The sequence below is a fragment of the Scyliorhinus canicula genome, unplaced genomic scaffold (assembly GCF_902713615.1).
Source record: "Scyliorhinus canicula unplaced genomic scaffold, sScyCan1.1, whole genome shotgun sequence".
Taxonomy (NCBI): Eukaryota; Metazoa; Chordata; class Chondrichthyes; order Carcharhiniformes; family Scyliorhinidae; genus Scyliorhinus; species Scyliorhinus canicula.
Window position 1 is genome coordinate 1,665 of NW_024055796.1, and position 115,619 is coordinate 117,283.

At 47.0% G+C, this 115,619-nt stretch overlaps 1 protein-coding gene and 2 long non-coding RNA genes across 3 annotated transcripts; 2 read left to right on the forward strand and 1 right to left on the reverse strand.

Annotated features, from left to right (window-relative positions):
* Positions 1-8,309: 8,309 nt before the first annotated feature.
* Positions 8,310-13,745, reverse strand: LOC119961085. Its single transcript, XR_005459586.1, has 3 exons — positions 13,655-13,745; positions 10,081-10,192; positions 8,310-8,369 (listed from the first exon to the last, which is right to left on the reverse strand). It is a non-coding gene; the product is annotated as an uncharacterized LOC119961085 (long non-coding RNA).
* Positions 13,746-21,188: 7,443 nt separating this feature from the next.
* Positions 21,189-33,992, forward strand: LOC119961084. Its single transcript, XR_005459585.1, has 3 exons — positions 21,189-21,370; positions 22,755-22,838; positions 33,949-33,992. It is a non-coding gene; the product is annotated as an uncharacterized LOC119961084 (long non-coding RNA).
* Positions 33,993-36,552: 2,560 nt separating this feature from the next.
* Positions 36,553-77,422, forward strand: LOC119961086 (zinc finger protein 420-like). The gene is made up of 4 exons (XM_038788569.1): positions 36,553-36,582; positions 38,151-39,438; positions 39,522-39,585; positions 76,812-77,422. The coding sequence occupies exons 2-4, from the start codon at positions 38,253-38,255 to the stop codon at positions 77,269-77,271; spliced, it is 1,710 nt and encodes a 569-aa protein (XP_038644497.1). The 5' UTR covers positions 36,553-36,582; positions 38,151-38,252; the 3' UTR covers positions 77,272-77,422.
* Positions 77,423-115,619: the final 38,197 nt, after the last annotated feature.

Here is a 115,619-nt window from a genome sequence, read left to right on the forward strand (position 1 = left end):
TGAGGAGAGGTTGGGTCTGTTTTCCTGTGGAGAAAAGAAGGCTGAGAGGAGTCTTGTAGAGGTAATCCAAGATCCTGAGGGGTTGGATAGGGTAAATAATGAAAAGCTATTTCCCCTCAGGAGTACATCAAGAACAAGAGACCACAGATTCAAATAATTAGCGAAAGGAGCAGAAGTGACCTGAGGCCAAATGTTTTCACCCAGAGGGTGGTTGGAGTCTGGAATGAACGTATTAAGATGGAGATGGAGCTTCAATCAAGGTATTTAAAAGGGAATTGGATTATTATCTGCAAAGAAAGAATGTGCAAGGTTACAGGGATAAGGCAGGGGAGTGGGATTAGGTAGAATGTTCTTTCAGTGAGCAGTGCAGATTCGATGGGCTGAATGGCCTCCTCCTGAACTGTAACAATTCTGTGGTCCTCTCAGCACAGGCCCTCCATCATCAGCATTGGAACTGAAACTCCGATCATTACATTAACACACAACCACACTGGAATTTCAGAAAACTGGGAAATCTTCCGAGGACAACTGACACCAATATCAGGTGAAACTCACCAACCGCCCAATGTCAATAACAGATTGATAGGATTGATGAAAGCTCAGTGTTTAATCTGGGAGAAGGTGAACCAGAGAACAGAAATAATTCAGAGTACGATAAGATCAAAATAATGTCCCAGTCAACAGATCAATCAGTCTCCTCTTATCATTGAGGACAAACCAAATATTCAAAACAGTGTCCTGAATCAAAGCTGATTTAATCATATTTATACAGAACATTAATGCACACCCCAGCTTTCAGGCTTATTAATATCAGCAGCAACAAACTTCAGCTGTCAGAGTGAAGATGGTTCGGTCCGGATGTAATTAACAGCAGAATCCAAATCCAATCCCTGCAGTCACTTGTGAACTCGCTGGTGTCTCAGCATGTGGGATGACTGAGTGAATCCCTTCCCACACACCGATCAGATGAACGGCCTCTCCCCAGTGTGTCTCCGCTGGTTCTTGAGAAGGTTGGACTTCCAAGTAAGCCACAGTTCGAATGGCTAGCATCTCGGCTGAAATGCTAACTTCAGGGCTCAGGCAGTGGTCATTGGGTTATTTTCCCTAAAGCTGCGGCCAATTTAATGTATTCTCTGGTCAGTACGATGATATTCATTTCTCAGCCCCTGTGATCTCACGTTTAGATCTCTTGATGATAGTGGGAGGTTGATATTTCTCAAACTGTGGGATGAGAGGTCCATGTTTTGAGTCTGCGTTTATAGCATCGGCTAGGGAAAGGGAATGACGGATAAAGGGGATAATGAATCCTAAATAGCACGCTCCTCTCCCGCTCACTGGGAGCAAAGGTTATGCAGTATTACTGAAGATGTAATAGGTGCCATTATAGGTAGAATATTGGGCCCAACGTTCTGTAAAATTTGTCCCATCGGTGTGATTAGGTTGCCCTTTAAAGTCAATGGGATTCTCTTCATGTCCATAGACCACTACCTTTCTTGTGTCATGAGTGCACATTTTACTGGCACTCACATCCAAATAATATTCACATTTACTGTATCCCGCATTCCATGCTCTATGATTATAGCTGATTAAATATATGGTTCCAGTATGATTATGACCAGTTGGGAAGGTTACTTGGGGTGGTTTCTGTTTCTGATCAAAGACATGGTTTGATACCATCCCTTGAAAGTGTTTAATGGGCAGCCTGCAGATCGCCATCTCTTAACCTCATGGTTTATCATTTCTTTGGTTCTGGTGTCTCCACATTGGGGAAGGGTATAGTCGGGATTTTGGAAAATGTAGCATTCTGCCATTTGGGATAAAGTAAAAGGAACAGGCTGTAGTGGGATACCTGCTTGGGAATTGGTAGGGATAGAAGAACACACCCAGCACTTAGAGACGTTGAAAGTCTCTGACATAGGTATAGGACATAAGAACTAGGAGCAGGTGTAGCCATCTGGCCCCTCGAGCCTGCTCTGCTATTCAATGAGATCATGGCTGATCTTTGTGGACTCAGTTCAACTTTCCGGGCCGAACACCTTAACCCTTGATCCCTTTATTCTTCAAAAACGATCTATCTTTACCTTAAAAACATGTAATGAAGGAGCCTCAACTGCTTCACTGGGCAAGGAATTCCATAGATTCACAACCCTTTGGGTGAAGAAGTTCCTCCTAAACTCAGTCCTAAATCTACTTCCCCTTATTTTGAGGCTATGTCCCCTAGTTCTGCTGTCACCCGCCAGTGGAAACAACCTGCCCGCATCTATCCTATCTATTCCCTTCATAATTTTTAATGTTTCGATAAGATCCCCCCTCATCCTTCTAAATTCCAACGAGTACAGTCCCAGTCTAGTCAACCTCTCCTCATAATCCAACCCCTTCAGCTCTGGGATTAACCTAGTGAATCTCCTCTGCACATCCTCCAGCGCCAGTACGTCCTTTCTCAAGTAAGGAGACCAAAACTGAACACAATACTCCAGGTGTGGCCTCACTAACACCTTATACAATTGCAACATAACCTCCCTAGTCTTAAACTCCATCCCTCTAGCAATGAAGGACAAAATTCCATTTGTCTTCTTAATCACCTGTTGCACCTGTAAACCAACCTTCTGTGACTCATGCACTAGCACACCCAAGTCTCTCTGCACAGCGGCATGCTTTAATATTTTATCATTTAAATAATAATCCCGTTTGCTGTTATTCCTACCAAAATGGATAACCTCATATTTGTCAACATTGTATTCCATCTGCCAGACCCTAGCCCATTCACTTAACCTATCCAAATCCCTCTGGACACTTCCAGTATCCTCTGCACTTTTCGCTTTACCACTCATCTTAGTGTCATCTGCAAACTTGGACACATTGCCCTTGGTCCCCAACTCCAAATCATCTATGTAAATTGTGAACAATTGTGGGCCCAACACGGATCCCTGAGGGACACCACTAGCTACTGATTGCCAACCAGAGAAACACCCATTAATCCCCACTCTTTGCTTTCTATTCATTAACCAATCCTCTATCCATGCTACTACTTTGCCCTTAATGCCATGCATCTTTATCTTATGCAGCAACCTTTTGTGTGGCACCTTGTCAAAGGCTTTCTGGAAATCCAGATATACCACATCCATTGGTTCCCCGTTATCTACTGCACTGGTAATGTCCTCAAAAAATTGCACTAAATTATTTAGGCAGGACCTGCCCTTTATGAACCCATGCTGCGTCTGCCCAATGGGACAATTTTCATCCAGATGCCTCGCTATTTCTTCCTTGATGATAGATTCCAACATCTTTCCTACTACCGAAGTTAAGCTCACTGGCCTATAATTTCCTGCTTTCTGCCTACCTCCTTTTTTAAACAGTGGTGTCACGTTTGCTAATTTCCAATCCACCGTGACCACCCCAGAGTCTAGTGAATTCCGGTAAATTATCACTAGTGCGTCTGCAATTTCCCTAGCCATCTCTTTTAGTACTCTGGGATGCATTCCATCAGGGCCGGGAGACTTGTCTACCTTTAGCCCCATTAGCTTGCCCATCACTACCTCCTTAGTGATAACAATCCTCTCAAGGTCCTCACCTGTCATAGCCTCATTTCTATCAGTCGCTGGCATGTTATTTGAGTCTTCCACTGTGAAGACCGACCCAAAAAACCTGTTCAGTTCCTCAGCCATTTCCTCATTTCCCATTATTAAAACTTCCTTCTCATCCTCTAAAGGACCAATATTTACCTTAGCCACTCTTTTTTTTGTTTTATATATTTGTAAAAACTTTACTGTCTGTTTTTATATTCTGAGCAAGTTTACTCTCATACTCGACCTTACTCTTCTTTATAGCTTTTTTAGTAGCTTTCTGTTGCCCCCTAAAGATTTCCAAGTCCTCTAATCTCCCAGCAATCTTTGCCACTTTATATGCTTTTTCCTTCAATTTGATACTCTCCCTTATTCCTTAGATATCCACGGTCGATTTTCCCTCTTTCTTCCGTCCTTGCCTTTTTGTTGGTATAAAACCTTTGCTGAGCACTGTGAAAAATCGCTTGGAAGGTTCTCCACTGTTCCTCAACTGTTCCACCATAAAGTCTTAGCTCCCAGTCTACCTTAGCTAGTTCTTCTCTCATCCCCTTGTAATCTCCTTTGTTTAAACACAAAACACTAGTATTTGATTTTACTTTCTCACCCTCCATCTGTATTTTAAATTCCACCATATTGTGATCGCTCCTTCCGAGAGGATCCCTAACTATGAGATCATGAATCAATCCTGTCTCATTACACAGGACAAGATCTAGGACCGCTTGTTCCCTCGTAGACATGTAAAGGAACGTGTTAACATTGAACTCCTGGATAAGGCCTGCTGGGCCAAACATGGAACTGAAAATCAATATTATGGCAAACATTTTTACAGATTCTGATTTTTGTCCGCGCGCTTCACATGTGATGCGTAAATCCATGATTTATTTCCTTGGGAGTTTCACGGCTGACTGAGTTGTGAGTAATATCTGGTAGGGGCCTTCCCACTTGGCTGCTAACGGCTCGCGCTGAATTTTTTTTACGTAAACGGATTCGCCGGGCACCAAGTCGTGCCCCCCCTCAGGAGGATCGCCTCAAGCTGCCGACACCTGACAGCATTTGTTACGTTTTGACAACAACTAAGTAAAGCATCAGTAACCTGCAAACCTCCTGGCAAACAGCACCTGGAAAGTGGGTTCCATTGTCTGAGTCAATGCTCGCTGGTACTCCCCATCTGGGAATATAGTCTTTGTATAGGACTTTGGCTGTGTGGGTGGCTGTAGCCCTCCTGGCTGGAGCAGCCTCTCCCCATTTCGAGAGGTTATCCACTATTACAAGGACATCAGTGTATCTTTGGCATGCAGGAAGGGTGATGTAATCGACCTGTTTGTTCTGGAATGGTCCTGCAGGGGCAGGAGCTTTTAGCTGAGGTATTGATCTTATGGGTCCTAAGTTGTTCTTTTGACAGGTTACACAGCGGTTTGACACCAATTGTGCATGTGTTTGGAACCCTTTGCCAGACCAACTTTTCTGGAATCGAGCCATCATCTTTCCTGGGGCTAAATGGCCCCATGAATGGATCTGTTGGGCCAGAAATGGCATCAGTGCCTGTGGTGCAACTGGTTTATCCGTCTGAACTTGTCTCCAAATATCATCATCATACCACTGGATACCCGAGTCTAACCATGGCCATTTCTCTTGTGCAGTGTCATGTTGCATTTCACGTAGATCTTGTAATAAATTGGTCACTCCCAATTTGTAGATGTGTCTTGGTTCTGCTGAAGAATTCCACTGGAAGGCAGCTTCCTTTGCAACTCGGTCTGCAAGGGCATTTCCTTGTGCTTCTATAGTGTTGTCTTCAGTATGGGCCTTGCACTTTAGAATGGATACTTCCTTTGGCAAAGCTATGATTTCTAGGAGGTCATCATTTCAGCGGTGTGAGTCTGGAACTCGCTGTCTGACAGGGTCATAGAAGCAGAAATCCTGATCACTTTAAAATTAATGTCTTGGATATCCAATTAAAGGACTGGGACACACAGGACAATCGACTGAGATCTGCAAAATGGGATTAAGCTGAATAGCTCCACTGCAGCCAGCACACACACAATGGGCCAAATGGCCTCTAACTGGACCAGAGCTTTTGAGGTTTTTACTCTGATAGTTGGAGTTTGTTTCTGATGATAATAACCTCTAAGGGACTGGAGTTTAACATTCTAGATATTGATGAAATAAATCAGCTGTTTTAAACACGTTGTAGATTTTTGTCTTTCCCGCCTGAGTGTTTAGCATCACCTGGCTGGAGCTCAGAAAGGACAATCTCACCTCATAGAATCAGAGAATTTACAGTTCAGGGGGAGGCCATTCGGCCCATCGAGTCTGCACCAGCCCTTGGAAAGCGTACCCTACTTAAGCCCACACCTCCACCCTATCCCCGTAACCCAGTAGCCCAAACCTTTTGGACACGAAGGGCAATTTAATATAGTCAATCCACCTAACCTGCACATCTTTGAACTGTGGGAGGAACGCGGAGCACCTGGAGGAAACCCACGCAGACATGGTGAGAACTTGCCTACTCCACAGAGACAGTGACCCAAGCCGGGAATCGAACCCGGGTCTGTGAAGCAACAGGGCTATCCACTGTGCTACCGTGCTGCCATTGCATCCAAGCTCCCGGATTGTCTGTCTTCTCTCCGGGTAAGATTCTGTTTGTCTCTTGTATTTCACTACTGTTCACTACTGCAAACACACCAGCGAATTCACACTGGGAAGAGACCATTTGCCTGCTCCTTTCACTACTGCACTACAAGACAGAGACTTGATTGAAGGGATTCAAACATGGAAGATCTGGGAAAGATGGGCATGGATTTTGGAGGTGGCAACATGTTCAAAGAGTTTGGAGAGGAGAGGGAGGTTGAAGATGGGGCAGTAATTTGTAAGGATGGCAGGGTCAAGGGTTTGTTTTATTGAGGGGGTGATGATGGGAGATCTGAAGGACAGAGGGACAGTACCTGAAGAGAGAGAAATGTTGACAATATCCATGGACCCAGGGTAGTTGGCTGATCAGTAGCTCAGTGGGAATAGGGTCGATGGAGCAGGAGCTGGGTCTTATGGACAAGATGAGCTCCAAGAGGGCAGGAGGGGAGATGGGAGAGAAACTAGAGAAAGATGTGAATTCAGGGCTCGGGAAAGGATGAAATTTAGAGACAGTTTGGTCCGGTGGGCTCGTGGAAGGGAGGGAAGCAGCAGAGGCAGCTGATCGGATTGACTCAATCTCAGTCACAAAAAAGCTCCACAAGCTCCTCACACTTCTTGTTGGAGGTGAGGATCGAAGAGACAGGGGAGAGCGAGAGTACTTCAAAAGGAACTAATTTGTATCAGAGTAATTAAAAAGTTTCAACACACTGCGTATTTAAGACAAATCTAATTTATTTGACTATGAGCCAGAATATTGGCCCCTGTAAATGGCCTGGATTTGTTATCAACATAAAGAGACCCAAATGAACATGGTTCAGTCCTGAATGTGAGGAACAGCAAAATCCAATCACTGTGGTTACTTGTGGCCTCGTTGGTGTCTCAGCATGTTGGATAACTGAGTGAATCCCGTCCCACACTTGGAGCAGGGGAATGGCCTCTCCCCGGTGTGAATTCGTTGGTGTCTCAGCAGACTGGATAACTGAGTGAATCCCTTCCCACACTTGGCGCAGCCGAATGGCCTCTCCCCGGTGTGAATTCGTTGGTGTCTCAGCATGTTGGATGACTGTGTGAATCCCTTCCCACACTCGGAGCAGGTGAATGGCCTCTCTCCGGTGTGACCTCGCTGGTGCTTCTGCAGGTCAGATAACTGAGTGAATCCCTTCCCACACTTGGCGCAGGTGAATGGTCTCTCCCCAGTGTGAATTCGCTGATGTGTCTGAAGGTTGGATAACTGAGTGAATTCCTTCCCACACTCGGCGCAGGCAAATGGTCTCTCCCCAGTGTGAATTCGCTGGTGTTTCAGCAGGTTGGATGACAGTGTGAATCCCTTCCCACACTTGGAGCAGGTGAATGGTCTCTCCCCAGTGTCAACTCGTTGATGCTTCTGCAGGTCAGATGACTGTGTGAATCCCTTCCCACACGGTGCGCAGGTGAATGGCCTCTCCCTCGTGCGATTTCGCTGATGTTCAGTGAGGTGAGATGATTGTCTGAACCCAGTCCCGCAGTGAGAGCACCTGAACGGTCTCTCGTCAGTGTGAACACGTTGATGGCTCATCAGACTCCCAGAACTTTTATAGCACTTCCCGCAGTCTGGACATTTAAAAGGTCTCTCATCAGTGTGAACTCGCTGGTGACTCAGCAGGTTGGATGACCGAGTGAATCCCTTCCCACACTCTGAGCAGGTGAATGGTCTCTCCCCAGTGTGAACCCGCTGGTGTGTGGACAGTGTGGATGACCGAGTGAATCCCTTCCCACACTTGGAGCAGCTGAATGGTCTCTCCCCACTGTGAACTCGTTGATGATTCCGCAGGTTGGCTAACTGAGTGAATCCCTTCCCACACTTGGAGCAGGTGAATGGTCTCTCCCCAGTGTGAATGCGTCGATGAGTTTCCAGCTGGGATGGGGCAGTGAATCCTTTCCCACAGTCCGCACATTTCCACGGTTTCTCCTCGGTGTGACTGCATTTGTGGCTTGTGAGGCCTGATGATAGAGCGAATCCTCGTCCACACACACAACACGTGGATGGTTTCCCCGCATTGTGAACGATGCTTTTTCCTTCCATGTTCAAAGAACGATGATATTCAGGATATGATAAATTGAGGGCTCTGTGAGATCCTGATGTGATGCTTGGTTTGATTCTGCAGACTTTGAAGCCTCCCGTTCGAACACCCTGTGAAACTAATTTAAAAACAGAAAATAGGGAGTGAGAGAGAACCCACAAAAACACAAAGGCAGGTTGTGAAATTGAGCTGAATGAATCTGGTCATTTGTGGGGCCGGCACTGGGAAAAAGTGACCATGAAAACTGCTGGATTGTCACAAAAACCAAACTGGCCTCTTTGGGAGGAGAAAGAGGTGAAGAGAGATTTTGTATATCTACAAGTCATACAAAAGAGAATAGATGGCAAAGCAAATTCTACCTTGAGCTTCATAAACAGTAATATTGATACCAAAACTATTCTTCTGGTGGCACAGTGATTAGCACTGCTACCTCACAGCGCCAGGGACCCGGGTTCAATTCCGGCCTTGGTGACTGTGTGGAGTTTGCACTTCCTCCCAGTGTCTGTGTGGGTTTCCACCTGGTGCTCAGGTTTCCTCCAACAGCCCAAAGAAGGGCAAGTAAGGTGGATTGGCCTTGCTAAATTACCACTTAGTGTCCAGGGATGGGCAGGTTAGGTGGGGCTATGGGGTTACAGGGACAGGGTAGGGGTTTGGGCCTAGACAGGGTGCCCTTTCAGAGAATCAGTGCAGACTCAATGGGCCGAATGGCCCCCTTCTGCACTGTAGGAATTCTATGGTTCTAATTCTATTCTATGAATCTTTATAAAGCTCTGGCCACCACTCTTCAGGAAGGATGTGAAGGTTCCTGGAGAAGGTGCAGAGGAGATTTACCAGAATGGTTCCAGCAAAGGAGGTTGAGGGGAGATTTGATTCAGGGACACAAGATTATGCCAGATTTCCATCGGGTGGACAAAGAAACTCTGTTTCCATTCACTGATCGTACAAGCAGTCGGGACACAGATTTAAAGTTTTGGGTAAAACCTGGATTGAACGATACAAGGTCCTGAGGGGTTTTGACAGGGTGGATATGGAGAGGATGTTTCCTCTTGTGGGAGAATCTGGAACAAGGGCATCACTGTTGCAAAATAAGGGGTCATACATTTAAGATGGAGATGAGGATTTTTTATTCTCTTGAAGGTTGTAAGACTTTGGAACTCATGTCCTTAAAAGGCAGTGGAAGCAGACTCCTTGAATATTTTTAACGCAGAGCTGGATAGATTCTGGATGAGCAAGGGGGTGAAAGGTTATCAGGGGTAGGCAGAAATGTGGAGTTGAGGTTAGAATGAGATCAGCCGCAATCTTATTGAATGCTGAGCAGGCTCGAGGGGACCGAGTGGCCTGTTCCTAGTTTGTATGTAAAAGGTACAGGAGATATGAGGTGATATGAAATATATGTTTTTACACAGCGAGTGGCAATGACCTGAAACTTGCTGCCTATCAGGGAGTTTGAAAATAGACACAATGAATCATTTGATTTCAAAAGGAAATTGGATTTGAGGGAAATAAACCTGCGAGGATACAGGGATGGAGCAGGAGAATGGGACCGACTGGATTGCTCCAGAGAGCTAGCATGGATTCAATGGACCGAATGCCCTTCTTTGTGCCATCATGTCTCTGACTCGTTTGTATAATCTAATTTTGTAATTTAATCCTCAAGTCAATCTGTGCTACACCCTCCGAGGCCATTCTATCCTTCCTCAGGTTTGTTGCCCAGAACTGAACACAGTTCTCCAGGTTTGGTCTAACCAGGGTTTGTGAATCTCGGGGCGTTTCCAGTCACACTGAGACCTGAAATCTTCCCTCACAGACAGAACAGACAAACCTTTTACCTTCCACACCCAGATGCTGCTGAAATTCAGGTTCTGACGAATCGAGACTGTCAGATTGCGATGTGACATTTGGTTAGCGTTTCCCGTCTGTTAAACCTCCTCTTCCAGTATCCTGTAAATTTACAGAAACCTCACTGTCAGTTTAGGATAAAAATTCACAACATTTTCTCCTCATCAACTTTGATTAAATGTATTCCTGGAGGTTTGATCACATAACCTGCCCCCATCCTCCAGCCATTAATCGGTCAACACATCCATCCTTGTGACACACTGCCTTCCTCGGCCAATTGGGAAGCAAAAGGACTCATTACCTTACAGGACAGTTACTGTCCTAACGATTTTCCAGACACCCAGGTATGAATCTCACCAACACAGGGAGCGGAGTTGGTGTGAACTCGGGCAGGAGGAGCTTCGGAACGGTAAATATAAATAATGTACCTCGGGAATTCAGGGCCTAGGCAGCAGGGAGAGGAGTTGGCGCAAATCCAGGGAGAAGGAGCTTCGGAACAGTGAATATAAATAACTTACCTCAGAGTAAAGCTGATTGGCTGGTTGGGAATCTGTTCTAAATTTGAGAAACTGGAGTAATTAACTAAGTCTGGAGTAACTTGGAGATCAGTAACCAGGAAATTGCTGTTAGTATCTATAATCAATGATTTGGATGAGAATGTACAAGGCATAGAACATTACAGCGCAGTACAGGCCCTTCGGCCCTCGATGTCCTTGATCAGTAAGTCCTCTGTCCTTCATCAGTAAGTTTGCAGGTGACACTAAAATAGGTGGTATTGTAGACAGTGAGGAAGGTTATCAAAAATTGCAGCAGGATCTTGATCAGCTGGGTAAGTGGGCCGAGAAATGGCAAATGGAGTTCAATACAGATCAGTGTGAGGTGTTGCATTTCAGAAAGTCAAATCAAGGTCGGACTTTCACAGTGAATGGTAGGGCCTTAGGGTGTATCATGGAACAGAGGGATCTTGGAGTTCATGTGCACGGTTCTTTAAAGGTGGAGTCACAGGTAGATAGGGCAGCACGGTAGTATAGAGGTTAGCACAGTTGCTTCACAGCTTCAGGGTCCCAGGTTCGATTCCCCGCTGGGTCACTGTCTGTGCGGAGTCTGCACGTTCTCCCCGTGTCTGCGTGTGTTCTCTGGTTTCCTCCCACAGTCTAAAGATGTGCGGGATAGGTGGACTCTCCATGCTAAATTGCCCTTAATGTCCAAAAAAAAGGTTAAGTGGGGGTTACTGGGTTACAGGGATAGGGTAGATAAGTGAGCTTGAGTAGGGTGCTCTTTCTAAGGGTTATCCAGCTCTGGAAGACTCGATGGGCTGAATAGTCTCCTTCTGCACTGCAAATTCTCTGAAGAAGGTTTTTGGCATGCTGGCCTTCATCAGTCAGGGCATTGAGTATACAAGTTGGGAAGTTATGTTGCAGTTGTACAGAACGTTGGTGAGGTCGCACCTGGAGTATCGTGTTCAGTTTTGGCTGCGTTGCTATCGGAAATATGTTATTAAACTGAAGAGAGCGCAGAAGAGATTTACAAGGACGTTGCCAGGACTCAAGAGACCAAGTGAAAGGGAGAGATTCGACAGACCAGGGCCTTTGTCTTTGGAGCGTAGGGGACTGAGGGGTGATCTTATAGAGGTGTATAAGATCATGAGAGGCATGGATAGGGTGAATGCACTCAGTCTTTTTCTCAGGGTTAGGGAGTCGGGAACTAAAGGGCATAGGTTTAGGTTAAGACGGAAAAGAATTAATGGGAATCTGAGGAGCAATGGTTTTACACAGAGGATAGTACAGAATGAGCTGGCGGAGGAAGGAGTTGAGGCAGGGACATTGACAACACTGAAAAGGCATTTGGACAGATACATGGATAGGAAAGGTTCAGAGGGATACGGGCCAAATACAGGCCAATGGGATTGGCTTAGATGAGCTTTTTGGTTGGCATGGACCAGTTTGGGCTGAAGGGCCCATCTCCATACCATAGATTCTATGAACCCCAAGTCTCTTTGGACACCCACTGTACTGAACCTCTTTCCATTTAGAAAGTACTCAGTTCGATCCTTTTTCGGTTCAAAACAGATAACCTCACACTTGTTTATAATGCCACAAACTTGCCCATTCACCTTGTCTGTCAGTCAATATCTTCTTGCAATTTAATGCAATCATCTACGCCGTCTATGATGCCACCGAACTTTGTATCATCAGCAACTCAGAGGGGCTGGTTTAGCACACTGGGCTAAATCGCTGGCTTTTAAAGCAGACCGAGGCAGGCCAGCAGCACGGTTCAATTCCCGTAACAGCCTCCCTAAACAGGTGCCGGAATGTGGGGCTTTTCACAGTAACTTAATTTACTTGTGACAATAAGCGATTTTCATTTCATTCACAGTGCAGAAGAGGCCCTTCGGTCCATCAAATTTGCACCAACACATGATAAACCTGACCTAATCGCATTTGCCAGCACTTGGCTCATAGCCTTCAATGTTATGACGTGCCAGTCTTCATCCAGGTACTTTTTTAGAGGATGTGAGGCAACCCGTTTCTATCACCCTCCGAAGGCAGTACATTCCAGACCGTCACCACCCTCTGGATAGAAATATTTTTCCTCACTACCTGTGTCAATAAATCTAATCCCCACTCTCTGCTGGTTAGCCAATCCTCTATCCAAGCTAATATATCATCTCTCAACCCCGTGGGATTTTATGTTGATTATTACCTTTTGTGTGACACCTTATCAAATGTATTCTGGGAGTCCAAATACATCTACAGGACCCCATTATCCACTTGGCTTGTTACATCTTCCAAGAACTGCAAGAAATGAATCAAACACAATCTACACTTCGCAAAACCACGCAGACTCTGATGGATTGCAGTTTGACTTTCCAAATGTCCAGATACTGCTTCCTCAAAAATGGATTCCAACAGTTTCCCAACAACAGACTTTAAACTAACTAGTTTCCTACTTTCTGCCTTTTTGACCTAATCCAGTGACATTGAAGATTTTCTCAGTGACCCTCAGTCACCATCATTGGGATTAACTTTAAATTTCAGATGTTATTAAATTAATGGATTGGAGCTCATGTCCCCAGAACATTTTCCTGTCTCTCTGGGTGACTAATGCAGTGACATTGTCACTGGGTCAGTGTCTACCCCCTGGTCTCTATGATGTTGTTTGTGGAGAGAAGCCGGAAGTGACGGACAGTGAGAGTGGAGAATGTTCATTGTTCGGCTCTGGGGCCGCACTGGGGATTTGTAAACCCCGCCCCCCAACACCGACCCCTCACAATACCCGGCAATGATTGACGGCATCGCGCGACCAATAATGGAGTCGGCGGGTTCGGGCGGACATGTCGGGAGTGACTGGTCCTCCAACCAATCGGAGTGAATCAGGGGCGGGACTGGGCAGAGTGAGGCATGCGCACTGTGATTAATGGCGACGGAAGGTTCTTTCTCGGATCTGTAATTAGTGACGGTGGGAATGGCGGGTCGGAGGGAGAGCTGGATCATGCGGGTTGATAGGCACGCTTCGTAAACATGTTATATAAACCGAACACCTGACAAAATAAACCACCGATACCTGGGGATCTGAGCAGAGGCTGCAGTTTTGTTCCAGAAGAGACTATGCGGCCGCCATCTTTATTTGGTGCTCGCAACGCTACGCATGCGCCCTCGGCATCATTATTTAGATCAGTCGCGGTAGTGCGCACGCGCACCCACCATCTTTATTGGGGCACGAGCAGCAGAGCGCATGCTCAGTCGCCATCATTGTTGGGGGCAACATTTTTTAAATGTGTCTTCCTGACAGACTGTTTCACGCTGAGTTACAAATTCTTATTTATGGGGCAGAATATATGTCGAGGGCAGTGACCATAATTCGAATTTATATTATGACTTGAACAGAATACAACTTTTAAGACTTTTAGAGAAACGTCACAAAATAACAATTGACACTGAGCCACATGAATGAAAATCGCTTATTGTCAGGAGTAGGCTTCAATGAAGTTACTGTGAAAAGCCCCTAGTCGCCACATTCCGGCGCCTGTCCGGGGAGGCTGGTACGGGAATCGAACCGTGCTGCTGGCCTGCTTGGTCTGCTTTAAAAGCCAGCTATTAGCCCTGTAAGCTAAACCTTCTCAGCCTCTCATGAGGAGATATTAGGTTTTAAGGAGAATCCTAACGGAGGAAATTGAGTCAGAGTTTTAAGGAGGAAATTCCAGAAATTGAGGCCTTGGCAACTCAGTAATGGTGAAGAGATTAAAATCAGGAATTCTCAAGTGGCTGGAATTAAATGAGTGCAGAGATCTCAAAGGGGTGTGTGTGGAGGAGATTACAGTGATCAGGATGATCACTACCATGGAGGAAAAGACGAATGAGAAATTAAAACTTTTTTGTGCCTTTTAAAAGGAAGCATTTGCAGATCAGTGGGACAGGGGCTGGTGTGAGTAAGCATATGGGTAGCAGAGTTTGGGATGGGATGGAGGGGGTTGTTTAATGTTGGAGTCCGGTTGCGAGTGCATTGGAATAATTTGGTTGAGACGTAACAGAAGAATGGATGATGGTTTCTGCAGCAGATGAACAGAGACTAAGGCGGAGTTGAGCTATGTTCCTGAGGTGGAAATCGGCAATCTTGGTGATGATGTGGATATGTGGTTAAGAGCTCATCTAGGGGTGAAACATTTGACAGGAATGGAATTGGTAACAAGGGAGTGGAGTTTGTAGAGGGGATGAAAGGGAATGGGTTCAGTCTTCTCAATATTTAAATGGAGGAAAGTTCTGCTCATCCAGCACTGGATGTCGGACAGGATCCGACTGTGTGTGGCTTGGAAAGGAACTTGCAGGTGGTGATGGGGCTGGTTTAGCTCACTCAGCTAAATTGCTGGCTTTTAAAGCAATCCAAGCAGGCCAGCAGCAGGGTTTGATTCCCTTCGATTCCCAGCCTCCCCGGACAGGCGCCGGAATGTGGCGACTAGGGGCTTTTCACAGTAACTTCATTGAAGCCTACTCGTGACAAGCGATTTTCATTTCATTTCATGTTCACATACATTTGCTGTCCTGCTCCATCCAGGTGTTTTGTAGATTCTGTCAAATTGTGATTCAGTTGTTGGTTCATTGCTTCCTGTTACCCTCACTCTGTTCTCTCTCCCTTTCCATCAATCTATTTGATTCTCTCTTTCCCGCTACTCACTCTCTTTCTCTCTCACTCTGTTTCTCACAAATAATTCTCTAGCCCAGAGGGTTGTGGATGATCATAATAATCATTATTGTTACAAGTAGGCTTACATTAACACTGCAATGAAGTTACTGTGACCATCATTGAATATATTTAAGGCTGAGATGGTGAGATTTTGGTCTCTCAGGAAGTCAAAGGATATAGAAAGCTAACAGGAAAGTAGAATTGAAGACTGAGATCAACAACAATCGTGTTCAATGGCAGAGCAGGTTCGACGGGCTGAATGGTCTACTTCTATTTCTTGTGTTCTTGCAGAGGCCCGAGTTTTGTGTGGGCTCAGGCTGGGTGGCAGGTTCCCTTCCCTGAAGGACATTAACAAACTAATTCACTTTTCACAAAAGGTTCAACAGTTTTCATGGTCACTTTTTCCCAGTGCTGGCCCCACAAGTTACCAGATTGATTCAGCTCAATTTCACAAGCTGCCTTTGTGTTTTGTGGGATCTCTCTCACTCCCTTTTTTCTGTTTTAAATCAGTTTCACAGGGTATCAGCAGGGAAGGATGTGTGATTGGGAAACTCCAACCAAACACCACATCAAAATCTGACAGTCGTGTAACTGATCGGAACCCGAATATCATCAGATTTTGAACATGGAAGGAAAAAGCACAGTTCACAGTGGAGAGAAACTGTACACGTGTTCTGTGTGTGGACGAAGCTTCAGCCGATCATCTGATCTGTCAAAACACAAGCGCAGCCACAGCAGGGAGAAACCATGGAAATGTGGGGACTGAGGCAATGCGTTCAATTACCCATCTGACCTGGCAACCCATCGACGCATTCACACTGGGGAGAAGCCTTTCACCTGGCCCGAGTGTGGACGTGGATTTACTCAGTCATACAGCCTGTTAATGCACCAGCGTGTTCACACTGGGGTAAGGCCTTTCACCTGCTCCAAGTGTGGGTGTGGATTCACTCATTCATCCCAACTGCTGACACATCAGCAGATTCACAATGATGAGCGACCTTTTAAATGCGGGAAGTGCTTTAAAAGTTCTCGGGATCAGGTGTCCCATCAAAGAGTTCACACTGACAAGAGACCGTTTAAAAGCTTCGATTGTGGGAAATGCTTTAAAAGTTCTGGGAAACTGGTGTCCCATCAACGTGTTCACACTGACGAGAAACCATTCAGCTGCTCCGACTGGGACTGGGTTCAGACGATCATCTCCACTCACTTTACACCAGCGGATTCACACTGGAGGGAGGCCATTCACCTGCTGAGAATGGATCAAGCTGGCACTTGCTACTCAGATTCCCCAGTACAGACACCCTTCACTTTAAAAATAACATTTCATTCAGACATAAGAGAAACCATCACCGGTCCCCCCCCCCCCCCCCCCCCCCCACTCACACACACACACCCCGCAGGACCAGAGGGACAGTGAGAGTCCTGAACATTGTTGTACAGTCTCATTGATATTTCATATGAGCCTTTTTCTGTTCCATTGAATCCCTTCAGTGCAGAACGAGGCCATTCAGCCCATCAAGTCTGCACTGACCCTCCAATACGGCACCCCACTCAGGACCACTCTTCTACCCTATCCCCAGAAACCCACTCAACCTTTGGACACTCAGGGGAAATCTTTTAGAATGACCAATGCACCTAACCTGCGCTAACCACAGTCTTTGGACTGTGGGAGGGAACTGGAGCACCCGGAAGAAACCCACGCAGACACAGGGAGAAAGTGCAAACTCTACAAAGTCACCCAAGAGTGGAATCAAACCCCCTCCCTCTGATCTCCAGTTAGCTTCTGTTTGAATGAACAGAGCCCCAGTTTCTCTAATCCCTCCTGGTAACTAAAGCCTCTCTTCCGTGGGATCAGCTCAGTGAATCTCTTCTACACCCTCTCCATGGCCTTGACATCCTTCCTGGTGCAAGATCCCCAAAACCTAATCTAATATTCTAACTGCAGCCTAACCAATGATTTGAACAGGTTTACATGACCTCTGTCCTTTTGTACTCCACACCCAGAATTATAAAACCTTGGATCCCATGTGTTTTTGAAACACTTTATCAACTTGTCCTCCCACATTTAAATGTTTGTGCATCTGAACTCCTTTTAGAGTTTTGGAGATATTAACATAACATGGCTGAAATACATTGACATCCAATGTCTGATATAATGTGTGTTATGGGAGAGAGAAGTTTAGTCTGTGTTAGAAACTCAAGCAGGAGCTTCACTGCAGACAGGTCACCATGGAAACGCTGATGAGACATTTCATTCCACAGAATCAACTCATTGGAAACTCCAATCGGATCGGGGAGGGGACAGAGTTTGTCTGTTATTAACCTCAACATAAACTTAAACCAGAGTGAATAATGGAACAGATTAAATTCTAATGTGTGATGTTTATAGCTACAGTAATGGAATTATCAGAAATAATAGAATTAACAGGCAGGGTAGTTCAGGGAAAATGAGGAAATTACTGCAGAAACGTAACTGCTGGGAACCAAGAATGTGCCCTTGTAAATCGCAGATTAGAGAAATTCCTGCTTGCTGCATGAACTGTGTTCTGTACTGGCCACCAAACCTCAGGGAAAATACATTGCACTTGGTAACAGTCCAGTACAGATTGACCATGATGAAGTGAGGCTGGTGAACTGACTGAATCACTTCCCCCACACACGGAGAACATTAACGGTCGCTCCTCCATGTGAACATGTCGACAAATCTCCAGCTCTGATTAAATCTAATACACAATCCCCAGATTTCCAAGGTTTCTTCCAGCGTGACTACATATCGTTCAAAAGGTCAGACCATCGGCTAAAACGTCATCCACATTCCGAACACGGGAACTGTTTCTGCCACATTGAACAGGGTCTTTGAACAAAGAACAATACAGCACAGGAACAGGCCCTTCAGCCCTCCAAGCCTGTACCGGTCATGATACCAACCTTTGCCAAAACATTCAGCTTGTGCCGTATCCCTATACCAATCTTATCCATGTGTTTGTCAAGATGCCTTTTGAACGCCGTTCATGTATCTCCTTCCATAACCTCCCCTGGCAATGCGTTCCAAGCACGCACCGCCCTCTGCGTAAAAAGAACCTGCCTTGCACATCTCGTCCAAATTTTGCCACAGGGACCTTAAACCTATGCGCCCTGGTGACTGACCCCTCCACCCTGCCTGCTGATCCCACTCTATCCATGCCCCTCATAATCTTGTGGACCTCTTTCAAGTCACCACTCTTGAATAGGATGGGATTAGAGGGATACGGACCCAGAAAGTGGAGAAGATTTTAGTTTAGACGTGCAGCATGGTCGGCACGGGCTTGGGGGGCTGAAGGGCCTGTTCCTGTGCTGTGCTTTTCTTTGTTCTTTGTATCAACAGCTTCATGAGTAACTGAAGAGACTGGATTCTGCTGTTATTTCTGCTGTTAATCACATACAGGATCGATAGTCTTACAATATTTGGTTTATTTCTGCTGATGTCAACAACCCCAATAACTGGCTGCAGTTTAATATTCTGGATTCGTCACTGATTTTGGGGCTGCAGTGTCTCTTTTTGAAAACATCTTTCCTCTTTATTCAAGATCTTTCCCAGGAACACACTTGCAATAGCGTTATGAATTTTTACTTTAATCCTAAATAGTTTTTGGTGAAAAATCAATAATTCAGTTTCTGAAACATTCTACTGATCTCCAAGTGGAAAATGCTAATTAATCCTTGCTGACAATTCTTTCTGACTTACACATTCTTCACTGTGACACCACCATTATGAAATTAAATTATCAACATGAAATAAACTGTAAAATATTTCACAGATTCATGAATAGAAACTTAATCAATCAACATTACTATTGATGAAGTTTGGAAGTTGCTGAATTGAATCATTTCTGACACAGCAGCAGCAAAATTTGGTAAAGATGGAAACCACAACAAAGACTGGTTTGAGACCCACTCAGCAGAGATAACATCTGTAATTGAAGCAAAAAGCAGAGCCTACCCGATGCCCAACATAAACCCAAGAGCTAAAACAGTGCATCACTTGGGACTTGAACATTGCCAAGGCCATTGTGTAAAAGATGGAGATGCTGTGCAAATAAATACTGGAGCAGCCTATGTCCAGGAATCTGAAACCAAAGATGGTTTCATATTTCTTTTGGTTTCAGATTCCAGCATCCGCAGTAATTTGCTTTTATCAAGGAATCTGAACTGTCTTTGATTATGGATTATTAGTTTTTTTAAATTTAGAGTAGCCAATTCATTTTTTCCAATTAATGGGCAATTTAGCATACCCAATCCACCTATCTTGAATATTTTTGGGATGTAGGAGCGAAACCCACACAAACACTCCACATGGACAGTGACCAGGAGCCACGATCGAACCAGACACCTCGGCGTTATGAGGCAGCAGTGTGAACCACTGTGCCACCGTGCCACCCTGATTATGGATTATGGTGACATTCTCACCAACAAATGTAAATATGCCCCTCTTGGGTTGAACACAATTGTGAGCTGTACTCCTGTGAGATGGACACCTCCCAGTCTCTTTTACTCTCCTGCAGTTTCCTGTCATGGTTGAGTTGGACAAGGAATCCTCATCACTTGAATTGGGAAAGGCGATTGATTGTTGAGCAAGCAGAAAGGCACCCGGCAAGGATGGAATTCCAGCTGAACTGCTCACACACAGAAAGTCCCATTGACTGTCACACCTTCATGACATGCTCCTCCTCTATTGTTAGGTTGTCAGCTGTTCCTCATTTCAAGGATGACATCTACTCACTCTTGTGGTCTATCTGTGATTGGAGAAGGTGTTTCTCAACCCACAGATCTTTGACAGAGATCCCTCTCTGCCACTCTCTGCCTCATCATTGAGGTGTTGGAAATCAAAAGTAATAATAATAATAATCGTTATTATTGTCACAAGTAGGCTTACGTTATCACTGCAATGAAATTACTGTGAATATCCCCTAGTCGCCATACTCCGGCGCCTGCTCGGGTGAATTCAGAATTTACCTAACAAGCAAGACTTTCAGGGAGAATGTGCAGACTCTGCACAGACAGCAACCCAAGCAGGAATCGAGCCTGGGACCCTGGCGCTGTGAAGCAACAGTACTAACCACTGTGCTACCATGCCATCCTAATGATGCAGTTTGATTGGCACGCTGTCACGATAGTGACTGATTGGCAGCATACTCTTGCCAGTCATTATGGCCACTGCTTATTACATAAGAGGGGAATGAACAGGAGTGGAGTAAATTCAGAGACAGAGAAGGCAGCACCCAGTTATTAGCCTTGACCATTTCATTTCATTTTCATTTTTCATTGACCAGAACATCAACTTTTCCAGCATTGTTTCTCCAGAGTTATTAAAGCTTCGATTGTCTCACATGAAAGAAATACAGGTCCAGGTGCTGATGGAGATCCTAGTGCATCCTCAGCCACCAACAGTAATTATATATAAAATCGAGGACTTGAAATATGTGAAGATATGATCGGTAAGTTTGCAGATGGAAAATCATTGGTGTGGTAACTAGCGAGGACAAAAGCCTTAAATTACGGGATGATACAGATGGGCTGGTCATATGGGCAGTACAGTGGCAAATGGAATTTAACCAGGAAAAGTGGTAGCTCTTGTCCAGAGTCCATGCAGAAATGATGTGCCGAGTGACTTCCATCTGTGCTGGATCATTCTAGAAAACACTGAACATTCAGTATCACGAGCAAAAGAGAAGATGGAGGAATTACTGATTCTGCGATGGAACTCAGAAAGAGTTTGCGTCTTCTGGGGAAGAGAGAGGAAGGACCCATTGGGGTCTGAATTGTTCCACGGGAGAGCAGCATTCAATCGTTTTGAGAAATGGAGAATAGCAGAATACCCATCGACAATCATTTGCGAGATTATTTTGATCCATCGGTAACCAAATTATTTTGTATTTACTGTTTACAATTTCAATGGTGCGGCTATTACCCATCGTTCCATGCGGCTGTGAATGTGCCCTATTCACTGCACAGGAGCCCAATGCGCAGACGCAATGCTGGGCTGTATCTGGAACATGCGCAGTGTCACTTTGCTCAGAGGTCTGCGAATGCGGGAGCGGCTGTTTGGGGCGGTGAGATTCGGTGAGGCGGAGGGAGGAATGGAGCCGGGAGCCGGGGTGGGGAGGGAGTGAAGGCTTCATAAACACCCCCTTCTGGTCACAAGGCCGGTTTAAGACCCTGCAAATCCCGCGTTTGCAGCTGCGGAGCTTTTATTTGGTGCCAGGCCCAGTTCCACGGCCGCCATCTTTGTTTAGCGGAGCGGCTGAGGGGCCATCTTGATGACGTAACAGAGGCGGTGCTTCAGGATCCCGGTGACCAGGAGAGAAAATCATTGTCTGGATGATTGACAGGTCCCTCCAGAGAGGGAGGTGCTACTTCCATGTGTGGCAATCCGAAGAACAGAAGAATAATAACATCAGAATTAGCAGGAAAAGGCCATTCAGCTTATTAACCCGGCACTGCCATTCAATAAAGGCATGGCTGATCCGAATGTGCCCTTAATTACATTTTCCTGCCTTCCCCAGAAACCTTTGACTCCCCAGTAGATAAAAAAAAGACGAACTTAGCTTTGAGTTTATTCAGTGACCCAGCGTCCCTGCTCTCTGGGAAAGAGAATTCCACAAACTCAGCTTTGACAAAGTCATCCTGACTCAAAACGTTAGCTCCCTTTTCTCTCCACAGATACTGTCAGACCCGCTGAGATTGTATTTTCTGTTTTTGTTTCACATTCCAGCATCTGCAGCAATTTGTTTTTATCCACAGACTGATGACCCTCTGAGGGAAGACATTTCTCCTTATCTCAGTGTCAAATTGGAGAACTCTTATCTTTAAACTGTCCCCTTAGTTCTTGAATCCCCATGTGGGAAAGTATTCTTTCATCAAAACCCCTCGGAATCTTAGATGTTTCAAGAAGATCACCTCTCATTCTTCTAAACTGCATCGGGTACAGACCAAACAGGCTCAATCTTCCTCCATAAAACAAACTCTCCCACCCCAGGAATCAGACTAGTGAAACTTCACTGAACTGCCTCCAAAGCAAGTAAAACCCGTATTAATTAATTCTGGGACATTAGCACTGCTGTCTCACGCACCGAGGTCCCTGGTTCGATCCCGGCTCTGGGTCACTGTCAGTGTGGAGTTTGCACATTCTCCCCGTGTTTGCGTGGGTTTCACCCCCACAAGCCAAAGATGTGCAGGGTAGGTAGATTGGCCGAACTAAATTGCCGCTTAATTGTAAAAAATGAATTGGGTACTTAAAAAGCTATCCTGGGACTGGCAACAAGGGGAGAGAACGTTTGGAACTTCTATCCTCTACTCAAAGAGTGATGGATTTTGGAAACTCCTTCTACCGGGGGTTAGAAGGGGAGGATTTACACCCAGCAAACTCAAACCAAAATAAATGTTTGTCTGATCTTAATTTCTAACCTTGACTAACATTTCTGACCATTGTAATTTCCTTTTACAGGTGCTTCCAAAGCTTCTGATATCTTTCCAGCCAAAGGTTGCAGCAGGAGATTATAAACTTGAAAACACCAAAATTGTGACAGAGGTGAAGATTATTATTATTAATTATAAATTTAGAGTACCCAATTATTTGTTTCCAATTAAGGGGCAATTTAGCATGACCAATCCAAAGCTGGCACTCCCAGTGTAGACTGTTGTGAGGTTGTTGCTGTAGTGGAGAGTGGCTGCTGCTGTTGCTGCTCTCTCTTTTTCTGTTGCTGCTACTGCTGAGTTTGCTGCCTGTTTCCAGTGCTGGTTGCTGCTGAGCTGCCTGGAGGAAGGAGAGGTGACAGAAGGATGGAGAGGGGAGAGAAGGACAAAAACAAGGTGGGTGTAAAGCCCTTTGGACTGCTTGTTTGCAGTCTTCCCAACTGATAACATCTGCCTTCAGCAAGGACAAAACCTTCCTTATTCTATCCAGTGTGCTTGTTCCGGGGCAGGGGGATCGAGTGGACAGTGTGTTTGCTGAGCCCCCTCCCCATCATCAGGGAGGAGCTGGATTCCATTGGGTGGTCGTTCCAGGGTGGCAGCACAGACTGTTTTTGCTGAATCCTACTTGGGCCGAAGACCTCGAGAACCAGCTCCACTTACCTCCTTGTGAACCTGCTCTAGGCCTGGCGAAGTGCGTCATTTATAGCTCCAGGCAGTGGGCGACCAAGGGGGTCATCCGACCAGATTGTTTGCCCCTTTTCCACGGCTACATTCGCAGCTGGGTGTCCCTAGAAAGGGATCATGCAGTGTCCATGGGCACCATCAAAGCCTTCCATGCCCGGTGGGCACCGCAGGGGTTGGGGTGCTTTATTGACCCCTTTAAATACACTCCCATTAGATGTTTTTAAGTTTCTGCTGATCTTTGTTACGTTCGGGCAGTGCCCCTAACTGGAGCGGCCCTTTTTGCTTTGTCCCTAAGTTTAAGACCATAAGACCATAAGACATAGGAGTGGAAGTAAGGCCATTCGGCCCATCGAGTCCACTCCGCCATTCAATCATGGCTGATGGGCATTTCAACTCCACCTCCCAGCATTCTCCCCATAGCCCTTAATTCCTCGCGACATCAAGAATTTATCTATCTCTGCCTTGAAGCCATTTAGCGTCCCGGCCTCCACTGCACTCTGCGGCAATGAATTCCACAGGCCCACCACTCTCTGGCTGAAGAAATGTCTCCGCATTTCTGTTTTGAATTTACCCCCTCTAATTCTAAGGCTGTGCCCACGGGTCCTCGACTCCTCGCCTAACGGAAACAGTTTCTTTGCGTCCATCCTTTCTAAGCCATGTATTATCTTGTAAGTTTCTATTAGATCTCCCCTTAACCTTCTGAACTCCAATGAATACAATCCCAGGAACGCCAGCCGTTCCTCATATGCTAGACCCGCCATTCCAGGGATCATCCGTGTGAATCTCCGCTGGACACGCTCCAGTGCCAGTATGTCCTTCCTGAGATGTGGGGCCCAAAACTGGACACAGTACTCCAAATGGGGCCTAACCAGAGCCTTATAAAGGCTCAGTAGCACATCGCTACTTTTATATTCCAACCCTCTTGAGATAAATGACAACATAGCATTCGCTTTCTTAATCACGGATTCAACCTGCATGTTTACCTTTAGGGAATCCTCGACTAGCACTCCCAGATCCCTTTGTACTTTGGCATTATGAATTTTCTCACCGTTTAGAAAGTAGTCTATGCTTGGATTCTTTTTTCCAAAGTGCAAGACCTCACATTTTCTCACGTTGAAATGCATCAGCCATTTCCTGCACCACTCTCCCAAACTGTCTAGATCCTTCTGCAGCCTCCCCACTTCCTCAGCACTACCTGCCTGACCACCTAACTTCGTATCATCAGCAAACTTCGCTAGAATGCCCCCAGTCCCTTCATCCAGATCATTAATATATATGGTGAACAGCTGCGGCCCCAACACTGAACCCTGTGGGACACCGCTGGTCACCGGCTGCCATTCCGAAAAATAACCTTTTATCCCAACTCTCTGCCTTCTGTCAGACAGCCAATCCTCAACCCATGCCAGTAGCTCACCTCGAACACCATGGGCCCTCACCTTACTCAGCAGCCTCCTGTGTGGCACCTTATCAAAGGCCTTTTGGAAATCCAGATAGACCACATCCACTGGGTTTCCCTGGTCTAACCTACTTGTCACCTCCTCAAAGAATTCTAACAGGTTCGTCAGGCACGACCTCCCCTTACTAAATCCATGTTGACTTGTTCTAATCCGACCCTGCTCTTCCAAGAAATTAGAAATCTCATCCTTAACGATCGATTCTAGAATTTTACCAACAACCGAGGTTAGGCTAATTGGCCTATAATTTTCCATCTTTTGTCTTGATCCTTTCTTGAACAAGGGGGTTACAACAGCGATCTTCCAATCGTCCGGGACTTTCCCTGACTCCAGTGATTTTTGAAAGATCTCAACCAACGCTTCCGCTATTTCTTCAGCCACCTCCCTCAGAACTCTAGGATGTAGCCCATCGGGGCCAGGAGATTTGTCAATTTTAAGACCTTTTAGCTTTTTTAGCACCATCTCTTTTGTAATGGCAACCATACTCAACTCAGCCCCCTGACCCTTTATAATTTTTGGGATATTACTAACGTCTTCCACTGTGAAGACAGACGCAAAGTACTTATTAAGTTCTCCAGCCATTTCCTCATCTCCCATCACTAGCCTTCCAGAATCAGTTTGAATTGGCCCAATGTCTACTTTGGCCTGACGTTTGTTTCTTATGTATTGAAAGAAACTTTTACTATCATTTCTTATATTACTGGCTAGCCTGCCTTCATATTTGATCCTCTCCTTCCTTATTTGTCTCTTTGTTAACCTCTGTTTGTTTTTGTAGCCTTCCCAATCTTCTGATTTCCCGGTGCTTTTGGCCACTTTATAGGATCTCTCTTTTTCTTTGATACATTTCCTGACCTCCTTTGTCAGCCATGGCTGTCTAATCCCTCCCTGGATAATCTTTCTTTGTTTGTTTCCTTTGTTCTATTTTTTTGGTGGACCTCAAGACTGGCCAATCCACCTACCCTGCACATCTTTGGGTTGTGGGGTGGGACCCACGGAGTCACGGGGAGAACGTGCAAACTCCACACGGCAGTGATCCGGTGCCAGGATCGAACCTGGGTCCTCAGCACCGTGAGGCAGCAGTGCTAACCACTGCCGCCGTGCCACCCTTTGTCATGATGTCTCCATTCCTATTTTATCACACACCTCCCAGTGACACTCATTGTAACACAGAAACTTCAAAATATCATTGCTACCTTGCATTTATTTTGCCCTCCTATTATTATCTAATGATAACAGTGACAGAGTAACATACACCAGAATTGGAAGAACAGGCAGGTTATTGTCTAATCATGACAGAGTTACGGGGGTGGTTCGGTAGTTAGCACTGTTGCCTCACGCTCCAGGTACCTGGGTTCGATTCCGACCTTGGGTCACTGTCTGTGTGGAGTTTACACATTCTTCCCGTAGCTGCGAAGATTTCCTCCCACAGTCCAAAGATGTGCAGGTTAGGTAGATTGGCTGTGCTAAATTCTCCCTTGGTGGGGTTAAGGGGTTAGGGTGGGGGATTGGCCACGGTAGGGTGATCTTTCAGAGGGTCGGTGCTGACTCGATGGACCAAATGGCCTCCTTCAGCACTGTAGGGATTTTATGATTCTACACTGGATCCAAAGATGTGGCCAGCACGGTAGCATGGTGGTTAGCATAAATGTTTCACAGCTCCAGGGTCCCAGGTTCGGTTCCCGGCTGGGTCACTGTCTGTGCGGAGTCTGCACGTCCTCCCAGTGTGTGCGTGGGTTTCCTCCGGGTGCTCCGGTTTCCTCCCACAGTCCAAAGATGTGCGGGTTAGGTGGATTGGCCATGATAAATTGCCTGTAGTGTCCTTAAAAAAGTAAGGTTGGGTTACGGGTATAGGGTGGATATGTGGGGTTGAGTAGGGTGATCATTGCTCGGCACAACATCGAGGGCCGAAGGGCCTGTTCTGTGTTCTATGTGTTCACTCACACACTGCTGCCTAACTCTTATTGGAACAGACACTGTGTTTGTTACTCTCGGAGTGAGTGAATCCTTTGCTATTTCCCCTCTGGGCCCCATCTCCACTATTATTGTCTGATTGTCCCACTGAGACTCTCACTGTTATTATTGGACAATCAGCGAGTCAGCCTGAGCCTGTGGCCGCTCTCACCATCTGGAACCGTCACAATGCCCGGATGATTGACGGCTGCTCCGGACCAATAGGAAGATATAGGGTGGGACTGGAGGACCGACGGGGAGCGGGTAGTCCTCCAACCAATCGGAGTGAATGAGGGGCGGGGCCCACTGTGATTGAAGCATGCGCAGTGAGTAATGGCAAAGAAGAAGTACTGTGTCTTCAGATCAGAAATTTTTTTTTTTTTTTAAATAATTTTTATTGAATTTTTCAAAATACAAACATTTTAACCCCCCCTACATTTACATTTAAATTATAACAAAACAAAGTCAAACCCCCCTACTTAACAAGAAAAAGAAAAAAAAAAAAAAAAAAAACCCCCCCCCCCCCCCTACCCGCGCGTCCCCCCCACCCCCCCCCCCCCCGCCGGCGAACCGACAGTCAGACCAACTTATCATTTCTAGCAGCGTCCTCGGGCAGGCCTTGCCCGTGCCACCGCCGCTACCGTACTTCCTTCGTCGTTGTCCCCCCTCCCCCCCTCCCGCCCTCCCCTCCCCTCCCGGGTTGCTGCTGTCATGGCCTCAGTTTCTATCTCTGATCCAAGAGGTCTAGGAAGGGTTGCCATCGCCTGGAAAACCCCTGCACCGACCCTCTCAGGGCGAATTTGATCCTTTCCAATTGGATGAAGTTTGCCATGTCGTTTAACCAGGTGTTAACACTCGGAGGCCTTTCGTCCCTCCACTGAATCAGGATCCTCCTCCGAGCCACCAAGGACGCAAAGGCTAATATTCCAGCCTCCCTCGCCTCCTGTACCCCCGGTTCCACCCCAACCCCGAAGATCGCAAGTCCCCATCCTGGCTTGACCCTGGACCCCACCACTCTCGACACCGTCCCTGCCACCCCCTTCCAGAACTCCTCCAGTGCCGGACATGCCCAAAACATATGTGCATGATTCGCAGGGCTTCCCGAACATCTAATACACCTGTCTTCACCCCCGAAAAACCGACTCATCCTTGTCCCCGTCATGTGGGCTCTATGCAGTACCTTAAATTGAATGAGACTTAGTCTCGCACATGACGACGACGAGTTGACCCTCTCCAGGGCGTCTGCCCATGTCCCGTCCTCTATCTGTTCCCCCAGCTCTAACTCCCACTTATCTTTCAGCTCCTCTACTGGTACCTCCTCCACCTCCTGCATAATCTTATAGATGTCCGAGATCTTCCCCTCCCCGACCCAGACCCCTGATAGCACCCTATCACTCACCCCCCTGTCGGGGAGCGCGGGGAACCCCGCTACCTGTCGTCTGGCAAATGCCTTCACTTGGAGGTACCTGAACGTGTTCCCCGGGGGGAGCCCAAATTTCTCCTCCAGCTCTCCCAGGCTCGCAAACCTCCCCTCTATAAACAAGTCCCTCAGTTGTCTAATACCCGCCCTCTGCCAGCTCTGGAATCCCCCTCCTGTGTTTCCCGGCGCAAATCTGTGGTTCCCTCTTAGTGGTGCCCCTATCAGACCTCCCACTTCCCCCCTGTGTCGCCTCCACTGCCCCCAGATCTTGAGGGTGGCCGCCACCACCGGGCTCGTGGTATACCTCGTGGGAGGGAGCGGCCATGGTGCCGTTACCAGTGCCCCTAAGCTTATGTTGCCGCAGGACGCCCTCTCCATGCGCTTCCAGGCTGCCCCCTCCCCTTCCATCATCCACTTTCGTACCATCGATGTATTTGCCGCCCAGTAATATCCTGAAAGGTTGGGTAACGCCAGCCCTCCACTATCCCTACTCCGCTCCAAAAAGACCCTTCTAACTCTCGGGGTGCCATGTGCCCACACATACCCCATGATACTACTCGTTACCTTCTTGAAAAAGGCCCTGGGGAGGAAGATGGGCAGACACTGGAACAAAAACAAGAACCTCGGGAGGACCGTCATTTTAACTGACTGCACCCTCCCTGCCAGCGACAGCGGCACCATGTCCCACCTCTTAAACTCCTCCTCCATCTGCTCCACCAGTCTGGAAAAGTTCAACTTGTGTAGGGTCCCCCAGTTCTTTGCCACCTGCACCCCCAAATACCTAAAACTTTTAACTGCTCTTTTGAAGGGGAGCCTCCCAATTCCCTCCCCTTGGTCTCCCGGGTGTATTACAAAGACCTCACTTTTCCCCAGATTTAATTTATATCCCGAAAAGTCCCCGAACTCCGCTAGTATCCCCATTACCTCCGGCATTCCCCCCTCCGGGTCTGCCACATACAACAACAAATCATCCGCATAGAGCGAGACCCGATGTTCCTCCCCACCCCTTGTCAGTCCTCTCCACCCCCCTGAACCCCTCAGTGCCATCGCCAACGGCTCAATCGCTAATGCAAAGAGTAAGGGAGATAGGGGACATCCCTGCCTAGTACCTCGATGGAGCCCAAAATATTCTGACCTCCTCCCGTTTGTTACCACACTTGCCATCGGAGCTGAATAGAGCAGTTTTACCCACTTGATAAATCCCTCCCCAAACCCAAACCTTTCCAACGTCTCCCACAAGTATTCCCACTCCACCCTGTCAAATGCCTTCTCCGCGTCCAGCGCTACCACTATCTCCGCCTCCCCTTCCACTGCTGGCATCATAATCACATTTAACAATCTCCGGACATTTGTGTTAAGTTGGCGTCCCTTCACGAACCCCGTCTGGTCTTCATGGACTACCCCTGGCACACAGTCCTCTATCCTGGTTGCCAGGACCTTTGCTAACAGCTTGGCATCAACATTCAGGAGGGAGATGGGCCTGTAGGACCCGCACTGGACCGGGTCCTTGTCCCGCTTCAAAATCAAGGAGATCAGGGCCTGCGACATTGTTGGAGGCAGAACCCCCCCCTCGCGCGCCTCATTGAAGGCTCGCACCAGCACTGGACCCACCAAGTCCACAAATTTCCTGTAAAACTCCACCGGGAACCCATCCGGCCCCGGCGCCTTCCCCGCCTGCATCTGGCCTATCCCTTTAATTAGCTCCTGCAGCTCTATCGGCGCCCCCAACCCTTCCACCAGCTCCTCCTGTACCTTTGGGAACCCCAATTTGTCGAGAAAGTTCTTCATTCCCCCTCTCCTCTTCGGCGGTTCAGACCTATACAATTCCCTATAGAAGTCCCTAAAGACCCTATTCACCTCTTGCCCCTTCTGCACTACATCCCCACCCCTCTCTCTCACTCCCCCAATCTCTCTGGCTGCATCTCGCTTACGAAGCTGGTGTGCCAGCATCCTGCTCGCCTTTTCCCCGTACTCATACGCCGCACCCTGCGCCCTTCTCCACTGCATTTCCGCCTTCCTAGTGGTCAGTAGGTCGAACCTGGCCTGCAAGCTACGCCGCTCCCTTAATAGCCCCTCCTCTGGCGCCGCCGCATATTTCCTATCTACTTCTAGGAGCTCCCCCACCAGCCTCTCCCTTTCCTGCCTCTCCTTCCTCTCTCTGTGTGCCCTTATGGAGATCAGCTCTCCTCTAATCACTGCTTTCAAGGCCTCCCAGACCGTCCCCACCTGCACCTCACCTGTGTCATTCGTACCCAGATAGTTCTCAATGCCCGTTCTCACCCTTCTGCACACCTCTTCGTCCGCCAACAGCCCTACATCCAGGCGCCACAACGGGCGTTGGTCCCGCGCCTCCCCCATGTCCACGTCCACCCAATGTGGTGCATGGTCCGATATCGCAATGGCCGAGTACTCCGTGTCCTGCACTCTCGGTATCAGCCCCCTGTTCAATACGAAAAAATCGATCCTAGAGTACACTCTGTGGACGTGGGAGAAAAAAGAATACTCCCTCGCCCTAGGCCTACCAAATCTCCATGGGTCTACCCCTCCCATCTGCTCCATGAACCCCCTTAACACCTCTGCCGCTGCCGGCCTCCTATTCGTCCTGGAACTCGATCTATCCAGCCCAGGGTCTAACACCGTATTAAAGTCCCCTCCCATGATCAGGCCCCCTGCCTCCAGTCCCGGGATGAGGCCCAGCAGGCGCCTCATAAAACCCGCGTCGTCCCAGTTCGGGGCATACACATTTACCAGTACCACACTCTCTCCCTGCAGCCTACCCCTCACCATCACGTACCTGCCCTCCTTGTCTGCCACCACCTCTGCCGCCACAAACGACACTCTCTTTCCCACCAAAATCGCCACCCCCCCGGTTCTTGATATCCAAGCCTGAGTGGAACACCTGTCCCACCCACCCCCTTCTCAGGCGGACCTGATCTGCTACCCTCAAATGAGTCTCCTGCAGCATTGCTACATCAGCCTTCAGTCCCTTCAGGTGTGAGAAGACCCTTGATCTTTTGACCGGCCCATTCAGCCCCCTTACGTTCCACGTGATCAATCGGGTCGCAGAGCGACCCGTCCCTACTCCCTGTCGATTAGCCATGTCTTGTCCCTTGCTCGCCCCGGGTCATCCCTTCTTTTCTGACCCGCTTCCCATAGCGATGGCCCCCCCCCCCCCCCCACCCCCCCGGCTCTCCCCTTCTCGTCCCTGGTCCTTCTAGCAGCAACCCGGTGTCCCCCCCCAGTCCCCCCCCCCCTCCCCCCCCTGGCTAGGACCCCTCCTAGCCGCGATGTACCCCACATCGTACTCCCGAGAGTCAGCTGGTCTCCGCTGACCCGGCTGCTCCTGCCACATTCCGACTCCTCCCGGTTCACCCCATCTGCGCCCGTGAAAGATCCCCTTAAAACCCCCGAGAAAGACCCGCATAATCAACCCGCTCCCCCCCGTCCCGTCTCCCCAACTTAACGATATAAATACAAATATCCAATGGCAACTAAATACATAAATACTTAACTACATACTTAAATAACAAAATAATTAACTAACTATCAACTAACAGTGTGCCCAACCATCACCCTCCATCAAACAGTATAAATAACCGCAGATAACCATAACCCGAAAAGAAAAAAAAAGAACAAAAAACCCCCCCCAAGCACCCAAAGAAAAAGGGTAAGAGGGGTAAATAACTAAGGGAAATTGGAAACGGGAAAAAACACCCCATAAGAAACCAACGACCCACAATAGAGATTTCAGCAGTACAAATATACAGAAACACCCAACAACTCGAAACCTTCAAAATATTCAGAAAAGTCAACCGTTCGAGAAAAAACACCCCAAACACTCCACGAAACTGTTACCCAGTTCCGACCTGGCCTGAAAAAGAAAAGGGCCACTTGCACAATCAAGAGTCCCCCGGCGGCTACGACCGCCGGTGCTCCCAGGTTTTAGTTCGTGTCCAACTTTTCCTCTTGTACAAAGGTCCAGGCCTCCTCTGGGGACTCGAAATAATGATGTTGGTCCTTGTAGGTGACCCACAAGCGCGCCGGTTGCAACATTCCAAATTTGATCTTTTTCGCGTGTAGCACCGCCTTTGTCCGGTTGTACCGGGCCCGCCGCTTTGCCACCTCCGCACTCCAGTCCTGGTACACCCTTACCGTCGAGTTCTGCCACTTGCTGCTTTTCTCCCTTTTAGCCCACCTCAGGACTTTCTCTCGATCACTTAGCCGCTGGAACCGCACCAGCACCGCCCTCGGGGGCTCGTTTGCCCTAGGCCTCCTGGCCATGACCCGGTATGCCTCTTCCAATTCCAGGGGCGCCGGACCGGCCCCTTCCCCCATCAGGGAGCTCAACATCTCCGCCACATATCCCGGGAGATCCGACCCCTCCAGGCCTTCTTCCAGGCCCAGGATCCTCAAATTTTTCCTCCTCATCCGAGTGTCCAGCTCCTCGAAGCGGCTCTGCCACTTCATGTGGAGTGCCTCGTGCACCTCCACCTTTGCCCCGATGACTGTGGCCTCCTCCTCCCTCGCGGCCATCTCCTGCTGCAGATCTTTAATCGACGCCTCTTGGATCGCCTGGGCTCCCACCAACCTGGTGGCCGTCGCGTTCATGGACTCTAAGAGTTCCACTTTCATCTCCGTGAAAAAACGGAGGAGAGCGGCCTGCTGCTCCTCCGCCCATTTCTTCCACTCCTCCGGTGCACCGCCGGCCGCCATTTTGATTTTCTTCCCCCGCTTTTTTTGGGGAGCTGCTGCCGTTTTTCTTGCCGCTCCACTCCGGGTACCGACCATAAAATCGGTCTAGTTCTCCTCAGGGGACCTTCCCCCACCGGGATTCGTTTTTTCAGCGCCGTTGGGGCCCTCCAATTGGCCCAAAAACACCTTTGTTGCAGGAGCTTCCAAATGTGCGGCTTAGCTAGTCATAGCCGCAACCGGAAGTCCTCTCAGATCAGAAATGAGTAACAGACGTTTAACAGTATGGAGGGAGCGAGAGATTGCGGGGGTGGGCGGAAACGTTGTGAACAGCTGTTGTAAGCTGTAATCCTCGGAAAAGAGTTTCCGGGACCCCTTTGTACCGAGCGGAGCTGCAGCTCTTCATATTCGGCTCGGGTGAACGGCCGCCATCTTTATTGGATGTGCATCAGGGCGCATGCGCAGTTGTCATCTTTGTCGGGGCGATGTTTCAATGAGTGGGAGGAGCTTGTTCCCCATTGTTCAGAATGGAGACAACTCGTCCATCAAACTGGATTAGTCTTTGACTCCCAATGTCTTATTCATGACGCGAAGCTGTGGCAGAGATGGAAAGAAAAGGAAGCCAATCCTGGTCTCCGGATTTCACTGTCTTATCAGACATTCTGTCCCATGTGTCCAAAGCTCTGCGGCTCTGTTCAATCACATGAAGACCCAGGGCAGAAACTCAACCCTGAGGAGACGTCACCCTCAAATCAGGGGACTGCTGATGACAACGAGGGTCAGTGTGCAGTGGAGGGCATGAGCGGTCATCCTGGACCCATGAGCAGTCATCCTGGACCCATAATCAGTAAGAGAGAATGTAGTGAATTTCTATCCTGGACTAACAATGATTAATTTTGGAATCTCCTTTTACAGGGGATTAGGAGGTGAGGATTTACACACAGCAAATTCAAACCAGGAGAAATATTTATCTTTCCTGAATATTATTTCTGGACTGACAGTGATGCCTTTGTAAACTTCTTTCACAGGGGCTTAGAAAGGGATTCGCAGACAGGAAACTCACAACCAATCCTCACATCAAATTCTGACACCACTGTTCGAGTTATCAGGACCTGGAGATTATCGACCTTTGTGTGTAAGCATTGCGTTCCATATCATTATCACTCACTGTATAAAATGTCTACCTCCTATCTCCCCTGTAGATCTTGTTCACAATGTTAAATCTGTGTCCCGTAATCCTTTTACAATCTACTGATGGGAACAGTTTAAAAAAATCTTTTGCTGGGTTTGCCGTTGTTGTTTCTGGTGCCTGGGCCGATGCCGGGTGGTCCGTCTGGTTTCATTCCTTTTTCATGTTTTTGTTGTGGTTGAATCAGCTTGGACCAGTCCATTTAGGATCTAGAACACAATTGAAGTCACCTCCAAGAATCAATTGATCTGGATCCAGGTCTGGGATGGATTCCAACAATTGTTTTACAAATGTTTCTGTGAGATCCCCTCATTAAAAGAAAAGATAGAGAAGCAGAATTAGGCCATTCAGCCCATCGAGTTTTTGAGTTTGCTCTGACATTCGATCATGGCTGATATGTTTCTCATCCCCATTCACCTTGTATTGTAGCTCTCTTGAAATGAATGCGAACATTGCATTTGCCTTTCTAACTGCCAACTTTCCAATATTTGTTCTTGGGATGTGGGTGTTACCTTGGCCCAATGTTACTAATTGTAATCAGTTCGCAAAGCATAATTTATATCAAAAATATCCATTTCAATGGCGGGTTTATTACCCAACATGTGTATCAGCTGAGAATGTGTTCTATCCACATGACAGAAGCTTCTCGCACATGCGCAGAGTCCGGCTGTGACTGGAGCATGCGCCGTTCGGGCTGTGACCAGTGCATGTGCAGTTCAGATTGTCGCTGACGATGCAAGGAGCGGGAAAGAAACTGTCGATCAACTTTCAGGTTGGAGCCGGTGGGTGGCCGGGGAGCAATAGAAGCTGTGGAGTGAGCCGTGAGGCTTCATAAATATCCCGTGGAGGCTTCAACTCCCGAGTATAATGTTAACAGTCCTGTCTTCAACAGCACCGAATAGAGTGAAAGCTCAGTGGTGACAGGCCCGGGTAACCGGCCACCATCTTTACAGAGGACAATGTGCCGCAGGGAAGGGGCTGGTTTAGCATAGTGAGCTAAGACAGCTGGCTTGTAATGCAGAACAAGACCAGCAGCGCGGGTTCAATTCCCGTACCAACCTCCCCGAACAGGCGCCGGAATGTGGCGACCAGGGGCTTTTCACAGTAACTTCAACGAAGCCTACTTGTGACAACACGTGATTATCATGCACTGCGAACCTGGACCAAATGCCAACCCTCCCGGATTGACTGACTGGAGTCTCCACGATTTTATTTTATTTTCATTTGTGGGAGTCTCTGGCTGGGCCAACATTTATTGCCCATCCCTAATTTCCCTCAAACCGAGTGGCTGGCTCGACCATCTCGGAGGGCATTTAAAGAGTCAACCACATTGCTGTGGTTTGGAATCGTGTCGGCCAGGCCAGGTAAGGATGGCAGATTTTCTTTTCTATTCATTCCCGGGATGTGGGTGTCGCTGGCTGGGCCAGCATTCACTGCCCAGCCCTAATCACCCATGAACTGAGTGTATCTCAGAGAGCATTTTAAGGGTCAACCAGCTGACTGTGGATCTGGAGTCACATGTGGGCCAGACCAGGTAAGGATAGAAGATTTCCTTCACTGAAGGACACAAGTGAACCAGATGGGTCTTTGCAACAATTGACGATGGTTTCATGGTCATCAGTAGACTTTCAATGAATTCAAATTTTACCTTCTACCGTGGCGAGATTCATACCTGGGTGTCTAGAAAATCATTGGGATAGTGAAAAATATTTTTGTGACTCTGGAACATGATTAGCACAGTAAAAATATTAATTTTGGGTCTCTGGAAAATCGTTTTGACAGTAAAAAAGATTTTTGAACATTTCTCTTCAGCGGATATAAAAATATTGAAAATGGGATGAAGGTTGTTTGCCTGACTGTCAATCACTGTCCTTTTTCAAAATAAATTTAGAGTGCCCAATTTATTTTTTCCAATTAACGGACAATTTAGCGTGTCCAATCCACCTAACCTTCTCATCTTTGGGTTGTGGGGGTGAAACCCACGCAAACACGGGGAGAATGTGCAAACTCCACACGAACAGTGACCCAGAGCCGGGATCGAACCTGTGACCTTGGTGCTGTGAGACGGCAGTGCTAACCATTGCGCCACATGCTGAATATTGAAAATGGAATAAAGGATGTTTGGCTGACAGTCAATCACTGTCCTGTAAGGTAATAAGTCATTTTGCTTCCCAATTGGCCGAGGAAGGCAGTGTGTCACAAGGATGGATGTGTTGGCCGATTAATGGCTGGAGGATGGGGGCAGGTCATGTGATCAAACCTCCAGGAATACATTTACTCAAAGTTGGTGAGGAGAGAATGTTGTGAATTTCTATCCTAAACTGACAGTGAGGTTTCTGTAAATTTACAGGATACTGGAAGTGGAGGTTTAACAGACGGGAAACGCAAACCAAACGTCACATCGCGATCTGACAGAGTCACTCGATTCATCAGAAACTGAATATCAGCAGCATCTGGGTGTGGAAGGTAAAAGGTTTGTCTATTCTGTCTGTGAGGGAAGATTTCAGGTCTCAGTGTGACTGGAAAAGCCCCGAGATTCACAAACCCTGGTTAGACCAAACCTGGAGAACTGTGTTCAGTTCCGGGCAACAAACCTGAGGAAGGATAGAATGGCCTCGGAGGGAGTGTAGCACAGATTTACCTGAGTAATATCTGAACCCCCCCGGGGTTAAGTAACAGAACTAGATTACACAAACGAGTCAGAGACATGATGGCACAGAGAATGGCATTCGGCCCATTGAATCCATGCTAGCTCTCTGGAGCAATCCAGTCAGTGCCATTCTCCTGCTCCATCCCTGTATCCTCGCAGATTTATTTCCCTCGGATGTCTATCCAATTTCCTTTTGAAATCAAATGATTCATTGTGTCTATTTTCAAACTCCCTCATAGGCAGCAAGTTTCAGGTCATTGCCGCTCGCTGTGTAAAAACATATCTCTTATCCCATCATATCTCCTGTAGCTTTTACATACAAACAAGGAACAGGACACTAGGCCCTTCGAGCCTGCTCAGCATTCAAAGTCTGACAGCCCTCAAGAGAATAAATAATCCTCATCTCCATCTGAAATGGTTGACCCCTTATTTTGCAACAGTGACCCCTCGTTCTCGATTGTCCCACAAGAGGAAACATCCTCTCCACATCCACCCTGTCAAGACCCCTGAGGATCTTATATCGTTCAATCCAGGTTTTACCCAAAACTTTAAATCTGTGTCCCGACTGTTTGTATGATCAGTGAATGGAAACAGAGTTTCTTTGTCCACCTGATGGAAATCTGGCATAATCTTGTGTCCCTGAATCAAATCTCCCCTCAACCTCCTTTGCTGGAACCATTCTGGTAAATCTCCTCTGCACCTTCTCCAAGAACCTTCACATCCTTCCTGAAGAGTGGTGACCAGAGCTTTCTAAAGATTCATAGAATAGAATTAGAACCATAGAATTCCTACAATGCAGAAGGAGGCCATTCGGCCCATCGAGTCTGCACTGATTCTCTGAAAGGGCACCCTGCCTCGGCCCACACCCCTACCCTGTCCCTGTAACCCCATAGCCCCACCTAACCTGCACATCCCTGGACACTAAGGGACAATTTATCAAGGCCAATCCACCTAATTTGCTCATTAGATTGTGGGACAGACCTGAGCACCGGATGTAAACCGACGCAGACATGGGGAGAAAGTGCAAACTCCAGACAGTCACCAAGGCTGGAATTGAACCCCGGTCCCTGGTGCTGTGAGGCAGCAGTGCTAATCATTGCCACCGGAAGCACAGCTTTGGTGTCAATATTACTGTTTATGAAGCCCAAAATCGAATTTGCTTTGCCAACTACTCTCTTAGTATGTCTTGTAGATATACAAAATCCCTCTTCACCTCTTTTTCTCTCCTAAAGAGGCCGGTTGGGTTTTTCTGACAATCCAGCAGTTTTCATGGTCAGTTTTTTTCCCAGTGCCGGCCCCACAAATTACCAGATTCATTCAGCTCAATTTCACAACCTGCCTTTGTTTTTTTGTGGGTTCTCTCTCATTCCCTATTTTCTGTTCTCGATCAGTTTCACAGGGTGTTCGAAGGGGACGCTTCAAAGGTCGGGAATCTCAAACCAAAACATCACATCCTCAATTTATCATATCCTGAACATCATAGGATTTTGAACATGGAAGCAAAGAGCCTCATTCACAGTGGGGAGAAACCGTACACGTGTTGTGTGTGTGGACGAGGATTCGCTCTATCGTCAGGCCTCACAAGCCACAAATGCAGTCACACTGAGGAGAAACCGTGGAAATGTGCGGACTGTGGGAAAGGATTCACTTCCCCATCCCAGCTGGAAACTCATCAACGCAGTCACACTGGGGAGAGACCATTCACCTGCTCCAAGTGTGGGAAGGGATTCACTCAGTCATCGGCCCTACGAAGTCACGAGCGAGTTCACACTGGGGAGAGACCATTCACCTGCTCCAAGTGTGGGAAGGGATTCGCTCGTTTATCGGCCCTGCAGAATCACCAGCGAGTTCACACAGGGGAGAGACCATTCACCTGCTCCAAGTGTGGGAAGGGATTCACTGAGTTATCCACTCTGTCCGTACACCAGCGAGTTCATACTGGGGAGAGACCATTCACCTGCTCCAAGTGTGGGAAGGGATTCGCTCAGTCATCCCACCTGCTGAGACATGAGCGAGTTCATACTGGGGAGAGACCATTCACCTGCTCCAAGTGTGGGAAGCGATTCATTCGGTCATCGGCCCTGCAGAATCACCAGCGAGTTCACACTGGGGAGAGACCATTCACCTGCTCCAAGTGTGGGAAGGGATTCACTGAGTCATCCACTCTGTCCGCACACCAGCGAGTTCATACTGGGGAGAGACCATTCACCTGCTCCAAGTGTGGGAAGGGATTCACTCAGTCATCCAACCTGCTGAGACATGAGCGAGTTCATACTGGGGAGAGACCATTCACCTGCTCCAAGTGTGGGAAGGGATTCACTCGGTCATCCACTCTGTCCGCACACGAGCGAGTTCACACTGGGGAGAGACCATTCACCTGCTCCAAGTGTGGGAAGGGATTCACTCGGTCATCCACTCTGTCCGCACACCAGCGAGTTCATACTGGGGAGAGACCATTCACCTGCTCCAAGTGTGGGAAGGGATTCACTCGGTCATCCCACCTGCTGACACATGAGCGAGTTCACACTGATGAGAGACCGTTCCAATGTCCAGACTGCGGGAAGTGCTGGAAAAGTTCTGGGGAACTGATGAGCCATCAACGTGTTCACACTGACGAGAGACCGTTCAGGTGCTTTAACTGCGGGACTGGATTCAGACGCTCATCTGACCTCACTGTACATCAGCGAATTCACACCAGGAGAGGCCATTCGCCTGCTCCTAGTGTGGGAAGGGATTCATTCAGTTATCTGACCTGCTGAGACACCAGCGAGTTCACACTGGGGAGAGACCATTCACCTGCTCCGTGTGTGGGAAGGGATTCACCCGGTCATCCCACCTGCTGAGACACCAACGAGGCCACAAGTAACGACAGTGATTGGATTTTGCTGTTACTCACATTCAGGACTGAAACATATTAATTTGGGTCTCTTTCTGCTGATAGCAAACTCCAGCCCAATTACAGGGGCTAATATTCTGGCTTAAAGTCAAATAAATTAGATTTGTGTTAAATACGCAGAGTGTTGAAACTTTTTAATATCTCTGACACAAGTTAGTTCCTTTTGAAGTACTCTCGCTCTCCCCTGTCTCTTCCATCCTCACCTCCAACAAGAAGTGTGAGGAGCTTGTGGAGCTTCTTTGTGGCTGAGATTGAGTCAATCCGATCAGCTGCCTCTGCCTCCCATTAGATCAGACTTGAGAGAAAGTTCTATAGAAAAGCTGCAACACCAATACACTGCTTCCAGTAGTTGATGGTATAGCGGTTCAATAAATCAAATTAGTGGATCAAAAATGTGTGAGATATAGAGTAAAAACAGAAAATGCTGGATGAACATCATAGAATCCCTTCAGTGCAGAAGGAGCCCATTCGGCCCATCGAGTTTGCACCAACCCTACACCCCCCCCCCCCCACCCCTTCCCCCTTTGCAGGCGGATTCTCCCTGCCCTCTCCCCGTAACCTCACTTCACCTTTGATCACCAAGGGGCAATTTAGCATAACAAATCCACCAAACCTGCACATCTTTGGATGGTGGGAGAAAACTGGAGCACAGGGAGGGAACCCACACCGACATGGGGAGAATGTGCAAACTCCACACAGTTCCCCAAGGCTGGAATTGAACTGAGGTTGCTGGCCCTGTGATGCTGCAGTGCAAACCACTGTGCCACCATGCCACATCTGTGGCATCAGAAACAGAGTTTGTTGTCCATTGTTGTAACAGTTCTGTAGAAGGGTCAATTGAACCTTAAGAAGTCCATTGAAGTGAAAAGAAAGTGTTTTCCTCAGAGGTTTGACACAGGAAGAAGGTTCAGTCTTTGTGAAGCTCAATCTTCATTCACACAAAGTCCACAATCTGATTGGCTGGAGGACCATCCGGTCCTCCAATTCCTCCCATTGGTTAACACCTCTAAGGCAGGAAATGAGGTTGTGGAACCCGTGGCCAATGGGAAGAACTCAAAATGATGCAGAGTCTCAGCCAATGAGGGAGATCCGGGATCAGCCCTGCCCCTCATTAGTTCCGATTGCTTGGAAGCCGTTCCTGCTCGGTCCTCCAGTCACGTCCCCTCTTCCTATTGGTCTGGACCTGCCGTCAAATCACTCCCCGGGCATTGTGATGTGGGGCATGCGCAGTGCGGCTCATGTCCAGGGACAGGCGCTTGTTTGTCTCATCTTCAGGCGGGAAGGAGGCGGATAGGCGGAGGCAGCGTTAGGGGCAGTGGGTGGGAGGGGAGGCTTCACACACCCCCAGTGGAGGCCTCAAAGCTAAAACAAGAAATTACCAGTCTCGAGCAGGAAGGTTTTCCTGCAGAGCCTTTCCCCAGTTAACCACCACCATCCTCATCGGGGGCTGTGTGCAGCAGGGCGCATGCGTGGTGAGCCCTGTCCACTCAGCAGGGCTGACAGTGATGGATTCTGGAAACTCCTTTGACGGGGTTACAAGGGGAGGATTTAAACACAGCAAAGTGAAATCAAACAAGACATTCAAAACAGAAAGAGTCACTTGATTAATCAGAACCTGGATATTATTGGTCATTGAGTGTAACCATTGAGTTCCAGGTCAGTACCACTCTCCATGGGGATTCACTATATCAGCAATCCAGACACAGGCTCGTGTTCTGGGGACAAGGGTTCAAATCCCATCATGGCAATTGGTGGAGGATAAATTCAATAATCTGGAATTCAATGTTCATCTGAGTATTGGTGACGGTGAAATCATTGTGGTGAGTTTGTGGGAAGGGGAGAGTGTGTGGGACTGGGAGTTGCAGCTTTGGGAAACAAGAGCAATACTTAAATCCTGGGAACTAGAATTATCTGTTCTACGTTTCGGTCCTAGGCTAACATGGGCACATTGGTTTTATAGGGTCACAAGGAGTGGATTGACAGAATGGAAACTCAAATCAAACATCACATCAACATTTGAAAGTCACTCAATTCATCAGGACCTGAATATCTTTTGAATGTGGCCGGAGAAATATTTGTCTGTTCTGTCTGTGGGAAAGATTTCAAACATCAGTGTGACAGGAACAGCACAGGGAAACACACACCCAAGTGAGAGTGTTCCAGTGTAGGGACTGTGGCAAAGAATTTAATTACACATTGTGTTGAAATTCATTGACGCACTCACACTCACCTGCATCATGTGTGGGACAGGATTTTCTTGATTATCAAACCTGCAGCGATACCAGCGTGTTCACACTCGTGTGCTAAATGCGGGAAGAGCTGTAAAGCAGCAATGATCTGCAGAAACAACAACACACTCACTGGAGTGGAGCCATTCACCTGCTCCGAGTGTCGGAAGGGATACACTCGGTCATCTCATCTTCGAGACACCAGGTAGATTACGAGTGACTGCAGCCGTTTTACTGGGGCTCAGAAGAGGATTTTCAGACAGGAAATTAACAGAATAACTCAGTTCATCTGGACTTGAAGTTGCATGTGGAAGGAGCGATGTTTGTCCATTCTGTCTGGGAAGAGATTTCAAACATAGGTGTGCCTGAGAAAGGACTGAGACACACACCCGAGTGAGAGTGTTCCAGTGAACTGACTGTGGAAAGAGCTTTTACTAGTTACACATCCTGAAAATAAATCAGGATGGAGCTGGGCTGTCTGTCTTCACTGCAGCTATTTGATAAACACCCAATTCTTAAAGGTACTCTCACATGGCAATTCTGACTTCTCCCTCTGTGTACCTGAACAGGTTCCGGAATGTGCTGACTGGGGCTTTTCACAGTAACTTCATTGCAGTGTTAATGTAAGACTACTTGTGACAATAAAGATTAGGATTATCAAAAAATGTTCCAGCAAAATTTCCAACCCACCCACGATGATTCGCACGGCCGGAAAGATGACCCCAACAAATGGGTTGAAGCCAAATCTTTAAAAGTCAAAGTCTTCATTTCAAATCATTGCCGTGCTGTCAGGGGAAAAGGTTAACTTCTTTGTTTCTTCTTCCCTTTTGTAAACAAGCATTCACAAAGCTTCCCACAGCTTGTGAGCTCCGAAACATAACTTCAAGGCTGAAGTTTATCTTCAGAGATTGAAACAATTGTCCCAGTAAATTGTGATTCACACTGAAAGGTTTACTTTCACTCAGTAATTAGAACATTTCACTTTCTCAGCACTAACACTTTAGATCAAATCCCAATTGTTCTCTTCCCTTGTAGCTGGTGTGTGGAGAAGATCATGTTCACTAGATCTGTCAGCACAGAAACCGCACTGTGCTTCTGGATAAACTCAGTCTGCAAGTAGATGAATCTTTTAAACATCACCCAAGTGAAGGTCTCCCCCTGACTCTAAGGAGTGAGATGTCCCTGTAGTTGATGCTGTCTCCTCTGTCACTGCTGTTTTTATTGCATCACACATGTTCCGTGGACCAGTCTCACAGCCCAAAAGGGGAGGGCAGGAAGGTGTGACAGTCGATGGGACTTTCTGTGTGTGAGCAGTTCAGCTGGAATTCCATCCTTGCCAGGCATCTTTCTGCTTGCTCAGCAATCAATGGCCTTTCCCAGCTCAAATGATGAGAGTTCCTTGTCCAACTCAACCATGACAGGAAGCTGCAGGAGAGTCAGAGACTGGGAGATGCCCTTCTCACAGGGGTACAGGTCACTGTTGTGTTCAACCCAGCTCCTCCTCACTCTCTCACCATGACTGACAATGAGCATGCTCAGAGCACACACCCACACTGCACCTGCACACTGGCCTCGTACACTCACTGATAGGGGACTTTCTGGAGCACGGGGGATTCTGGGTAACACAGCCGCCATAGGGTAATTAGTAAACAGGAAGATTCTATTTCCCAGTTAGCAAAACAGAAGATCCAGAGTTAGTCAAGATGCTGGGCATGAAGCACGATGAAAGGTTGGATACTTTATTTAATACAGAAGCAAATTATTCTGATAAGATATCACTTAGACATGGGCAGCAAGCAGGCTGATCTACAGTATGTACAGTATTTACAACACATGGGAAACGGTAACTCATATCATCAAACCAGTGATAGGTTTGTTTACTGTTCATAGTTGTGACTGGGTCACACTCACGATTCATGCAAAATGCAACTCCCCAGGTTTTTTGACCTACTCCCTCCAGACCTGTTTTCACTCCAAGGGTCTTGACATCTGCCTCAGTCTTTATCCAGCCATGTATGTTCAGCTCACACTGCCCAACAACCAGCCTCTCCTGCGCTGGGCACAGGGTTTCCATCACCAAAAATCTCTCCTGGCCACGCACATCGACGCTACCACCTAGAAAGCACAACAGCGCCTATACTTCTTCAGGAAACTAAGGAGATTTGGCATGTCCACACTGACTCTAACCAGCTTTTACAGATGCACCACAGAAAGCATCCGATCTGGCTGCATCACAGCCTGGAGTGGCAACTGCTCGGCCCAAGACCGCAAGAAACTTCAGAGAGTAGTGAACGCAGCCCAGTCCATCACACAAACCTGCCTCCCATCCACTGACTCTATCCACACCTCCCTCTGCCTGGGGAAAGCGGGCAGCATAATTAAAGACCCCTCCCACCCAGCTTACTCACTCTTACAACTTCTTCCATCGGGCAGGAGATACAAAAGTCTGAGAACACGCACGATCAGATTCAAAATAGCTTCTTCCCCACTATTACCAGACTCCTGAACAACCCTCTTATGGACGGACCTGATTAATACTACACTCCTGGACGCTTCACTCAATGCCTTTGTCTATATATTTACATTGTGTACCTTGTGTTGCCCTATTATGTATTTTCTTTTTAGTTTACTTTCTTTTCATGTACAAAATGATTTGTTTGAGCTGCTCACAGAATAATAATTTTCACTGTACCTCGGTACACGTGACAATAAACAAATCCAATCCAAATCGAGGGAGCAATCTGCTTCTCTTGCGTTGGTGCACTGCATTTCCCTCATAACACTGAGAAGTGCGAGGTGATTCATTTTGGTCGGAGAAATTTGAATGCAGATTACAGGGTCAATGGCAGGATTCTGAGTAATGTGGAGGAACAGAGAGATTTTGGGGTTCATGTCCACAGATCTCTGAAGATTGCCACTCAAGTGGATAGAGCCGTGAAGAAGGCTTATAGTGTGGTAGCATTTATTAATGGGGGGCTTGAGTTTAAGAGCTGCGGGGTTATGTTGCAACTATACATGACTCTGTTGAGACCACATTTGGAGTATTGTGTGCAGTTCTGGTCACCTCATTATAGGAAGGATGTTGAAGCATTGGAAAGGGTGCAAAGGAGATTTACCAGGATGCTGCCTGGTTTGCAGGATAGGTCTTCTGAGGAAAGGTTGAGCGAGCTAGGGCTTTTCTTTTTGGAGCGAAGGTGGATGAGAGGCGACTTAATAGAGGTTTATACGTTGGTGAGGGGGATAGATAGAGTGGACATTCAGAGACTATTTCCTCGGGTGGATGTAGCTGTTACAAGGGGGCATAACTATAAGATACAGGGTGGGAGATATAGATATAGAATTTACAGTGCAGAAGGAGGCCATTCAGCCCATCGGGTCTGCACCGGCTCTTGGAAACTGCATCCTACCCAAGCCCACACCCCCAGCCTATCCCCATAACCCAGTAACCCCACCCAACACTAAAGGCAATTTTGGACTAAGGGCAATTTAGCATAGCCAATCCACCTAACCTGCACATCTTTGGACTGTGGAAGGAAACCGGAGCACCAGGAGGAGACCCACGCACACACGGGGAGAACGTGCAGACTCCGCACAGACAGTGACCCAGCGGGGAATCGAACCTGGGACCCTGGAGCTGTGAAGCAATTGTGCTATCCACAATGCTACCGTGCTGCCCTCGAAATATAGGAGGGATATCCGAGGTAGGTTCTTTACTCAGAGAATGGTTAGGGTGCGGAATGGACTGCCTGCTGAGATAGTGGAGTCAGACACTTTAGGAACCTTCAAGCGGTTATTGGAGAGGCACATGGATCACACCAGAATGACAGGGAGTGGGATATCTTGATCTTGGTTTCGGACAATGCTCGGCATAGAGGGCCGAAGGGCCGGTTCTGTGCTGTACTGTTCTATGTAACACAGTGGCATAGAAAGGTGACAGCACAAAACAAAGGCACTCAACAAATTGTATCTGTGCCAACTTTCTGCAACAGTCACAATCCCCTGTCATTGGCCCTGAACTCTGCAGATATTTTTCTCCTCAAAAGATACGAACAGATGGCCAAGGAGCTGGAGTTGGCTATTCAGCCGAGTCTGCTCCATCATTTAATAAGGTCATGGCTGATCTGATAGTAACAGATAGTTGTCCAATTCTCTTTTCAAGGCATCAATTGAATCTGCCTCCACCACATTTTCGAGCAGTGCATTCATGATCCCACATGCAGCACAGAATGTTTTTCTTCACATCGTAAGACATAGGAGCAGAATTAGGCCACTCGGCCCATCGAATCTGCTCCGCCATTCAATCATGGCTGATATTTTCTCATCTTCATTCTCCTGCCTTCTCCCCATAACCCCTGATCCCCTTATTAATCAAGAATCTATCTATCTCTGCCTTAATGACACTCAGTGATTTGGCCTCCATGACATTCTGTGGCAAAGAGTCCCACAGATTCACCACCCTCTGGCTGAAGAAATTCCTCCTCATCTGTTTTAATTCCTCCTCATCACCTGAGGAAGGAACTGTGCACCTAAAGCTAGTGAGTTGAAACAAACCTGTTGGACTTTAACTTGGTGTTGTAAGACTTCTTACTCTGTTTTAAAGGATCGCCCCTTTAGTCTGAGATTGTGTCCTCTGCTTCTAGTTTTTCCTACAAGTGGAAACATCTTCTCCATGTCCACTCTACCCAGGTCTCGCAGTATCCTGTAAGTTTTAATAAGATCCCCCCCCCATATCCTTCTAAACTCCAACAAGTACAGACCCAGAGTCCTCAACCGTTACTCATACGACACGCTCTTCATTCCAGGGATCATTCTTGTAAACCTCCTCTGAACCCTTTCCAAGGCCAACACACCCTTCCTTAGATACGGAGCCCAAAACTGCTCATAATACTCCAAATGGGGTCTGATAAGGGCCTTATGTAGCCTCAGAAGTACATCCCTGGTCTTGTATTCTAGCCGTCTCGACATGAATACATTGCATTTGCCTTCCTAACTGCCGACTGAACCTGCACATTAACCTTTTGGTTTTACATTTTGTTTTTGAATTTAGAGTACCCAATTCATTTTCTCCAATGAAGGGGCAATTTAGCGTGGCCAATCCACCTACCCTGCACATCTTTGAGTTGTGGGGGCGAAACCCATGCAAACACGGGGAGAATGTGCAAACTCTACACGGACAGTGACCCAGAGGCGGGATCGACCCTGGGACCTCGGCGCCGTGAGGCTGCAGTGCACCTGCACGTTAACCTGAAGAGAATCTTGAACAAGGTCTCCCAAGTCCCTTTGTGCTTGTGATTTCCTCAGCATTTTCCCATTTAGAAAATAGTCTAACCTCCATTTCTCCTTCCAAAGTGCATAATCTCACACTGTTCCTCATAGAACAGTACAGCACAGAACAGGCCCTTCGGCCCTCGATGTTGTGCCGAGCAATGATCACGCTACTCAAACCCACGTATCCACCCTATACCCGTAACCCAACAACCCCCCCCCCCCCCTTAACCTTACTTTTTAGGACACTACGGGCAATTTAGCATGGCCAGTCCACCTAACCCGCACATCTTTGGACTGTGGGAGGAAACCGGAGCACCCGGAGGAAACCCACGCACACACGGGGAGGACGTGCAGACTCCGCACAGACAGTGACCCAGCCGGGAATCAAACCTGGGACCCTGGAGCTGTGAAGCATTTATGCTAACCACCATGCTACTCATTGTATTATTTGCCCACTCTCCTCACCTTGCTCAGCATTGCTTATTTTTCTAATCACTTTAAATGAATGCCTTCTGTTTCTAACTATGCCCTAAATATATGACTTGCTAGATCAAATGTCTATTGCAGATCCTTAGTTTTAATGTGGTCAAGTGCCTTTCCATTTGAGAACTGTTCAATAAAGTTATTAGAATTATTTTTAGCTAGAGTAACACGTGGAGCAGTGGAACTACGGCGCTGAGGACCCGGGATTGAATCCCGGCCCTGGGTCCCTGCCCGTGTGGAGCTTGCACATTCTCCACGTGTCTGCATGGGTTTCACCCCCACAACCCAAAGATGTGCAGGTTAGGTGGATTGGCCAGGCTAAATTGCCCCTTAATTGGAAAAATAAATAACAATAATTGGGTACTCTGACCCCCTGACCCTTCTCCTCCCCCCCCGACCCTTCTCCTCCCCCCCGACCCTTCTCCATCGGGCCGGAAAGTGGAGCTGAGTCCACAAAAGATCAGCCATGATCTCATTGAATGGCGGAGCAGGCTCGAGGGGCCAGATGGCCTACTCCTGCTCCTAGTTCTTATGTTCTTATTTGTTGCTTCCTCACCAATCAGTTTTTTCCATTATCCTGAAGTGACCTTATTTTTATCGGGAGTTCACTGAAGTGTGTTCCTAACTTCTCATTATCTAAATTTCTATTCACCACTTTTCTGTACACCTGACCCAGTCCATGACTTTCTCCCTCATTGTCTGAAACACATCAGCAACTTCTGTATAATCCTGGTGTGTATATTTCAGTCTAAATCATTGATATATACCGGAAACTGTGGAGCCCCACTGGAAACAGACGTCCAGGCATCATTCAGTCCTGGATGTGACTAACAGCAGCAACAACAGCTGAATCCAAACCCTGCTGTTGCCTGTGAATTTGCTGATGTCTGTTCAGGTTGTTTGACTGAGTGAATCTCCTCCCACACACGGAGCAGTTAAACAGCCTCTCCCCAGAATCGCTCCCACGTGTGGGCCACACGGTACACAGTGGTTAGCACTGTTGCTTCAAATCTCCAGGGTCCCAGAATTCCCAGCTTGGGAATTCACTGTCTGTGCGGAGTTTGCACGTTCTCCCCATGTCTGCGTGGGTTTCCTCCGGGTGCTCCAGTTTCCTCCCACAGTCCATTAAATGTGTAGATTAGGTGGATTGGTCATGTTAAATTGCCTTGGTGTCCAAAAAGGTTAGGTGGGGTTATGGGTTAGGTTGGAGGTATGGGCTTTAGTAAGGTGCTCTTTGCAAGGGCCTGTGCACTCGATGGGCCGAATGCCCTCCTTCTGCACTGTAAATTCTATGATTCTGTTTCAGTGTGAACTCGCTCGTGTTTCTGCAGATTCGGTTTACCTTTAAATCTCTTTTCTCAGTCAGAACATTTAAAAGGTTTCTGATCAATGTGACCAAGTCGGTGTGTCATCAGGTGAGATGACTGAGTAAATTTCTTGTCACACACGGGGCAAGAGTACGGCCTGTGCCCAGTGTGAACTCGCTGGTTTTGCAGAAGCTGGGATGAACATGTGAATCTCTTCTCATACACGGAGCAGGTGAATGGCCTCTCCCCAGTGTGAGTGCGTTGATGTGACAGTAACTCCTTTCTGCGTTTAAAGCTCTTCTCACAATCAGCACATTTAAACGGTCTCTGATCAGTATGAACAAGTTGGTGCTCCAGGAGGTGGTATGACTGAGTGAATCCCTTCCCACACACGGAGCAGGTGAATGGCCTCTCCCCAGTGTGAGTGCGCTGGTGTCTCAGTAAACTCATTTTACTTTTAAAGCTCTTCTCACAGTCAGCACATTTAAAACGTCTCTGATCAGAATGAACAAGTTGGTGTCTCAGGAGGTCTGATGACTGAGTGAATCCCGTCCCACACACGGAGCAGGTGAATGGCCTCTCCCCAGTGTGAGTGCGTTGATGTCTCAGTAAATCCTGTTTACTTTTAAAACTCTTCTCACAGTCAGCACATTTAAAAGGTCTCTGATCAGTATGAACAAGTTGGTGGCTGAGGAGGGAGGATGACTGAGTGAATCCTTTACCACACATGGAGCAGGTGAATGGCCTCTCCCCAGTGTGAGTGCGTTGATGTAACAGTAAATCCTTTCTGCTTTTAAAGCTCTTCTCACAGTCAGCACATTTAAAAGGTCTCTGATCAGTATGAACAAGTTGGTGTGCCAGGAGTTGGAATGACAGAGTGAATCCCTTCCCACACTCGGAGCAGGTGAATGGCCTCTCCCCAGTGCGAGTGCGTTGATGTAACAGTAAATCCTTTCTGCTTTTAAAGCTCTTCTCACAGTCAGCACATTTAAACGGTCTGTGATCAGTATGAACAAGTTGGTGTGTCAGGAGGTATGATGACCGAGTGAATCCCTTCCCACATATGGAGCAGGTGAACGGCCTTTCCCCAGTGTGAATACGTCGATGAGTTTCCAATTCAGATGGGTAATTGAATCCCATCCCACAGTCCCTGCATTTCCACGGTTTCTCCATGGTTATTGACAAGTTATCAGGTGCAGGTGGGATCCAGATTTGAGGTCACTATCAGATCAGCCGTGATGTTATTAAATGGTAGAACAGGCTCACGGGGCGGAATGTCATATTGCTGCTTCTTTATTCCTTTGGTCCGAATGTCCTTATGTCTCTCCAACTTGGATCATCAGTTGAAGCCTGAGTACGGTGTCTCCCTGATGTAAATGCTGCAATTTAATTTCATGCTTTGTGATTGGTTAAAGCTCAGTTCCAGCTAACGGTGGAAAATTACTTAGATGTCTGTGTCTCGGTGCTTTTCCAATCACAGTGATTTTCAAATTTTTTTCCAAAAGACAAAGCAGACAAACATTTCTCCTTCCACATTGACAGGCCGGTCCTGATGAATCAAGTGACTGTCAGATCTCGACATGATGTTTGCATCTGCAAATATTCTGTAAAAGGAGATTACATTGAAATATTGTGAATATATAAGACACAAACAGGCCATTCTGTCACAGATTCTGCTGCTGTCAATACTCGGCACACATCTCCGACTGTCACACCTATCAAATCTCAGCCTTTCTCCTGATTTTCAATTCCATTTTCTCTCATGTGCTTGTCCTGTTTCCTTTTGAAAACATCTCAGCATTTTCCTCAACTCCTTTCCATGGTAATGAGTTGCACATTCTGAACTGTGATAAATAATTTTGTCCATATTGTCCACTTGGACTTATTCGTAACTATCTTGTATTTATGACTTGTTTGTTGAAATGAAATGAAACGAAAATCTCTTATTGTCACAAGTCGGCTTCAAATGAAGTTACTGCGACAAGCCCCTAGTCGCCACATTTCGGCACCTGGTAGGGGAGGCTGGTACGGGAATTGAACCGTGCTGCTGGCCTGCCTTGGTCTGCTTTCAAAGCCAGCCATTTAGCCCAGTGTGCTAAACCATGGTAATCTCTCACATTGCCCCCCTCCATTTAATCTTTCCTGGGAGCTTTAATATCTCATGTTACAAACGTCATCACTGTCAATGCAGGATAGAATTCGCAAAGAGACAAACCTTTCCGTTGGGTTCAGTTTGTTGTGTGCAAATTCTCCACTTCCAATATCCTGTAAAAGGAGTTTACAAAAGCCATCACTGTCAGTCCAGGATATAAATTCTGATCAGGCATTCGTAGTTTTTCTGGAACATTTTTTCCTTTCTTGTTCCCCCAAAGCTGTAAATCCCCATCCCACACACTCTCCCTCTTCCCTGGGCTGAAATCCAAACCCATCTTACCATCTGCACCATTTCCTTTTTTCCTCCCTCTCCTCTGCCTGGGTTCAGTTCTCCAGCTCCTGTCCGCTGACTGACAATAAAATCAATGGGTCTTATTGGGAGTTTGGGGCCTCCAGCGTGTGTTTTGTGAATCCTCCCGGCCCACCACCCAGGGTTTCCTTCCTTCCCACAGATCAGAGTCCTCACTGATTTGAGTGCAAAGTATAAGCTCTTATTTAGTATCCCCCCCCCTCCCCCATCCTGTGATGTGAACCACCCTCCAGTGTGTGAAGCAGGATGGTGCCCGTTAACCTGGGCCTGTTCCCGGGAGGGAGGGAGAAGCTCCGCAGCTGCAAACCAGGGAGCTGACAATGATGGTGAAGGGTTTGCTCCAGCTCCCAATGCCCGGGGACTGATTGACGGCGGATTCAGACCAATAGGAAGAGTGGGCGGGGCTGGAAGACCGAACAAGAGCGACTGGTCCTCCAGCCAATCAGAGTGAATGGGAGGCGGAGCAAAGCCGGGGCTCTCGCTCCTTCCGCATCCACCCGGCCCTGTCTCGGGGAAAAGCCCGAGCAGCTTTCGCCGGTTCAACTGCTGCATCCGAGCTTCGTGTTTGGGGCCAACACGGTGTTTTTATGAAGTTTCCTGACCCATCCGCCGCCTCCATTCCTCCCTCATGACTCACCCGAGCGCGATGTGACCGACTGAGGGTTTCCGCCCAACTGCTGGAATCCTGAGTTCTCAACGGTACTGCGCATGCTAGAGCTCACGTGGGAGTCCGGGCTCAGCCCCGCCCCTTATTCACTCCGATTGCTTGGAGGACCGCCACGCACACCCCTTTCTTCCTATTGGTCCAGACCTGCCGTCAATCACTCCTTGTGCATCATGAGCTGGAGCATGCGCAGTGCCAATGCTGGACTCGGCCGGGTGGGTTCACTGAAACCCTGTGGAGGTGCCAAACCCCAATAAGAAGTTTCCGCACCCGGCTTTGCATCGAGCGGGGGGACAGCTGCAGCCTGCTCCCGGTTACAGGCCTGAGTTAACGGCCGCCGTCTTTATAGAGGCTGCAAACCTGCAGGGGGCAAAACATCAGAGATAAAGTTTGTTCTGAAACCAATGGGATATTGTAAAACAGGAGGTCAGGGTTACAGTCAACAACAACAACTTCTTTTATTTAACACCTTTAACATCATAAATCATCCCAGTCAACTTCACAGGAACATTATAAAACAAAGTGTTGGGTTACGGGTATACGGGTTACGTGGGTTTAAGTAGGGTGATCATTGCTCGGCACAACATCGAGGGCCGAAGGGCCTGTTCTGTGCTGTACTGTTCTATAATTCTATAAAAAGTGAGACACCCAGACACAAAAGGAGATATTAGGACAGGTGACCAAAAACCTGGTCAAAGAGGTGAGTTTTACAGAGTATGAAAGGAGGTACGTTAGGTGGAGACGGGGAGGTTTAGGGAGGGAATTCAGTGCTTGGGGCCGAGGGAACTTAAAACCATGGCGGAGTAATTAGAATCGGGGGTGTGCAAGAGTCCAGGATCAGAGCTGTGCAGATATCTCAGAGGGTTGTGGAGCTGGAGGAGATGACAGACACAGGGAGATATGAGGCCATGGAGGGATTTGAAAACAAGGGTGAGAATTGACTGGGAGCGAATGCAAGTCTCGGAGTTGCTTTTATAAAAATTGTTGTTTTGAGAATGTTGGAATCAAATATATTTGATTCGATGTTCAAACTGTCCATTTATTAAATGTCCATTTATTAAAAACAAGGCAACATAGTCTAAAATGTTTCACCTTGTATAAGTTATGGAATGTGATTCACCCTAATCTCGAACGGCGTGAGAACAGGAGAACCTTCACTCCTGCCACCTCAGTGCCATGGATCCAGCCCTTGTCCTTGGAGAAATGTAATGAAAAGTGTTTGTCTTATCAGACTTCTGTGTTACTTTAAAACTATGTCAATGAATTTGCAGAATATGTGTTTTTTAATGCTTAATTTTAAAACTGGGGCTTAATATTTACGCTTAAACAGCTATCTTTTACCTATATTAGGTATATTTGAAATACCTGGCTTCTACAGTTCGGCCCTTTGATAAATGGAAAGATCAAGTGAGATATATCAGAATATGATAAAAGACATTATTAATGTGACAGGATAGGTAAAAGCGCAAAGAATAACTCATTCATATTGTCATTGCAGTTTTAAACAATAGAATGGACACTTAGCATTGCAACAAGCATTTCAACAATAATCATTAAAATTCTTAAAGAATCATTATTACAAAATAACAATAAATTAATCAAATTTGATTCTACTGATTCAGTATTAATAAATTATAGAATATGTTAATAATACAGTCAAATAATTGATTGATCAGTAACATTTCAACAATAGTATTTCATCTCAAATTCATCAATTGGGGGTGCAGTAGAGTTAGTGTGAATCATTCTGACAGTTGGTCCCCTGTGTTTAGCAAATAGTTCTTTGATACACTTAGCCCATTGGTATGTTATGTCAATGATGAACACAGCTACACAGGAGAATAGATTTTTGGATGTGAATCTGGTACATTTACAAAGCCAGTCAAATAACTGAAAATGAGTATTACGGTTAACATTTTACAGATCTTAACATTGATATACTGATTTAAAATTGATATCATGATTACAAAATTCAGCAATAAACAATTAATAATAATTTCATGGATACAAATAAAATGATTATACAATAAGAAGTTGAACATATGATCTAGTAATAAATGGTAAAATGATGATCAAAATTGATTATGTAATTTATTAATAAATTATTAATAATAATTCACTAATAAATGATAATGAAACTTTGTATTGGATGTGAATTGTCAAGTCTTTGACATCTTTTGGATTATACATAAAAGCTGTTGAAAGGTTTAATTTTCTTGCAGAGACAAAAAGGGGCGTATAGGGTGGATAAATTGGAATGATGCCATTCTCATCTCTGAACTTTTTATTATATTTGTCACTCAAATGGACTGGGAGTAAAAGTTGGATTGCTGCCAAATTCCCGTTATCAAGTCTCTTAGAACAATATGTTCTCTCTATGGATTTGCTTTAATCAGAGTTACTTTTCTGAAGTTTTAATTTCCAAGCTAATTCTAAACATTTATTTTAAAATATCAAACACAATAACTTATTGAATATATAACTGAACCAGTTTTGCGCTGTATCTTGGTTTTCTGTAGATGAACTAGTCGATTCTGTTAAAGGAAACACAGCTAACAAGATATGTTAATTTCTTAAAATTAATAAAGCAACATTCAGATTAATAACAGTTTTCTCAAGTTGACAGTTCTTGGCAACTTTTTAGCGATACGTGACTTGTCCCGTATCCCTGTAGCCAGGAGGCTGGCCTTCATCGTAGACCAGTCTGCAACCGTGAAATCTGAAACTCGCAAAATGGCCATCTTCAACACGAGAAAGAAATCTTCTGGAATTTTTTTTTCAAGTGAATGCAAGGCTTGGATTTATCGTTAACGGAGGAGAGGCAACGATTGACATGCCTTTGTTAGCAATTGAGGTTTTGGACTGAGGTTTGGGTAGGATCAAGTTTAAAGCTGCAAACAGTTCTGGTGGCTGTTTGGTGCTTAATTGGATCATGGCCAGCAGCATTTTGTGGTCGGTCTCAGAGTAAGATAACAGTTTGTTCTGGGGTAAAAGTGTCCTTGAGAGATAGTTCATTTGGCCAGACCCCCCTTGTGGAACCTCGATCAGTGTATTCATTGTTTTCATGTCAGTAGCAGCTTACAATAATGTAAGATTTGATTTATTTATCACTGGTACACCTTAGCTCTTAGTTAACATCATTTGTCCGGTTGGTGGCGCTGTTTACTTTGGAGAGTTCAGCTCATTTTTAAAAAACAGATTTGAAGTCTTTTGTGCTGTTAATTTGTCTGTCAGTAATTTGTTACGACATTTCATGGTGTCCATGTCAATTTCCAAAATACATTTTTCCTCAAGTAACTGGCAATTTTGACTTTTGATTTGCTCAGTTTCTGTTTGTAACTGTTGGTAGTTTGACTCTGATTCAACAACTTGATGTTGCAATTCTGCGATTTGAAAAGATAACAATTGAACCTTAAAGGTTTAATTTTCCAACAATGTTTTAATTTCATCATAATGCTCAAGTTTGGATTTTGCATCTCGTAATTCCTCAACAGCTGCAATTAGTTGATCTTTAGTGGACTGAAGCTCACAATCGAATTTTGTTTTTGCATTTGTCTCTTGATGTTTTTGGAGCTGTGCCATTACTGCAGAAGACCATTTCATACATCTTCCACCGTTTAACCGTGTGGTCTTACCCCATGCCTTCTTGATATTATCAAGGGACCACTGTCCTTTGGGGATATCATATTTTGATTCAATTTTTGTGGCAACTGCAGACAGTCCAAATTGTCTACAAATCAAAGATCCAAGATCATCAATAGAGACATCCGATACAGCACGACCTCCCTTGCACGTTGTGGGAAGTAGTTCTCTTCCATTTGAAGTTTCTGAATCTATTTTAGGAGCCATGTCCACCATAAACTCAGCCTTACACCCAATATTTTGGTCGTCAACTCCTTTTGCATATCTGTGTACACTACCGTGACTATTTTTTCAGTCCCATTTTATTTTAGATTCAATGACCGGCACCTGATTGAATTAACAATCTATAAAAAGGGCCTTTCTAAGGGGTCGAAGCACTGCTTGATGCGGCTATAAGAATGGGTCAAAAATATATTTCTTACCCCATTCTAGCCGTTTTCTTCCTGGCTGGTGCCTCCCCTGTTTGCCGAACGACACCAAGTTGATGGATTTAACCATTCGGTTGTCAGCAGCACTTTGAGATTACTGGAACTCAGCAGAAATTTCAGTTAAAACTTCTCAGGTGCAAATAGGAATTGTTTATTTGTCTTCTATTGATTACAATTTGAAAGTAATTATGAAAGGCAACTCGTAGACAATTTGAAGCTTTCAAAGAATCACAGAAATTATCTTCTTGCTGAGGCAAACAGCTTGACAATAACTTTAAAAGTCAAAGCCTGAAAATGAAATATGAATACAGGAGGCAGTGAATAGTTCAGATCAAAGTATAGATGATTCAAAAAGAGAGAAAGAAATCCAGCTAATCTTCAGCTTCAAACCAACACCACTCACAAATGGCCAAACAAAACTTTTCAGTTATACTGTTTCATATCTGTCTGAAGCCATCTAATCACACCCCAATATAATCCTAATTGGTTTGGGTTAGACTCAAACACATCTGATTTGACGGCAAGCCGTCCATCTTTAATATGCAACATTAGTTCTAATTGTTTCGTATCTGCATAAGGACAGGAATCTTGTGTATCTACAACTCAACCAGAAATTCCCAATGTTAATGAATGCAATATTGTCCAAAGATGTGCGGGTTAGGTGGATTGGCCATGCTAAATTGCCCGTAGTGTCCTAATAAAAAAGTAAGGTTAAGGGGGGGGGGGTTGTTGGGTTACGGGTATAGGGTGGATACGTGGGTTTGAGTAGGGTGATCATGGCTCGGCACAACATTGAGGGCTGAAGGGCCTGTTCTGTGCTGTACTGTTCTATGTTCTATTGTGCTTTATCAAGAACACAAAAACTGGTTGTCTGCTGGCTTAGCTATTATAACAATAAAGCCTTCATGTCTATGGCTGTTGCTACGGGTCCTGCTCTGTCCTTGGACACCGACTTGAAAAATGTATTCATTAAATCAGTTAAAGTGTCTGTTTTAATCTAGTAAAGTGAATTATGCTGGTTCTATGAAACAGTTATGTTTTGAGAGTGTTAAAATCCTTAATTTAAAATGGGTAAAACTGGGGCTTAATATTTATCCTAAATAACTATCCTCTACCTATTAGGTGTGTCAGGTAACAGTTGACTTCTACAGGTGGCATAACCGAGTGAATCCCTTCCCACATATGGTGCAGGTGAATGGCTTCTCCGCAGTGTGAACACACTAGTGCCTAAACAGGTGGGATGAACGAGTAAATCCCTTCCCACACTCTGAGCAGGTAAATGGCTTCTCTCCAGTGTGAATGTGCTGATTCAGTTCAACAGGATAACTGAATCCCTTCTCATAGTACTCACACTTCCAAGGTTTCCCCACGTGTCCTTGTGTCTCTCCAGGTTAGATGAATAGTTGAAATCTTGTCCACACAGAACGAGTGTGTGGTTTCTCTGCAGTGTCAACGGTGCTGTTTCCTTCCGTGTTCACATTCCAATGTTGATGTTCAGATCGTGACAAATTGGGCAACTCTATCAGATCCCAATGATTTGGTTTCAGTTCCCTGAAGCTGATTTAAAACAGGGAAAAGGGAGTGAAGAGAACCCACAAAACCACAAAGGCAGGTTTCAAATTGAGCTGAATCAATCTGGTCATTTGTGGGGTTGTCAGTCGGAAATAGCAACCATGGAAGCTGCTGGATTGTTGTAAAATCACAACTGGTTCACTAATATCCTTCAGGGATTTGCACCTGCCACCCAGTCTGGGCCGACACAAGTCTCTGGCTTCTATGAGAGGACAGCGAGAGAGGGAGGAGAGTGAGCGGGGTAAAGGACAGGAATCTTGTGTATCTACAACTCAACCAGAAATTCCCAAACCCTTCACCCCCATAAAGATTATTGTTTAAGCAGCAAAATTTTAAAATTCTCACCCCTTTTTTAAAATCCATCTCTGGCTGTGACCTCCATATCTCTGACAATGCCTGTGATCCCACAACCCTCCCAGATCTCTGCACTCCTCTAATCCCGGTCATTTAAGTATTCCAGATTTTTATCGCTTCACCACTGGGACTGTTCTTTCCAATCCTCAGAACCCAATCTCTGGAATTTCCCCTAAACCTCTCCAACTCTGAGCCTCACTTTTATCCTGTACGATACTCCTTAAATCCAATCTCTTTAACCAAGTTTTTGAACATCTGTTCTAATATCACCTTATGTGGTGTTGCTCATTCTGGGTGAGTGTGCTTAACACTCAATTTGGCTCTGTTTCGTTCCTTAGCTCTGGAGTCGCCAGGTATCGTTAAGATACCGCCACAAGTTTCAAGTTCAAGTTCAGACCAATAACTTCATACACCAGTTAGTAAGTTCAAACAAGACACGTTTACTATAATAGTTATCTACTAATTATGCATATAAAATGACAAGACTAGGTTAATCCTACCACTAACAGGTCAATACTGGAATAAGGGAACTGCCGGTCAGGGAACAACGGCCTCTAGCTTTGTCCTGGATCGCAGGCTTCCAATCGGTGTGGACTAAAAGGGTCAGGAGTGTCTACTCTCGTAGCGTGCGTTGTGTGACACTTACTTGGTGGTGGCTGCTGACCAAGCCTCCTCTTCTCAAGGTCTTCTGCTGCAACGGTGATCAAGGAGAGCGCTGGCTAAGAGGAGCTGGTCAAGATGAGGCTGGCTGAGAGAGCGAGCTGGGGTCGGGGTCTCTGTCTTATACCTCTCCCAGGGTCTCGCGCCCACCTGGGCGGACCCTCTATACACCCGCAATCGATTGGGTCTCTTCCCAATCGATTGATTTGAATTTCCCCAATAACGGGGCAGTCCCGCGATCACTGGGCAGTTCTTGGGGCTTATTGTTTTGGACTTTTCTTGGCGCTGAGAAGTCTGGCCTTCTATTCACTGTAGCGATTTGAGTTAACTTGTTTCCATTGTACCTGGGAATCACCCGGTATCACCTTATTAGTATGCTAACTTGTTTTCTTTCACAGTGCTGCCTGGTTTCTGCAGCAGTCAGAATACACAAGTGCTTTTGCAAGCTGCTTGCTTTTGCAACATTGATCATAGAATTTACAGTGAAGAAGGAGGCCACTCGGCCCATCAAGTCTGCACCGGCTCCTGGAAAGACCACCCTACCCAAGGTTAACACCCCAACCCCATCCCCATAACCCAGTAACTCCACCCAACACTAAGGGCAATTTTGGACCAATCCACCTAACCTGCACATCTTTGGACTGTGGGAGGAAACCGGAGCACCCGGAGGAAACCCACGCACACACGGGGAGGATGTGCAGACTCCACACAGACTGTGACCCAAGCTGGAATCGAACCTGGGACCTTGGAGCTGTGAAGCGATTGTGCTATCCACAATGCTACCATGCTGCTCACTTTCCCTGCATTTTCCCTGCATTCTTTGTAATCTTCCATTTTGTGTTGGGCAGTGGCCACCCCAGGTGGCTACAGTGGCTAATATAATCATAGCAAATAGGAGGAGGAGGCCATTTGGCCCTTCGAGCCTGCTCCGCCATTCATTACGCTCATGGCTAATCATCCAACTCCTTGGCCTAATCCCACTTTCCCCCATATCCTTTGATCCCTTCGCCCCTCGTGCTAGCCGCAGTGTCAAATGTTGGTTTGCAATGTTCAAAGCGTGATAAAAGGGGCGGCACGGCGGTGCAGTGGTTAGAACTGCTGCCTCATGCCGCCGAGGACACAGGTTCGATCCCGGCCCTGGGTCACTGTCCGTGTGAAGTTTGAACATTCTTCCTGTGTCTGCGTGGTTCTCACCCCTACAACACAAAAAGATGTGCAAGGTAGTGGATTGGTCACGTTAAATTGTCCCCTAATTTGAAAAAAGAATTGCGTACACTAAATTTATTTTTAAAAAGTGCAATAAAAATTAAACTTGCCATTGATCTGAACAATCTGATGCGCTAATAGCTACACTAACAATCAATTTAAGATAATCAGTCCAGCTCGTAACATGACTCATTGTATTTTGCTAAAAGCGACATGCTTTCATATGCAGGCACCAGTTCTCTGTAAACAAAAGGAATATGATTAAGCCTTGCAACTTTATTTGAATTACCCGAAAGATCAAGGAACCTGTAGATTCCTGTTGATTTCTCTAGTCATGTTTCAGCCAATGAGAGTGCACTTGCGAACCAATCAGCACTCTTGACTCCTGTTGTATTAATTATGATCATTTGAAATTTGGCATTTTTCGGCTTGTCCTGATGAGTACAAAATGAAAAGCTTCAGCAACATTTCTCTCTTTTCAACAATTTTAATTTCAGTGCTAATAAGTGATTTAAGTTCTTTTAAGTTCCTTGAGAATTAAATTTGATAGTGGAGGTGTCATTGTGAAGAATGTGTAATTCGGTAAGAATCAGCAAGGATTAATCACCACTTTCTAATTGGAGATGTGAATCAGCGGAATCTTAGAGACAGTGGGGCCAGTTTAGCTCAATTGGCTATACAGCTGGTCTATAATGCAGAGCAGGTCAGCAGTGTGGGTTATTCAGGAAGGTCCGCCTTCTCAACCTTGCCCTTGGCTGGAGGTGTCATGATCGTCAGGTTAAATCACAACCAGTCAGCCTGTGGTCATTTGGATGACTTTACCTTTTACCTGGAGACAGTGTATTGTAGAGTTTGCAGCAAAGGTCCATTTTGGATTGAAGGAAAAGTTCATAAGTTTATTATTAACACGTTATTCTTGAAAGTTCCTGAATTAAAGCAAAAGAAATCACAGATGGTGCTTTTTAAAAGGAGCATTGCAGCCCTGACAATTAGTGACAGATCCAGAATATTAAACTCCAGCCAGTTGTAGGGATTGTTAATTTCAGCAGAAACAAACCAAATATTGTCAGATTATCAATCCTGGATGTGATTAACAACAGAATCCAAACCCTGCAGACAGTTGTGAACTCGCTGGTGCGTCAGCAGGTGGGATGACCGAGTGTATCCCTTCCCACACTCAGAGCAGGTGAACGGCCTTTCCGCGGTGTGAGTGCGCTTGTGTAAATGCAGGCTGCCAGACTGAGTAAATCCCTTCCCACACTCGGAGCAAGTGAATGGTCTCTCTCCAGTGTGAGTGCGTTGATGTGTAATGAGGATTGATAACTGCCTGAAACTCATTCCACAGTACGTACAAATGAATGGCTTCTCCTCTGTGTGAATTCGCTGGTGTGACTGGAGGCTGGATGAATTAGTGAATTCATTCCCACACATGGAGCAGGTGAATGGCCTCTCTCCAGTGTGAACCCGCTTGTGCGCACTGAGGTTGGATGAAGATCTGAACCTCTTTCCACAGGAAGTGCAGCTGAATGGCCGCTCCTCAGTGTGAATTCGTTGGTGTGACAGCAGGTTGGATGACAGAGTGAAGCCCTTCCCACACACAGAACAGATGAATGGCTTCACCCCTTTGTGAATCTGCTGGTGTGACCAAAGACCGGATGGACCAGCGAAATCCTTCCCACACAAGGTGCAGGTGAACGACTTCCCCCCAATGTGAACTCGTTGATGTGCATTGAGGTTGGATGAACACGAGAACCTCTTTCCACAGGTAAAGCAGCTGTACGGCCTCTCCTCTGTGTGAATACGCTGGTGTAACAGCAGGTGGGATGAGGTTGTGAATCCCTTCCCACACTCGGAACAGATGAAGGGCTTCTTCCCGGTGTGACTCTGTCGATGGTATTCAAGCAGGTATCGATAATTGAATCCTTTACCACAATCATCGCATTTCCATGGTTTCTCCATTTTGTTAGCCCCAATGTGACTGCGTTGATGAGTTTCCAGTCGGGATGGATAATTAAATCCCTTCCCACAGTCCCCACATTTCCACGGTTTCTCCATAGTGCTGGTATCCTTGTGTCTCTCCAGTTTGTACAATCAGTTGATGCTTCATTTACACACAGAGCACATGTACAGTTTCTCCCCACTGTGAATGGTGATGTATTTTCAGGTTGTGTAACTGGTTAAAGCTCTTTCTACAGTCAGTTCACTGGAACACCGTCACTCAAGTGTGTGTTGTGTGTGTCTCGGGGCTTTTCCAGTCTCACTGATGTTTCCACAGTCAGTTCACTGGAACACTCTCACTTGGGTGTGTGTTGTGTGTGTCTCGGTGCTTTTCCAGTCACACTGATGTTTGAAATTTTCATGCAAAGACGAGCAGACAAACATTTCTCCTTCCACTGTAAATGCCAACAGTATTTAGGTCCTGATGAATCAAGTGGCTGCGTCAGATCTCAATGTGAATTTCTGTAAATCCTGCTCTTCTCATACCTGGAAAAGCAAAACTAATTCTGAACAGACAATTCTAGTTTCTCTGGAACATTTTTTCCTCTCCTGTTCCCCCAAAGCTGTAATTCCCCGTCCAGACAGGTTTAGATAAAGGATCTGGATCGGCGCAGGCTGGGAGGGCCGAAGGGCCTGTTTATGTGCTGTAATTTTCTTTGTTCACACACTCTCCCTCCTCCCCGGGCTGAAATCCAAACCCATCTCACCATCTCATGTCTCCACTCTCAGCGCAGCCAATGATGGTGAAGGGTTTGCGGATCCACAAAGTGTTTCCAAATCCTCCGACCCACCGCCTGACGCTGACTCCGCTTCTCCGGGACAAAGAAGGGCCAAGGCATCAGTCACACTGCGCATGCTCACTAATGTGCAGCCCCACAGCCGGACTGCGCATGCTCTGGCTCTCAATGCCCCGGAAGTGATTGACGGCAGCTCCGGACCAATAGGGGGAGGGGGCGGGAGCAGCTGGTCCTCCAACCAATCACAGTGAATGAGGGACTCAACTAAAGCATGCGCACTGCAAGTAATGGCGATTAAGAAGCACTTCTCTGGCGAATCCACACACGCGAAGAGAAGGGAGGGTGAGAAGGATCGGACAGCTCGGCGGGACATTTCTTAGACATGTTGTGTAAACCGAAAGGCAAAAAAGCGGACAAACCGGGTCCATTTACAACGAACAGGGCTGCAGCTCCTCATATTCGGCCCGTGTTGACGGTCACCATCTTTATTGGGGGCAACATGCAGCAATACGCATGCGCGATCGCCATCTTTCTTGGGGGCAATGTTTTGAATAACTGGGCGGAGCTTGTTACCCATTGTTCAGAATACAGGCAACCTGTCCATCAAACTGCATTGCCCTTTGAGACCCAAGCAGAGGAGGAAAGAAAAATAAACAAGTCCTGACCTCCGGATCCCAGTACCTTACGGGACGCCCTGCTCCTTGTGTTTAAAGATCTGTTCAGTCACATGAATACCAGGGGAGACACTCACAACCCTGAACAAAGAACAAAGAAAAGTACAGCAGGGACAGGTCCTTCGACTCTCCAAACATGTGCCGATCATGATGCCCTAACTTAAAAAGCTTCTGCCCTTACCTGGTTTGCTCCCTTATCCTGGGCGGGATTCTTCCAGCCCTGGGGCGGGATTCTTCCAGCCCTGGGTCGGGCTGGAGAATCCCCACGACCGGGCCATGCCCCCTTGGCGCCATTGGTGCCAACGTGGTTGGCCGGCGCGGGCCGCTCTACGCGGCGGCCCGACGATTCTCAGCCTGGGATGGGCCGAGCAGCTGTAGTGAAAACGCTGAGTCCCGCCGGCGCCGTCCACACCTGCTCTCAGCCGGCAGGAACTCAGTGTGGAAAGGTCGGGTGGCAGGCTTAGGGGGGCCCTGACCCCGGGGTGGGGGGGGGGAGGGGAGGGCCTCCGATGAAGCCTGGCCAGTGATCGGGGCCCGCGGGCCAGCCTCTCTGTCCCCCCGGCCTCTTTTCTTCTGTGCTGGCCTCTGCACTCCTGTGCCATGTTGCGTCAGGGCCGGTGTGTTGAAGGAGGCCACTGCGCATGTGCGGATCCCGCGGCGCCCAGTTCGCACCGGGATATGCAGCTGGATCAGCGTGAACCGCTCCAATGCTGTGCTGGCCACCTAAAGGGGCCATAATTACTCCTGGCAGAGGCCCGTTCACGGCGTCGTAAAGCGCGATGGCGTTTTCAACGGCGTGGACACCGTGGGAGTCACGGCGTGGGAGAATCCTGCCAATGTGTCCATCCAGATGCCTCTTCATAAATTCATAATATACAGGAGCAGAATTAGGCCATTTGACCCATTACCAATTAAAAATCTGTCTAACTCTTCCTTAAATTTACTCACTATCCCCGCATCCACTGTCCACAACACTCTGGGGTAGCAAATTCCACAGATTCACAACCCTTTGAGAGAAGTAGTTTCCCCTCAAATCTGTTTGAAATTTGCTACCTTTTATTCTAAGATTATGACCTCTCCTTTTAGAATGCCCCATAAGACAAACGATCTGCTCCACGTCTACTTTATCCATATTTTTAGCATCTTGTGCACCTCGATTTGATCTCCCCTCATTATTCTAAACTCTAGAGAGTATAGGTCTAAACTGTTCAATCCCTCCTCATACAACACCCCTCATCTCTGGAACCAATCTAGTGAACCTCCTCTGAACTGCCTCCAATGCCACTACATCTTTCCTCAAATAAGGGGACCAAAAGTGTGCACAGTGCTCCACGTGCAGTCTTAGCAATGCCTTGTATAGTTGCACAGTAAGAAGTCTTACAACACCAGGTTAAATTCCAACAGGTTTGTTTCAAACAAGAGCTTTCAGAGTGCAGCTCCTTCCTCAGGTTCCTTCCTGGTGTTGTAAGACTTCTTACTGTGCTCACCCCAGTCCAACGCCGGCATCTCTACATCTTGTATCTTTGCAACACTTCCTTACCTTTATACTCAATTCCTTTTGCTATAAATGGCAACATTCCATTTTATTTCCTTATTATCTGCTGCACCTTCATGATCATTTTCTGTGACTCATGCTCAAGGACACCCAGATCTGTTTGCATCGGAGCACCCCAAAGTCTCTAACCATTTAGATAATAAGTTGCCTTTCCATTTTTCCGACCAAAATGCATGACCTCACATTTATCTATGTTAAACTCCATCCTGCCACATTTTGGCCCACTCGCCTAACCTATCTATGTCCATTTGTAAAGTTCTTATTTCCTTATTAAAACTTACTGTCTCACCTATTTTTGTGTCATCTGCGAATTTGGTTATAGAACCTTCTATCCCTGTATCCAAGTTGTTAATATAGATTGTAAATAGCTGGGGCCCAAGGACTGAACCCTGTGGCAGCCCACTAGTTACATCTTGCCATCCAGAAAAAGAACCATTTATCCTGACTCTCTGTCTCCTGCCCATCAACCAGTCTTCTATCTAACCTAATAAATTGGATTGGATTTGTTTATTGTCACGTGTACCAAGGTACAGCGAAAAGTATTTTTCTGCAAGCAGCTCAACAGATCATTCAGTACATAGGAAGAAAAGGGAATTAAACAGAATTCAAGAAAATACATGAGAATACATAATAGGGCAACACAATATATACAATGAAACTACATAAGCATTGGCATCGGATGAAGCATACATGGGTGTAGTGTTAATGAGGTCAGTCCATTAGAGGGTCATTTAGGAGTCTGGTGACAGTGGGGAAGAAGCTGTTTTTGAGTCTGTTCGTGCGTGTTCTCAGACTTCTGAATCTCCTGCCCAATAGAAGAAGTTGGAAAAGTGAGTAAGCCGGGTGGGAGGGATCCTTGATTATGCTGCCCGCTTTCCCCCGGCAGCGGGAGGTGTAGATGGAGTCCATGGATGGGAGGCAGGTTCGTGTGATGGACTGGGCAGTATTCACGACTCTCTGAAGTTCCTTGCGGTCCTGGGCCGAGCAGTTGCCATACCAGGCTGTGATGCAGCCCGATAGGATGCTCTCTATAGTGCACCTGTAAAAGTTGGTAAGGGTTAATGTGGACATGCCGAATTTCCTTAGTTTCCTGAGGAAGTATAGGCGCTGTTGTGCTTTCTTGGTGATAGCGTCGACGTGGGTGGACCAGGATAGATTTTTGGCGATGTGCACCCCTAGAAATTTGAAACTGCTCACCATCTCTACCTCGGCTCCGTTGATGCTGACAGGGGTGTGTACAGTACTTTGCTTCCTGAAGTCGATGACCAGCTCTTTAGTTTTGCTGGCATTGAGGGAGAGATTGTTGTTGTTACACCACTCCGCTAGGTTCTCTATCTCCCTCCTGTATTCGGACTCGTCGTTATTCGAGATCCGGCCCACTATGGTCGTATCGTCAGCAAACTTGTAGATGGAGTTGGAACCAAGTTTTGCCATGCAGTCGTGTGTGTACAGGGAGTAGAGTAGGGGGCTAAGTACGCAGCCTTGCGGGGCACCGGTATTGAGGACTATTGTGGAGGAGGTGTTGGTGTTCATTCTTACTGACTGTGGTCTGTTGGTCAGAAAGTCAAGGATCCAGTTGCAGAGTGGAGAGCCAAGTCCACAAGTCCGTGGGTTCACTTTCAGGAAGGCCGATCTGACTTCGGAAACTGTGATGGTGGGTATGGGTGAATTATGGGTTGCTGGGGCACTCGATAGCGGATTGTTGGTTACCTGCTCAAACCGAGCATAGAATGCATTAAGCTCATCGGGGAGGGGTGCGCTGCTGCCAGAGATACTGCTCGGCTTTGCTTTGTAGCCCGTTATGTTGTTTAGTCCTTGCCACAACCGCCAAGAGTCTGTCTGTGACTCTAGCTTAGTTTGATATTCTCTCTTGGCATCTCGGATGGCTTTGCGGAGGTCGTACCTGGATTTCTTGTATAGGACAGGGTCGTCTGCCTTGAACGCCTCAGATCTGTCCTTCAGTAGGGGGTCAATCTTGCGGTTGAGCCATGGTTTCCGGTTGGGGAACATACGTACTTCTTTCTTTGGCACGCAGTCGTCCACACATTTGCTGATGAAGTCTGTGACGGTGGTGACATACTCATTTAAGTTAGTCGCTGAGTTCTTAAATATGGACCAGTCCACTGTCTCCAAGCAGTCACGTAAGAGCTCTTCTGTCTCCTCGGACCAGCACTGCACAACCTTCTTAGCTGGATTCTCCCGCTTGAGTTTCTGCTTGTAAGCCGGGAGAAGGAGCACAGTCTTATGGTCTGATTTCCCAAAGTGCGGTCGGGGGATGGAACGGTAGGCGCCCTTGATTTTTGAATAGCAGTGGTCAAGAGTGTTGTCGCCCCTGATGGGACAGGAGATGTGCTGGTGGAATTTTGGCAGTACACTCTTGAGGTTGGCTTTGTTGAAGTCTCCGGCCACAATGAACAAGGCCTCTGGGTGTTCTGTTTCATAGTTGTTTCTGACTGTGTACAGTTCATCCAGCGCCTTCCTCACTTTTGCCTGGAGTGGGATGTAGATCGCTGTGATAATGGCTGAAGTGAACTCACGTGGAAGATAGTATGGGCGGCACTTTACGGTCAAGTATTCCAGGTCTGTGGGGCAGTAGGTCGCCAGGGTCACCACATCCAAGCACCAGGAGGAGTTGATGAGGAGGCAAACCCCTCCACCCTTCGCTTTGCCTGAAGATGCCGTGCGGACCGCCCGGTGAATAGAGAAGCCTTCAGGTTGTATGGCACAGTCCGGTGAGGCGGGGGTGAGCCATGTCTCTGTGAAACAGAGCACACAGCAATCTCTTACTTCCCTCTGAGAGGTAAGTCTGGCGTTAAGTTCATTCAGTTTGTTTTCAATCGCTTCGACGTTTGCTAGGAGTATGCTGGGGAGAGGGGTCTTGAAACCGCGTTTCTTCAGTCTAACCTGCAGACCGCTGCGTTTCCCTCGCTTTCTCGGTCGGCGGCTGTTGCTGGATGATTCTGGGATCCGATGGGAGACGTCCGCCCTTGTGGAAGGTAGGTGGCTGCATCTGGCGGGGTCCAGGGCGCTAGCGAGGTCCAGGGCGCTGTTTACATTTCCGGGGTCGCGTCTGGCAGGGTCCCGGGCGCTGGTTGAGGTAAAGGGGTTGCTGGGGGGGGTGAGTTTGCGATCCGGATGGGTCCCGGCATTCTGCGGGCACGGGAATACCTTGCAGCGTGTTCGGATCCTCGCGCGCGGTCTCCGTTGTTTCTGGGGTCCTGGGTCGTGGGCAGGGGATTCCTAGGGCAGATTGGGCTAGGTCCCATGGTCTGTTCCCTCCCTGGGCGCTCCTGGGGTCGGATCTTGAAGTCGGCACGGTGGGGCCCTAACCCCTAGCCCCATGTGATTTCACCTTGTGAATTAACTTTCTGTGCAGCATCTTATCAAATGCCTTCCAGAAGTCCAGATATACGACATCTACAAGATCTAAATCTGAAGATGCTTGTTACATCTTTGAAGATTGGATTGTCTCAGTCTTTGTGAGAAGAAACTCTATGAGCTCCTCACAGAAAAGGGGAGAAGACAGCTCTTCAAAAGGAACTAACTTGTTTGAGATACTAGAAACACCAGACATACTGTATATTTCACAAAAAGCTGGTTTATTTGACTTTTTTTCCACAATAGCAAGACCTGAGAACGGGATGGAGCTTATTAACATCAGCAGAAGAGCAATCAAATGAACATGTGGAGTCTGGGATGTCATTATCAGCAAAATCCAATCATTGTAGTTTATTGTGGACTCGCTGGTGTCTTAGCAGCGTGGATGACTGAGTGAAACTCTTCCCACACGCAGAGCAGGTGAACGGCCTCTCCCCAGTGTGAACCCGCTGGTGTGTCAGCAGGTGGGGTGAAGTAATGAATCCCTTCCCACATTTGGAGCAGGTGAATGGCTTCTCCCCTGTGTGGACCCGCTTATGTGTCTGCAGGTGGGATGAATTAATGAAGCTCTTTCCACAATCGTAGCAGGTGAACGGCCTCTCCCCAGTGTGGACCCGCTGGTGTGTCAGCAGGTTGGATGCATTGATGAATCCCTTCCCACACTCGAAGCAGGTGAATGCCTTCACTCCAGTGTGGATTCGCTGGTGTGCAGTGAGATGACAAGCTTGCCTGAACCCAGTTCCGCAATGAGAGCACCTGAACGGTCTCTCGTCAGTGTGAACACGTTGATGGCGCACCAGTTCCCTGGAACTTTTATAGCACTTCCCGCAATCTGGACATTTAAAAGGTCTCTCGTCAGTGTGAACTCGCTGGTGTGACTGCAGATCAGATGACTGAGTAAATCCCTTCCCACACTCAGAACAAGTGAATGGCCTCTCTCCAGTGTGAGTGCGCTGGTGTGTGAGCAGGTGGGACGACCGAGTGAATCGCTTCCCACATTGGGAGCAGGTAAATGGCTTCCCACTAGTGTGAACTTGCTGGTGTACAGTGAGGTGAGATGCTTGTCTGAATCCAGCCCCACAATGAATGCACGTGAATGGCCTCACGTCAGTGTGAACACTTTGATGGGTCATCAGGTTCCCAGAACTTTTAAAGCGGTTCCCACAGTCTGGGCATTTAAATGGCCTCTCCCCAGTGTGAACTCGCTGGTGCTTCAGAAGGGTGGATGACAGAATGAATCCCTTCCCACACTGGGAGCAGGTAAATGGTTTTTCTCCAGTATGATTGCGCCGATGAGTTTCCAGCTCTGATGGGTAATTAAATCCTTTCCCGCAATCCTCACATTTCCATGGCTTCTCCCCAGTGTGACTGAGTTTATGTTCCGACAGGCCAGATGTTTGGCTGAAACTTTGTCGATACTCCGAGTGAACAATACTTTTTCCTTCCATGTTCAAATTCCGATATTCAGGTTGCGATAAATTGGGTGACTGTCAGATCCTGATGTGATGTTTGCTTTGAGTTTCACAACTTCAAATCCTCCCCTTCAAACACCCTGTGAAATTGATATAAAACTAAAAAGAGTGAGAACCGACAAAAACACAAAGGCAGGTTGTGAAACTGAACTGATTGAATCAACTGGGACGGTCATATGGACCCGAAACGTTAAGCGTGTTTTTCGTTTCACAGATGCTGCCTGATCTGCTGAGTTTATCCAGAATTTTCTATTTTTATTTGAGTTCTCATTGTTCTTTTCAAATCACTCCATGACATTGTTGTTCAATATTTCATAGAACATACAGTGCAGAAGGAGACCATTCGGCCCATCGAGTCTGCACTGACCAACTTAAGCCCTCAATTCCACCCTATCCCCGTAACCCCTCCTATAACCTGTAACCCCTGAATTTCCTTCAAATTCCGCTCTTCTAATGTCCCATAAAAAAAAGGAATCTCCCTCAGTCCAGGAATAAAACATTTCTCTTGGTTTATGTTTCCTGTGTGTTAATCCCCCCCCTTCTGATCCCCTGTAAAAGGCGTTTCCACAATCCATCACTGTCAGTCCAGGATAGAATTCCATATTCTCGCCGCGCACGCGCACGCGCACTGCTGCCCTGGTTAGGATGCGCATGCGCCGTCCTTTCCCTTGCACCACGTAAAGATGGCGGCCATTAACTGGGGCCTAGCAGGGGAGATGCGGCACCGAAATTACTTCCCAACTTGATGCAAAATCAGGACCTGGAGGGTCTTACTCGGGTTGAACGCTTCCACGGAGTAATTACAAAGCCTTCTCACCCACTCTTCTGCCTCCATTACCTTCCCAAAACTTGCCATTTCTCATAATTTGCGGAGACCTCATCCCTGTCTCCGCAGCTGCAGTACAGCTACTGCGCATGCTCAATTCACAATTTGCTACTGCGCGTGCCGTTTCTCTGGCGAGGATAGAACACATTCTGCACAGTGACGATTGCTGGGTTGTTTCTGATTCAATTTCGATTGAAACACCACACCAAGATATACAATTATTAGATCAATTGATATTTGAACCGAAGACCACAGTCCTTGAACCATTTTTTTTACACATAGGGTGGGAAATACAATAATAATAATAATCTTTATTGTCACAAGTAGGCTCACATTAACACTTCAATGAGGTAACTGTCGCCACATTCCGGTGCCCAGTCGCCACATTCCGGCGCCTGTTCGGGTACACGGAGGGAGAATTCAGAATGTCCAAATTACCTAACAGCACATTTTTCAGGACTTGTGAGAGGAAACCAGAGCACCTGGAGGAAACCTACGCAGACACAGGAAGACCATACAAACTCCGCACAGACAGTGCCCAAGTCGGGAATTGAACCATGGACCCTGGAGCTCTGTATCAACAGTGAGAGAAATAAGTCTGAAGTTGAACCAGAAAGTTAAGTTTGAAAGAACATGACAAGTGTTTGAAGTGGCTACCAGGAAGCGTCATGAAAATATGTGGGTCTGGCACATATTTTGTTAAGATGTTTCATAGTGGAAAGGTTAGGTTGGTACATATAAATCATGTTTTACCTTCAGAGGTTCATGAAGAGAAGGAAGTTGGGAAGAATGAAATGAGTCTGATGAGTTGGGTAGTTGGAATACGAGTGTGGTACCTATAGTTATAGTTACTCCGGTACTATATGGAACACGCTGCCTGGGTAGGTGGTAGGAGCAGGAATGATAGCGGTATTTAAGGGGCATCTAGACAAATATATGAATAGGGTGGGAATGGAAGGTACAGACTTTGTAAGTGCAAAGGGTTTTAGTTTAGGCAGGTACCATGGTCGGTGCAGGCTTGGAGGGCCGAAGGGCCTGGTTTATTCTTTGTTCTAGTTCTATCTCGGGTGTAATTAACAAAAGAAAAGTCCAGAAAGTTACAAATGAACTCACTGGAGACTCAGCAGTGGAGTGAACAAGGGGTTCCTTCCCTATACACATTTGAACTGCGTCTTGCCAGTAAGAATGTACAGATTGTATTTGAAATCCTTGGAAATGTTGAAACTGGGGACAGGTGGGAGAACTGAGGAAATCCCCATTCCTGGGTCATACCTACCTACACACAAGTGAAGTATCTGAATGGTCTCTCCAGGTGTATCAGTAAATGGTCTGACAATGTGAATCCCTTTCCACTTTCAGTGATAACGATCTTTTAATGCTGTTACTTTACTAATCGGTTTCCTGCTCAAACAGAACTTTTTTGTCACGAGTTCCACATTCTCAACATTCTTCAGTTAAACTAAACAAATAATTGCAGATGATTGATATCTGCAAAAAAAAAAGAGAACCTGCTGGAATTTTCAGGCAGAATGGTTTTATCTTGAAGCATGAAACATCATTAACATTTCAAGACTGTGAACTTTCATCCAAACTGCATCGTGTTGGTGCACAACTCTGTCAAATGTTTTTCAATCCACTGCAGCCGACGATAAAAACTGCCCTCCACTTCACTGGAAGTGTGAGGGACACTACTGCTCAGAATTACAGAAATAAAATGGTCACTTCCTATGGGACTGCTGGTCGCTGACATCGCACAGGCTCCCAACAAGAATGATCTCAATCATAAGATCAGGGAAGAGAAATTAGGGAACATTCCCTGAACCTCATTCACACCAAAATGAACTGTGAGGAAACATTGGATAGGTTGGATTCGATGTTTGTTAAAAACAGAGGAGGCTAAGAGGAGATTTAATTGACACTGATAGCTCACGAGGGCTCAAGGACCAAGGTTCGATCCCGGCCCTGGGTCACTATCCGTGTGGAGTTTGAACATTCTCCCCTTGTATACTTGGTAAAAGCAGAACAATTGCCAGCGCCTATTATATGAAAAAGGGAGTACTGGTTCTGAATTGTAATCATTAATATGAATGGTGCATCTAGAGGGTTGTAAAATTCCCGATTAAATATAAGGTTCTGTTCTCTGAGCTTCCATTGAGCTCCAAATGAATAGTTTGGGATGCCAAAGACAGAGGTTAGACTGAGAGCGGGGCAAAGAATCAAAATAGCAGACAACTGAATGCTCTGGATCACGGTTCCGGATGTGATGTTCCTCGAAGAATGCACTCAATTTGGATTTAGTTTCCACTGTGTAGTGGATTTAGTCTCCTCGGTGTAGAGGAGATCACACTGCGAGCAGCACAAACAGAAAACTAAACTGCAAACAGCACAAGTTAATCACTGTCACCTGGAAATGGGATTTGGGGTCCTGGAATGTGGGAAAGGAATGAAATGAAATGAAAATCGCTTATTGTCACAAGTAGGCTTCAATGAAGTTACTGTGAAAAGCCCCTAGTTGCCACATTCCGGTGCCTGTTCGGGGACGTTGGTACGGGAATTGAACCGTGCTGCTGGCCTTCCTTGGTCTGCTTAAAAAGCCAGCGATTTAGCCCAGTGTGCTAAACCAGCCCCTGGAAGAGGTGAAAGGGCGGAGGCTGTATCTGCTCCTTGCATCAAAATGTACTGGAATGAAACAAGAACTGGAAGGTTAATTCCTATGGATAAAGTTGAACAGGCTGAACATGTTTTCTTTGGAAAATAATGAGGGATGACCAGATTGAGATTTTTGAGATTATTAAAGTTTTTAACAGGATAGACACGTGGACAATTTTTCTACTTGTAGAGGGATGAAAATAGCAATATGTTAGTAAGAATAACTTCTAATGAGAAAGAAACACGGAAGGCTTCAAATATATGTAACATCTGGCAGCATCTGTGGGTTGAGAAAGAGTAAACATAAAATGTGCACTGAAACAGTGCAGCTCTGATGAAAGTTCACAGACCTGAAATGAAAACCATATGTATCTTTCCACAAACACTGCCAGATCTACTGTGTAGTTTTGACACGTTCTGCTTCTACTTCAGATATTCATCATCTGCAGGATCTTGCATTTCAGTACCCGAAGGCTGGTGGGAAATTGAAACTTGGAACATAAATTTTTTTTGCAGTCTTACCAAAAATATACGATCTAAATATTCAATGAAGGAAAACAAAACACCTGTTCTTCTTACCTGCTCGGGAAGGAAATCTGCCACCTTTACCTGGTCTGGTGTAATAATAATAATCTTTATACATGTGATTCCAGACGCACAGCAATGTGGTTGACTCTTGACTGTCCCCCAAGGGCAATTAGGGATGGGCAATAAATGCTGGCACAGCCTGCGACACCCATGCCAAATGAACAAGTAAAAAAGGGCCCTAGTCAGTTCACATCGAATTGTGGGATTTTATTTTGCTGTTAATTACACACAAGACAGAATTATGCTGGAGGACTCGGGCACATTTTATTGCAGTATTAATTGATTTATAATTTTGTATAGTCTCTCTCGGGCTCGGAAGAATTACCCAACCTTCAGAGCGAATTAGAATGTGCCCTCCCCCTTTTGACAAGAGGTCTGCGCAGACGCAATTGCAGATTGGAAATGGTACATGCGCAGTGTGGGCTCCACCAGCCGCATGCGCAGTGTGGGTGCTGCCGCCGCATGCGCAGTGTGGGTGCTGCCGCCGCCGCATGCGCAGTGTGGGTGCTGCACCTGTAGGGAGGAGATCATTTGGATTCCGCGAATAGACAGAAAAAGCCGATTGTGGCCGGGTAATGGAGGGGGCCGAGTGGGTGCTGAGGCTTCATAAACACCCAGTGCAGGACTCGAAATCAAAATAAGAACCGATCGGTCCCGCATTCGCCCCAAACGGGGCGGCGGCAGCTGGCGAAAGGCCCAAAACCATTTGCACCAACTTTAATAATGTGCAGCAAGGCGCATGCGCGTTGATCCCGTCCTGTCAAGAGAATGTTGTGAATTTTTCTCCTGGACTGACAGGGATGGATTCTGCAAACTCCTTTTACAGGGGGTTGGGAAGGGAGGATTTACACACAGAAAACTCAAACCAAGAGAAATGTTTGTCGCTTCTCAGTGTTTAATCTTGGACAGGTTTGAAACAAACCTGTTAGACTTTAACCTGGTGTTGTAAGACTTCTTACTGTAATCTTGGACTGACAGTGATTGATTCTGAAAACTCCTTTTACAGGGGGTTCACAGAGTAGAAAAGAATCATAGACCACCTGCAGTGCAAAGAGACTATTCGGCACATTGAATATACACCAACCCTCTGAAAGAGCACCCTACCTAGGCCCATTCCCCCAACTTATCCCCATATGGCCCTTAATGGGAGGATTTACACACAGCAAACTTGAACCATAACGTTTCTTCTCAATTTTTATTCCTGGACTGACAGTGATGACTTTTGCTTTACAGGACGTTGGAAGAGCAGAATTTGAAGGTGGAAAAGTCAAACCAAATATCAGATCAAAATCTGACAGTCACTCCATTCATCAGAACCTAAATGTAAGTGTATTTCTTGGATAGTCAAATCTAGAGACAATAAAAGAATGTGTGTGAACATCAGAAACATGAGACAAGACTAAGTCGGGTGATGTGAACGAGATAGAAATTCATTAAAGGCCGTGGCAGTGATATGTGGTCAGAAACCGAGCTGTGGTTTCGGAAGAGTCATCTTCCTCCACAGATGCTGCCTGACCTGGTGAGTTTTTCCTGCATTTTCTGTTTGTACTTCAGATTTCCAGAGTTTTTAACTTTTATTTTAGTTAAATATTTTTCCATGGTTGTAAACAGTCTGGTTCAGCTCAGACTGTTGTCAGGGATAGGGATGGAGTCAATGCTTAGGGTGTGGAACTTGTAGCAGGGACTGAAGACAATGATTTCAAACTTCTCATTATTTCATTGGGGGAAATTTCTGTTCATCCAGTACAGGATGTCAGATACAGTAAGAAGTCTTACAACACCAGGTTAAAGTCTAACAGGTTTGGAATCACTAGCTTTCAGAGCACTGCTCCTTCCTCAGGTGAATGAAGAGGTGGGTTCCACAACCACATATATAGACAAAGTCAATGATGCAAGATGATACTTTGAATGCGAGTATTTGCCGGTAATTAAGTCTTTACAGGTCCAGACGGTGCAACTGGAGAGAGAGATAATCATAGATTAAAGAGGTATGAATTGTCTCAAGTCAGGACAGTTCGTAGAGTTTCTCAAACTCAGGCCAGATGGTGGGGGGTGAATGTAATGTGACATGAATCCAAGGTCTCGGTTGAGGCCGTACTCATGGGTGCGGAACTTGGCTATCTTTGCTCTGAAAGTTAGTGATTCGAAACAAACTTGTTGGACTTTAACCTGGTCCTGTAAGACTTCTTACTGCCCACCCCAGTCCAACACCGGTATCTTCACATCATGGCTGTCAGATAGATCAGGACAATGTGTGTCTTGGATTGGAACTTGGAGGTGATGCATTTCAAATACACCTGCGATCCTGATCCTTCTCAGTGGTGAAGGTTGAAGATCCGGGAGATTCTGTCAAAGTTCTAGCTGAGCTTTAGATGCATACAGTCCATCACCGTTACCCATTCTGCTCCCAGCTTTCTCTCTCCTCCAAAAGAGGCTGATGTCTAATCTACGCTCCAACCAGTTGACAGGTTCTCTTCCCTGAAGGACATCAGTGAACCAGTTGGGTTTTGATGACAATCCAGCAGTTTTCATGGTCACTTTCTCTGAGCGCTGGCCCCACAAATGACCAGATTCATTCAGTTCAATTTCACAACCTGTCTTTGTGTTTTTGTGGGTTCTCTCTCACTCCCTATTTTCTGTTTTGAAACAATTACACAGGATATGAGAACACAATGATTTTCAGTGGGAAAACTGAAACCATTCATCACATCAGGATCAGACAGACGCCCAATTGATCGTAATGTGAATGCGATTGGAAATTGAAGATGGAAGGAAAAAACACCGTACACATTGTGGAGAAATCGTGGAAATGTGGAGACTGTGGGAAGAGATTCATTTACCCGTCTGCACTGGAAACTCATCGACGCATTCACACCGGAGGCCGTTCATCTGCTCCAAGTGTGGAAAAGGATTCACTGATTCATCCACCCCGCTGACACACCAGCAAATTCACACTGACAAGACATCATTTAAATGTCCAGACTGTGGGAAGTGCTTCAAAAGTTCCAGGAATCTGATGCTGCATCAACGTATTCACACTGACAAGAGACCATTCAGATGCTCTCATTGTGGAACTGGGTTCAGGCGATCATCACAACTGACAGTACACCGGCGAATTCACACTGGGGAGAGGCCGTTCACCTGCTCCGAGTGTGGGAAGGGATTCACTCAGTCGTCTGATCTGCTGAGACACCAGCAAGTTCACACTGGGGAGAAACCATTTAAATGCCCAGTCTGCAGGAAGTGTTATAAAAGTTCTGAGGATCTAATGTACCATCAGCGCGTTCACACTGACGAGAGACCGTTCAGCTGCTCTCACTGTGCGACTAGATTCAGGCAATCGTTTGAGCTCACCGCACACCAGCGAATTCACACAGGAGAGAGGCCGTTTATCTGCTCCGATTGTGGGAAGAGATTCACTCAGTCATCCAACCTACTGAGACACCACCGAGTTCACAAGTAACTACAGCGATTGAATTTTGTTGTTAATCACATCTAGGACTGAACCATGTTCATTGGGGTCTGTTTCTGCTGATGTTGTTAAACCCCAGCCCAGTTAACAGCCAAGTTACTATTCTAGATAAATGTTAAATAAATCAACTTTGTGTTAAGTACACTGCGTTGCGTCTTTTTAATATCTCTAACTCGCATTAATTCCTTTTTGAAGGGCTCTTGTTCTTCCCTGTCTCCCATTCTCACTTCCAACAAGTGTGAGGAACTCATGGAGCTACAGAGACAATCCGATCAGCTGCCTCTGCTGCTTCCCTCCCTTCCATGAGCCCACCAGGGTCAGACTTTTGTTTCTGAGCTCTGAACTCACACCTTTCTCCAGTTTCTCTGCCATCCTCTGTCGTGCCCTCTCAGTGCTCTTGTCCATGAGTTCCACCTTCTGCTGTATTGACCCTATTCTCAGGATTACTGATCACCCAACTTCCCCATGTTAGCTGATAATGTCAACGGGTCTCTCTCTCTTTTGGTACTGTCCCTCTCACCTTTAAATCCACCGTCATTATCCACCTTAAAAAGGATCTATTCTCGGCCCCTCCTATTTCCCATCTACACGCTGCCACTAGGTGACATCATCCAAAAGTACCGTGTTAGTTTTCACATGTACACTGACAACACCCATTTCTACCTCACCCCCATTCCTCCACTGTTACTAAATGATCAAACTGCTTTTCCCATATCCAGTACTGGATGAGCAGAAATTTGGATTAAAAATTGGGAAGGCCAAAGTCATTGTCTTCAGTTAGCACTATAAATTCAGTTCCCTAACTACCGTGTCCATCCGTATGAAGTAATACTGGAATAGATTTCCCTCTGTTTGTCAAGCCAGGAATCTTTATTTTTAAGCAAGACAGAGAGACACACACACAGCTATTCTTGTAATATGGAATACATTTCTGATGATTTTATTAGGTTATTAGTCAGTGATTTCTGACAGATCTTCCCACCTTGAAGAGGGATTATCCTTATTAACGTCTCACAATCTGATTTCTGTTTCACCCAGCTCTTTCTAAACTACAAGCTTTTTTTTCCTAATTTCTTGTTACATTCCATAGATAACATCTAAAGTTCCTGAAATGATCAGAAACAGCAACACAAACCCTTGAGCTGCAACCTAGACTACTTGTAAAAGAAATTCCAGCAAAATGTGATCATTATTGACTGTGATTTATCCTCCCCACCTCCACTCCATCTCTCACAATTCTAGATTATTGGCATCGGAAACACATCCAGTTCAAACAAAGGTTCAGGCACAAATTTCAAAGATTCTCCAGCCCCCTGTTCACCTGCATCCACCTTGTGAATATTTTCTAAATCCAGATTCTATATCCCTCTTCACTTTAATTTCACTCCCTCTGATAGATTCCAGTGAGTTTAATTCTGTCCTGATTGTTTTACAGTCAGATTCTCTGTGCAAGACATGTCAATGTCTTGATAATTTTAAATGCTCTCTCATTCTATGTTAAGCACTTCATGTTGTTCTGTAGTGGAATAGCTGAACATGTCGGGGACTGTTCTCCCGTGCAGGGTCACCATGTGTTTCCACATTTAACATCACATCTGCACACACACATCTGTATCCCAAAAGGATGTTCCATGTACCATCTGATACAGCTCACTCATGGATTTTCAAACGATGTTTAAAAGATGAAGGTCTCTTAAAAGATGAAGGAACCACTCTGTAATGTTCCAATGCTTTCAGGTAGTGACCAGACTCTCAGATTCCATTACTGTTAAGTGCAGAAGCCAGGCTACAAACATCTCCAAGTGAAAACTATCACTCACTTGTCTCATCTACACTTTCCTAACTTCCACTAGAATGTACATAGAAATACAGTTTGTCTGTTCCGTTGAATTAGACCCACAGAATTATTCCAATTCCCAATCGCTGGTGTGATTTTATTTTCTTAGATTAAAAATGGGGCTTCCAGGGCGGCACTGTGGCGCAGTGCTTAGCACTGCTGCCTCATGCCGCCGAGGACCCGAGTTCGATCGCAGCCCCGGTCCACTGTCCGTGTGGAGTTTGCACATTTTCCCCATGTCTGCATAGATCTTACCCCCACAACCCGAAGCTGTGCAGGGTAGGTGGATTGGACACGCTGAATTGCCCCTTAATTGGAAAAACATAATTGGGTACTCTAAATTTATTAAGAAAAAAGAAAATGGTGCTTCCCATTCTATCTGTTTCAGGACAGTGCGGAAACTTTACTGTCCAATTAAACACTCACATCATCCGGTATTTTTAGATCAGAGACAGAGATACAGATCGATTTGGGGGTAACTCTCATCTCCCGTTTTCAGGCACTTTGTCTTGAACGATAACAAATGGGATGAAGCCAAATCTTTAAAAAACCTTTAAGCTTTAGTTTAAATTCTCACAGCGATGCTTGACTGTAAAAGGGTGAAGCAAACATTCACAAATGGACACAATAGTGTCAACTTTACATAACTTTATTTCCAGATTAAAGATGAACAAGACACCATTTTGATCTTTGTTTTTCCAATTATTTTGATATTTTTTCTCAGTCTTGCCAAGATGTTTTGTTTTCTTTCTTCAGGTGACTTTCCCGAACGTTTATCTTCAGAGATTGAGACGTTTTGGTGCCTTTTCCAATTGCACCAGTAAATTGTGATTCATACTGAAAGGTTTATTTTCATTCAGTTATTAAAACATTTCACTTTCTCAGCATTGATACTATAGATCAAATCCCAATTGTTCACTTCTCTTGTAGCTGGTGTGTGGAGAAGATCATGTTCACTGTAGATCGGTCAGCACAGGAACCACACTGTGCTTCTGGATAAACCCAGTCTGCAAGTAGATGAATTTTTAAACATGACCTTAGTGAAGGTCTTCCCAGTGATGCTAAAGACTGAGATGTCCCTGTAGTTGCTGCAATTTCCTCTGTCACTGCTGTTTTTGTAGATTGTGATATTTGTGTCAACGTTTCCTGTGAAATGGATCCTACCTGCCAAGAGGAGGAGATTATGCAGGTGTGGCAGTCGATGGAACTCTCCGTGTTTGAGCAGTTCAGCTGGAATTCAATCCTTTCTGGGTGCCTTTCTGTTTGTTCAGCAACGAATGGCTTTTTCCAGCACAAGTGATGGCATTTCGTGCATCTCAACTATGACAGGAAGCTGCAGGAGAGTCAAACAGAGACTGGGAATTGTCCGTCTCACAGGGGTACAGCTCACAGCCGTGTTCAACGCAGCGGGACATCTGTTTAGATCTGTCAGTGAGAACTTCAGCATCTGCCGATTTCAGTTGGGCAACATTGGTGAAGGAAGAACCAAGTGTCCTCTCAATCACATCAAATCCAGTAGTTTTCAGAGGCAATTCACATTCTGTGATGTCGGCTGATCCAGTGATTATTTCACACATTCTCCCCGTGTTTTACACAACTGTCTTGGTTACTTTCACATGATGCAGTGTTCTAGCTGTTGGATTTATGTTGTTCATCAAGTCGACTTTGCTTTTTGCTTCAATGACAGATGTCATCTCTGCTGAGTGGCTCTCAAATTAGTCTGTGTGTGGGTTCCACCTTTACCAAATGTTGCTGCTGCTGTGTCAGAAATGATTCAACTCAGCGACTTCCAAACTCCATCAATATCAATGTTGATTGTTGAATCTTGTGTCTGTGAAATAATTCACTGTTTTGTTTCAGATTCCTTGATAATTTATGTGGACGTCAGCAAGAATTGTCAGCAAGGATTAATCAGCACTTTCTAATCGGAGATGTGGAGAATTGGAACAAGGTGTAATTTCAATGGAGGAGGTGGGCAAATTCTGCCCATCAAAACCCCCCAATATGCCAATTAAAATTCACCACTGGGGTGACCATTGAAAATTAACTCTCTCCTGAATGTGGGAGAGACAGAATGTGTGAGAAACAGCTCCTCCAATCATATTCAGTCTCTCCCAATCTGGCTGCTCCTCCTGTTCAGGCCTGGATGTGATTTACAGGAAGGTCCACTCATTGCAGTTACTTGTGAACTCGCTGGTGTCTCAGCAGAGTGGATGACCGACCAAACCTCTTCCCACACACAGAACAGGTGAATGGCTTCTCCCCAGTGTGAACTTGCTGATGTCTCTGAAGGGTACATATCTGATTGAATCTCTTCCCACACACAGCGCATGAGAACGGCTTCTCCCCAGTGTGAGTGCGCTGGTGTACAGTGAGGTCAGATGATTGCTTGAACCCACTCCCACAGCGAGAGCATCTGAACGGTTTCTCGTCAGTGTGAACACGTTGATGGGACATCAGCTCCCCAGAACTTTTATAGCCTTTCCCACAGTCTGAGCATATAAAAGGTCTCTCGTCAGAGTGAACTCGCTGGTGTCTCAGCAGGTGGGCTGAAATGGTGAATCCCTTCCCACACTCGGAGCAGATGAATGGTCTCTCCCCAACATGCATTCGCTGGTGCGTCAGCAGGTTGGATGACTGAGTGAATCCCTTCCAACATTGAGAGCAGGTGAATGGCCTCTCCCCAGTGTGAACCCGCTGGTGTATCAGCAAGTGGGACGAGGTAGTGAATCCCTTCCCGCACTTGGGGCAGATGAACGGTCGCTCCCCAGTGTGAATTCGCCGATGAATTTCCAGCCTAACTGGATAGTCAAAACCCTTCCCGCAATCCTCACATTTCCACAGTTTCTCCTCAGTGTGACGTTGTTTGTTCGACCGGTCGGATCGGCTGAAGTGTCGTCCAAACACATAACATGTGGACAGTTTCTCCTCACTGTGATCGGTGCTTTTTCCTTCCATGTTCAAAATCCGATCATATTCAGGTTATGGTAAATTATCTCTGCCAGATCCTGATGTGATGTTTGGTTTCAGTTTCCCGACAGAAAGTCCTCCCCTTCCAGTACCCTGTGAAATTGAGTTAAAACAGAAAAAAGGGAGTGAGAACTCACAAAAACACAAAGACAGCTGATGAAATTGTGTTGAACCAGGTCATTGGTGGGGTCGAGGCAGTGGCCAGTGAGACAGTTTTTAAATATCTACAATTGACCAGAACCTCCCAAACTCTCCCCTCCACCACCTCAATGGTATATGTGAACACCTTCACCACCAAATTCCTCTCCAAGTGACACACCATCCTGACTTGTCTGACATTCAGGCTGAAAGAGCAGAAACTTCCTCCAGTTAAACATGTAGAATGAGGCCATTGTCTTCAACCCTCACTGCAAACTCCATTCCCTACCCACTGACTCCATCCCTCTTCAACCTCCACGACCATCTACATTCCCGATACACGGACTCCATCCCGCTCCCTGGGAACTGTCTCAGGCTGAACCCTGGCTCACACCCAACACAAAATATTTCACCCCAAGCTGAGTTTTCAACTATACATCCACAAGACTTTTCACCTCAGTAACATTGGCCGACTCCACTTAATGCGATAGGACAGAACCTAACCGTCTATGTTTTGGTGAAAAAAGTGCCGTATTGCATTTCTTATGTTCAAACTGGATTTTTTGGGTGAACAGCAACCAATAAGACGGCCAACCCTCTGCCTATGAGTCAGCAGAATAAAAATATTCACTTCTCCGATTTGGAAATGTCTCACTTATAAGGTGCATCTGAAGAGCTTCCATCAGACCATCCATGAACTGCACTTTCCAACATCAGAGGGAGCTACCAGAGGCCATTTGACAAACTGCTGCTAACAGAGTCTGTGAGTGTCTTCCCAAACACCAAACCCTGAACAGACAGCACCTCTTTCTACCTATAATGTCAGAGACAATATCAGCCTGAAACGGAAAGGCAACTGCCAGGCACTTGTGATGAATGAAGGAGATGTTTATACACATAGAGCTGGAATCTCCACCACTCACAGCGGGGTCCCTGATGCCGTGGAGAATTGGAAATCGGTATTGGCGTTGGGCGCCGATCCAAGCGTGATGCTCTGACAGCCAGCCTGCTGATGGTGGGATTGGGCCTCATGCCTGCGCGCTAACAAGAGGACGTAAATAAAACAAATGGGTCTTAATGACCGATTAGAGTCAATGGCTGACACTCAGTCAGTAAGAAGTTGGAGTCTTTTAAACATGACCCTATGAAGATCTTCCCAGTGATGTTAAGGACTGAAATGTCTTTATAGTTGTTGTAAAAGGGGCTGGTTTAGCACTTGGCTAAATCTCTGGCTTTGAAAGCAGACCAAGCAGGCCAGCAGCACGGTTCGATTCCCGTAACAGCCTCTCCGAACAGGCACCGGAATGTGGCGGCTAGGGGCTTTTCACAGTAACTTCATTTGAAGCCTACTCGTGACAATAAGCGATTTTCATTTTTCATTTTCATCTCCTCCGTCACTGCTGGTTTTAATTATTGTGATGATGTTTGCATCACGCATATGGAATGGTTCCTGTCACCTACCAGAGACGAAGGAGGTCATGATGGTGTGGCAGTCGATGGGACTTTCCGTGGTTGAGTAGTTCAGTTGGAATTCCATCCTTGCCGGGCACCTTTCTGCTTGCTCAGCAATCAATGGCCCTATTCGTCTCAAATGATGAGGGTTCCTTGTCTAACTCACTGTGACAGGAAGCTGCAGGAGAGTCAAACAGAGACTGAGAGATGTCCGTCTGACAGGGGTACAGCTCACAGTCATGTTCAACCCAGCGGGATATCTGGTTACTTCTGTCGGTGAGATCTTCACCACCTGCCAATTTCAGCCGGGCAACTTTGGTGATGGTCGGATGAAGCGTCCTCTTGATCTCATCACACAGAGATTTCCATTGTCACAGGCAGTCTGGAATCACTGACACCAGCTGATCCAATGTCTATTTACAGAGTGTGTCCCTGATTTTTACACATCTGTCTTGGTTACTTTCACATGATGCAATTTAATTTCCCAATGGACAGAAGTCAGCAGGAATTGTCAGCAAGGATTAATCTGCACTTTCTAATTGAAGTTGACAACCAGTGGAGCATTTGCTGACACTGATTTGCATCAGAGATCAATTTAGGATTGAAGTACAAATTCATAATTTTACTGTAGAGGTGTTCCGATTGAGAGTTTTTGAATTGAGGAAGATCACAGCTGGTGCTTTTAAAAAGGGGCATTGCAGCCCCAAAAATCAGTGACATCTCCAGAATATTGAACTGCAGCCAGTTATAGGAACTGTCAACATCAGCAGGATCAAACCAGATATTGTCAGACGATCAATCCTGGATGTGATTAGCAGCAGCCAAACAGCAGATTCCAGTCCCTGCAGTCACTTGTGAACTCACTGGTGCCTCAGCAGGTGTTGTGACTGAATGATCCCGCTCCACACAAGGTGAACCGTCTTCCCCTGGTGTGATCCCACTGATGTGTCAGCAGTTGGGATGACCAAGGGAATCCCTTCCCACACACGGAGCAGGTGAACAGCTTCTCCCCAGTGTGAGTGCGTTGGTGCTCACTGAGGTCAGCTGACTGACTGAAACCCTCTCCACAGGTGATGCACCTGAATGGATCCTCATTTGTGTGCATTTGGTAATGTGTCTGAAGGGTGAATATCTGAGTGAATCCCTCTCCACACACAAAGCAAATGAACGGTTTCTGACCTGTGTGAATTCGCTGGTGTTCAGTGAGCATGGATAAGGACTTGAATTTCTCTTCACAGGTTGTGCAGCTGAATGGTTTTTCCTCAATGTGAACTCGCTGGTGTGATCGAAGGGCAGATAACTGAGTGAATCTCCACTCAAACACAGAACAGATGAAAGGCCTTTCCCCAGTGTGAACACGTCGATGGATTTCCAGCTGGGATGAAGAATTGAATCCTTTATCGCATTCCTCACATTGCCACCATTTCTCCATGGTGCCAGTTTCCTTGTATCTCTCCAGTTTCGACAATCAATTGAAATGAAAATCGCTTATTGTCACGAGTAGGCTTCAATGAAGTTACTGTGAAAAACCCCTAGTCGCCACATTCCGGCGCCTGTCCGGGGAGGCTGGTACAGGAATCGAACCGTGCTGCTGGCCTGCTTTAAAAGCCAGCGATTGAGCTTAGTGAGCTAAACCAGCCCCTTTGAAGCCCAATTGAAGCTTTGTCCACACACACACAACACAATTACGCTTTTTTCCCTCTGAGAATCGTGTAATGTTTTTTACAGGCTGTTTAAAGCTCTATGTACAGTCCGTGTACTGGAACCTCTCACTCCAGTGTGTGTCTTGATGCTTTTCCAGTCACAGATGTTTCAACTGGTGTCGTACAGACAGAACACACAAACATTTCTCCTTCCAAATCAATTATTGATGATATTCAGGCCGTGGTGAGTCAGTGACTCTGTCAGATAATGCTGTGATGTTCAGTTTGAGCTTCCTGTTCGTAAATCCACCATTCTCATGCCCTGGAAAGGAGTTTACAAAATTTTAAATAGAGAAGTTCTGAATGTACAATTCTTTTTTCCATTAAACATATTTTCCTCATTTGTACCTGCAAAGCAGTAAATCCTAATCCCATGCACTCTATTGCCTCCTGGGGCTGGATGCAAATCCCACAGTGACTAACAGTCCCGTATTTTGTAGGAATATACTTGTGTTCACTGTCCCAGGCTGCTTGCTGCTTGGATGTTGTCTGTCACATAAATTGGGCTTTTCTCAATGCACAGAACCATGTTCCTTACTGTTTTTGTGTTCCAACAGCTCTGGCAGAGACTTACCCCAGGCGGCCTGGTCCCAGCTCTGGCAGAGACTTACCCCAGGCGGCCTGGTCCCAGCTCTGGCAGAGACTTACCCCAGGCGGCCTGGTCCCAGCTCTGGCAGAACGCCAGCCTTTCAGTGCAGGCTGTGCCTTAATTTTCACCATGAGAGTTGGTCAGCCCGGCAAACCCTGCACACCACCTTCACAATTCTTTTCTTTAGTTTGCCCCCTCCCTCCCCTCCCCTCTGGCTGGGTTGAGTTCTCAAGCCCCTCTGTGCAAAGTGAGATTAAAATCAATTCATCATTAATTGTACCTCCTGGTCATTGATGTGAACCCTCCAGTGTGTGAAGCAGGATGGTGCCCGTTAACCTGGGCCTGTTCCCGGGAGGAGGGAGAGCTCCGCAGCTGCAAACCAGGGAGCTGACAATGATGGTGAAGGGTTTGCGGACCCACAAAGTGTTTCCAAATCCTCCCACCCACCGCCTGACGCTGACTCCGCTTCTCCGGGACAAAGGCCTCTTTCACCGAGACCAACACTGGAAAACTCCAGCTTCCTCAGCACCTGCGCAGTGGTATCCAACTACAGCAGCGGCACTGCGCATGCCCGGCATCACAATGCCCTGCTGATTGACGGCAGCTCCAGACCAATAGCAAGGGGGGGGCGGGGCCGGAGGAACTGAGAGGGAGCGGCTTGCCCTCCAACCAATCAGAGTGAATGAGGGGCGGGGCTGAGCCCGGATCTCCCTCATTGGCTGAAACTCTGCATCATTTTGAAAGCTGATTTCTCTCAAACCTTAGGAGAAAAGTGGACCTTTCTGTTTGTGGCTTTAAACAGATGAAACCCTGTGGGTGTGGAGCAAACATTTCAACATTTGATACTGAAATCAGGGAACTCACCGATAGGAGCTTCCAAACCCAGGCCTCCACCGCCTGGAAGGACAAGGGCAGCAGACTCTTAAGGACAGCCAGGGGAATGATTTCGGGATAATAAATGCAAGATACTGCAGATGCTGGAAATCTAATAAAATCTGAAATTACCATCGCAGACTCAAAATGTTCATTATTTTTCTCTCCACAGATACTGCCAGACCCGCTGAGTTAACGCCACAAATCAGCTGTTTTTATTGTAATGGTACCTGACTTTGAATCCTACCACGGCTGAATTTGATTCCAATAAAAATATTGTGAGCAGGGATCAATTGCCGTAAAAACACATCTAGTTCTCTTAATCGGGAAGGAAATCTGTCATCCTTACCCAGTCAGGTCTACATGTGACATGATTCACAAACAATTGAAGGGCTTAAAGGAATAACTGGGCAGACAGGAAATGTCCCCATTCCAACAAGGAGTCTCCCTGCTCAGCAGAAGCGTTAGGCCAGGTCAGCTGATACTGTCATCATTGTGAACAACACAAACTATCTCTTGTAGCTTGTGTTTAGGGGGTGTTGAATCAGATTTAACGTGGAGAATGTATCTATGTCTTCTGTGTTGGACAATCACATTTAAATCTGGGACTCAGGTGACAATATGAATTTGTGTCAGGTGACAAGATCTAGATTTATGTTTTACCCCAGAAAGCCTTACACCCAGAGTGATAGTATTTCAGGACCAGGTGTGAAGGCTGAATTCATCCTCAAAAGGCCCATGAAAATTCTACCATGGGAGAATCCACTGGAAGAATATTGCCCCTGTGTGGGATCGACAGAATCTATGAGGAACAGCACGGTAGCATTGTGGATAGCACAATTGCTTCACAGCTCCAGGGTCCCAGGTTCGATTCCGGCTTGGGTCACTGTCTGTGCGGAGTCTGCACATCCTCCTCGTGTGTGCGTGGGTTTCCTCCGGGTGCTCCGGTTTCCTCCCAAAGTCCAAAGATGTGCAGGGTAGGTGGATTGGCCATGATAAATTGCCCCTAGTGTCCAAACTTGCCCTTAGTGTTCAAACTTGCCCTTAGTGTTGGGTGGGGTTACTGGGTTATGGGGATAGGGTTGTTGGTCGTTCTAAGTTAGTGTGTTTAACACTCCTCCAATAGAGGCAGTGTGCTTAACACTCGTTTGGCTCTGTTTCTTATTTCTATGCTCTGGAGTCGCCAGGTGCCGGAAGAGACACCGTTACAAGTGCTAAGGTCAAGTTCAAAGCAATAAAGTCATACACCAATTAGTAAGTCCAAAACAATTAGAGTTTATTATAACAATTATAATAAATACTCATGCACACGCTAAAAGACTAACTTACTTCTACTATTAAATGACTAATACTTATCCAAGTAGGAACAAGCAAGGTCAGGGAACAAGGCCTTTGTTCCTTTCTGGTCTGCAACTTCTGTTCGCTAATAGTCGGCAAGAGTATAAGCAATGCCTGGGTCACGTAGCGATCGTCGTTGGCACTTACTGATCGATGGCTGCTGCTCGACGGCCGGTGATGAAAGACAGGAGTTTGGAAGCTGGAGTCGGAGGCCGGAGACAGGAGGCAACAGCAGCAGGAACCGGAGACAAAACAGGCCGAACCATGTGCGGGACCTTCTTTTTATAGGCCCCCAGAGGTCCATGCCCCTTGGGGCGGGCTCTCTCACCTGCTGGGGATCGATTGGGTCTTTCCCAATCGATATGATTCGAACCCCCCTATCCTAGGGTCGTTCCTTGATGGCTGGGGCAGTTCTTAGGTCTTATTGTCCTGGTTTCGTTGGCGCCATCCTGTCTGCTTAGCTATTGAAAAGTATCGATAGATACTTAAATGTATCTATTGTATCTGGGACTGTCCCAGTATCACCTCATTAGTATGCAGATCGTTTTCCCCATTAACATCGCTGCCTGGACTCTGCAGCTGTGGGGAAACCGGTTTTTGCAAATGTCTGAATGCTGCAAGCTTCTGCAAGCTGTTTGCACTTTACTGTCCGTTTTTCCCTGCAGTCTTTGCAGTTCTCCATTTTGTATACTGGTGTCCATTTTAGATGGCTACAGGGTAGGGTGCTCTATCCAAGAGCCGGTGCAGACTCGATGGGCCGAATGGCCTCCTTCTGCACTGTAAATTCTATGAAGTTCTATAATCACAGATTCTGTATCTCCCAATGTTGTTGCTTCTGCAGAGACTGAATCTGTGATTGGAGGAACAGCTTTGTGACCCATTTTGAGGAAGGAAGCTGGCTGACTTGCTGCCTGAGTCAGTGCTGTGTGGAGGAGCCATGTCTCCCTGGGACAGAACTACAGGGGTTCACAGCAGTGGGAGCTTCAGAAGGAGACGCAGAGCTTTCCCCGTTCTGCTGAGCAAGATTTCATTATTTTTATATATCCCAGGAGGTGGGGTGCACAGCCCAGGAATTGGAGTAATCGGCGATTGTGAACTTACTCACTAATCACATCTGTCAAATTGGAAGTTGAGATCCAGGTTTCATTCTTCACTGCTGTCTTGCAGTTAAACGCTGACAGACAACATACAGAACCCTCGGTCTGAGCTGATCTCAGTGGGTGCAGTGAGGTTATCGCTGGGTTTTGAATGTAAATCCACAGAATTGGGTGAGTTTTTTCCTGCTCCACCGTCGATCCAATAAACATTTGGCATCATTTTGGAAACGGAGTAAGAGTTTCCTTTTTCAATACATTAACAAAACATCTTATTTATAGATTCCAAAGTTAAAACATTTAATATGTATACAGTCTTTGGTATTTGTGCTTTCTTATCTACAAAAAGAAGTAAACTCAAAAAATATTCAACACAAATACAGACAGTAATGTGATTACGTGACTACATCACTTAATAAAGGAGTCAGTGAGAGTGGAAAAAGAGATCCTGGAAACCAAAAATTAACTCCCGAAAATAAAAGGGCATCTCTCGAGAAAATCATAGATTATCATAGAATTTACAGTGCAGAAGGAGGCCACTCGGCCCATCGAGTCTGCACCGGCTCTTGGAAAGAGCACCCTACCCGAGGTCAACACCTCCCCTATCCCCAGTAACCCAACCCAACACTAAGGGCAATTTTGGACACTAAGGGCAATTTATCATGGCCAATCCACCTAACCTGCACATCTTTGGACTGTGGGAGGAAACCCATGCACACACGGGGAGGATGTGCAGACTCCGCACAGACAGTAACCCAAGCCGGAAATGAACCTGGGACCTGGAGCTGTGAAGCAATTGTGCTATCCACAATGCTACTGTGCTGCCCAAAATCTCAAGAAGAGCCATTGAAAAAATATTTTGAGCTCTGCAGTTGCATCTTTCAGACACTGGATTGTAGAGTTTACACCAAAGATTGATTTAGTATTGAAGCAAAAGATCATAAATTTATTCTAACAGGCTCCTGCTGAGAGTTCTTGAATTAAGAGAAAGATCACAGATGGTACTTTAGAAATAGACCACTGTAGCCCCCACATAAATGGCATTTTCAGCAGATTAAGTTCCAGCTGTTACAGGCGTTATCAGCAGGAACAGAATATTGTCAGATGATCAAAACTAAACAACAGCAACACAGCAGAATCCAACCCCTGCAGTCATTGATGAACTTGCTGATGTTTCTGGAGGCATCGTGACTGACGTGAATCCCTTCCCACACACACAGCAGTTGAATGGTCTCTCAGTGTGAGTGCGTTGGTGTGCCAGCAAGTTGAAAGACTTTGCGAATCCCTTCCACACACTGAGCAGTGTAAACGGTTTCTCCCCCAGTGTGAACGCGCTGGTGAGCAGTGAGGTTGGACGAACCGATTGAATCCCTTCCCACACACGGAGCATGTGGAATGGTCTCTCCGCAGTGTGAGTGCGTTGGTGGAGCAGTGAGGTTGGATGACTGCCTGAAACTCTTTCCACAGGAGGTGCAGCTGAATGGTTTTCTCTTCAGTGTGAATTCGCTGGTGTCTCAGAAGGGTGGGTAAAACTGTGAATCCTTTCCCACACACAAAGCAAGGGTAAACGGTCTTTCCCCAGTATGGAGCCGCTGGTGTGCAATGAGGGAGCATGCCTGTCTGAAACTCTTTCCACAGGAAGTGCAGCTGAATGGTTTCTCCTAATGTGAACACGCTGGTGTGACAGTAAGTGGGATGATCCAGTGAATCCCTTCCCACACACAGAGCAGGGTGAACGGCCTCTCACCTCTATGAACACGCTGGTGTGACAGCAGGTGAAATGACTGAGTGAATCCCCTTCCCACACTCGGAGCAGACGAACGGCTTCTCCCCAGTGTGAGTGCGTTGATGTACAGTGAGTGCTGAAGAATGCCTGAACCTCTTTCCACAGGAGGTGCAGAATGAATAGCTTTTCCTCAGTGTGAATCCGCTGGTGAGACCAAAGGCCAGATGACTGAATGAATCCCTCCCCACACACACAGAGCAGGTGAACAGCCTCTCCCTAGTGTGAATGCGCCGATGGTTTTCCAGCAGGGAAGGATAACTGAATCCTTTCCCACAGTCCTCACATTTCCATGGTTTCTCCATGGTGCCAGTGTCCTTGTGTCTCTCCAAGTTGGATGATCAGTTGAAGTCTTCTTCACATACAGGACACGTGTACAGTTTCTCCTCGCTGTGAAGTTTCTTCAGGCTGTGTAACTGGTTGAAGCTCTTTCCGCAGTCAATTCACTGAACGCTCTCACTCGGGTGTGTGTTGTGTGGGTCTCGATATCTTTCCAGTCACACTGGTATTTAAAGTTGTTTCTCACAGACAGAAGAGACAAACATTTCTCCTTCAACATTCAAAGTCTGAGGATTTTCAGGTCCTGATCAATTGAGTGACTGCCAGATGATGTTTGGTTTCAGTCTCACATCTGTAAATCCTCCTTTCTAATATCCTGTAAAAGGAATTTACAAACATCATCACTGTCACTGGAGCATATAAATTCTGAACAGACAATTCTACTTTCTCGGGAACATTTTTTCCTCTCCATTCCCCGAAGCTGTCAATCCTCGTCCCACACACTCTCCCTCCTCCCTGGGCTGAAATCCAAAACCCATCTGCACCATTTCTTTCCTCCACTCCCAGTTTTCTCCCTCCCTCTCCTCTGCCTGGGTTCAGTTCTCCAGCTCCAGTTTGCAGACTGACAATAAAATCAATGGGTCTTATTGGGGGGGTTTGGGGCCTCCAGCGGATGTTTGTGAATCCTCCCCGCCCACCTGCCAGGGTTTCCTTCCTTGTCAGAGATCATAGTCCTCGTTGCTTTGAGTGCAAAGTGTCAGCTCTTATTTATTATCCCCCATCCTGTGATGTGAACCACCCTCCAGTGTGTGAAGCAGGATGGTGCCCGTTAACCTGGGCCTGTTCCCGGGAGGGAGGAAGAAGCTCCGCAGCTGCAAACCAGGGAGCTGACACTGATGGTGAAGGGTTTGCAGATCCACAAAGTGTTTCCAAATCTGTTTCTCCAGCCACAGGTGTAGCATGGTGGCACAGTGGTTAGCACTGCTTCCTCACAGCTCCAGCGACCTGGGTTCAATTCCAGGGTAACCGTGTGGAGTTTGCACATTCCCCGCATGTGTGCGTGGGTTCCCTCCGGGTGCTCCAGTTTTCTCCCACCGCTCAAAGCTGTGTAGGTTTGGTGGATTGGCTATGCTAAATTGCTCCTCAGTGTCCAAAAAAGGTTAGGTGGAGTTACTGGGTTATGGGGCTAGGGTGGAGTCATGAGCTTAAGTAGGGTGCTCTTTCCGAGGGCTGGTGCAGGCTCGATGGGCCGAATGGCCTCCATCTGCACTGTAAATTCTATGAATCTGCAGGATTTCTCAGTCACTCTGATCCAATGGGTCTGTCTGGTGGTATTTCCCTGGTCCTGTCCATGTTTTTGGGTATTTTAGGGAGCCGGTACAACTCCCTTGGTTCCAGCTGTTGTTTTTGGTTAATGTGTCTGGAATATTTGAGTTCTTCCAGTCTGTCTCCAATTCTCCTTCCTGTCTCGGGTAGATTGATCGAAGGAGCTTGGTGTTGTGATTTGTGTTGTTTAGTTGTCTGTCCGACTCCAGCAGGTATTGTTGTCTCTCGATAATGACTGTGCTGCTACCCTTGCCTTCTGGTCTTATTAACACTTCTGTGTTGGATCTAAGTTCCCAAATTGTCTGTCTTTCTCTCCAGGTAAGATTCTGTTTGTCTCTTGTATTTCATTACTGTGACAGGGCAGAAACCTGATTGAAGGGATTCAAACATAGGAGTTCTAAGAAAGATGGGCAAGGATTTGGGAGGTGACAACATGTTCAAAGAGTTTGGAGAGGAGAGGGAGGTTGAAGATGGGTCAGTAATTTGTAAGGATGGCAGGGTCAAGAGTATGTTTTATAGAGGAGGGGGTGATGATGGCAGATTTGAAGGACAGAGGGATAGTACCTGAAGAGAGAGAAATGTTGACAATATCCGTGGACACAGGGTAGTTGGCTGATCAGTAGCTCAGTGGGAATAGGGTCGATGGAGCAGGAGCTGGGTCTCATGGACAAGATGAGCTCTGAGAGGGCATGAGAGGAGATGGGAGAGAAACTAGAGAAAGATGTGGGTTCAGGGCTCGGGAAAGGATGAAATTTAGAGACAGTTTGGTCCGGTGGGCACGTGGAAGGGAGGGAAGCAGCAGAGGCAGCTGATCGGATTGACTCAATCTCAGTCACAAAGAAGCTCCACAAGCTCCTCACACTTCATGTTGGGGGTGAGGGTGGAAGAGACAGGGGAGAGCGAGAGTACTTCAAAAGGAGCTAAATTGTGTCAGAGATATTAAAAAGTTTCAACAGTGCGCATTTAACACAAATTTAATTTTTTGACTTTTAGCCAGAATATTAGCCCCTGTAAATGAGCAGAAAGAGACCCAATGAACATGGTTCATTCCTGAATGTGAGTAACAGCAAAATTCAATTACTGCAGTTATTTGTGGCACTGTTGTGTCTCAGGAGGTGGGATGAAGTGCCGAATCCCTTCCCACAATTGGAGCAGGTGAACGGTCTCTCCCCAGTGTGAACTCGCTGGTGCTGCTTCTGCAGGGCAGATGACTCAGTGAATCGCTTCCCACACTGGAGCAGGTGAATGGCCTCTCCCCAGTGTGAATTCGCTGGTGCTTCTGCAGGTTGAAGGACTGAGTGAATCCCTTCCCACACCAGGAGCAGGTGAATGGTCTCTCCCCAGTGTGAATTCGTTGATGTACAGTGAGGTGAGATGATCGCCTGAAACCAGTCCCACAATGATAGCACCTAAACGGTCTCTCATCGGTGTGAACATGTTGATGATGCATCAGTTCCCCAGAACTCTTATAGCTCTTCCCGCAGTTTGGGCATTGAAACGGTCTCTCATCAGTGTGAATTCGCTGGTGACTTAGCAGGTCGGATGACTGGGTGAATCCTTCCCCACACTTGGAGCAGCTGAATGTTCTCTCCGCAGAGTGAATTCGTTGGTGCTTCTCCAGGTCAGATGATCGCAAGAATCTTTTCTCACACTTGGAGCAGCTGAATGGCCTCTCCCCAGTGTGACTTCGCTGATGTACAGTGAGGTCAGATGATTGTCTGAACCCAGTCCCGCAGTAAGAGCACCTAAACGGTCTCTCGTCAGTGTGAACACGTTGATGGCGAATCAGTTCCCCAGAACTTTTATAGCACATCCCGCAGTCTGGACAATGAAACGGTCTCTCATCAGTGTGAACTCGCTGGTGACTCAGCAGGTGGGTTGAAAAAGAAAATCCCTTCCCACACTCTGAGCAGGTGAATGGTCTCTCCCCAGTGTGAACTCGCTGGTGTGTGGACAAAGTGGATGACTGAGTGAATCCCTTCCCACACTTGGAGCAGGTGAAGGGTCTCTCCCCAGTGTGACTGCGTTGATGAGTTTCCAGCTTGGAGGGGGAAGTGAATCCTTTCCCACAGTCCGCACATTTCCACGGTTTCTCCTCGGTGTGACTGCATTTGTGGCTTGTGAGGTCTGATAGAGCGAATCCTCGTCCACACAAACAAATCATGTACGGTTTCACCCCACTGTGAACAATGCTTTTTCCTTCCATGTTCAAAATCCGCTGATATTCAGGATATGATAAATTGAGGACTCTGTCAGATCCTGATGTGATGTTTGGTTTGAGTTTCCGGACTTTGAATCCTCGCCTTCGAACACCCTGTGAAACTGATTTAAAAACAGAAAATAGGGAATGAGAGAGACCCCACAAAAACACAAAGGCAGGTTATGAAATTGAGCTGAATGCATCTGGTCACTTGTGGGGCCGGCTCTGGGAAAAAGTGACCATGAAAACGGCTGGATTGTTATAAAACCCACTGGCCTCTTTGGGAGGAGAGAGAAAGAGGCGAAGGTGGATTTTGTATATCTACAAGACATATTAACAGAGTATTTGGCAAAGCAAATTCGATCTGAGCTTCATCAAGAGTAATATTGATACTGAAACTATGCTTCTGGTGGCACAGTGATTAGCACTGCTGCCTCGCAGCGCCAGGGACCCGGGTTCAATTCTGGCCTTGGTGACTGTGTGGAGTTTGCACTTTCTCCCCGTGTCTACGTGAGTTTCCACCCGGTGCTCAGGTTTCCTCCAACAATCCAAAGAAGAGAAAGTTAGGTGGATTGGCCTTGATAAATTGCCCCTTAGTGTCCAGGGATGTGCAGGTTAGGTGGGGCTATGGGGTGGCAGGAACAGGGGAGGGGTGTGGGCCGAGGCAGGGTGCCCTTTCAGAGAATCGGTGTAGACCCGATGGACCGTATGGCATCCTTCTGCACTGTTGGAATTCTATCGTTCTAATTCTATTCTATGAATCTTTATAAAGCTCTGGTCACCACTCTTCAGGAAGGATGTGAAGGTTCTTGGAGAAGGTGCAGAGGAGATTTACCAGAATGGTTCCAGCAAAGGAGATTGAGGGGAGATTTGATTCAGGTCCACAAGATTATGCCAGATTTCCATCGGGTGGACAAAGAAACTCTGTTTCCATTCACTGATCGTACAAGCAGCCGCGACACAGATTTAAAGTTTTGGGTAAAACCTGGATTGAACAATATAAGACCCTGAAGGGTTTTGACAGGGTGGATGTGGAGAGGATGTTTCCTCTTGTGGGAGAATCTGGGACACGGGGGTCACTGTGGCAAAATAAGGAGTCGCCCATTTAAGATGGAAATTAGGATTTTTTATTCTCTTGAGGGTTATAAGACTTTGGAACTCGAGTCCTTAAAAGGCAGCGGATGCAGAGTCCTTGAATAGTTTTAAGGCAGAGCGTGATGAGCAAGGGGGTGAAAGGTTATCAGGGGTAGGCAGGAATATGGAGTTGAGGTTAGAATGAGATGAGCCACAATATTTTTGAATGCTGAGCAGTCTCGAGGGGCCGAGTGGCCTGATCCTAGTTTGTATGTAAAAGGTACAGGAGATATGAGGTGATATGAGATATATTTTTACACAGCGAGCGACAATTACCTGAAACTTGCTGCCTATGAGGGAGTTTGAAAATAGACACAATGAATCATTTGATTTCAAAAGAAAACAGGGATAGAGCAGGAGAATGGGACTGACGGGATTGCTCCAAAGAGCTAGCATGGATTCAATGGGCCAAATGCCATTCTCTGTGCCATCATGTCTAATATAACCCCGGGGGTTCAGATATCACTCAGGTAAATCTGTGCTGCACTCCCTCCGAGGCCATTCTATCCTTCCTCAGGTTTGTTGCCCAGAACTGAACACAGTTCTCTAGATTTGGCCTAACCAGGATTTGTGAATCTCGGGGCTTTTCCAGTCACACTGAGACCTGAAATCTTCCCTCACAGACAGAACAGACAAACCTTTTACCTTCCACACCCAGATGCTGCTGATATTCAGGTTCTGATGAATCGAGTGACTCTGTCAGATCGCGATGTGACATTTGGTTTGCGTTTCCCGTCTGTTCAACCTCCACTTCCATTATCCTGTAAATTTGCAGAAACCTCACTGTCAGTTTAGGATAGAAATTCACAACATTCTCTCCTCACCAACTTGATCAAATGTATTCCTGGAGATTTGATCATATGACCTGCCCCCATCCTCCAGCCTTTAATCGGTCAACACATCCATCCTTGTGACACACTGCCTTCCTCGGCCAATTGGGAAGCAAAAGGACTCATTACCTTACAGGACAGTGATTGACTGTCAGCCAAACGACCTTTATCCCATTTTCAAAATTTTTATATCCACTGAAGAGAAATGGTCAAAGAAAATTACATAAAAATCTTCTTTACTGCCCTAATGATTTTCCAGACATGAATCTTCTTAAGACAGAAGGTCACATTTGAATTCATTAAAGTCTACTGAAGACCCTGAAACGATTGTCAATTGCTGTAAAGACCCATCTGATTCACTGATGTCCTTCAGTGAAGGAAATCTTCTATCCTTACCTGGTCTGGCCTACACGTGACTCCAGATCCACAGTCAGCTTGTTGACTCTTAAAGTGCTGTCTGAGATGCACTCAGTTTAAAGGCAATTAGGAAGGGTAATAAATGCTGGCCCAGCCACCGACACCAACATCCCGTGAATCAGTGTTCTTCAAAGTCGGGGGTGCAACCCACGGGGGGGGGGGGGGGGGGGGTCGCGGGCGTATGTCGGAAGGGTCATGTAGCCGTTGACCGCGACGCTCCCGATCGCTCAAATTCCTGTGCAGCAGCCGGCTTTGAATAATGCCGGCTGCAAGGGGCCGCAAACCGTTAAAAAAAGTTGGTGCACTGCGCTTGCACGCACGATGACTGGCGCGCATGCATATTCTGCGAACATGTAAAAAAAAAAATCGGCTGCATTGCACATGCGTGCCTGATCATCGTGCGTGCATGCGCAATGCGGCCGATGTTTTTACATGCTCGCAGAATACGCATGCGTGCCGATAAACGGGCATGCATGCGCAGTGCTGCCTCTATTTTTTTTTAAACCATTGCAACTTTTTCTTTTACAAGTTCTGGAGTGGTTTTTATTCATTTCATTTTTTTTAAAACAAGTTCAGGGGGGATTTATTTGGTAAAAATTTACAGAAAAAACATGCAGAACTTTGGACAGATGGAGACTCCATATTTTCCGACACAGGAAGGCTTCACCTTCATCCAACAGGTTCCATTGGAGGAACGTGTACGAGGGCCAAAGGGACCCAAAACCATTTCCTCCATTTTTATCAGCAGCAAACAAGGTAAGAGAAAATGGTGGGTCGTGCAGGTCGGCCAGCGTGTGTCACGAAGGCCGGCTGGTGTGCAGCGCGAATATCGGTTGGGTTGGGGCCCGAAGGTTGGCCGGTTGGTAAAAATGGATCCCCGGAATAAAAGTTTGAAGAACACTGCCATGAATGAATGGAAAACAAAATTTCCATCCTTACCTGGTCTAGCCGACACGATTCCAAACCACAGCAATGTGGTTGACTCTTTAAATGCCCTCCGAGATGGTCTAGAAAGCCACTCAGTTCAAGGAAAATCAGGGATGCGCAATAAATGTTGGCCCAGCCAGTGACTCCGAATAAAATAAAATCCTGGAGACTCCAGTCAGTCAATCCGGGAGAGTTGGTATCCGGTCCAGGCTCGCAGCACATGCACCCTGCAGCACCTTGTCCTCTGTAAAGATGGCGGCCGGTAACCCGGGCCTGTTACCAGACTCCTAAATGACACTCTTATGGACTGACCTCATTAACACAACACCATGTATGCTTCATACGATGCCGGTGTTTATGTAGTTACATTGTATACCTTGTGTTGTCCTCTTATGTATTTTCTTTTATTCCCTTTTCTTCCATGTACTTAATGATCTGTTGGCTGCTTGCAGAAAAATACTTTTCACTGTACCTCAGTACACGTGACAAGAAACAAATCCAATCCAACATGCATACTTACAGCATCTTATATTACAACAGTGAATATGTTTCAAAAGTACTCCATTGTCTCTAAAAGACTTCAGAAGGTCCAGTGGCAGTGCAAGGTTTTATAGAAATGTACATTTATTCTAATAGTCCACAAACTAGGATATACCCGTCTCTGGATCTGTAAAGACTTAATTACCTGCAAATGCTCACATTCAAAGCCTTGTCTTGCATCTTTGACTTTGTCTATATATATGTTTATAGAACATACCGCTTTATTCACCTGAGGAAGGAGCAGTGTCATTGATTTGAAACAAACCTTTAACCTGGTGTTGGAAGACTTCTGTCTGTGGGATGATTCTGAAAGGTTTGCTCCAGCCCAGGGGGCGGGCCTGGAGGACTGACCGACAGCGGCTGGTCCTCCAGCCAATCAGAGTGAATGGGAGGCGGAGCAAAGCCAGGCCTCTCGCTCCCTACGCATGCGCCCGGCCATCGGGGCCTGTCTCGGGGAAAAGCCCGAGCAGCGTTCGCCGGTTCAACTGTCGTATCCGAGCTTCGTATTCGGGGATTGGGGCCCACACAGAGTGTTTATGAAACCTCCCGACCCATCCACCGGCTCCATCCCTCCCTCATACCTCAGCGGGCGAGATATGACCAGCGGAGTATTTCAATACTACTGCCTGAATCGTCAACTGTCATCGGCACTGCGCATGCTCCAATCACGTGGGAGACACCGGGGCCCAGCCCCGCCCCCCACTCACTCCGATTGGTTGGAGGACAAGCCACTCCGTTCGATCCTCCAGTCCAGCTCCTCTCTTCCTATTGGACAAGAGCTGCCGTCAACCACTCCCTGGGCATGGTGAGCTGAAGCATGCGCAGTGCCGATGCTGGGCTCGGCCGGGAGGTTTTACTGAAGCTGTTTTGGGGCTTCACTGCTTTAGTTGATGTTCGGTTTTTTTGTGAGTTTTGAGACCTGCACATTTATGTTCATGTGCAGGATTAAGCCAGCATCTGCCTTAACATGATGCTGGGTGTGAAAAGAACTAAGCAAAAGAACATAAAGCAAATAATGGATAAAACAAAAGAAGGGGGTGCTGCTAAAACGAGTGGAGCACAACCCAAAAGGAACAAGGGAACAGAAACTTATCTAACACCCGTCAAATTAGAGTGTGAAAATCGGGGTAGATAAGGCAATCCAACCCCTGCGGTGCCCACCGAGCACGGAAATCTTCCAGTGTGCCCGTGGACACCGCATGCTCCCTCTCCAGGGACAGCCGGCCACGAACAAGGCCGCGGAAGAGGGGCAGACAGTCGGGCTGGACGACCCCCTCGCTCACCCGCTGCCTGGACCGATAAATGGCTAGTTTGGCCAGGCCCAGGAGCAGGTTCATAAGGACGTCTTCCGCCTTCCCTGCCCCTCGCCACACCGGATGTCTGTAGATCAGGAGCGTGGGGCTGAAGTGCAAATAAAACCTCAACAACAACGTCAAGAAATCAAAGAGGGGGTGCAGCCTGGGACAGACAACATAAACGTGCTCCACGGTCTCCACCAGGCCACAAAAGGAGCAAGTCTCTGGCAGAGCCGCGAAGTGGTGAATCCGATAGTTGTACGGCACTGCCATGTGCAACACCCTCCACCCCAGGTCCCCAAGTTTTATGGGGATGACGCCTCTATAGAGGGACCCCAGCAGGGACCTCTGCCGCCAGACGGCAATGAGGCACGCCAAGGCGTCTCCAGACGGCGGGCAAGAGGAAGGAGGTGGAAGGTGTGCAACAGCAGGCCGTACAGGCAACCCCTCCGTGCAGTGCGAAATGCCACGGAGGGTATTTGCATGAGGCAGCAGTGCCGGCGCCCGGCGGGTGCGTAGGGGCCTGGAACCAATGTGAAATTCTGTCCGAGCAGGGGTCCGCTCAGACGGGATGCCACCGCACAACCACACCGCCTCTAGCTCCAGTATGCCCACGGGGACGAGCACGGCCGTTTTGAGGCCTTGGATGGCATTGGCCATGTACCAGACACTGCCCCGCGCTCGGCTAGCTCGTGGGGTGTCAGCCAGCCCGCCCTCCGCCGCCCAGCGCGTCCCCAATCCTGGTCACCCCGGCATCCACAGCCCTCCGCTCCACCAGCCACTGGAATGGAAATTGGTGGAGGTGCGGATTCCTGAGCAACGACTCCCTCGCGAGGGCCAGTACTCCTGACAGGGGAGAGCTGCGGCGCGTGGCGACCATGTTCCAGACTTTGAGGAGGTCCTGGTAAAAGACCCTGGTTAACGAACAGGAGCTGCGCGTCATAGTTCAGGCCGTGCACCTGGCAGAAGAAATACGTCGCCAGGGCACAGCATCGTGGAGGAGGCTCAACGTACAGGTATCACTGCAGAGTCTGAGGCGGAAAGTCGCAATCTGGCTGCGAAGGCACACCAGCGCCTGTCCGCCCTCCGCAATCGGGAGATTCAAGACCTCCGCAGCGACCCCGTGCAATCGTTTGTCCCAGAAGAACCGAAGCAGGGTTCTCTGGATGCGTGTGACAAAATCAGGGGGAGGAGTCAAAGTGACCAGCCGGTACCACAGCATGGAGGCAATCAGCTCGTTTATGACGGGAACTCGACCCCTGCAGGACAGCACTCGGAGCAGCCCTGTCCAGCATCTCCGGCAAGTGGTGACCTTGGTCTCCAGCTCCTGCCAGTTCGCCGGCCAGGCTTCCTCTGCTGGGCAAAGATGGATTCCCAAGTACAGGATATTGGTCCGACTCCAGTTGAAGGGCCTGAGCTCCTCCGGGAGGGGGTCCATCTGCCACGGACCGACCAGGAGTCCAGAACATTTAGCCCAGTTGATCCGTGCGGAAGACGCGGCGGAGTAGACAGCCTGGCACTCTTGCATCCTCCGCAGGTCACCGGGGTCAGTGAACATGTGAAGCACGTCATCAGCGTCAGCCGAAAGGACCACCTCCATGTCCGGCTCGGGCAGAACCAGCCCCATTAACCTCCTCTGCAGGAGGCACAGGAAAGACGCCAAGCAGAGAGAATAAAGTTGGCCGGACAGGGGGCAGCCCTGACGCACTCCTCTCCCAAAGCGAAGGGGCGCCGTCAGGGACCCGTTACCCTTAATCAGACGCTCCGAAGCAGCGTACAGTAATCGGATCCGGGCGGCAAAATGCAATCCGAACCTGAAAGCTCGCAGAGTCCCGAGCAAATACTCGTGCCCCACCCTGTCGAACGCCTTCTCCTGGTCAAGAGACAGGAAGGCGCCTGACACACCAGTCCTCTGGGAGAAATGAATAATGTCCCAGCACCAGGTGGGTGTTATCAAACATTGTGCGGTCCAGGACTGTGTCGGATTGGTCAGGGTGGATCATGTGGTCCAGCACGGGGCCAAGGTGTAAAGACAACACCTTGGCAAAGATTTTGGAATCCATGCTGAGGAGGGAGACCGGTCGCCAGTTCTTAATTTGGCGGAGATCCCCCTTCTTGGGCAGCAGGGCAATGACGGCCCTGCGCCACGAAAGGGGCATCTCCCCGGTCGCAATACATTCCCCCAGGACCCCCGCGTAGTCGCTCCCCAGGACATCCCAGAACTCCACGGTCAGCCCGTCCAGCCCTGGGGTTTTTCCCCGTGACAGACTGTCCAGGGCGCTGGTCAGCTCTTGGAGGTTGATGGGATCATTGAGCTTCCCGGCGCCCTCCGGGCCGACCTGCGGCAGGTCCTCCCACAGAACTCTGCAAGCGTCCTCGCTGGATGGATCTGGAGAGAATAGGTTGGAATAAAAATCCCTAATCAGGATCCTGACCCCCTCCGGATGCGAGACGAGGGACCCGTCGTCGGCCAGCAGCGTAGAAATCTGCCGACGGGCCCCCAGTCCTCTTTCCAGCGAGTAGAAGAAGGGGGAGCCGCGGTCCATATCTGTCAGGAGACGGATCCGCGACCTCACGTACGCGCCCCGGGACCCGGCAAGTTGCAGGTCCCACAGCGTGTCCCTCCTCTCTGTACACCAGCCGCAGGGCCGGGTCCTCATCGGGCTGAGCAAGACGTGACTCCAGATCGAGGAGTTTCTCAGCCAATTTGGCGATCGTGGAATTCCGCCTTGCCATAGACCCCTTCGTGTACCCCTGACAGAGGGCGCGGACGTGAGTCTTGCCCACATCCCAGCATAGCCTCAAGGAGGGGAAGTCACCCCACTTCCTTCTCCAGCCGGCCCAGAAACAGTGGAACGATTCCAGGAACCGCTCGTCCTCCAGCAGCAGGTTGTTAAAGTGTCAGTGCGCAGACCGTGTCTGAGCGCGGGACGGGGCGAACCCCGCCCACACCGGGTGGTGATCCGAGCACGGCACCTGCTCCATGGAAGTCGTCGGAACGCTGGGCAAGTACGTCTTGGAAATGTAAAGACGGTCGATTCTGGATGCTCTGAACGGATGCCGCACATAAGTGTACGCCCGCAATTCATGATGGAGAGTCTGCCAGACGTCCACCAAGTCAAAGGACCTAACCAGGTCCCTCAACTTCACCACCGCCGCCGAGCTGCGCTGGACACCACCACGGTCCTTGTCCTGGAGGGTGCAATTAAAATCGCCTCCGAGGACAATGCACTCGCCCACCGGAATGGTGGCAAAAAGAGTGGACACTTTTCCAAAGAAAGTCCACTGCTGCGGTCCTTCTGCCGGAGCGTACACGTTTAGAAAGTGGATCAGCACTGCCCTGTCACGGACCTTCAGGCGCAGCAGACGGCCTGGCACTGGCTCCTTGACCCCCAAGATCTCTGGCTGAAAATGTGGAGCCAACAAGATAGCCACCCCGCCCGAACGTGGGCCAGGTGACTCATGAAGACTCCTCCTTGCCACTCCAGGGTCCACTGAGCGTCGTCACCCGGAATGGGTTTCCTGCAGGAAGCACACCCCGTACTTTCCATCCAGAAGGATAGAAACAAACTGGAAACAAAGAACAAAGAAAATTACAGCACAGGAACAGGCCCTTCGGCCCTCCAGCCTGCACCAATCCAGATCCTTTATCTAAACTTGTCTCCTATTTTCCAAGGTCTACTTCCCTCTGTTCCCACCCATTCATATACCTGTCTAGATGCTTCTTAAATGATGCTATCGTGCCCGCCTCTACCACCTACACTGGTAAAGCGTTCCAGGCACCCACCACCCTCTGCGTAAAAAACCTTCCATGCACATCTCCCTTAAACTTTCCCCCTCTCACTTTGAAATCGTGACCCCTTGTAACTGACACCCCCACTCTTGGGAAAAGCTTGTTGCTATCCACCCTGTCCATACCTCTCATAATTTTGTAGACCTCAATCAGGTCCCTCCTCAACCTCCGTCTTTCCAACGAAAACAATCCTAATCTACTCAACCTTTCTTCATAGCTAGCACCCTCCATACCAGGCAACATCCTGGTGAACCTCCTCTGCACCCTCTCCAAGGCATCCACATCCTTCTGGTAATGTGGCGACCAGAACTGCACGCAGTATTCCAAATGTGGCCGAACCAAATTCCTATACAACCGTAACATGACCTGCCAACTCTTGTACTCAATACCCCGTCCGATGAAGGCAAGCATGCTGTATGCCTTCTTGACCACTCTATCAACCTGCGTTGTCACCTTCAGGGAACAATGGACCTGAACTCCCAGATCTCTCTGCACATCAATTTTCCCCAAGACCCTTCCATTGACCGTATAGTCCGCTCTTGAATTTGATCTTCCAAAATGCATCACCTCGCATTTGCCTGGATTGAACTCCATCTGCCAATTCTCTGCCCAACTCTCCAATCTATCTATATTTTGTTGTATTCTCTGACAGTCCTCCTCGCTATCTGCAACCCCCTCAATCTTAGTATAATCTGCAAACTTGGTAATCAGACCACCTATACCTTCCTCCAGGTCATTTATGTAGATCACAAACAACAGTGGTCCAAGCACGGATCCCTGTGGAACACCACTAGTCACCCTTCTCCATTTTGAGACACCCCCTTCCACCACTACTCTCTGTCTCCTGTTGCCAGTTCTTTATCCATCTAGCTAGTACACCCTGAACCCCATACAACTTCACTTTTTCCATCAACCTGCCGTGGGAAACCTTATTAAATGCCTTACTAAAGTCCATGTATACGACATCTACAGCCCTTCCCTCATCAATTAACTTTCTCACTTCCTCAAAGAATTCTATTAGGTTTGTAAGACATGACCTTCCCTGCACAAAACCATGCTGCCTATCACTGATAAGTCTATTTTCTTCCAGATGTGAATAGATCCTATCCCTCAGTATCTTCTCCAACAGTTTGCCTACCACTGACGTAAAGCTCAGGTCTATAATTCCCTGGATGGTTCGATTACACTGGGAGCTGTGTCAACGTTAGTGATCTCCATTTAGAAAAAGGAAATAGAGGCACTAGATAAGGTGCAATAAAGATTAATAATGTACAGAACTGAGAGCATTTAACACTCAGGAAAGGCTGGGGCTGCTTTTTTCTGGAAAGGAGAAGACTGTTGGGTGACCTGGTGGATGTCTTTGAGATTATGAAGGGATTCAATAATCCAATAGGAATTTCAGTGGAAACCTCTTTACCCAGCGAGTGGTGAGAATGTGGAACTCGTTGCCACAGCGAGTGGTTGAGGTGAACAGCATGAATCCATTGAACGTAAAGCTAGATACATACATGAGGGAGAAAGGAATAGGAGATGCTGATGGATGGAGAGCTAACCGATCCCCATGTAAATCTGTAATAATAGTGGATGCATTGGTGGTCATCTTCCAGGATTCCATAGACTCTGGAACAGTTCCTGCAGATTGGAGGGTGGCTTATGTAACCTCACTATTTGAAATGAGAGAGAAACAGGGAATTATAGGCCAGTAAACCTGACATCGGCAGTGGGGAAAATTCTAGAATCCATTATCAAAGATTTTATAGCAAAGCACTGAGAAAACAGTGGCAGGATCGGACAGAGTCAGCATGGATTTATGACGGGGAAATTATGCTTGACTAAATCGACTGGAATTCTTCCAGTGTGTAACTGGTAGAGTTAACGAGGGGAAGCCAGTGGATGTGGTATATTTGGATTTTCAGCTGGCTTTTGACAAAGTAAAATAAAAGATTAGTGTGTAAAATTAAAGCACATGTGATTAGGGGTAGTGTATTGAGATGGATTTAAAAAACTGGTTGGCAGACAGGAAACAAAGAGGAGGAATTAATGGTCTTTTTCAAACTGGCAGGCCGTGCCTAGTGGGGTACCGCAGGGATCGGTGCTTGGGCCCAGATATTCACAAGACAGATTAATGATTTTTAAAAATTTTTAAATACCCAATTCTTTTTTCCAATTAAGGGGCAATTTAGCGTGGTCAATTCACCTACCCTGCACATCTTATTAATAATAACAATAATAATCTTTATTGCCACAAGTAGGCTTGCATTAACACTGCAATGAAGTCACTGTGAAAAGAGTTGGATGATAAGCCATGATCATAATGAATGGCAGAGCAGGCTGAAGTTAAATACTCACCACTATTCTTAGAACTCCCCCGATACCAAAAAGGGTCGATATTCTAAATGGTGAACAGGGATTCTCACTCCCTGACTCCGATGCAGGCTTCTGTGGGTGCTATTCAGGTCAAACTATATTTTCAAGTTATCCCCCGGTATAACCCATACCTTCACCGAAGAATTTTACCTACTTACCACTTTAGTAGCATCGGTATCCTGGGTCCTGCGTTGCTAAGTAAAGTAGGCTTTGTAATAACCACTGTGTCAGGTTAAAACTTTTAAGTTATTTTATTCTTATATTTCTTCTTTTAAAAGATGCAATCACTGCCTTTACAGAAAAGTAAAAAGATTTTGCTTCTTGATTCTCCTGGTTGGGTGAAGGGACCTTCAGGCCCACCTTGACAATCACTCTTCTTTAGCTTTTGGTCTTCCTCAGATGTATTAGCTGTTCTGCTTGGTTGCTATGCTCCATCTTTCCCATGTACTGAGCTATGAGAGCTGGTTCTGAGCTGACTCTGCCTCCTCTCTAAATTCTGGTCTTCATTAGATATATTAGCTGTTTTAGCTCGGCTGCTTTGCTCTGTCCCTTTCCCATGACTGAGCTATGAGAGCTGACTCTTGTTTCTTCTCTGCTCCTTTCTCAGCGTTTGAAATGAAATGAAAATTGCTTATTGTCACGAGTAGGCTTCAATGAAGTTACTGTGAAAAGCCCCTAGTCGCCACATTCCGGCGCCTGTCCGGGTAGGCTGGTACGGGAATCGAACTGTGCTGCTGGCCTGCTTGGTCTGCTTTAAAAGCCAGCGATTTAGCTGAGTGAGCTAAACCAGCCCCTCGTTTATATATCTTTATAACAGTTAAAGTTTTTATTACTTTATTGTAAAGTAATTTTTATTTCACTTGGATTGTAAAAGGTACCTATAATCTAAATGTTTCTAACACGACTAAGTATTCATTTTGAGCATGACCTCATCTCATAGATCTCTAATTAGATTGTTTCCTTTGTGATGTTCAAAAATGCTTTGATTTCAACGTGGTGTGATGTTTGATTCTGCCATTTCTATAGATTTATTATCAAATTGTGTCCCCAGCTCATAATTTTGACTTTGATTTGGGTCTAATTTATGTTTTTGTAGACACATTGTCTCCAGCTTTCCATATTCACCTAATGTCAGCAAAATTTCACACCTAGAATTGTCACATAATTCAACTGAACCTCATCCATTCTTTTCCAGCTGCATAACTTCAAGGAGGGTATGAAATATTGTTTTTAGCTTTATACTAAAGATTCAATTGGTGGTGAGTTTAAAAGATTTGCCTCACATTTAAACACTGGTCACCTAATTCAGCTGAACCTCATCCACTCTTTTCCATCTGCTTACCCAACTAAAAAAAGGAGGTTCGAAACATTGCTTTTAGCTGTATACTAAAATTCACTGATTGTGTCTTGAAAGACCTGCTTATTTTGTTTGCTAAGCCTGCTTGACCAAAGCTATCTGCATTTTACAATCCTCTCCTGGCAGCTGCTGTTAACTCTTCGTGGGATTTTTCCCTATCTTCTGTTTCTTAAATCAGGTATTACCAAACTTCCATGTTCCAAATGACACGTCTTTCTATATTATCAATTACAAGGCGCAAAGGGCCAAATGGCCTCCTCCTGCTCCTATTGCCTATATTTCTATGTAATCCCTTCCCACACTAAGAGCAGGTGAATGGCCTCTCCTCAGTGTGGACTCGCTGATGTCGCTGCAGACTGAATAACTGTGTAAATCCCTTCCCACACTGAGAGCAGGTGAATGGTCTCTCCCCAGTGTGAACTCGCCGATGTTTCTGCAGGCTGGATAACCGTGTGAATCCATTCCCACAGAGGGAGCAGGTGAATGGCCTCTCCCCAGTGTGAACTCGCTGATGTTTCTGCAGGTTGGATGATTCTGTGAATCCCTTCCCACACACAGAACAGGCGAATGGCCTCTCCCCAGTGTGAACTTTCTGATGTCTCTGCAGACTGGATGACTGAGTGAATCCCTTCCCACACTGAGAGCACGTGAATGGGCGCGCACCAGTGTGAATGCGCTGATGGATCCGTAGGTTGGTTAAGTATTGGAATCCCTTCCCACACTGAGAGCAGATGAATGGTTTCTCCACAGTGTGAACTCGCTGGTGTGACTTGAGGATGGTTAACCGAGTGAATCCCTTCCCACACACAGAGCAGGTGAATGGCCTCTCCCCAGTGTGAATGCGTCGATGAGTCACCAGCTCAGATGGGAATCTGTATCCCTTCCCACAGTCCCCACATTTCCACGGTTTCTCCATGTTTTGGGTCTCCTCATGTCTCTCCAGATTGGACAATCAGTGGAAGCCTTGTCTACACACAGAATATGTGCACGGTCTCTCCTCACTGTGAATGGTGTGATGTTTGTTTCAGGCTGTGTAACTGGTTTAAGCTCTTTCCACAGTCAGTTCACTGGAACTCTCTCACTCGGGTGTGTGGGTCTCGGTGCTTTTCCAGTCACACTGATGTTTTCACAGTCAGTTCACTGGAACACTTTCACTCAGGTGTGTGTTGTGTGAGTCTCGGTGCTTTTCGTACTTAAAATCTTTGGAAGCCGACAGATCGGACAAACATTTCTCCTTCTCACCAATGATATTCAGATCAAAAGGAATCGACTGAGTTTGTCACATTGAGACATGACCTTTGAGATTTCTGTCTATAATTCCTCCTCTTCCAATATCCTTTAAAAACAATTTGCAAAAATCATCATTGTTAGTACACGATAGAAACTCAGAAGACAATTCTAGTTCTTATGGAACATAATTTCCTCTCTCGTTCTCCAAAAGCTGTAAATCTCCATCCCACACAATCTCCCTCCATTCTCACTCTGCTGTATCTGATATTCACCCTCCTAATTCTCCTGAAGGTGCTGATTCATGTTGATTGACAGATCCAAGCTCAGCTCACTGCTTCCTGACCAGGACACAGATTATAATAGGAGCAAGAGTTGGCCATTTGGCCCACTGAGTCTGCTAACCATTCAATTAGATCCTTGGCCGATCTACCTCAGCACCATTTTCCCCACACGGTCCCCATATCCCTTGATATCCTCAATATCTAGAAACCTATCAATATTTGTCTTGAACATCCCTGATGACCGAGGCTCCACATTCCTCTGGGATAGAGAATTCCAAAGCTTCACCACATCCTCGAGTGAAGAGATCCCTCCTCATCTCAGCTTTCACTCTATTTTCCTACCTGTTCCCGGTAACCCTTAACTCCATTGTTAATAAAATATCTGTCAAACTTGTGCTTCAATATATTCAATGACCCCCAGATACAACTGGTCCCTGTGGAAGAGAAATCCAGAGATTAACAACCCTCTGAGGGAAGAGATGACTGGAAATCTATAACGGAGCTGCAATCTTATATTAAAAGAAGAGAAATCATAATAAATATATTTTATTACAGAACCGTAAATAATATATCTAATCTGTACCATGTAACAACACCAGACATATCTCTGTCCACTATTAATTTAATGTCCCCTGAAATGTCAAACATCTCCATGGGAACCCACCCCTTTAATTGTGAACATTAGGAAAGATACCATCCTTTTCGCCAGACAAATAAATATGTCAAGCTGAGGGAGAGACCTGGACCACAAGGGAGAACAATAAATCAGAGGTCTCTCCGATGGCAAGGAAGGAAACCCTGGCAGGTGGGTGGGGAGGATTCACAAACACCCGCTGGAGGCCCCAAACCCCCCAATAAGACCCATTGATTTTATTGTCAGTCTGCAGACAGGAGCTGGAGAACTGAACCCAGGCAGAGGAGAGGAAGGGAGAAAACTGGGAGTGAGGAAAGAAATGGTGCAGAATGGCAGCAAGGTGGTGCAGTAGTTAGTACTACTGCCTCATGGCGCCGAGGTCCCAGGTCCGATCCCAGCTCTGGGTCACTGTCTGTGTGCAGTTTGCACATTTTCCCCGTGTTTGCGTGGGTTTCTCCCCACAACCCAAAGATGTGCAGGTTAGGTGGATTGGCCATGCTAAATTGCCCCTGAATTCGAAAAAATAAAATGCATACTCCAAATTTAAAAAAAAAGAAACGGTGCAGATGGTGAGATGGGTTTGGTTTTCAGCCCAGGGAGGAGGGAGAGTGTGTGGGACGGGGATTTACAGCTTTGGGGGAACAAGAGAACAAAAAATGTTCCAGAGAAAATAGAATTGCCTGTTCAGAATTTCTATCCTGGACTGACGGTGATGGCTTTTGTAAACTCCTTTTATAGGGGGTTAGAAGGGGAGGATTTACAGATGGAAACTCAAATCAAACTTCACAACCAGATTTAACAAAGTCACTCCATTCATCAGGACCTGAATATCATTGGCCTGTGAATGTGGAAGAAGAAATGTTTGTCTGGTCTGTCCGTAGGAAAAGATTTTCCAAGATCAGTGTGACTGTAAGAAAACCCGATACACACACACTCGACTTGAGTGAGTGTTCCAGTGAACTGACTGTGGAAAGAGCTTTAACCAATTACACAGTCTGAAAAAACACCACTCCATTCAGAGCGGGGAGAGACCGTACTCATGCTCTCTGTGGAGACAAGGTTGCCACGATAGCACAGTGGGTAGCATTGCTGATTCTCAGCGCCAGGGAGTCGGGTTTGATTACCGGTTTGGGTCTCTGTCTGTGCGAAGTCTGCACATTCTCCCTGTGTCTGTGTGGGTTTCCTCCGGGTGCTCCAGTTTCCTCCCACAAGTCCCAAAAATCGTGCTTGTTTGGTGATTTGGACACTCTGAATTCTCCCTCCGAACAGGCGGCGGAGTGCGGTGACTAAGGAATTTTCTCAGTAACCATTGCAGTGTTAATGTAAGCCTATTTGTGACACTAATAATGTTTATTATTTATTATTCAACTGATCGTCAAACGTGGACAGGCACAAGGACACCAGCAGCATGCTGAAACCGTGTAAATAGGGGCTGGTTTAGGACAGGGCTAAATAGCTGGCTTTTAAGGCAAGACCATGGCAGGCCAGCAGCGCGTACCAGCCTCCCTGAACAGGCGCCGGAATGTGGCGACTAGGGGCTATTCACTGTAACTTCATTTGAAGCCTCCTTGTGACAATAAGCGATTTTCATTTCATTTTTCATGTGGGGACTGTGGGGCAGGATTCAAGTCCCCATGTGAGCTGGGGATTCATCACCGCAGTCACACCAGCGACAGACCAGTCACCTGCTCCAAGTGTGGGAAGGGATTCAAAACGAAAGGGAAAATGCTGGAAAATCTCAGCAACTCTGGCAGCATCTGTAGGGAGAGAAAAGAGATAAGAGTTTCGAGTCCGATGACTCTTTGTCAAAGCTAACAGACAGAGTGGGAAATATTTATACTGTGGAGTGAGAATGAAAGATGAGTCATAGCCACAGAAACCCAGGGAAACCGGCTGCTAATGGCCACAGAACCCAAGGGGAAAGACTGCAAATGGCAGTCCCCAGACAGGACAAAAGATGTGAAAGGTCAAACAGCGGGGAAACTAACATCAGAGGATAAACTGTAGGTGTGGGGGGAGGGGAAGGGGAAAGCAAAGAGGAGAAAGGTGCAGGAAAGCGGAGGCGAAGGAGTTGAGAGAAAGGGATGGAGTCCTTACAGGGTGTAGGGTGTGAAGAGCTGTAGTCCAGATAGGAGTCAGTGGGCTTGTAGTGGATAGTCTATTGCCGGAAATGGAGACAGAAAGATCAAGGAAAGGAAGGGGAGTGTCTGAGATTGTCCAGGTGAAAGTGATGGAGGGGTGGAAATTGGAAGCGAAATTGATGAATTTTTCCAGGTCCGGGCGAGAGCATGACACGGCACCAAAATAGTCATCAATGTATCGGTAAAGGAGTTGTGGCAGGGGGCCCGGATAGGCCTGGAACAAGGAATGTTCCATATACCCCATAAAAAGGCAAGCGTAGCCCGGACCCATGCAGGTACCCATTGCTACACCTTTGATTTGGAGAAAGTGAGATGAGTTAAAGGAGAAGTTGCTGAGAGATAGAACGAGTTTAGCCAGGCGGAGAAGTGTTGGTGGATGGGAATTGTCCGGATCTCTTTTCGAGAAAGAAGTGAAGGGCTCTCAGGCCATCCTGGTGTGGGATGGAGGTGTAGAGGGATTGGACATCCATGGTGAATAGAATGCGGTTAGGGCCCACAAACTGGAAGCTGTCAATATGACGCAGGGCATCAGAGGAATCCCCGATGTAGCTGGGGAGGGAATGGACCAGAGGAGTGAGGATGGAGTCAAGATAAGAGGCAATAAGTTCAGTGGGGCAGGAGCATGCTGACACAATGGGCCTGCCGGGACAGTCCTTTTTGTGGATTTTGGGAAGTAGGTAAAAGCGGGCTGTCCGGGGTTGGGGGACTATGAGATTGGAAGCCGTAGGGGGAAGGCATCCGAAGGAAATGAGGTCACTAATGGTGTTGGAGATAATGGTTTGATGTTCAGTGGTCTGGTCATGGTCCAGGGGGAGGTAAGAGGAAGTATCAGAGAGTTGGCGCTCAGCCTCTGCGAGGTAGAGGTCAGTGCGCCAGACGACAACAGCACCCACTTCGTCGGCAGGTTTGATGACAAAGTCGGGGTTAGACCTGACAGAGTGAAGAGCAGAAAGTTCAGAATGAGAGAGGTTGGAATGGGTGAGGGGGGCAGAAAAATTAAGACCGGGGGGGGGGGGGGGGGGGTCCACTTGGAGGCAGAATGTTGGAGGAACATGAAAGGATCAGCGGAACGGGGGAAGGATTCTTGCCCAAAGAAGTGGGCACGGAGGCGAAGGCGACGAAAGAAGAGTTCAACATCATGCCGAGTCCGGAATTCATTGAGATGGGGATGTAAGGGTACAAAGCTGAGTCCTTTGCTGAGAACAGCATGCTCAGCCTCAGAAAGGGGAAGGTCAGTGTGTATGGTGAACACGCGGCAAGGGCTGGGGTTGGGAGAAATGGGGTACGAGGGATTGGGACTGGTGGAGGGCCTGGGATGGACAGCAGTGTTGATACTGGGAGGAATAGGGTATGAGGGATTGGGACTGGTGGAGGGTCAGGGATGGGCTGTAGTGTTGATGAGTTGTTGAAGCTTGCGTTCCTTACCACCTGTAAGAAAGTCGTTAAGACGTCGAATGATGCGAAGGATGAAATGAAACTGGGGACAGGGCCAGCTTTGAGAGAGAGTAAGACGGTGCTGCTGGAGAGAGATGTCGAGTGTCTTCATGTGGCGCCGCATGGCACTGAGTGTGGCTTTCAGGATGCAGCGGGAGCAGCGGTTGGAAGAATGTTGTATATCCTGGAGGTACCCTGTAATTATGGGAAGGGATTCACTCAGTTATCCTAGTGAGGATTTACCAGGATGTGGGAGCCGAGCTGGTGAGGAAGCGAGCGGCCTTTAATAAGGTTCAGGCTGTTCTCCGTAAGAAAGGAGTTTGATTCGGGATGGTATACCCGGCAAAGCTGCTGGTTACAAATGAGCCCAAAGATTTCCATTTGGAGACACTGGAGGAGGCGAATGCCTTTATTGGAAAGCATGGACTGGGGTCCAGTTATCTGTATTGGACTAGATCAACATTCCCTGTGGGGTAGGATGGGTGTTGTGATATCCTCGATATAGTTTTTGACATTTTCTGATAGAATCTGTTTTTCTGTGTGGGGATGAAGCGAGATTTTCTTTACAAAGCACAACGTAGATCTATGGGGAGGGTGGGGGGATGGCCCCCGTTGGAAATTGAGTCTATTAAGGGACTGCATTCTGAAGTATGTTTGATCCTCAAAGTAGGCAATATTGGTGTTTCTATTTTCATGTTGTCCTGAGAGGAGCTGCCCCGCCAGCAGTCAGCTGGTGAATGGGAGTGAGATGGGGGGGGGGGGGGGGGGGTTTTGGATTCAATTTGTGTGTCTCGGTGAGGCGTTGGTGAAAAATGGGGGAGGGGGTTACTTTGCTGATGATGACTATAAAACTGTTTTTGTTTTACTCTGAAGATGTGTGCGCGTGGCGGTCATCTTGGGTGGACCCTTGGCCTGTACTTTTTGAAGATTCGCTGGATAGTCCCTCACGTTTGAAATGGCTGATTCCGTGATGGGGGCTGGTGCGGAGACTCTTGATTCAGCTGCTCACTTGGAACGCAAGGGAATTGGGTGGACCAGTGAAGGTCAAGGGTTGTCACTCACCTAAAGAATCCAAATGCTGGTGTGGTGTTCTTGCAGGAGACTCACTCGCGGGTTAGAGATCAGACCAGACTGCGGAGGGGTGAGCCAAGTGTTTCACTCGGGCTTTGACAGAATGGCTCGAGGTGCTGCAATTCTAATCAATAAACAGATCCCTCTTTCGGTCACCAGGATCATTGCGGACACTAATGGGAGATACGTGGTGGTCAGTGGGTCACTGGCAGGTACATTGGTGATGTTGGTGAATGGCTAAGCCGCTAACTGGGACGATGTGGCATTTGTAAAAAAAATTGTTGGGATCCATCCCAGACCTGGATACACATCAATCAATGCTTGGCAGAGACTTCACTTGTGTACTGGATCTGGAAATGGACTGGTCCAAGCCCATTCAACCGCTATAAATACACAATAACGGAGTGGAATCCGGACGGACCATCTGGCATGACCCAGGCACCAGAAACGACAACAGCAAACCTGGAAAAAAGATAAATAAATCTGTTCACATCAGTAGATTGTAAAAGGATTATGGGACACAGATTTAAGATTGTGAGCAAGATCTACAGGGGAGATATGAGGAAGAAATTTTACAGAGTGCGTGGTAATGATCTGAACTCAATGCCGACACACAAAGGTCGATAATCTCCAGGTCCTGATAACCCGAATGGTGCTGTCAGAATTTGATGTGAGGATTGGTTGTGAGTTTCCTGTCTGCGAATCCCTCTCTAAGTCCCTGTGAAAGAAGTTTACAACGGAATCACTGTCAGTCCAGAAATAAAATTCAGGAAAGATAAACATTTTTCCCAGTTTGAATTTGCTGTGTGTAAATCCTCCCCTACTAATCCCCTATAAAAGGAGTTTCCAAAAGTAATCACTGTCAGTCCAGGATAGAAATTCACCACATTCTCCCCTCCTGCTCCCTGGTCCAGGATGACCGCTCATGCCCCCGCTGCACACTGACCCTCTTGTCATCAGCAGTTCCCTGATTTGAGGGTGATGTTTACTCAGGGTTGCGAGTTTCTGCCCTGGGTCTTCATGTGGCTGAACAGAGCCGCAGAGCTTTGGACACATGGAGCAGGATGTCCAATGGGACAGTGAAATCCGGAGAGCAGGATTGGCTTCCTTTTCTTTCCATCTCTGCCACCGCTTTGCATCATCAATAAGACATTGGGACTCAAAGACTAATCCAGTTTGATGGACAAGTTGTCTCCATTCTGAACAATGGGGAACAAGCTCCTCCCACTCATTGAAACATCGCCCCGACAAAGATGAGAAACGCGCATGCGCCCTGCACATCCAATAAAGGTGGCGGCCGTTAACC

Coding starts and splice junctions, on each gene's coding strand:
- LOC119961086 (XM_038788569.1), top strand. CDS start 38,253: ATGGAAGCAAAGAGCCTCATTCACAGTGGGGAGAAACCGTACACGTGT. Junction 39,439..39,521: donor CTCATCTGACCTCACTGTAC/ATCAGCGAATTC, acceptor ACCTGCTGAGAC/ACCAGCGAGTTCACACTGGG. Junction 39,586..76,811: donor TGTGGGAAGGGATTCACCCG/GTCATCCCACCT, acceptor GTGCTTCAAAAG/TTCCAGGAATCTGATGCTGC.